The sequence below is a fragment of the Myiozetetes cayanensis genome, unplaced genomic scaffold, assembly GCF_022539395.1.
Source record: "Myiozetetes cayanensis isolate MyiCay16 unplaced genomic scaffold, myiCay2020 scf1, whole genome shotgun sequence".
NCBI lineage: Eukaryota > Metazoa > Chordata > Aves > Passeriformes > Tyrannidae > Myiozetetes > Myiozetetes cayanensis.
The window spans coordinates 6,323,497-6,467,675 of record NW_026086604.1 but is presented as its reverse complement, the minus strand read 5'-3'; the positions used below and the strand labels follow the sequence as shown (position 1 = coordinate 6,467,675).

General features: G+C 42.8%; 1 protein-coding gene across 2 annotated transcripts; it reads right to left on the bottom strand.

The window, feature by feature from the left end:
* Positions 1-55,081: 55,081 nt before the first annotated feature.
* Positions 55,082-133,646, bottom strand: ST3GAL1 (ST3 beta-galactoside alpha-2,3-sialyltransferase 1). Of its 2 annotated transcripts, XM_050317108.1 has the most exons (7): positions 133,633-133,646; positions 79,903-80,740; positions 69,927-70,123; positions 66,616-66,795; positions 62,088-62,133; positions 59,743-59,862; positions 55,082-58,236 (listed from the first exon to the last, which is right to left on the bottom strand). In XM_050317108.1, the coding sequence occupies exons 2-7, from the start codon at positions 80,212-80,214 to the stop codon at positions 58,063-58,065; spliced, it is 1,029 nt and encodes a 342-aa protein (XP_050173065.1). In that variant the 5' UTR covers positions 80,215-80,740; positions 133,633-133,646; the 3' UTR covers positions 55,082-58,062. The 2 variants fall into 2 exon arrangements, with proteins under 2 accessions (XP_050173065.1, XP_050173056.1); XM_050317099.1 differs by lacking the exon at positions 133,633-133,646 and having other exon boundaries at positions 79,903-80,930.
* Between the last annotated feature and the right edge of the window lie 10,533 nt (positions 133,647-144,179).

Genomic DNA, 144,179 nt, shown 5'->3' with positions numbered 1-144,179 from the left:
CTTTCCTTCTCTGTGTTTCTGTGGTGTTTCTATTGGTTTTCCCCTTTTAGTACTGAAAAACACAACAAACTTTATTTTTAAAACATTTCCTCAGAACTCTTGTTGCCTAAAGGGCTTGCCAGGATCATAGTTTTTCACTCAACTGTCTCCGTTTTTCTTACATCTTTTCTAATGTGCACTATTCAAAGCTGGCACTGAAATCTGGAAGTCAGAGGTGCTGAAGGGTCCTCTATGGATTTGTTACTCAAAGGGGGATGAAGGAAAGTTAAAGTTTACCTCCTATCTTTGACTCACAGTAGTCCTGCTAATATGTCCCAGGGTGACATTTGCTTGGTTTCCCATGTATCATACTTCTTCATGTTCAGTTCACAACCTATTCTGTGCTATTGTTGCCTTGAGAGCTTCTCTTCTTTTTCTAGTTGGTCTGTGATTTCTCATTTCTATGTTTTTAATAAATTGATTAATTTAGGCCATTTCCTCTTCTTAATGAGATCAATTTGAGTGTTGAACCTACCTGCACACATTGGTGCCAATTGCTTGTATAAAGTCGATTTCCATTTTTCAGTGATATCCCAAATCACAGACTCAGAGGGGCTATTTGATGTGCCATCTCTGTTGGGTAGAAATTGTTACACCCTGCTCTGAGTCATACCACTGAATTTTGTGGTTACTTTACAGTATTGTGGTGTAGACCATATATTCCAAGATTTTATTACAAATGCAGTTAATTATGTCAGATGCTTCCCTGTCATCAGCTGGATGAGTGTAGTGGACTGACCTTGGCTGGTCACCAAGTGTCCATCAAGCTGCTCTTTCAATCCTCCTTCTTACCAGGACAGGGGAGAAAATGAGATGAAAAGCTTGTGGGCTGGGAGAAGAACAGGGAGACCACACACCAATTACCGCCATGGGTAAAACAGACCTGACTTGGGGAAGATTAATTTAATTTATTGCCAATTAATAACAGTGAGATATAAAAGAAAACCCAAAACCACTTTCCCTCTGTCCTCCTTTCTTCCCGTGCTCAGCTTCACTGCTGACACATCCCCCTCCAGAAGCTAAAGGGAGTGGGAAATGGAAGTTTTGGTCAGTTCATCACACATTCCTCCTCACGCTCTTCCCCAGTTCCAGCGTGGAGTCCCAGTCACAGGACACAATCCTTTGGGAACTATTCCAGCATGTTTCCTTTCCACAGCCTGCAGTCCTTCAGGATCAGACTGCTCCAGTGTGGAGTCCTCCACAGGCTGCAGATGGATCTCTGCTCCCTCATGGATTTCCATGGCCTGCAGGGGCACAGCTGCCTCGCCGTGATCTGCAAGACCAGGCTATTGGAGAATCTCTGCTCCGGCACCTGGAGCACCTCCTGTCCCTCTTTTTTCAGCACCCTGGTTTTCTGCAGGACTGTTTCTCTCACGTATTCTCTCTCCTCTGGGTTATGTTGCACAGAAGTTTTTTTCCCTCTTCTTAAATGCATTATCCCAGAGGTGCTACCATAGTTGCTGATGAGCTCAGCCTTGGCTGGTGTTGGGTCCATCCTGGAGATGGCTGGCATCGGGTCTGTTGGACATGGGGGAAGATTCTGGCACCTTCTCACACAAACCACCCCTGTAGCCCCCCTGCTACCAAGACCTGACCGTGTGAACCCTGCACAGTGACTTACCACGTCAGAGAAGAAACTAAATTCCATTTACATGCTTTACTCTTGACAAAACCGTGCTGGCTGTTTCTTAGCACCATATTAGCTTCCAAGTGCTCACAGGCCATTTCATAATTTGTTCCAATAGCTTTCCACAAGCTGAAATTCCTTGGATTGATTCCTCTTCTTCCACCTCCTTAAATGCAGATAGGACACTCACCCCCACTAGTCTTCAGGGCTCACCTCACTCCAGTCAGCTTTTAAATGTTACCTCTTTTAAGGATTTTTCTAGCAAAAGCAAGTAAAAAATAACAGCTGGTGACACACTTGCTGGTTTCAGTTGCACACCTCTCGTTCTCTCTATGGTTTTTATTTGGCTGGTGTTTATGAGTTGTCCCTTTCTCTACACCTATTCCTATACCTTTCTCAATGCCTATTCCATGTTGGAATTCTGCAAAAGGGGCCAGAGTTTTTGGCACAGTCTTGATTGACTTTTGATAACACAGCTCCTACTGTAACAATCTGCCATTTGTCATAACCATGCAGTGAGCAACAAAAGGTCTCTGTTAAATATTTAATGCCACTCACGGTCCCAGCAATCAGGGCTGGTAGACTGAGGAGTCTATGCAGTACAGGAGGTAGGAAGAAGCCAGAGGAAAAAAAACTCAGGAGGCAAAGTGTGGAGTTTGTTGTCTGGGTTCTGCACAAATATAGCTGGATGTTTTATTATCTTTAAAAGTGGAGGATTTTCCTTTAATAATAGAATTTAGAAATCTAATGAGCGTGAATATTCCACTTAGTAAAATAAAAATTGCAAAATCACAAATATCTTTCTTGTTACTCTTCATAAATATGCTTGATTCAAAAAATTCATCCATACCCTGGAATTGCTCCATGTAAAAAGAATCAATTATAACAAACATATTTATTAAAATAACTTTTGTTAATTGGCAGCAATATTGATAACAATAGTGACATTTTTTCCTACAGCACTACTGCTTTGCAGAGCAAAATAAAATTAAAATAAATTTCAGAGTCATCTGAAATCTTTATCATGTGTGTTGGCCTTAGAAAAGTTTCATAAAGACCATATAATGGAACTCCATTTATAGACACGGTTTTGATTGGTTGTGATACTTACTTGGAAGGGGTGGGGGCATTTTGAACATATTGCTGTCTCAGTCTGAAAAATCACCATCATAGACTCTCCAAAGATATCATAAAAATGTGGCAAAGTGTTCAGAGTGTTTTGAGTTGATCTGAAGAAACCCTTTAAGGCTGCAGCAGGCCTAATAAATGTGGTACGGGTAACTTGCAAGTAACGGAAAATAAAATCCTCCAATCAAAGCTAATGTGAAGACAAATGTCTTCACATTTAAATTTTTAAAACCAGATTACCAGTGAAGTGTGGAAGCCCCTGGCATAAAATTTTATTTCAGGGGAATTAACAGTGTAAACAGTGCCCAATATATAACAGCAGTTTGTGTTTGTATCACTAAATTGTGCAACCAAGGAAAGATTCAGCAGCTGATGGCAACCTATACTGTCCAAGAGAAAGCAAAATTCCCTTTAGGATGGTATTATTCCTCAAACAGTCTTATTTAAATTAATTATCTCCCCAAAGGAATAAGATTTAGGTGACCTTTTTGGGACATCACAATAAAGTGTGCTTTGTTTATTGAGTGCTTTTGAAACAGCTTGGACCAAAATGCAGTTTTGCAGTTTTGCTCTAATAAAATGTATCTGGACCAGTTCCATTCCCCTCCCACTCACTGAAGCCCACAGGACTAAATGGGTGTAACAAAAAGAAGAATTTGGCCATTGACCTGCAACTCCAGTGACTCATACTGGATCACATAAATCTGTCTCCCAGTTAGAGGCTGTAACAGAGGGCTGCTGCTAATGCTGAGCTTCCCTGCTACCACATAGCATTTGGGAGGCTTCAGGGGAAGGGACCTTTCCCGTCAATTCCCAGAATCACAAATAATGGTGGAGGCTGGAAGGGATTTCTGGAGGTCATCTGGTCCAATCCCCCTGCTCAGGTAGGACCACCTAGAGCTGGTTGCCCAGGACCATGTCCAGATGGCTTTTTGTTATCTCTAAGGGGAGAGACTCCACCATCTCCCAGGGCAACCTGTGCCAGTGTTCAGTCACCCTCACAGTAAGAAAGTGTTTCCTCATGTTCACTTGAATTTTCCTGTCTTTTCCTTTTAGTTCCTCTCATGTGGGCTCATCATAGTCCTCCATTCACAGGAGCAGAGAATACTGTATGGCCCCATGCATTTTATTTTAGGCTATGAGGGTTGCATTACAGATGAGGATTGCCTAATCCGACACATCAGCCAGCCAAATTGGCCAAGCATGTTACTGAGGGATTTTCTTATTTTGCTCAACCAAGGAGCTAAATGCTTTCTCTGCCTGGAAAAATTATCAAGAAATATTGTTTCAGAGAAAATTTTTTGGAAGCATCATCCCAAGTGGGGATTAGACTTGTTTTAACCGGGGTAATCTGGAATTGGAAAGCTGCACAGACATCCCAGAGAGCCTGGTGACATGGGGAAGCCTAAAGGTGAGAATGACTCATAAAAGTGCACTCGGGGCTGTTTTACAACAGCAATTCACAGCATATGTGATCCAAAACAAAGCAGGGTTTGCTTGCCCGCAGAGATCGCCGTGTACATACAGAGGAAACAAAGGGCTTACATCTTTCAACGCAAAATATTTCAGTATAAATAGCTCACAGGAACACAGCTAATCTCTAAGGCCTTCTGTCAACCAGCTGCAGAAGAGGGAGGAAAGGAAAAGCTTTTAGTGAAGGGCATCTTACCCATGCAGGGTGGGCTTTTTTGTAGCCTAAAAGCCCGATTGGTTTTTGCTTGATGGTTGTTTTTTGAATCTAAAAAACATGAGGAGAGCCTTTTCAAAAACCAAAGATTGTGTCTTCTCTGTCCCTGAGAGAGAGGACTGTACAATGGGCTCTGAACAGTTGGATCTCCCACCTGTGCTCCAGTATTATGTTTGCCTTACCAAATAAAAATCATCCAGGGAAGAAACTGAGGCAACTCAAACTTGGACCGTCACACTTCAAAACCATTTATTTTCTCCCAGAATCTGTTAAAGACCAACCCAACCAGCTCTGCCCAAGACCAAAGCCTGGCATTGTGTGGGTGAAACCTTAGAAACCTAAGAAACCTTAGGCAGTGAGGGTGATACCCAACCAGATGCCTTATGTTGCCTTTATCATCACTCCTGTTCTGAACCCCCAGGCTCTTGTGCTTTCCTGTAGGAATGAGCCCTCAGGTTTGTATTACAAAATCACCACCTTGGTCTACCTTGTGATAGGAACCTGGAATAGATTCCTAGAGGGGATAAGGTCTAGTGCCCCATAGGGCAACAAGGCTGGTTACCTGATGGCTGGTCTACTTTTCAATGAAACTGTAGCATTTTAGGGGCAGAAAGACAAATTCTATTGGCCAGCTTGCCCACCTGCACTCAGCCACAGAAGGTAGTCCAAGAGCGATGCCAGAAAGAAGATTGTCTAAAAGTCAAGCAAGGGCAGGCAGGTAGAGCGGGCTTTGTGTGTACACACCTTTGACGTGCACAGCCTTGTAAGAACAGACTAAAATTTCCATTCAAACATAAATTCAGAGTTCTGGAAAGCATCTAAGCACAAATTTGGGAGTTAACCTCAAAAAGGTCTTGCTTATGTGCTAGGTTAACAAGGTCTACAGATCTGGTGTTAGCTCCTGAGGTTACTCAAACCAGGTGCCTGCAAAACCTCAGAGGAATGGACTGCCTACCTGATGGGAACATGAACTTCATGGGTTTACTGCACTGCTGTCCTCCTCTGGATTTATATACCTGAAGTGGAAGAGAAATGGAGTTATCACTGTCTGCTGGGGATGAAGCCCCTTCTCCTGAGAGCAGATGACTGCTGTGTAGGGACTGTCCTCCTGGATCCAGGCACCTTCTGCTCTTGGCTATCCCATGACCTATACTCCAGAGGAATACTGGAGAAATGTCCCATTCAGAATTGTCCCTCACTTATTTAGAATACTTTATAGGCAGGTAGAGGATGTGCTATACAAAAGGTGTTCCTGTATAGAAGATGCTTGTCATTACTCATGATATAGCAGTGCTGCTGGGGTGAGCAAGAATTGTGCAGAAGAGCCCTGAAATTGTTGAAGAGAGATTCCGCCTGCATATCCCATCTTTCTTTCCACTGTGGCCCAAACTGAAGCTGGAGTGTCCTTCTACCTACCTCATCTCTAGATTGCAGGAATCAGTCTCCCCTTGCCGTGGCAATTATCAAAGCTCATAATTCACAGCTTGGTGCACTAGACTAGGGAGCTACTGTGGTTGAGTGGAGTGAGGGAATAAAAGGTTCCTAGGCTTCAGCTGGTGGTTTTATAACTTTTTGAGATCTTATTGCTGTATTCTGTTGTCCCTACTGTCCTTACCCTGCTATCCTGGCTGTCACTGACTGCCAATCACCCTATAGGCAGAGCAATGTATAGCAGTACTCTTCAGTCAGCTGCTGATGGAGATCAGCTCAGACCAACAAGCTGAACAATGGAAGTAATTCAGCTGATTTTCCCTGAGGAAAAAAAAACAACAGTCCCACAGGTGGCTCATCCAGTAGATTGGCAGTGACAAACATTTAGAAGGGATAACTACTGATACAAGTGCACTCCAGAAGCATGTCTGGGATGGACATTTCTACTTGGACAACCTGTCCTCTGCCTAACAGGGAGAGTTCCCAGGAGAAGCAAAACCTAGTAAAGATCCTTTCCTGCCTACGCACTCATTACTCAAACACACTTCAGAAAGAGATCTATTTCAGTTGAGATCCATTCTACAAATTATATGTCCAGGGCAAGACTCTCTTTCAGAGGGCTTTGCTCTGCATATTGGTTTGAATTATCTCCAAACTGCTCTCATACCATTGAGTTCACTTAGGAAACTGATCCCTAAACATTCCGGCTCCTGGTCAGTTGACAGAGCATTTCTTTCAGTTCCCATTTAAACACGCACATATGTTCTTCTCCTTGGAGTCTGCACAAAGCCCTGCATTGTGGGCTGTACAGGGCACTAAAGCTAGCACAGTTGGCTTAAACTTGCCTTTTTCAGAGATTTGCCCTGACTCTCTAGAGCAAAACAAAGTCTTTTGTATTCTTGTGGCCAAAATGATTCAAGGGGAACCACAAGGATAAAGAGCACTCAGCTTCTCTCCCATTGCAATTTGGAGTCCGTTTCCCAGGCCAGTGTGAATACAAGGGACAATCACATGGAACTGTCCTGTGTAATTTGTTTTTAGAACATTCCAGAAGGGAATATCTGAGAGCAGAGGTGAATGTTCATAACGCTTCTTCAGCCAGTCTCCAGAGCTGGAAGCAGTGTGGGTTTCCTCCCCCTTCCTATGATAAAGGATTCCTGTAACATCAACATTGTGTGTTGGTTTACCCTCTGAACCTCCAGCATCTTCATGATTTTCATAATGACTTTTGGCAATGACCAAGGTTACCATTCCATAATTAGAAAAATATGTTTTGAAATCAAGATGTGATTGATTGCATTTCTCTGGAAGTGAAACAACAGAGGTTTGGTAGGGAGAGGGCAGGACAGGGGGAGAAAAAATTCATTTAAAATAAGGCATAGGGAAGAGAAGATCAGAGAGGTGGAGTTGACTTAAGACTGTGCCAAACACAGACACAAACAAATGCCTGCAGTTGCAATGTTTTGCTTCCTGAATAAGCCTGACCACAGAACTAGTTCAGTGACCGATCCTTGTGAAAGAGCAAGCGATTGCAGAGGCTCTGAAGAACCAGTCCCCTATGCTGATAGGGGTGTACTATGTTGATACTACAGTGGTATCAACAGCAACACTCACCCTGTGCTAGGGAAATCCAAGAGCAGCAGTGACAGCCTGTGAAGGTCGAACATGAACATGCAAGGAAAGCTCTTATCACAATATTGGGTAAGAAAGCACGTGAAGTTTCAGCTGTGCCTGTTTGGTTACCTGGCACCTTGTGCTGAATCCAGTCCTTCCAACGTGCCCTGGATCCCAACAAAAACGAAAGGTTTTGGAAAGTCCCCCCTTTGCACTGGGGACTTTCAGTATAGAAAACCTCTAGCAAAGAGACTCCTGCTCCTCTGTGGCATGGGAGGATGTGCTCCACTCGTCATGGTGGTCCATACAGGAGGTACATGAAAGACAACAGCACAGTCACTGGGTGAAAGTAAAGATTCAGTATGTGACACAAAAACTTGCCAAGGGATGAGTTGCCTTTATTTGTGCCCTGGAAAGTTGTCAATTTACAAAATGTCAAGTAAATTCTGTCCCTATTCACTGTGTGTATAGGCATGTAACTGTGGTGTTGCATGCTGAAGTGTGGAGGGGACTAACCCATCCCTTCCCTAAGGGCATGTTATATGGAGGTTAGAGTAAGGCAGAGCCTAAGAATTTAATTTTTGCTAGACATATGAAGTTGGGTTCTGTGCCAGTTCATCTAACTAAAAAAAGTAAAATCATGATGACTTTGCTGCAGAAGGGCAGCAGCAAGTGCCTCAGACATGGATGAGGGGCAGCAGCAGGACCTTCTTGGCACTGGCTCACTGCTCACTGCTTTGCAGAGCTGCCTCACTGCTGCTGTTGTTACAGCTGCTCAAGGCTCCCCTGACTGGGCAGCTTTGGCAGGGCACAGCCCCTCTCTCATGGAGCTGGGGTGTGCTGGGAGGCAGCACCAGGCATCTGGGAGAAGGATAGCAATCCAGAGCAGACCCTGCAGGAAGCCAATCTGCAGTGATGGTCTGAGCTAAAGCTTTCCACTTCACAGGGGCAGCAGCCAGCTTTTGTGCTGAGCTCCTGGAAGTGTCCTGGAGGCAAGATTTCTCCAGCCATCAATGACTGTTGATGAATAGCTGATGGACAAGTTACCTTTGTCTGAAGAAGGTGGCATTAGATGGTCCAGGTCGTTAATGAGGCTGGAAAATGCATAGTTTACTGACAAATCTGAATCACTAATTGTCTTCATTGCAAAGTCTTGTGCCAGATCATATAGCTGAATACAAATTATAGTTGTTTGCTTGATTGTTTTTTAATCCATTCTATATCTGGCCTATAAACAGATATATTGTAATTGAAAGCCTAATCTGCCCCATTTATCTATTAAAGTCATATTCCATAACTTGAAATAAAAAACCTCATTGTGATGCAATGACTAAATTACTCCTTTAAAAACACTATACCATGCCTGAACATTTCTCAGTTGGTAAAATATATTATTCACCCATTGTACAGCTAGATAACTTTGGGCACAGGACTGTAAAGGAACTAGTCCATTCTGAACAAGTACGTATCGTAACTGGAAACACTCCAACCTTATAAATAGACTCATGAAACTATAGACTTATAGTTTACCTAATTAGCCAGTGACAGACCTTCTGACCCTTTGGTTAGATTACCTTTTGTTTCTAAGCTTTCATTTGTTTCGTGCTGGGTGCAGTGTAGACATTCATTTTCAGTGAATCAGTGACAGAACCATAAGTCATCCAGGATGGCTGACTCACAGTCCCATGATTTTTAACAACACACATAGTGGATGGTTTTAAATACGTAGCAGTACTATTTCACTGACATCAACATTTTGGAAAAAAAGGCAGATCAGTTCCTCAGAGATAATCCCACATTAATTAGTGCAACATAGAGTCAAGTCTCATTCAACAGACAGTAACACCACCTAATTATCCGAATTGCTTTGACTGGCGGATCAGCTTTATAAAAATCCTTGACTCAAATTAAATAATTTCTCTCTAGGTTCTTTCCTTCAAATAGCTTTAAAACACAAGGTACAATTCCTCCTAGACAATCCTGGGAGAAAGTAAACATGCTGTAAATTATTAGCTAACTTGACCTCCGCTTTCGGTGGAACAATGTCTTTTATATGGAAAGTTGGAAAACACCAATGAAAACTGATGTGTGACTGCAATTAACGTTGCTGATTACTGTCGCTGCTTTGCCACCCACATTCTTTAAGAGTCCACTAGAAAAATGATCTCTTTTCAAAGCTCATTTAGCAATGCTATCACATGAGGTGCACAGGTCATGATTTTCACAGTGGCACAGCACACTGATCTTCCATGCTCTGCAGTATTTTGTGCACAGGCCTGTTTTTTTCCACTTGAACAACAACACACCAGATTTAGGTACTTGATTTAGTCCAGTGAGAGGACATTCACCCCCTTTGCCACTGCTGTTGTTCACAGCATGTTCACAGCATGAAATACTGTCTGCAGTTGCCAAGGATGAAACCTAGGTGAAGGAGTTCAGCTAGGCAAAGAAGCCTCAGTAATGAAGGAAGGCAGGTTTGGTGGCAACTTGCAAACAATGCTAGCATGGCAGGGTACTGGTGTCCTACAAGAAGGAGTTTCCCAGAAGGGCTCTAGAGCAATGGCTTGTATCAGCAATAGTGTGGCCAGCAGGAGCAGGGCAGTGATTGCCCCCCTGTACTTGGCACCAGTGAGGCCACACCTCAACTCCTGTGTTCAGTTTTGGGCCCCTCACTACAAGAAAGACACTGAGGCTCTGGAGCATGTCCAAGGAAAGGCAACAGAGCTAGGGAAGGGTCTGGAGAATAAATCCTATGAGGAGCTGCTGAGAGGTTGGGCATGTTAAGTCTGAAGAAGAGAAGGCTCAGGTGGACCTTCTCCCTCTCTACAACTCTGTGGAAGGAGGTTGTGCTGAGGCGGGGGTTGGTCTCTTCTCCCAAGAAGCAAGTGATAGGCAAAGAGGAAGTGGCCTTAAGTTGCACCAGAGGATGTTTAGATAGAATATTGGGAAAAATTTCTTCATGGAAGGGCTTGTCGAAGCCTGGAACAGGCTACACACAGAAGGGATTGACTCACCATCCCCAGAGGTATTTAAAAGACATGTAGATGTGGCTCTTGGAGTCACGGTTTAATGGCGAACACAGCGATGCTGGGTTAGTGGTTGGACTTCATGATCTTGCAGGTCTTTTCCAACCTTAATGATTCTGTGATTCAATGATTGTGTGACTCAGGTGTTAGGAGGGAAAGGGTGGGACAGGGAGAAAAAGAAGACAAGCATGAGCTAAGCAAGAGTGGAAATAGGGGAAAGACTTTGGCAATGTTAGTGAACTTAACTGGAGAAGAGCTTGGAGCACATGGATGGGAGGATGGTGAAAAAGAAGGAAATCTTTGGACTTTGTCCATTGACATTATATAAGAATGTGTATTGTTTCTCTCTGTACTCGGGAGTTCACCCTGGAGATATTTTACCTGGTTAAGAATTTTGCCAGCTGACAGGGTGGGCAACTCAGGGACATGTTTTCTGTTCTGGCAGAGAGGGGGTTGATGTTTGGACTTTGAAAGAGCTGAGAGAAGGTGGGTTGATATTTGGACTTTGGAAGGGCTGACAGAAGGTGGACTCATGGACAGTGATTTCAGTATGGGAGTAGATGTGGTACACAAATAATACTTAAACCAAATAAATGCTCAAAATATTTACACAGCAATGACACTGCTATATCAACAGAGACAAAATAATATGATCTGGTGGGCACATGGAGTTTGTTTAGTGTTTGAGGGCAGGACAGACACAAAAAAATTAGACATGAAATGAGGACTTTGTAAGATATAGAGTATTTGCCTTAATTTGCACCCTTAAAGAGCTACTTCAGGGTGGTTGTGGACACAAAGAACCTCAATCCACATGGAGGCCTCACAAGAACTTGTCCATCACACTGTCCATAGGACTGTCAGCAGAGCCTGTGCCTCAGCAAAGTTAACAGCACTGAGGCTCCCTGAAGCCATGTTAAGCCTTCTAAAATGATAGAATAGCTTAGGTTGGAAAAGACCAGCAAGATCATCAAGTTCAACCATTAATCCAGCATCACCATGTTCACAACCAAATCATGTCCCCAAGTACCACAACTACATGTCTTTTAAATCCCCCCATGGATGGTGACTCCACCACTCCCCTGGGCAGCCTGTTCCAATGCTTGACAGGTGCTTTGGTGAACAAATTTTTCTCAATATCTAATCTAAACTTTCCTTGGCACAACTTGAGACCACTTCTGGTTGTCCTATTGTTTTTTACCTGGGAGAAAAGACTGACCTGCAGCTGGCTACAACCTCCCTTCAGGTAGTTGTAGAAAGGAAATGCTTAATGACACAGTCCAGCTGTTGGTTTTTTTTAGAGATGTGAAGATGTCTACAGATCAAAAACAAATCAAAGACTTTTTTTTCTCCCTTTGTTTCTTATGAATGAAAGGAGAGTTTGAAACTCTTCCCTGTGAAAGATAAGGTTGAAAAGAAACGATGGTTTAGCACAGTGGAGCTAAGACAAAAGAGAGGCCCTCCAAGAGATAAATTTGTGTATAAAAATATTTATTATAAACACTACATTTACTCAGAGAAAAACAACTAGGCAATTCACATCTTGTATGTTTGCCAACAAGATCCATAGCAAAAGTAGTAAATCAATTGTTCACCTTTGGTCACTCATGAAGACCAGGAACAGCTGCTCTTTGCCATATACAGTCTTTCTCAATGCTAATATGAAGGAATATTAAATCACATCTTTCATGGCCAAAAGGATACAATACATCTTTTATTGTAATGTGCTTGTTGCTCAGATGTTTCCAAACACTTGACAATGAATTATTAATTAAAGGGAGGTACTGTTGCTTGGTAGAGCTGATATTTGGAGACAACAGATCCAAAATCTTTATCCAGACCTACCATTGCCTTTTTCTGTCTTTACTTGGCAAGCAATTCAGTTTTTATGAGTTTCAGTTTGCCTATCTGTAAATAGAGATAACATCTGCACTATAAGATATTAAATAAATTTAACTTTTCCTTCCATTCACAAGCTGTCCATGAGCACTCTGGTTCTGTATGTGAGTCATATCTGGTCAATAAATTTCTTTGCCTTTGCTGGTTACAAGCACAGTGTTTCTTCTCTAAAACTGAAACACTGACAACTACAACTGTTTTGGCTCACTAGTTCCATTTTTTTCTGTAGTTAAAGAATATAATACTAATCTCTCTTGGGCACACTGGGGGTGGGGCAGGGAGTGTGGGTGGAAGAGGCATTTATAATTTAAAGGGAGGATGTGCTTAACATGGAGTAAACCAAATCCTTTCACTGACATGTTATTTAAAAATGTGCCACTGGCATGTTTGCAAGAGATTAGCATTGCTGAATGAGAAACAAGTTAGTTTCTGACTCCAGGGCTCCAAGTAGAGGTGTTCACCACTACCTTGCTCCATTCACAGTTCAGTCCTAGTGTCATTTAACATGTGACAGGCAGAGAGAAAATCATAAATGCCTGTACTAATTTTAAAGAGTAATGATTAAAATCCCAACAGAGAGACAAATCCCACCTTCTTCTGTACAGCAGTGGAGGAATGAATAGGGGCAAATAGATGCCATTTTTTCCTCCACACAAGCTGGAGACTTTCCAAATCTGGTGCTTAACAGAGTGGTAAGCAGAACATCATTTAATAGGACATGGGCACAGTTTGTACACTGTGACCCAGGGAGGTCAAGCTCTCAGCCCTAAGCTGAATGTGAATTGCTGTGGTGCATCTTACAGGCAGTTTCCCATTGCCTCCTCACTAAGCCAAAAAAAAAAAGGGAAGCTCTGCCTGTATTTTTCTAACTACTTCTGTATTTTCATTTTGTAGCACTAGTCAAATGTAAGGGCAATTCCTCCTGTGGCTTTGAGAGTTGTGGGAGCTGTAAGTAGTCAACAACAGAATTTGTGTTTATTTTTCTGTCTGGGTTAATAAAACCAAATCAACTGTATTCCTTCTGTAGAGAGGGGAAATTTTCATCATGGCTTATTGCACTCTTCCACATTGTCACATATTTGATCTTTAATAAAGATGTATTTTAAGAAACTTTAAAGAAACTGAGACCAGAATTTTAGCAATCTCAATACTGTACCTGTTCTGTTTTACTGCACTTCCTATAAAATCCTTCAGCAGACCCCTACAGATGCTGCTCAGAGTGTAGGGTTTTGATCAGAAGTGTCTTTTAGTAAACCACCAAAATAACCAGGGTTCTGCTTTTTTTATCACAAACATGTAGAAAATTAATTTTACCTCATTTGAAGCTCTCTTAAACATATGCATCATCAAAATAAATTTGTGAGGCCAGAAAATATTGTAATCTCCATTATATTCTTAAAGAAGCCGAGGAAGGAACAGTCAATCAGTAATATTCCAAAATAGTACTTAGCTCCCAAAAAGAGAACTTAGACAGAAATTGTGTGTTAAACCCAATGAGATATCCACAAAACAGCCACTAGATAACTTTGGAGCCCAGAATTTCTATGAAATCACCTTCAAACATGTGGACTGTGGCTCTGAGGGTGACTGCAGCAGGCAGTAGGGATTGAAGTTGTCACAGCTCACTGCTCCCATACCAACACTGCTGAGCCCCTGCTGTGAGAGCCACGAGCCCTCAGCATCAAGCTGAACATGTACAAGTTTTTCCCAATATCCCAGTCTCAGAGTGTATGCAGAAGGATCAATGAACATTTCTGCTCCTCTAGCCCAGAGGACTCTGCTGTCCTCAGCAGGGAGGGCATGCTCACAGGAGGAGGCATTAAAGCAGGGACCAAGGGAAAAAGAATGGGAGTAAAACAGTCTCTGCCCTCCCCTTGAAGATGCACTGCCTAAAATTAGAGATTCAGGGAGAAACAGAGTGTGTTAAAGAGAGCAAGATGCTCAAGCCAGCAAGGAAATCCCCTATCGCTGAGCAGGCAAACTGGTTTTCCATTTGCTTCTTGGATTGTTTCTGCATTTTTCTTAAAAAAAAATCATTGGGAAAAAAAAAATGATAGCATGCACACAGGAATCATAAAGACTGATTTCCAGGGAAAACCTCATGTTAAATTGGAGTAATAGCCCCAGGAGGATGGGAGGGAAAAGAGGAACCTTGGTAGAATTTTGTAATTACAAGCACCAAACCACCCAGTATATGTTCAACCACAAAACGTATTGTGGCAAGAAGGTTGTGTTCCAGGGACAGTCATGCCTCTGAAGGCCTTTTGTACACCCACAGTAGGACTTTACCCCACACCAAGTAGGAAGGCTTCAAGCTTTCCTTAGGTGGCTGGTGGCAGTGCCCCAAGTTAACTGAAGGCCTTCAAGTTCCAAACAAAATAGAACAATCCCTTCCTGGGGAGTTTCTTCCCATCAAGCATTTTTGTGAGGAATCCAACCTCTCCTGAGAGATCTGGCAGTCAAAACCCAGAGACAAATATTTAAGTGCTTCCTTTGCCCTTCTCAAGCTCCTTGGCTGCTCTGGTGAGGATGCTGCTTTTAGTGTGTCCAGGGTGACTTATTCTGGAGAACAACAAATCTCCTGGCCATCAAACTGTAATTCCCAGGCCTATTTGGGCTGGCAAAAGGAAGCTTTGATATATTTTGAGGCTGTCAAATGAGGCCAGGGCTTTCTCTGACCATGGGTGGCCAGCCTGGGACTGATTCCTCTTCGATTTCTTGCTTGTCACCTGCTGCTGAGCCCCTCATCTTACAGAGCAGGTTTGCAGAGCCATATGCACCTTGAAGGGTTTGCACACAATGCCTCACCACCTTAAAGCATCCTCTTAGGGAGGGAACTGCAATGAAGCACAGAGTAGAGGTTCAGTTATGGCATCTCAACAGCCTCGCTGATTCAGGGAATGGAAGTTGGCCAACATCTCTAGAAGATGGCTTGGCCATGCACATAGGGAGGGAAGGTTTCTCTTCTCTTTCAAGCAGGAAGACTGACCTCACTTTCTACATTCCCTAAAGTCAATTTGTTTCCCAGGACACTGAAGGGGAAGGAAACCAGCTCTGTCAAGAGCACCCAACCTACCCCAACACTAGCTCAGGAGTAGGGAAAGAGTGGGGCTGGTTCTTGCTTTGGTGCTTCTGTCCACCTGGGAGAAAACCTCCATGCTGACCAAGGGGAAACCTTGAAGCTCTGAAACTTCTGGAGTCAACACAAAAGTGAAATACCCAGTAGTTCTGAAATTGCTGAACGTCACAAACACAGCCTTCTTCTACGACTGCTTTCTGTGATTTCTGTTACTTCAAATTTTTTACTCTGTTTTGACTGCTTTAACCACTTCCTGCCTATGATGACAGCAACAGGCACGAGTGAAATCCCAGCTCCCTCTGATCCTAGAAGAAAAGTATCCCTCAAGTAACTTGTAGATCTTAGAGGATCTCACAAGGATTTTAAGAATGTTTGTCCCTTATACCTGTGTAGCATCAATCCAAACACTCCACAGATATGCAAAAAGCTGAGAGACCTGTATGACAGACTCCTGTTTACCTGCCAGCCTCCCTGCTTCTGCTGGGAGCATTGGGCTTTCACAACTTATCTGCCATCCCAGTGGCTTCCAGTATTTTGGAATTCCTGTTACCCTTTTACCAACATTGTCCCTTAACAGCTTGTATGAAGCACGCAACAAAAATCATCTGGTTTAACTCACTGGTCTGACTGCTTACAAAGTCCAAAATGTGTGAAAATGATTTACATTGAAATTATGGTTAACAGAAATTGAAAACTCACAAAGATGATGAAGATATTATTTTTCAAAGTATACATATTTTATCCTTACAGTTGTAAGTACATACATATGTCTGTTCTATGTGTGCATGTGTGTATATTATATATGCATATAATTTCATATACATAAATATATTCATGTGGGATTTGCACTGTGTAGTGGGCAACAACAAAATCAGTTTCTTGAACGTGAAGCATTGTTGTCATTCTGTACTGGCAGAATCTGAATTGGACCCTGTCATTTCACTGAACTTTAGGTGGACATAATTTATGCCATTACAGGGTCTTTGAGTAGCTGAAACTGAAGCAAAGTCTCCACTTGCACATTTTAGTTTCATGGTCCATTATCCAAGTGTCTGCAGTGTCCCATTTAGATCTTAACATCAGATTTTATGTACACACTTCTACATCTACAGACATTTTGCAATCAAGTCTATGTACCAAAAGACATACAGAGCTGAAGCTCTTACAAAAACAGTGGACCTTAGCCAAACCACAGGCTTGTTTACAGTGAAATATCTGATCTATTTGCCATGCTCTGAATATTGGTATTAGACAATCATCTCCCTATCATGATTAGAACATGGAAGAAAAAGGGAGCTATGGAGAAACTTTCAAGTTGTTTGCAGAAAAGTACTCTGGATTGCCTCGTAGATTTTTGTTTGGCTCACAGATATATGTTGTTTATTTAAAAGTTCTGTTCTTTCTGCCACAGAGATGTTTATTTGACATGGTTAGTGCTTTCTTTTTTTCTGACATCATAATTATATTAGCATTGCAGATTGAAGATTTAATCTAAACCACTTTTTTTTTTTTTATTCGGGCAGTGCTATATCCAAAGATTATTCATTGGCTTTAGATATAACTCTCTTTAATCTATGGGTCAGATTTTCAACAGCTATTTTATACTGATTTACACCTGCTGAATTGCAGGGTCATTGCATCTAACAAGCTAAGGCCTAAACTGATTGTCAGTGTCTCATTAGGCAACTTCACAGACAATCCAGTCCTGCCTGGTGGATTTACGTGTTTGCACAGGTATTGAAAGCAAGGGCAGGGAAAATAATGTTGTGATTCTTCACAATAAAATTAATACTGTGATTCCTTGCAGTTATTATATACTGATGCAGATGCTACATTTTTTTTCTCTTGTTACTAATAGCTGGTTTCAGTGACACAACATAATTACCAAAACCTTGCTTGTTAGGCATGAGAGAGCGACCAGCCCTGCCCATGACACAGACAGTCCCTGCCCAAAATGCTTATGATCTCACAAGACAGTCACAGAGCAGACAGGGAAAAACATGACGAAGGAGCTGGTTTAAGGGACAAATAGCCATAAATTATTATAATCACCATTATAATAATTTGATCTAATTACACAAGAGACCGTTACCTGTTTGACGATACAGCAAGCATTGGTTTGTTCTCTGGCCAAGAATAAGTTAGTGACAAGAGTATCCTAGCTGTCTTTCCTGACTTGTAATGCCAACAGTTTCTATTCAGAAGCTGACTCTAATAAAATCATCTGGCTTTTTTGAAAAAGCTGGAAGGGAAGGCAGCAGCTTGGTGGGTGACCTCAATTCGCTGAGCTGCAAGGCCAGTTTTTTGGACTCCCCTTTTATAAATGCTGCAATTATCTTCTGTACATAATTCCAGTTACAATTCTGATTGGAAAATGGAGCTGCTTAGGGGAGCTTACAAGACAACATCTGTTCAACAACAGACATCTGTGCCAGAACAGCAAACCAGGGCTGCCCGAGTTGGGGTGCTCGAGTAAGACACATGCACAGCCCCACATCTGTATGTGCTGACATGGGCCAAAATTGGTTCTTCTTCCATCAACATCTGTTTGTAACCCAGACCAAGTTCTCTTTCACTGTCTGTATTCCCACTTCAGTCATGAAGGAATGCTTAAAAAAAATCTTATTAAAGAAGCCTCCCTGGCTGATATGTCCAGCAATTCTTTAAATAAAATTACTTCCACAGATAGCCATCCCCTACCCATCACAGAGAACCAAAAACAGACTAGTAAAACTGGTTTTCAAGTATATATTTTGCTGAATGTTTGGACTTGTTTCATCTCCTTTTGCTAGAGGATTACTAGTGAATTAGTTGATTTCTCGACTAGCCCAGTGCCAGCCTACACTGTCAGCCTGCATCTGCAGTATCCCTGCCTGGCTACCAACAGCAAGCCCACTAATAACACAAGGGTCTATTTGTCTGCATTTAAGAGAAAAAGTTGGAGCAAATAACCCTTCCAACCTGCTGTTGCTCCAGCCCCAGCCCTTGTGTTGTGTGTTGGACTACTTGGTGAGTTGTAGACAGCTCTCACTGAGTTTTATCATACTTTTGTTTGCCCTTGGGCTTATCCCATGGGACTTTCCAATTCTTGTATCTTTGTGCCTCTACCAGGGTAAAGCACCAGTTAACAGCTGTGGATGGAGTCTGCCCTGACTCCTAAGATTCATATATTCCAGCAAACTGGCCAGTTCTGCCTGTAAACAGGTATTGCAAACTGTTGTAGTATGTGGATCAAGTAAAATGAAAAAATATTCTCTCAATATTTCCTCCTCCATCCCCTCACTACTGACAGAGCCAAATTATGGTCTGACTATTTCTTCTCATTCAGACAAAAGTCATAAGGTCTGTTTCTAAGCAAGCAAGAATTTTTTAATGAGGAAACCAAGCAAATACATAAACAAGCCAAAAACCAAAGAGAAAAACTTTTAATACTAAGCCATGTTTGAATAAATATGACCAAAATTGTTATTTATGTGACATTACTCTAAGAACTCACATTGATAAGTTTCCTTTTCAAGGCTAGTTGAGAAGTGCAGTCTAGAGTGCACAATACTGTGCAAAAGAGTAATACTTGACATAGTGAATTATATGAAGAAGATTTATCATGTGCACTGTAAAAAATTGCTGAATTGTCTGATGAGTCTGTCCTGCCTCACACCATCTCCTTAGAAACACTCAGTGATGGGTGGGTCTAAAAGTCAGAAATTATTTGACACCCTGTCATACCTGACCCACCCCCTTTCTTCAGGTGTACTGCTGGAAATGTGAAAGTGCATCACTGGTCCCACCCCTGCATTATCTTCTCAGATAAGCTCTTTCTGAAGCCAGAGTGCCAATTTTAGACAAAGGTCTGCCTATGCCTTCTGCTGGACCTGAAACCTTCTGAAACCAGGAAATGGAGAGTGAGGAAGGAAGGAAGGAGAGGAAGGGAGGAAGGAAGGAAGGAAGGGAAGGAAGGAAGGAAGGAGGGAAGGAAGGAAGGAAGGAAGAAGGAAGGAAGGAAGGAAGGAAAGAAGGAAGGAAGGAAGGGAGGAAGGAAGGAAAGAAAGAAAGAAGGAAGGAAAGAAGGAAGGAAGGAAGGGTTCTCTTTCATGTAATTTAATTTTAGTTCTCTCCACTGTCTGTTTGGTGATCTTCCAGCTGGATAAAGATAGGGCTGTGGAACCAGTCTTTGTCTCAGTGTCCATGTTGTCTACATGCTGCTGTTTCACTTTAGCAGCTCTCTTGTAAGGTCTGTTTGTTGTAATTTTCCTATGCTATTTTACCATGTGCATTACAACTGGACTTAATGGGGACCAGATCCTATTATACTAGACTCTGTGCAAACATCTACAAAGAGCATTTCAGGACTGGAAGAATTTCAAATATCTACCAACTTGAATGTAAATCTCTCCTATTGCCAGCAAATTGTGAATTTCAAATGATGGGCGTTTGGTGTGCAAATACAAACCCTCTATCTCCAAAAGTGGGTGAATTCCCTTTCCTACCACCTAACCAACACTAATAGCACTTATCTCTCCAAATTTTTGGGGCATGATCCCCTGCAAAGCCAAGTGCAGGAAAGCCCAAGAACATCAGGTCTTTCTGAATCTTACCTCTTACCTCTGCCCAGAGACTGTAGAAGAGTGTTTGTGGACCTGAACTTCAGATGAGTTAGATGTCAGCCAGCAGATTCACTGAACCTTTTTGCCTGGACCACTGCCCAGTTGTCTGCAAGAAGCTGGTTATTATATTGTCCCTAGCTCAGCCTCAAGAGTCTGGAGTGGAAGTGATTAGACGTGTGAGCTGTGGTTTGGGAGACATACTTGCTGTGTGCCAAGGGACGTGCAGACAATCACGTAAAGCAGAAATGCACACACTCACGCAGTGCTGCTCGTGCTGGTGAGATGAACCTCCTATTGCAGCAGCTGTGACTCAGAGCAGCGTTTGCATATCCTTGATCAAGAAAAAAAAAAAAAATGAAAAAAAGGACCAGGAGCTGAGGAAGGGTGGGATGATTAGGGAACAGCCAAGATGAAAAGCATGTTCAGAAGTGGGTGAGGCTTTCCTCACCTGGGACGTGCTGCTTTGCACCTACAAATGTCTGCGTGGGCACAGCCCCACTCTCCTACCCAAGTGCAATATTCCCATGCAGGCTGATACAAGCAATAAGGGGTAGTAGAATCTGGCTTAACTTTGTCTGGGCAAGGTGAACCTTTTGGGATCTGTATTTCAGCAGGAGGGAATTATGCATATAATGGCAGTTATCTACACGCATATTTTTACACCATTAAACTCAAAGATGGATGTTTAATTTCCCCTTACTCTGGTTCCCAGGAGTCAGGCATTATGAGGCTGTTGACTTTTGAGATTTTCTGTTAAAGGCATAATTGCTGAAACCCCATGAGGTTTGAAATAAGATACTGCATTATTTTCACACACCCACATACACACAAAGTAATTTTACTAACTGAAATTAAGACTATTTCCCTTAATTAACAAAGCCTGTAAAAAGAATGTTGCTACTTCAAGTGTAAACTGATATGGGGGTAAAACAACCTCTTTTGGAGGCACAAATAAATGTTGCAGTACTTTTAAAGGCAGCTCATTTGTTTAACAATGAGATCAGGATAAAAGGGAGCACCACACTCTGACTTTGGTGAAAATTCTTCTCTCCCTTACCGTGGTCACAGACACATATGTCCAGCTACAGAAACATGTAACTGAAGATGCTTATGATGGAAGAATTCACGAGGTGCAATGAAGTGTGTTTCATTTCTGTTCCTAAACAAAAGGACCAAATCCCACTTTCAGCTGGAAATCTCATCACCAGCCTTTCGAAGGAAGGGTTGGGCCCTGCTCTGATGGGGGTGGGAAGGGATAGGCATCCATCCCAGAGAAGCTTTAACTGAAGCAGGTTTTTGAGGAAGGAGAGGCAAAACCCTGTGCAGACGGCATCTGAAAGGTTCCTTTGGACCACGGGTGTCTTAACACCATGTCTGGATGCAGGCATCTGCCTTGAGGTGTCCGTGCATATAACCCAGCAATGCCCCAAGGTGGAGGATCTTGCATGTCCCAACACGAAGCATCTGCAGCCTGGCTAAGCTAGAGTGGTGTCCAGAGGGAACAGGATTTGCTGGGCAGATGGAAAGGCTAAAGGAGATTGTAGAAGACCCAAGCAGGCCCATTTGTCTCTGTGTGTACTTCTGGCTTGGGTAGAAATGCTGCTTGATAGAGCTCCTCATAACCAGGGAAAAGGGGGCTGGTGAAGTGCCTCAAGCCCGTGGCCACTGTCAGAAGCCACGTAGGTCCAGCAAAAGGGGCTCCAGTGTTGTTCCAAACCTCTGTGCTGCAGCAGGTTTCACTCCTGCATAATAAGCAGTTTGCACGTGCTGGCAAGGTTTTCTGGGTCTGGGCTGGGTGATCTGCAATAAAGGTACCCTGTGAGAGTTTCAGTGAGTCCACCTCAGCTTTTTAGATCTCCAGAGATACCAGAACAACACAACCCTTACAAAAGCAATTCTCTGATAGAAATCAGCATCATACAGCTGCTCTGGCGCGAGGGCTGTAGGGTGAAGCAGCATTCAAAACACCCTTGGCAAAAAAATTGTATAGAGCAAATGTGATAAAATTTGTGTTTAAGCTATCCTAGCAGCTATACAGCCTTGCAGCCCTCCTGTGTGATACTGAAATTTTTTTTGGTTATGGGGTTTTTTTCTTTTGTAGATGGTTTTCTCAAGATCATCTTACATATTCATGCTAGAGCAGACAACAAAGGTTTTATTATTCCCGTGTTCCCTTTTTCTTTGTAGGCCCTGGACACACGTTCTTTTGCCTCCCAATTTAAGTGGGTTAGTTAACTTTATTTCCTAACATTAATGCAATCTTTGCTTAAGGGAATGTTGCAACTGGATATTGATTTTTTAAAAAAGAAATAGGAAAGGTCATTTCAATTCTTCATGGACTTGATCTTCTCTGTTGCTCTGGCAGAGCTTGAGGATTTAGAACCATCCCTTGCTCTGTCTCACTGCACTCCATGTTTTTTCTCAGCGTCTTCTTGCATCAAGTCCTTCTCCCCACTGTAGTCAGCTTTCTTGGGTTTGTTTTTTTTGATGGTCTCTTCCCTTTCTGTGGGTGGCAGGCCTATCCTTCCCTGTTCTATTTCTGTTCCTTTCCTTCCTTCCCTTTTTTAGATCTTTGTGTATAATTTTGACCAAATGCTTCTACAAGAAACTCAAAGCAAACCTAAAACCACAAGAAAAGCAAGCAAACAAAATGTCTTAAGACTCAAACCTTGAGGTTCATAATCATTTAAGACATGGAAACAACATGGAAAACTGCAGCCCAATGCCATGAAATTTAGCAGTGTTCCCAGTAATTGATAAGAAGGTTTTGAGACTGTCAGGTCAGTGTGAAAAACTAGAAGTGGTCCCAGCTCCACCCATCTCTGTTTCCCATGCAGTTTGATGGAAATGCCTAGTCTTTTGGGTCTGATCACCCACCACATGAGCTGCCCAGTTTTACTTGGGACATTGAAGCAGAAAGTGTGACAATTATTTTTGGCACCTTATTGTTTTCATCCCTTACTAAACCATAGCTTCGATTTTTTCTCAAATATAACAGTCCTTTCCATTGGACTTTGATGTTTGCCATGCAGGTACTTATTAACCAGTCAAAGCTAACCATTTGGACATCACTGGCTTTGTTTCTTATCTTGAACATATAATGTGATCGCATTTCATATGCATATATAAGTGCATGTGCACAGTAGAAAAGCAGATCCTGCTAAGTCTGGAAAATGCTTCCATTTACAGGGAACATGCCTGCAGGCCTCCCTACTAATGCATATTTTCACCACAATTTCTTCACAAGAGGAGAAATTGCTTCATTTTTAAATGCACAGATCCTACCATGGACTCCTCAAGAGCCACAGATCGGTAACTGTCAATCCAAAAGGCATCTGTGTTTTGCAAAATACACATTGTAAAAATAGGACTATGCACATGGAGTTTTTTTTCAGCTGATGCTCTGTGGCATAAATGCAATTGTGTGTTTCCAGTCCTTGTGTCTTTCCTGTCCTCTATCAAAATGATCAAATCTCACATCCTGGGCCCAGATTATGGGCTTCTCCCTTGCAGTGCCCCATACTCCAACATAAAATCATAGAGTGGTTTGGGTTGGAAGTTACTTCAAAGATCATCTGGTGCCAAATTCCCTGCCATGGGCAGGAATATCTTTCATTAAACCAGATTCCTCAAACTCCCAGACAACCTGACCTTCAACACTTCCAGGGATGGGGCATCTACAGCTTCTCTGGGCAATCTGCTCTAGTGCCTCACTACTCCCACAGTGAAGAATTTCTTCTGAATATCTAATCTAAATCCTTTGGTTTGAAGCCATTGGCAGGGAGGTCTGGTTGTGCTCCTGCTCTCTTATTCCATTCTGCCCTCAGAGGTAGTTCCTGAAAAGGGATCACATGTGTGTTCAGTTATTATTATTAGTAAAGCTAACTGCATTTTTTCCAGTGAGAAGGTTCCATAAAACCTTCCTTTTTTTTCCCCTCCGCCTTCACATGTCTTTGATTAAAAATCTTCAGTGGTTTTGTCTTCTTATATAGCAAAATGCTTCATTTCCAATTCCAGAATTCCAGAGAGAAATTTTCAGGACATTATTAAACCAAATATAATAGAAAATGCAGATAAGCTTGGGAGCCAGATCTGCTTGTCAGGATTATGTTGTATCTGTCCTAAAACAGCTCATTTATGATCAGCCCGGGGATATCTGAAGATTGGACCTGGCGGTCCACTTAAGCTCTTTCACAGATGATTACGCCAGTGCTGCTGAGAGCAGGAGAGCAAGGTCTGAGCTAACAAAACTCATTTGAGAGAAAAAATGCGTGAAGAGCAACGTGACACAGAGACTGCTGTTTATTACCAGTGCTGTTCAGGCTAGTCAAGCTACACAACACATACTTACATGATGGATGCAACGGAGATGGTGGAACCCATCAATCTCTAAATCACAGCCAAGTGTACAGGGCTGGCTGCTGCTGGTAGGTTGAATCTGTACAGTTCTTGGACAATTACCCACCTTCCCACAACCTTCAGAGCTTAAAGGGAGCACAAATGAGTACAAAATAGATTGCCTATGAGGAACCAATAATAATACAAAGAATACAGATGTTGACCTCAGGTTTCAGGCACCATGGGAAAAAGTGCAAGTGTCAATGGGAGTGCAGTGTCTGATGGATATCATTTCAATCACCAAACCAGGGGAGTACAATAATAATATCTGCTTACAACACATTTAGTCAGACATGAAATAATAGCCATTTGCAGCCTAAAAAGCCATATTATCTGTGGCAATGAAGATGTACAGCTGCAACTTTAAGGCTCATGCTTTTGAGATACTTGGTAATTCCAAGGGAAAGGCAGGAGGACTAGGCAACTCACATAGGCTTGGTTCATTTAGCCAGTAATGACAGAGCTCATGTTGACAGAAGCATTTGATCAAATTTCCCCCAGACTACATCAGCTGTAAATATACATATAAATAGGCTCCCTTTGCATGTATATCTTGCTTCTCTGTGGAGAGTTTTGCATGTGATATTACTACTTCAGCTCACATTACTATTCTTTCCCACTGCTGATCAATGCAGCGATGCCACTAAATCTTTATATTTTAGATCTGCTCTAACCTGGAAGTTTGGGGGAGCATCATGAAGCTTCCTGATGTGCTTGGGTGCAAGTCTTGACTGGTCTGGTCCCAGCTCAGATGTCTGATCCCTCACTTCAATCCTTCACCTACCAAAAGTCAGGGTTTTGAGACTGGGACAGTAGGTATGTAGCTCTCAGCTAACACATTGAGCTGTCATGTAAATTGATGTTGGAAGTTTCTGATGGCATTTACTGTGGGGTATGGACCCAGAATGCTGCTGGCTGAGGAGATACTCAGCATGTCTCAGATGTGGAATTCCTCTTGCAAAGAGGCTGCTGGGTGAGGGGATCCCTCAGCAAGTGATTGGACTGTTACTTGCTGTTGTTTGCAGGATCAGATATTTGTGACTCCATTAAAATAAACAGGAACAGCCCCAAGAAGGAGCCGACTCCAGGCAATTTGTCTCCATTCCACAAGCAGAAATTGCAAACCTCAAGCAGACGCTAAATGATGTATCAACAGGACATGAAACATAATTTATCTGCTTTTATGGGTTTTTTTTAGAGATCTAAATGTTTGAACTTAGCCCAGTTATTAGGACATAGCTGGGAGAAGGACTGCAGCAGCCCAGACAGTGTTCAGCACTGGCCAGAATATCAAATTTTGTACAGCAAAAATGGCTTGAAACTGCTTATTCAAATTTATTTGTTACATGAAGCATCAGTGTGTAAATCTATTTCTTTTGGATTTTGCTCCTCATACTGTTCACAATGAAGATTAAGGATAGAATATTGTTTTAGCCAGGCCACAAGGAATCTGAGATGCTTATTTTTGTCTTAGTCCTCCCTTCAGGTTTGCAATTATTTTTGCTGGCAAAAAAATTATTTAATTTTTCAATTTAATGAAAGAAGAAAAAGCTCTATTGCATATGATATTTTCTTTGGGAAGTGTCAAAAGCCCATTGTTTTGTTCTACCTTCCTGCTACATGCTGAGTGTTCATGGTGAAGAAGAGCTTTATCATATCAGATTTCAGGAAGAAAGTGAACTTTGTGGACTCTGGAAACTTTTTCCACTTTCAAACTACAAAATTGCCCACTGATACATCATTTCTCAAAACAGGGTAATAAAGAATTTTGGACATGCTATTGAAAAACTTCAGCTTTTGCATCATGAGTTTCCATGCACTGATTAATTTGTTGATGGAAAGAAAGAAAGGAAAGAAAGGAAAGAAAGGAAAGAAAGGAAAGGAAGGAAGGGAGGAAGGAAGGAAGGAAGGAAGGAAGAAAGAAAGAAAGAAAGAAAGAAGGAAAGAAGGAAAGAAGGAAAGAAAGAAAGAGAAAGAAAGAAAGAAAGAAAGAAAGAAAGAAAGAAAGAAAGAAAGAAAGAAAGAAGGAAAGAAAGAAAGAGAAAGAAAGAAAGAAAGAAAGAAAGAGAAAGAAAGAAAGAAAGAAAGAAAGAAGGAAAGACGGAAAGAAAGAAAGAAAGAAAGAAAGAGAAAGAAAGAAAGAAGGAAAGAAGGAAAGAAAGAAAGAAAGAAAGAAAGAAAGAAAGAAAGAAAGAAAGAAAGAAAGAAAGAAAGAAAGAAACTGGATATTAAACTGAATATTGGTAACACTGGAACAGAACTGGAGAGTCCTGACACACTGAATCAGATTCCCAAAAGGATTTCCTCCATAGGCTATGGAAGATAAAGCAGCTGAATAGTGGATCAAAGACTATCAAACCAGTGAATCACAATGTCAAGCTCTCTGTGGTTTAATGTTAATTAATTTTTGTATGTACACTGTTAGTGATTAAATATAATTGGAGAAGTTGTACAAGGGAATATCCTGTAGACTACTAATGAAAATACTCTCTGGACAGGGGTAAAGTCTTCTGAAGAAAACAGGGAAAAAGACTAGATCATACTAATCACTTGGCTTCTGATTAAAGAGCGAAGGCAGCTTGGAAATGATTAATTTTAACAGTGTTTGACCAGCTTTTTAGGCTGGCATCAAGTCAAAGCAAGCCAAAGGAGAGAGAAACTTCACGGTGATGATTCACGGTGCTTTTTTTTTTTTTTTTTTTTTTTAAAGGAAAGCAAACAGAACAAAGAAATGAGGTGTCAGGAAGAGCAAAACAGTAGAGCGAGGAGTGGAACAAACATCAGAAAAAGTTCAGGGCCAAACTGTAAGAAGCTGCAATGTTCAAAAGATGTCACAGGTTGCAAAGTGAGAGGATGAGCCACTGACACGGGGCAGGCAAGTCTCAATGCAACTGATGTCTGGTTGTCTGGTGTACAGCCAAATTCCACCACTGAAAACAGCAAGGAGCTGCCCGCGGTGTGGGGCTAGATAGGGTTTGTATCTGAAATGACACTGAGCTGCTTCTGAGCAGAAGTTTAAATGGGACAGCAGATATAACATGGAAAGCGTGAAGTGCCAGAAGTTCTAGGTCTCTTCAGATGCAACAAAATGATTTTGAAGTTTCTCCTTGCTCTTGGACTGTTTTCTTCTTCAGTGTTTATAACCAATAAATTGAAAGGACCTTTGACCTTTAAAAAATTACAGTAGCCACCCTAAATTGTAGCTGCACCATCCTGAAGGCAGGCTATTACTGTAGATTACTATAAAGCCTCCCTTTAAAACAGTATCAAGAGTAAACTGATGTTGCAGTCTTTGGGCCAGGTGAATCTATTTAATACATAACAGCTATAAATAGACACAGCAAAATTTCATGTAAAGGCTTAGCCCTTCTCAGGGCAGAGATAAGGAGGGAGTTATAATGTTGACAACTGACACAGTGTCAGATATTTTACCACTTACTGTTGAGACAGCTCAGTTTCGGTGCAGAGCTGGGAGAAGCCAGAGTAGCTAGGCCTTGTTTGTTTGTTGTGGGGGTTTTTTTAGCATAGTGTATGTAATTTAAATGTGGAATTATTATCTGCTAAAAGGCACATCAGTCATTTCCAGGCAATGCAGAAACATCTATGCAAGATTATCCATCCCATCCCCAAAGGAGTGTCTAAGAGGAGTTGGATTGTCTTCCCATGTGTTTATTTTCTCCACTAATTACAGAGGGAGAGTACAAGATCAGTTTGCATTAGATATCAAACATTTGGGTGGGCAAAATTAGATAATCTCATCCTTGAAAATCCTTCTATGAACAGCAGGGAGAGATAACCTGAACTCCTTTTATGACAGCAGGTATCACAGTGAGACCTCACACGTAGCTTACCAGAGGTTTGTGGAAAGCCTTTGCCTGCTCTGGCTTAAAAGGTCCAAACATCTCACATGGTGAGAGCAGAGTGAAGCCCACCAGGTCCTGCTCTGCCTGTCCACAGGGAAGAACCACACTGTGCCAGCCAAAGGGTGCTGTCCTCCAGCATTTCTGTCACAGCTGGGAAACCACAGGCTGTGGCTGAGACTGCTAGGCATGACCTCAGAACAAATTAAAAGTCGGGATTCAATTAGCTGTAGGTTCCAAGTATCTCGTAAAGCAATGAAGCATTACTTTAATAAAATATGAAAAATAAAGGAAACCCCCTGGTATTAAACTGATATTTGTTTGTGCCTGTGTTGCTACTGCCAAGGAAAGAGAGAATCTGACTGAATGAGGCTGCCAGAAGTTGGGCTGCTTTGTCTTTGTGCATCGGAAAAGTGTATGGATTTTTTTGTGTCCTTCATAAAGCTTTACTTCACTCTCAAAAAAAAATCCCAAACCTGTTTCAGTTGCTCCTGTAAGTGCAGTACTGCCCACCACTCAGGAAAAGGTAGGTAAGTTCTGTGTATTGACCATAAAAAGATATAAGTAAAGAGAAAAAAATAATAAATTTTTACTTGGACAAAATCAGACTAAGACATTCCTGTATCTTATCTGAAGTTGTAAAGAAGAACTTTCTTAACTCTTCAAACAAGACGAACAAATTTGAACAAGAAAGAATGGTAGTTTGGTAATTTGTGATGCACAATTTGTGATGTGTAATGTTTTAGGAAGAGTCTACAAACAATTTTTATTTTAAAAAAATGACAATACAATTAGTCTCAAGTACAATTTGTTTTAATATCTGTTTCATTTACAGTATGTTAAACACTGAATTCTTTAATCCACTGTCAAAAAAAAAAAAAAAAAGTCACAAAAAACCCTCAGTAAAATTCAAGTATGGTAAAAATCCAAAGGGCCATATTAAAATTAAAGGTGGCCATGAACTGAAATCTTGGATCTATATGTAGTGAACTATAAATATTTTTACTATTTCCATAGAGAAATATCAGAGAAAATATTCTAAAATTTGAATTCCTTGATCTAAATATGTTGGAAAAACTCTTATATCTCAGGTGCTTAGACTAAAGAAAATTTGTGTTTATGATCATAAAATGATCATTTAGGTAGGAAAAGACCTCTAAGATCATTCAGTCCAACTATTAACCCAGCACTGCCAGATCCACCACTAAACCATGTCCCCACACACAGTATCTACATATTCTTTAGGCCTCTCCACCACTTTTCTGGGCAGCCTGTTCCAATGCTTGATTGTTGAAGACATTCTTAATGTCCAGTCTAAACCTCCCCTGGCAAAACTTCAGACCATTTCCTCTCCTACTGTCATTAGTGACCTGGGAGAAGAAATAGACCCCCATCTCACTACAATCTCCTTTCAGAGAGTTATAGAGAGTGACAAGGTGACTTTTTAAAAGGAGTGGCCATACTTTGATTTTGAGAGGGGCCTGATCTTTCCAGGATGATGGTCTTGCTGGCAGAGAAAATGAAACAGGACCCTCAGAGGACAGAGGCAGTGCCCAGCATGGTTTCAAAACTGAGTGAACATGGGGAATAGGTGGCTGATTGCTTGGACAGGGCAGCTGAGTGCATGTGCAGAAGCTGATCAGTAGTCTGATTAACTGGGTGATGACTGAGGATTATTGAACATCCACAGTTGCCAAAGTCTTGTTGTACACGTCATCTTTTTTTGCCAAAGAGTCATGCAAAAAATTTAGGTGGAGTGTTTTGAATGTAACCTTGAAGCAATCCAAGCCTAAAAGGAGAGTATGACTGAGATTAAGGCTACAACTGACTGACCAGAGCATGTAAAAACATTTCATTTCAGTGTCTGAGAGCTACACAAAAACACAGGGAATAAACAATTTTCACTGAAGTATTAAGATGACCCTAGGCTCCAATAAATGCCTGACAAGATTAAATTTGATTTTTCTTTCCTGAATTCAAGCTGTTCTTTGTTCCAGTAAATTTATTTAACCATATTCACCTCCTCAGAGATATATTTTATGTACACTCTCCATGCATTGCAGCTAAAGCCCAAGTCATCCTTTAATATTGTATCATGAATGGACAACTCCTTGTTTGACCAGTGAATGACCTCTCACTCCACCCCAAAAAAGTATGAAGTATTCTTCTCTGAGGCAAGAGCATTTACTATTATTAGTGTCTCAGAAATATTGCTTTAGTTGTATATTTATGGATGGTGCAGGCAGAAGGGTGTAGCAGGTACGTGTGCATACTCATGTGTGTGCATGCAAGAGAACTCTTAAAATTAATTGCCTTGGCTCACAAAACCTTCTGGATCTGTTTACATTCCTGAGGCAAATTCCTTAATATATCTGTAGTTAAAGTGTTCCACAGCCTCTAAATGCATGGCTTTGGTATGCTACCCACCTTCCCTATGCAGGGAATCACTGGGAACATTTAGTTCCTACTGAGAATAAATGTGCCCCTGATATAAGCACAGCAGCAATGTGTTAATATGCTCTGCTGATGCTACTTGATCCTGAGGATAATGTATTGGATTTTCTGCATATTAGCTTAATATAGCATGAAAGGGGATATTGTTTAGTTTGGAGTGTGGAGCAGTGGGCAGCAGGAGGAGAAAAGGGAGTGGAAAGTGTTTAAATAGCTTCAGTAATGACCTCTGTGCTGATGGGGGACTCCCAGTCACATCAGGATTTATACTCAGTGTTTGAATTGAGGAAGATTTGCTCAATAATGTCAGGTAATTTGTAGTGTTATGGGCTGGGCAATGCTCATTCAAGATAGCGATAAGAAGTGATTGCACTCCTACAGGAGAGAGGGAGGGGGGTTTCTCCCCCAGCCCTCAAGGCCATATCAGTGCCATTCCCAGTGACCTTTCAAGGCCAAGAGTATTAGCTCAAAGATAAAGGTTTGGAAACCAGCCTTATTCATGCAGCCGTGATTTTCTCCCAGCAACCTGAGAGCCGACCCTCTTCCACATGGGTTTGTGATTCTGGACAGGGCAGTCCCATGAGTGCCATGCTGTTCTGTGGCCTTAGATGACTGAAATGGGAACCACCTGCATAGGTTGTAAGTGTGCAGCACTTGAGAAAGGTGCTTGTGTGTTCTCCTGGCTCTGCTGTACGAGAAAAAAAAAAAAAAAAAAAAAGAAAGAGCTGGACAAGATGCAGATCTACAGCTCCAAACACAGTGGCTCAAAGAAATGCAGGAGATAGATGCTTTTGGGCAGAGTGCTGGGCTGGAAAGGCAAACATGGATCTGCACCCCTTCTTTTCTGACTCCTCTTAACTTTGGTCTGCAGGATGATCTCTGAGGAATATCTTGTTCCACCACCACTTTGGTAGAGCACATCCTCCATTTGGCCAAGCTTCTCCAGTAAAGCCAGTAGCAGCATATTACAACTTCTCAACAGAATATATGTATGCATCGTGTTTTGTTTTCCAGAGTAAAGATCCCATCAAAAGAGTCAGTTGTGCAAGAGATGTTTCAAATGGCGTAGCACGGTGCTGCTATAAATTAACTTATTCAGCTTACCAGGCCTCCTGGTGTTGGATGCTAGTATTTGGGAATGTAATGTTCACCAAGATGGTGAGTCACTGGAGTTTATGCAACAAGTGCTTTATATAATACCTTGCCTGCTATTTTTAGTGCAAGGTAAAGAAATCAAGAAATCACTTTAGCATGATGGAAGTATATATTTGTTTTGGGGAGAAAAGGTCACCTCTGAAGTTCCTTTTATTTTGAGGTTTTGTAAGACTAACACTTTTTTTATTTGGTGTCAATTATTTTTATACTGGCAAAGCTCAGAAACTCCCACGCTGCTGAGGGCTGCAGGGTGGGAGGGCTGCAGGGTGGAAACTGCAGGGAGGGCTCTATAACATCTCTCCAACTCCTTTCTGGTTGTCCCACTCACCATGGCAAAACCACAGTTCCTTCTTCACAAGCAGTAACAGGTTCTGAGGCTTCTGCTTATGGTTACAGCTCCAAGCTACTTCCAACAGTTCCCTGTGCCTCCTTGACTCCAGCCTGCTGCTCTTCCCCCTGTATTGTGATGGAAACGGAGACAGATTGAATGTTGCCTGTTTACAGTGATCACAGTTTGGAACAACACCATGGGAAGAGTGATGGGTCAGAGAAAAAATACCACACAAGGAAAACAAGCAACCAAGCCTTCATCTATTAAGGAAATCAACAGCTCTGATGGACTCTAAATGTACCCTATGCATACCTAAGGGAGGAAACCTTCTCTTTCATAAGATATGTGTTTGTAGCCACAACTCAAAGTGCCAAAGGAATAGGAGTTGACTGAGGTCATTGCTGGACCTTTGAGGGATACGATGCTAAACTACAGACCTGAGCCTTCCTCCTTTTGGGATTGATGTCTGTTGATTTCAGCTTGCATACCTCCAAAATTAGAACTACCATGTTGATACCAACCAGGAGGTAAACTACTGCTCCTGCTGCTGTTCTGGAGACACTATTTATTAGCACACTCGGACTCACTCCCTTGCATGTGTTTATTCAGAGCAGTCATGTGGTTGAGCAAAGATCAGTGGTGATTTGTGATGTCTGCTGAAAATCCCCTGAAAATCAGTTATTGATTAAATTCTCATTGTCATTTGTAATATATTTCTGTGCTAAGAGAACTCTCAGCACACTCAATAGGATTTGCCAGGGGGATATGGCAAAGCTTGGTCAACACCATCCTGAAATTAAGTACTGCTTTACTGTACTTTGCTTTCTGCTCAGCAGGCATTTATGAGAGTTCAAAATGTAAACATGAAGTTTTGACTTCAGATAAGAATATTTGTCTAGAAATACGTGTTAATTACTCAGCTGTTTGCGTTCATCTGCCTTTCTGTTCCTTTGTTGCTTTGAAACATGTCTTTCGTCTTTCTCTCTCCTTTATGTTTTAATAGTGGCCATAATAGTAACCACCCAGCTTACTACAGGGAGCGCATCGTTCAGGGGTGTGTAACTGCAACACTGAGAGAGATGAACAAGAGAGGAGAAAAATAAGTCTCACTTGATTAAACTGCCACAACTCAGCTGTTGGTGCAGCAACTTGGGCCTGTCATCCCAGGACCTGAGCTGGGAAGGGATGAGGGAGGAAACAAGGTCAATTGGACTGCAATCTGAGCAGAAGCCAGGTTCACGTTGGTCAGTGTCCCTGCTCCATGCAAACAAGTATCAGCCTAGTTGAAAGCCTGCACCACTTACCCAAACAAACTGCTCAGCTGCACCAGAAACTGGAGTAGTGCTGCCTCCAAGGGCCACACCATCCTGTCCAAACTGTCAGGGTCTGACCAAAGATAACCTTTCTGAAGGACACCAGTATTTTGAAACCTCAGACATCTACTCAGTCTGTCCACTGACCTTTACTGAGAGGCCGGTTGGGAGCAGATACACATTTGTGGAGACCTTGCACTGCATTTCTCAGAAGCTGAAATACCCTGTAACATGATTCCCCATTCTTTAAAATGCTGCCTCAGGGCTGCCTCAGTTAAGGGGAAGTATTATTTCCCCCACATAACTTGCAATCAAAACAATGAACATTATTATACTGTGTGAATGTGAGTGGGAGAAAGCGAGTCACAAGTTTTACTTACTAGACGAATTGTTCGATTGCCTCTTAAAAACATCCCTAAATCTAGGACAGCAAAGCTGCAGCCACAGCTAGCTTTCAGGTTTTACATTCCTCCAGAAAAGGATTTGTCACTTGAACTGGTGGCAGATGGATGTCTCGTCACTGAGTCACAGAGAATTACTCCTTTTACCTTGTTTCCCACAAATGTGCAGGATGCTTTGTATTTTCAAGTGTGTCTCTGCCATTTGATTTTTCAGGTGTATTTTAGTGCTTAAAAATAAATAAATTAAAACAGAATGTGGGAAGCAAACAAACCAGCTGAAGACTTCACATGCTGGAGCTCTCACCACTAGGTAGGGGAAATGTTCTTAGGATTTTCTGTCAGAGTCAGAGCGTCATTTCAGATGTGATGTGACATCTGTGCAAATCTCTAAATGTGACTGAGATAAAGGCTGTTTGAAGAGGCTATATTTCTACCTACTGCAGTTGGGTAAACCACACCAACTTGGAGAAAGGTTTGTAGTCCAGAAGCACCTTCTGCCTTTTCCAGCTGTGTCAACTAAACCGATGAAGGCCATCTCCCCTTACACTTCTTGTCTCATGGTCTAGTTTTGCTGTTCCAGCATCCTTTAACACAGCTGCAAGGCTGATCTTTGTTTACTGATTTACTTTCCCACCATCCCTCACCCCATCTCATGCTCCTGCCCAGAGATGTCCTGATCCACAGGGTGGGGAGAGCTGCAACAGGACATCACCATGGAACCACTGGCACCCCTGTCTCTGTTCCTCCTCCAGCTCCTCACTGATTGCCTGTTCACTCTTGCTAGTTTTGTGCTCACAGGCTGCAAAAAGCTCCTCTTCCTCTCCCATCTGACACAAGTTTCTACCCAGAGGTCCCCCAGGCTGGAAAGTCTCTGCTAAACTCTCAGTGCTGAGACGCTGGCCAAAATTCAGCAGGGATAAAGGTCCCTGGATCTCCTGAGACCCGAGGCTCTTGATCTTTGAGGGCTCCTGCCTGCCCAGGTGTTGCACAAAGTAACCCCAGCTCTGCCAAGCAACTCTGAATTATGAAAGAAAAGGCCATTTGTAAGTTGAAGTCCTGATTTTCTGCATTGGAAAAGAGAACAGAACTTTCCACTTGAGGTGATGATGAAGTTTGTTTTTTTCTTGGCACTTCTGTCTGAAATGACAAATTCTTTAATCATCCTTTCCTAGGATACATTTTGAATTTATTTGCATCTGCGTTTCCCCATGAAAGATGAAGATTTCTCAGAAGATTACCAGCAGAGTGTAAACACAACCCCACATTACCTGAGGTCTGCTGCAGGTGCAGAGTATATGTAGAATTCCCACAACATGCACATACATACACACTCCTCCCTCCCCCTCCAGCCCCCAAAAAGGTTATTTCTTCTATATACTACAGATAAATAATTACTATTAATATATCATTCATTATCAATAATTAATATTTAATTAATATTTAATGTAATGTCTTTGTGAGGATGGGACTACACTTAAAAAACCCCTGGTCAGACTGTTTCTGGCAGGCTGGATTAGAAGTCTGTGGAAGTGGACACATCCCACTGAAATGGGACTCATGGGGAGAACTCACTGGAGAGAGGCATTACTGTAGGTAATATGGCACCACCAACACCTTCCTGTCTGTGTTCAAAGAGTAGGAAACCCCAGATAAGGCAAGAGAGGAAAGCACAGGGCAGTACCCTACAGATAATACACCAGATAACACTGGAATCCTTTACATATTCAAACAGGATAGACCCCAGGATAAGTTTGATCCACCCAACAACTATTTCAGGAATGCACTTGGGATCCTTCAGGGAATGGCCCAGCCCTCAGCAAATGAGGCCCAACCTACTTTTAATGGGAAAAAAGCCTGAGACAGTTCCCTGGGTGTGAGGCCAAGGCACTGGATCCTAGAGGAAATATTATACTGAATTGCAAAGACTTGCTCTTTGCAAATAAATCCTGTAAGGTCTGATAGAAGATTATACACCTGAAAGGAAGATTTGAAATGTCTTCTAGGAATTTACCCTTTTGCTATACATTTTACAAAAATCTAGGTAAGGTACTGCATTCTTGCCTCACTGCAGAGAGCTAAATGCCCTCGAAGTCTTTTTGAGTTTTGACAGGGAAGGACAAAACCCCAGGATTTTGTATCACAGTATAATTTCTAGGGCACTACATGGTGTCCACAGAAGTGGACTGCTCTGTCACAGCTGTTCTCAGCTGGGCATGGTAGAATGCTCCATGCCAGAAAGAGTGGTAGGACCTGCCTGCCGTTGCGAAGCAGAACGGAGGTGTGGGGAACTTCCAAGCCTGGATGGAAGGCAAACCCATAGAGGAGGATGGGGAAAGAAGGTTTCTGCTTCACCTGACACAATTTTTCAGTTTCTTGAGGTGGAACTCTCAGGAGGGATGAAAATAGCATAAGTACCAGAAAACTTGTGAGAAAGCCTGTTGTAGGCTAGATTTATTTACTGGATAACATCTAGTGCAGGTAACTTGCAGCCTGCCTTAGAGAGAAAGTTAAACATTTCTCTGTCACTGAAATCCAATTTACAGGTATGCTAATTATCCTGTCTGGGACTCTCAGCGAGACTTGGGGTCATATTTTATGCCTTTTTACCTCCTAGACAGTCTTTACATTGCAGGAAGATCAGGCTTCTAACAACAACCACTGGGGAAACTTTGCATTTCTGAAGCATTTGAATAGTGCTATTCTAGCCCATTTGCTGCAGGTTTTGTTTTCACAAAAATGACATAATCATCATAAATAGCACTTTTTGTATTACATTGTGCACACCATAAATTCATATGGTAATTCCCTGAAGCATCTGTTCTTCCATATTCAAAGGATCCCGGTCTACTATAGATCTTTGCATCTTAATATTTCCTGAATTCTACCATAGATTAAGAGCATATTTCTCATATGCATTCCAGTGAAATAGGGAATATATTAAAGACACCTCAGATAGATGCCCTCTGAAAGATCTTCCTAACTCTGTCCTCTTGAAATGACTTTTTGGAGGACAGGGCAGAAGGAGTGTCTAAAGCACTTTGTGAGGAGGTAGGTGGTATTGCATCTATAGCTGTCTTGGAAAAATCTGGCATCAAGAAGCAGTGTTGGCAATGCTGACACAGATTGATGCTCTCCAGAACCTGGTTAAGTGTTTTCTTCTACAGAAAACCTTTTTCAGGCATAATTTACACTGGAACTCCTTTCATATTTCAAAGAAATTATGCTGCTGTGTAACAGTGACCTTGCTGATACCAGTTTCCAATGTCACTGCTGGTTTACAGCCTCTGGCAGGTTTTGTCTGGTCAGGGAGTTGGTCTGAGCTGGGCTCTGCAGTGCTTTAGTGAAGAAACAAAAGGAAAGAGAACACTTAACAACTGATAAGCTACTCAGAAATAAACTGTTAAAACCCAGAAGTTTTATGCCAATATCTGAATTAATATGCTTCATCATCCTGGGCTTTACTGAGTTTATCTCTTCTTTGATGGAGTTGGTGCTATTGTTATATGTATATATATTGGGCACTTGCACAGTAAAGGGAAAACTTGGGCTTCAGCCTGAACTCCACTGACTGCTATTCAGTTTTATATTTTGCCATTTCTGAATTGCAGGAACATCCAGTCACTCAACCAGTCTGGTCCCATCCCAACTCATACAGGATCTCTACTTTTCAGTAAGAAAGATGCTTACTTCAGGACAGTAGGACAAGTGGTAAGAACATGAATTTCACCTGGAGAACATCTGTTTTCCTTTCAGCATACAAAGACAGAGCTGGGCATGTGAGAAAAGACACATCCTCATGGTCCGTGTCTGGAGCATCAATAATTTTGTTGTGCTCTGTTTGGGGATGGAGTGTATTCAAGACTTGAAGAAGCTAATAAGGTATTTTCTTTGTACAGGATATTAAAGCTGATCCATCCTGAACTCAGAGAGCCCCAGTTTAAAATGCTAAAATCAAATCTACGGCATGCTAATAATTCCTCAGACTCTTCATAAATTCCTTACTCCTCTGCCATATTCAGTCTCCCCACTACTAACACAAGACCCTCCTCTTAGTGATGACTCATCAGGATGCACTGTCTGCAAGGGGGGTTCATGCCACCATTATCTCCTTTTTACTTTCTGTGAAGATGGTGCCAAACAGAACATTTAACTTATTCTATGTTGCTTTACTGTTTTTCTTCCAAGTGAACAACTTCAATCCTTTGTTGTGAACCCACAGCAGGGATTTCCCATTCAAATCTTTGGCAGGTCCAAGCTTAGTTCCTATTAGCAGGAGTGTTCAGATCATTAAATATAAGACTTTGTTCAGTTTTTTGATACTATAAATAGCAGCAAAATTGAGATGGTACTGCTACATCTGTGTGTGAAGGGTGATACTGTTGGCACCCGTACAATCCCTATGTGACTAAGAGAGACCTATATCCTGGTCTACACTCATTTGCCTCGAGGTCATCACCTCTGTTCCCCTTTGTCATATGCTTAGGCTGATTTTTTCTTTTTTTGACCCTGGGCCTGCTGACTTCATGGGAAGGATTTTGCAAAGTGACGTTAAAGAGTTGAATAGCCCTGGCTCTCTTAATCTCTTAGCTCTGAATTGAGGCATGCTGTGCTGTTTGAATATCAGCACATGTGCACCACACAGATTACAGGCATGATTCTGGTATGAGGAAGCTGATGTGCAAATCAAGATTTTTTCTTTGTAGCCACCCTTGATGACAAAAGAGTGTCTCACCTTGTGTAGAGGAGCAAGGTGAGTCATCAAATCTGATGACTTCATCCTACCCAGACACGAGGTAGGGTGAAGTTCATCTCTTTTCCTTTCTTTATGTGCTGGAAGGCATTTTGGAGGGTGAAATATCTCTCACACAAGCTCAGGGTAATACAGGGTGTTTTAAAACAGAAGAGAGGTGGAACTTGCCCAAGATTCATAGAAGCCACTTAGCAGGAGGGGGAAGAGATGGACATTGTTTTATCAAGACAAAGATCTAATATCAAAGAAAGGCACCTGAGAATTCAGAGAACTGTCACAGAAAACATGACCAGAAGCCCCTAATTTTTTATTTTCTTTGAGTCTTAGTTTGTGGGTTTTATTATATTGATACATGAAGAAAAATTATGAATTCAGAGACCTAATGTGAAACTCCTGTGTGTTGATGTCTGTGCATGTTTGTGTGTTGCATACTGCCCTTGTGCACCTCCCAGAATGGCAATGGTGCTAAAAGCTACATGGATGTACAGGGAAATCTGAGAGCTGCTCACCAGGCAGAGGAGGGGGTGTATGTACAAATGCTAAGATTACGTTAGGCCTTTCCAGGTTGCCTGGAGTCCAAGGCAGGACTAATTTTGAATTTTGTCTGAGAATCCACATTGGCTTAAATGAAACTGAGGTTTGGGGATGCCTTCGATCTTGTGAGTGTCTGCTCTGGGGAGGAGGATGAAAATTGGTCCTAGAAATGCCTTCCAGGTAGTTATCAGGAGCAGTCATCTCCAGCCTCCTGCTCCTGGGCTCCTAGTCCTTGTACATGTAAACACACAGTTAGGAAGTTCTGTGTCTGGCATTGGCAGGAACTGGAATATTATTGCTTGATTGGTCACTTTTCCCTGCGTCTGGTTTCAACTTTCCAGAAATAAAGCAATGATTAGTTGCGGAGGAGAGAAGTGGAGGCGAAGTTGAAGGTTAGCAGATTATAAATCTTGCTAGGTTTCGTGAGTTCCAGGCTTAGCTGTGTAGTGTTAGGAAAGAAAAGTAAAATTTTAACTCAGACAAAAATCCCAGTGGTGAATCAGCAAATGATTCTCTAAAATGATGTCCCTGCAAGCACGTCCATAATGTCTCAAAGGGGTGGATGATACCTTTTCCTGGTATAACAGAAACGTCACCTTCCATGTGATGTTTCTGAGTTTAGTGGTGAGTTTAGAACAATGCTGCCTGGCATGTTTTGACCTGTGTGAGCCCTGAGCACGTCATTGCCTCCAATGAACCATTCTCTTTCATCCTCCCTCTTCCCTTCTTAATTGTTTTTGAGAATTAAGATCCATGGTCATAAAAAGTGCTTCTTCTCTTATCTGTTGACTACAGGTCTGGTGTGATTTGTTTCCATCTGAATATATTGACATGTTTCTGAAAGATAATGCCTTACCTCACAATGCAGATAAAAGAGTATCTGTCTTCAGGCAAGGCAAATGGTGAAGAAAAGCTTTCCAAGCACAGAAAATTAGCTTTCCTGATTTGCAGGTCCTATGTGCCTGTAACACCCAGCTCAGCCATGAGCACTGTTTATCAGAAGATTTCAGAAGAGATTACAATGTAAGGGCATCTACTTGGGAAAACATAAATGGGAAATAAGTGGGAAACTCAGTGTCTTGCCCCTTGTCTGTTGCAGCCATCCAGCCGTCTCCTACCTCCACTGGCGCCCTGCAGCTGTATGTGCTTCTCTCACCTGCAACCACTTGACTGAAGGCACCCACCAGAAATGATGACTTATCAGTGACTGAGCAGAAAAGATAAATTGGTTGCACAAGCAGTAGCTGAATGTAGACAGAAAGGTACAGTTTTGTTACTGACTTGTTAGCAATCACTGAATAGGGCAACATGGTGGTGGTTTGGTCACAGGTTTTCTTGGCATGTTCTGTGGAGGGTGATTTCTGCTCATGCTGCAGAGCATGGACCTCTACTTGTTCTTTATTGTTCTGTTTTCTGAGACCAAACTACTGCTCTACCTCCAGCAAATGGCAAATGGAAAATTACTGACCCCCTTTTTTGTGAGATCTCTCACTCCTTTGCTATTCCTTTCTTTTGCCTCTTTCACCTCACTGCATATAACTGACAGAGTTGATAAAAAAATTAATAATACAAAAATATTGTTCCCTCTTATCTCACTAGGGAGCTGGGGCTTTTCAGGCAGCTTAATAAATAGTACTGTGAACCTAAGGCTGTTTTTGCAATAGGTGGCTTTATTCAGTGTTCAATTTAGACTGGAAAGAGAGAAGGGAACTTCAGAATCAGTGCTAGGAAGATGGTAGCATCATTGGCAGGTCAAGAGAGTTTCTTCTCTCAAAAGCAACCATGAAATTTGCCCTGCGCAGTTCTAGATTTGTTGTTTCTGGCTGTCTGTGGTTAGACTTTGCCAGCTTACAGGAAGCATATGCCCATCAGTCCATCCCTGCTTTCCGAGTACAACTCCTTTAAACTCAGCCTGGGCTGCTGGCATCCAGCTGTGCGCTTTCAGGCTCGGCCAGCATCACCAGGAGTACGTACTGCAGAAGCATTGCTGCCTTCATTTGCATATACGCTTTTATTTTGAGTGAGCTCAGGCCCATATTCAGAGCCTGATTGTCTGCTGGATGTCATGTGACTGAGCAGAGGCTCTGGGGCAGACAGCCCCACCAGGAAAGTGGAATTAAGTTAAAGAGAGAGCTGTAGCACTTCTGCTGAGCAGAGAGGAGTTAAACCCGGATTATTGCATGTTGTTATCAGTAGTGAGAAAAGTGGATTATGAATATACACAAAGCTTTGACACTGTGAACTTTTAAACAGTTGCTTTAAAATCTGTATTTTGAAGAAAGAAAGAGAGAGAAAAGCAGCCAAGCACAGTGAGGACTTGGGGAGAAATGAAACACAAGAAGGAATCAGAGTGATAGAGTGGGAAGAGGCATGGAGAGATCAGCCCATTCTTCAGGAAGAATTGCATAAGAAATGCATAATATTGCTTAGTGTAATATTATGCCTTAAAACACTTTTATAGATGTTAAAAACCTTCATGCTCAGCTGATTTACCATCGCAGTGCTCCCGGACCACATTGCTTCAGGTTACATATGAGCAGGAAGAGTTCTTGATTTACACCCTTCACACCTTTTTGTAGTAGCAAAACTGGCAACAACAGGTCCTCCTCTATGGAAAGCACCAAATTCACTCTACAACAAAATTTTTCACCTCCTTGCTCCTGTCCCAGTAAATGGAAGCACTGACAAAGAGCAGAGGGAAGATAATGAGCCACAAAACCTCTGGATATCTCTCTGCTCCATAAGTTTCTGTGGTTCTGTGTGACCAGATGGAAAGGAAAGGACAACAGGAGATGTTGGGAGGACATATAAGGGGCAAAGTCATACTGGAGTGTGCATGGAGATGGATGCCTGCAAACCAGCACTGAACTGGGAACGTGCCAGACTAGACAGTGGAACAGACTGGTCTGTACTGAAGGGACTCAACTCTTTTTTCTCTAGGAACACTTGAATTTTCCTTTCTATGTGTTAATAAATTTGGGATACAGCTGCTTACGTGGCCACCACCAAAAGTCCCAATATGTTAAGAGAACAGGTGTATTTAATCCCCTTCCCAGGAGTTACTCATTAAATGAAGGCAGAATAACCCCAACCAGCAGGTATTGCAACGGAGGAAAAAAAATAGTTAAACATGCAATTGATAAACATCTGAGTTACCGATTAACTCCTGACTTTTGTAACCCCAGCAGTTCTTCGGTTGGTTTACTAGGAGACCAAAACACAGAACTGTGCCACTTTAATAACTCATAGTGCACTTTATCTCTCCTTGGCACAGGTGTCCCTGGGATGTGACAGTGAGAACAGCACTGCCCTCTCTTGATAGAAAAAGTTCAGGCCTTTTCAGTGCCTGCAGAGCTTTACAATGTGAGTCAAAACAGCAAGAGAAATCCATGAAGGACAGAACGGATTGAGGTGTAACCCCTTCTTTAGTGTGTCAACTGCCAGAAGCTGAGAGAGAATAGAAGGAATAATTTACTTGCTGTTTTTCCACATTCTCAGGCATTTGCTCCAGGATGTCCACTGCAGATGTGATGCTGGGGCAGCTGAGCCTTTGGTCTGTCCCTCTATGGCCAAGCTTATGCTCTGAGGGAAAAATCTGGGGGGGGAAGGGAATGTGGAGACTTAAGACATTTCAGGAGCAATCAGAGTAAAAGCAATGCAACATGCTTGGCAGGATGGAAAACGGGCTGATGCTCACTGTGAGGAAGAAAAGGGTGATTTCAAATGTCTTCTTCCACCTGCAGTGTCTTGTTTGCCCTCCTGCTTCCAACCAACTCCATTCAGTCTGGAGTGTCGCCTCAAGCAATATCTCTCCCTCACTGTCACTCCTGATGTATTCACTTGTTATTGCAGCCTGTCACTCGGTTTAACTGAGCACATGCTGTTTGCCATCTGGAGGAAAGTCTGAGAAGTGAGGTGGCAATACTCACTGTCATCAGGGGTTCAGCTGAGTCTCCTCAGAAGTTGGCTTTTCCGTATCCTGACTGACTGGAGCATCCTGAGCCCTTACAGGGTGTGAGGAAACTCCTGAAGATGTGTGACACTGAGATGGGACAGCCTTGCTCTGTGGTGCAGAGGAAGTTCTTCCAGAGTTTAATAACTGTGTTTTTAACTAACACAACTTCTGCTTAAGCAAAGTTGCACTGTAAGGGAACTGATCCTGCAACACCACAATTTCTGTTTCACTCAGAGGAGGTAAATTTGAAGAAAGAAGCAGAAGAACTGAGCACCCTCAGCACAGATGGACACAGGATTGCTGGATGAACAGGATGTCTAGCAGTGGTGGAAGTCAGGGGCCTGACAGGCTGGGAGTGGATGCTAGACCGTGGTGAGCTCAGCCAAGGAGGGCCTAGCTATGTCCTTGGGGATAAAGGCTGCCCTGTGAAATGAGCCTGAAAAGATGCAAGCCTGGTTTGTGTTCTGTCTTACTTCTGCTCAGTCTCTTATAAAACCACTCATCGCTAAGCCAAAAATAACAATAGCCATTAAAAAATCCAAATTCTTGTTTGTCATCAGCAGCTGTCACTGAAGGCAAAAATGGCCATTTGCTGGACCAGCTCATTCTGCTGCTTGACCTGCCTTTGCAATGCTAGGCTTTAATCATTTTCACTTAAAATTTCACAGTAAGGCTCTATTTTCCAGGTCCCAAACAAACAGCAGGGTGCACGCTGAACAATAGCAAAGGGTTTGGCAGAGTGCGGGTTCCTCATCTGTGCCAGAAAAGCTTCTCCGATAGCTCTGAGTTCCTCTTTACCCCCCTCTACCAGGGGCTGACATCAGGGAAAGAGAAAATACAATTGAATACCATCAAGAGTAATGTCCTGTTTATTTTCCTGCTAACAGAATTATTTTCAGGACATCTCAGAAATCAGAAATGGGAGCAAGGAGAGGGGTGAGAAAATCAGAACAAGCCCACACTGGGATTTCATTAGCTGTTACCAGAGAAGAGACTAGAATTAGGACCAAAATGCAGGTCAGGGAGAGAATAAATTAAGCTGTATATATGTCAAATGTCCTTGCCTACTCTTCTGTTGAGAAGGCCACAAAGAACTGGAGAGGTTTCTCTGCCAGAAGCAGGTCAGTCTAATCTGTTAATTATGTTTGTTGGTTATTGCTGGTTCCTATAGCTGTGTGGGACAGCCAATCCAGAGCAGCTCTGGCACAAGTATGGATTTACCAGGGAAAAAAAGCCAAAACAGATGGGGTCTTCAAAAACGGTAGTTGCTGCTATTTGCTCTTGTGTCCAGTGATGTGGTTATGCAGCTGCACAGACTCTTCCTTGCAACACAAAATGGGAGAACCAGTCTGGCATCTCTTGGCCGTTGCAACAGACAGATCTCACTCTCTCTTTTCACATCCCCTCCTTCCCTGCCCACAGTTACGTTACACTCCCGCTGTCTTGCACAAGCTCTGGTTCTAATTAGGTGGGAAGGGTTAAAAACTAAGCATCAGTTGCTTGGAGCTCTACCAGCTTCTGTAAAACATTTTTTTTCTTTTTTTTCAGTAAGACTGCTGTGTGAAAACCTGGTTTTTTTAGCTTTAACCATAGAGATCTTCAGAAAAACTGTTCTGACTTAAAGCCTGCATATTTATCCCTTAAAATAGAGGATCTTAGAATTCTGAGCTTTCTTATCCAGCACGAAGCAGAAGGACACATAGACTACCTAGATCACCTCAGGGTTAGTGGAATGTGCTGCTTGTGGATGTCTTCTTGCACGAGCAGGATCTTCTTGTCCAAAAGATATGTGGCTCTCAGAGATGCTCAGTTCTGCCTTCCAGGCTTTTGAACAATCCTTAGGAGTTCAAGCGATGTTTCTCTTCAGGTCAGGAGAAATGGGGTGGGACACATATGCAATGAGGTGTGGGTTGAGGAAAATGGGGTGGCCTCTGTCCAGGCATGGTTTGAAAAGTGGAAATCAGAGAACAATTATACTACTCTTGACCACACAGTCTCTAGACCACCTCTGCCCACTCCTTCATGTGAGATGTGCCTCTTCTGGAAACTACCACAGGTTACGCTGTTCCCACTGCTCTAAATTGTGATTTCCATCTCTGCAATTACAACTGCTGTGATGTGGATCAATAACAAACTGATGAGCCAGAGCCTTTCCTGAGGCTATTGCATGGAGCAGGGGATGAGGAATGGAATAGGAGGCTTTCCAGCTTTTCAGTTCACTCCCTCCTGTCTCACCAAGGTCAGTAACAACCCTAAATCAGGTGGAGTGAAGGGCTGACTCAGCACGACCTGTCGATGGCTGCTCCCCTCTGAGCTGACCACACTGGAGATGAAGGGGAGGGGATGTTGGACCTGTCACCTCCTGATGGCAGGCTGGTCTCAGCCATGGACTTAACTGGGAATGGGATCATGTGTAGAATAGGGGCACCTGATGTCTCTCTCCTTCTCCATTCCCTAGGCCTGTTCAGGGATGTCCTTCCACAACTAAATGTGCAATGAAATGAACAGACAGTTTTCCAAAAGAAGTAGTTCTTTCCACAGGAAAGAGTGAATGAAGCCATGAAATGACATTTCTGTCCTTTATATATCATTGAGACCCACACCTCAATTAACCTTTCAACCTAGACAATCTTTGCTAATCTGTGTACTGTGAACTCCCTTCCTTTACCCATTCCCGTTTTGGTAGAGACTGCATTCATGGCATCTTTTTCTTTCTACAACTGTTTTTCAGCATAAATCTCTTTCCACTGTTCCAGCCCAACCACCTAGTGGAAAAGAAAACATGTATGGGCTTTGATTTTCATCTGTCTTGCTAGTAAAGGAGAAATGCCAAATCTGGTCTCTGAGTGGATCTAGCAGGGGACGGGCAACACCTGTTCAGCAGTAAGGAGGAATGGTGATGGTGATGGCAAAGAACATGGGGGTGGCTCTACCTGCCCCTGGCAGAGTGGCATTTCCCACAGCTCAGTAGTGCATTGGTGGGACTTGGGTTTGAGCTCAGATTGGGCCCATAGTGATAAATAAAAGAAAATATAGACTGAAACCCTGCCCACAGTTGTCCCTGATATTTGGTTGCTTGCACACTTTCTGTCCTGGTTTTTAGGGCCATTCCCACGAGGCAACACCTGGTATGTGGATCTAAACACAGCCAGCTGGGTGGATGTGAGCTGTGCTGTTTCGTGGATGCAACAGCAGGGAAAGTTCTGTGGGTTATGACGTGGACATCACCTGCAGTCCTCATTCAAACGTGTCACGTCCTAGACTGAATTCAGGCCAACATGGGATCAGACCAACCTCACATAAGCAGCTTTAGGCTGATGTCAGCAGAGCGGTTGGTATGAACTGCCTGCAGCAGCAGGGTCAGTGCTGTGGGGTGAGGGCTTCCTGAGAGCTGGGACGGACGCCGGGAGTCTGATCCATGAATTTACAACCGTGAGCATGACACAGTCCAGTCAGGGTGCGTTTTAGAAGGGTGGCCTGGATAAGGGTTAATGACTGTGCTCTACAGAATAAATTATTGCAGGTGAAATGCGTTAACCCCATGCTTAAAGCAGCCTCATTGTGCCCTCCTTCCACAGATGAGGGTTCTTTCAAAAGGGAATGGGACTTCACAAATGATTATTTTTTCCCAGGGAAAATTTTCACTTTGCTTAGGTGCTTTTTGCTATGTTGTGAAAACTGGTGATTTTTACTCTTTTATCTGACCTTCTGAATTATTCCAGAACTCCTAAAAATTTGGGACGGGGAGAAAAAAGATTGGGACAACATGTTAAAAAAGTCAAAGGATAGGTGGACTTTTGTTGTGTAAATACATGTGTATTTCTATGCATCTCACTCTCTGTATACAAATAAGATGAAGTTTAAGATAATTTTTAAAACTATCTAGTCATTAATTCCATTTCTTGATTATTCATGGTAGCACAGTAGATGTATTATATACTTACCTAGCCTGTGTATCTTGAGGATAAGAATATTTCTTTGTTCTGAGTTTGTACATTTGGTACTGGGGACAGACACTACATTACTCAAGATGCTGAACACTTGTGTCACAGCAAGAAGGACTCATCATGTCACTATCATTTCAGTGACAACCTGTGATGCTGCTGCATGCCGTTTAAGTGATAGGAGTTTTAGGAACCTGCTGAGGTGCAGCATAACGTTGGACTGGCAGACAGGTTTTGCTGGGCATTTTTTTTCACGGCTACTGAGCAGATCAAAACTGTCTGGTCAAGGCCCAGATCCTGTGTTAAGCACTATATGATATGATAAAAGACAAGCTCAAACAGATGGATGGAAAGGAAGACAGGGTATGGCTTATGGTATTTTCATAAATCCATATCCAGAAAGTTAAATTCAGAAAGAGAGTTCAGGTGATGACAAAAATGGATTTTTTTTTAATTGGAAAAAAGTGGAAAATGGAAAATCCTACTGACTGGTGTAAATTGATGTAGCTTTGACCTCTGGGAAGAGCTAGTCTACATCCATGAGAACATGGCCAAGTAATACTGTGCTGTATGACTGCACAGGAGAGGAGGGTCTGAAGGGCACTGTTATCAAAGGAAGTGAATACCTGAAACACAAAGAGCTAAAGTGTTTCTGTACCAGCCATGAGGCCAATCTTTGTTCCTGTAAGCACAGTAATCTTTCTTTCCTTCCTGCAAAACACAGCCTCTTCCAAAAACCCTGGATCACAGAGACTCTTCACTGATGGGTTTAAAGAAATCTTTGTTTTGTTCACCACCCTGCAATGTCAGCTGGTTCAACAGAGTCGTTCCCCAACCAGAGAAGCCTGCTGCCATAATCCCACAGCCCCAGCCCTGCAAATCAACAGAAAAATTCTGTTCACTAGAGATTCCTAAAAACTTCAGCTGAAACGACTCTCTGAAGGTGTCTAACCCAAGCAGGAATCCACAGTGCTGTATCAGACCAGACCTGGCTTTTTCTAGCTATGTCCTCCGTCCTACAATGACAGAGGTATTATTTCTTCTCTTGGCCGACCTGCTATCTTCTCACCCTCCTACTGAGAAAGGCATTTTTCCTGATTCTAGCCTGAACTTCCCAAGCTGCAATGCATGGTCATTGTTACTTCTACTGCCATTTGATACTATAAAAATGAACTTGTCTCAGCCATCTCCTTAACAGAAGGACAAGGACATCAAAGCCAGACAGTACTTTTTGACCCTGTATTCATTGCTTGCTCATATTGTACAAAAGAAGGCACAGGGTACACATGCAGGCTGGGACTAACTAGGACCTGAGATCACCCATGTTAGGATGATAGTCCATAGTCTGTTTACTGGCACTATTTTAGCTCATGGATTCTCATCCTCTCAGAGAGTATGCCCAGGCTTAGCTGGGACACAGCATGAGCCAAGGGCTGTTCCCAAAAGACAGTATGTTTACAACACTGAGGTTTAGCTGTACAGTCATACTCCATGCTACATCTGTGCCCTTGGCCACAAGAATGCAACCTGACCTATCTTATTATATCCTATTTTTATATTTATATATCCATATATATAAAAATCTCCCAGAATAGGCCTCCTCAAGTGCCAGTTGCCAGCTCACCCTTTGCACTCTGCAGTATTCCCTTCATGCCACCTCTGGGGACACAATATAAACATTCAGCTTTGTGTCATAGGAATCCCACTCTGATGGTGCTGCTGCAGTGCTCTTACGTTATTTCAGATACTTTTATTGAAAACATATATAAGTTTCAGTAAGAACTTTGTTTAGGTCACAGGGACAGTGCTTGAGGACTACAAGAGATGCAGGATCAGGTGCTCAGAAAAGCAGATATGGTCAGTCAAATGGAGAGAAATAGTTGTTAGCAGTGTGGGTGAGACCAAGTCCAGAAGATGATATGTGAGCAGTGGTGATGTAGCCACAGGAATGAACTGCTGGTTCTTCCTGGAAGGATATCTAGGACTGGGAGATGAGCCACACCGTGCTTTCCATTATTATGAAGAAAGCACTGGGAAAACTTACCCTTATGAATGCAGGTCAGCATAGTAACCACAACACATCACAGCTCTCCTGAAACGCAGGTGACCCAGGGCAGGATTATTCTCAATAAGTGTACACTCAAGAAGGAAAAGTCACACTACAAACCTCAGCGCATCCTTTCCCTGCCTGCTCTGGGATTTTGCTACTCAGAGGCCAAGAGTAAGAATGAACTGCCATGTCATTGAAAACAGCAAATGTCACTGGAAGCAAAGGAACAACAGCTGCAGAATCTGCAAGCCAGGCTGGTGAATTTTGCCCCAGACTTTAATTCTGCATCACCCGCAGTCAGTCATGAGGATTTGGCCATTGAGACAGGAGTTGTCAGGCTTGGTGAAGGACCTTACACTCATCTCTGAGGTGGGCAAAGAACAAGAATAATAAATAAAAACTCTTCAGCTTAAAATGAGTGAACTGTGGGAATATTCATCACAAGAGCTAAAGTGAAATAATTATTCACTGAGCTAATATCACAATATTGAATACCCGGGAGCCTGATGAAGCATTTGGATAGGAAATTTAAAACTGAAGGTAGCAGCTGTTCAAATAACACAGTTTTAAACAGGGGGACTTACTTCCCCAGGCCAGGGTGAGGGTCTGGCATTGCTATGGGAAGTGCAACTTTCCCATATGGGCTGAGTGTGCTGCACTGGGTCCCTTTTGTTGGACTCTCAGCTTGTCAAAAGCCTGGCATGAGCCCATGGGATGGGTGGGAGGAAGCTCTGCAACCATGTGGGGGTTGATGGGTGATCCCACTGTGCCCCAGAGTGCTGGGGATGGGGGCACCTTCCCCCATGGTGGGCAGGCAATGAGATTTGGTGTGATCACCCAGCAGATCTGCCAAGAGAGGAGCCTGGATCCCTGCCATTCACCATGGCATGCTCCCCATGCGATGCTCCCTTCTGCCTCAACTCTGGGGCATGAACATATGTGCTGCTGGCAGTCAGCAGCCAGATAGAGCCTCTGCTTTCATTGAACCCTGCTAATTAATTTGCAGCATTGATTGTTTTTTACAATATATCTGTCCCTCATTTAACATTTGGGTACTACAGCTGAAAACAAATAAATCCAAAATTGTACAAGCTGCTGATATTGGTGGCATAACATGAAAGTCCTGTTAGAAACAACTGAGTTGCCTTTATGGTCCACAAAGGACATTTTGATCCGCTATAACTAAAGCCTTTTACATCCCAGACCATAAAGATTTGAGCATTGCAACAGAGCCAGGAACCCCAGATATTTGTCCCTTGTCAGGAAATTAGGTTTCAAGGGAAGAGTTTTCTTTCTTTCTTTCTTTCTTTTTTTTTTTTTTAAATTGTGAACATTTCTAAAGGGTCAGTAAACAGCCCTCTCCCCCCTCCCTCCCCCATAGCTGGGAGTGCTGTCCCCTTTCAAACTAGAAAGGGAAACTGCAGAGATAACAGCAATGATGTGAATTCTCAGGATATGAAGCCTTGAAGGACTTCTCTCATCTAGTTCCTCCTCGTCCCTTTCATGGCCTGTAGGCTCCTGAGTTTAGTTCTTACCCAGAGGCCAAAATGGATAGATTTAGCAAATAAATCCCAAGCCTTACAGCTGTGAAGATAGTAGTGCCAGGAGGGAACAAGCTCTGAGCCCGTGATGTGGCACACACTGCTGTGAGAAAGCTGAGTGCATCAGGAGTCACCGGATAACTCATGGGAACAGGAAAATAGCACGCTCTAGTGGGGAAATTATTAAAGTCTATTAGAAAAATCTACTAGGAAACAAATCACTGCACTCCGTGTGAAAGCAGCCGTTACTTCCTATCTCTATCCAGTGTTTCTTCTCCTTTCACTGTGCATCTCACATCACTTGTTGACCCTGATACCCACTAGCCCAGGCAGGAGGGCAGTCCTCCCAAGGCTCTCCCACCTACTGTCACGGAGCTTGGGCTGATTTCTTTTCAGGCACTAGAATTGTGTCCACTCCCTCTGGCTTACTGAGTGCACTTGGCACAGGGCACGTTTTCCCGTGCCAGTGTGGCAGGGCCAATTCCCAGGGTGTGCGAGGGCAGTTGGGTCAGTGACAGGTGATGGCGAGATGCCCCATTATCACGGTAATTAGCGGGCTCCTTCCCTCTCCCTTTCACTGTCACCCAGTGGAAAACTCCGTCTCCATTAAGAAGGAGAACTCATTACTGGCAAAACAGACACTAATCAGGTATTAGTTGTAACCATTAATGAAAAAGCTAATGAGGTGCTGAGATCCCCAGCGCTGACTGAAATGAGTTAATCACATCTCACTGCTCAAAGGCCCATTAGCCTGCCTGCATGCTGATGTTTCCCATTCCATTGCTTATTATAGGAAATAAAAACTTTGCTACGGCTTCATTTACTTGCATCTGCTAGATCTCTCTGCTAAACTGTAAAGTCGTGTACTGTGGGCCGAACTTCCAACTTTTGCTGCCAAGCAGCAAAGTTCCCTTGGCCCCCACGAAGCCACCCCAGAGAGGGCTATCACTGGTGGAATGGCACCCACCGTCAGGGTGGGTCAGCCTTATGCTGACCTGGAGAGGGAAACAAACACCATCCCCACAGCCACATAAAATTGATTTCTCATTCCCCCCCAGGTGTTGGTTTAAAATGTTATTCCAGCTCCCACAGTAATAAGAACTGAAATGCCACCAGTGTCCCAGCTGCACTCCTGAAGCAGCTCCTGTTTTTGTTCAGTTGATATCCTGTCATTCCTGCTAGTGGTGAGTAGTAATCTCACCAGAACCCAGTGCTATCTGGGATGAATGAGTAATTGGAAGCAACTAGCAGCTGAGGGAGTTTTTTAAAATTTGACGTAAAGGTTCATCTCAGGTGTTGTTGGTAATACCGGCTCTCAGACTTAGGAAAGGTCTTAGCACCCTTTGAATTCACAGGCGTTTTTAAGTATCGGGTTTATTTTAATCTGGCTGGAATGAAGTTAAGTTTCTTCCTAGCAGCCCATATAGTACGGAGCCTGGGATTGGTGGTAGGGGGATGTGAGGGGGCTGTGTGGGTGCTTGGCTGCTGGCTGGGGTCAAATCACAATGTGTGCTCAAAAGCATCACCAGCCTAATTCTCTCCTGGCCCACCTACTTTGATGGACCAAACAAAGGGGTAAAACCCTACTTTTTTTCAAAAGGTTTTCTAGGAGATCAATTGGCTTTATTTTAATGTATCCTGTCTTCACCTTAATGTCTGTTGATTTCTATTTCCTTACCTACCTATTCAAATCAAGCCCTTAAAGGACAGAGCCTGTCACCTTTCAGAATTTATCCCTGCAGCCAACTCTTTGATGACTCCAGTGATGAACCATCAGTCATCAGTCTCTCCCATGACTTTGACTGTGATTCCACCACTGCTGGCAGAAGCTTATCTGCATCTTGGGGAACTTGCTCACACATACCCACCTGATATCTGATTATACAAAATCCTTCAGTGCTTAAAGGAGAGTGGAAATAGTGATAGGAGAAGAGGGAACTGTTTTAAATTAAAAGACCAGAGATTTATATTAGATGGTTCGAAGAAATTATTTACTGTGAGGATGATGGTGAGGTTATGAAACTGGTTACCCACAGAAGTTGTGGATGCCCCACCATGGAAGTGTTCAAGGCCAGAGTGGATGTGACTTTGAGCCACCTGGTCTAGTGGAAGGAGTCCCTGCCCATGGCAGCAGGATTGGAATGACATGATCTTGAAGATCCCTTCCAACTAAGCCATTCTATGATTCTGTGATTGATTCTATGAAATCACTCTTTCCACTTTTTTCTACCATATGAAACCCCTTCAGGTATTTGCATGGGCTGAACACAGGATGTGGCTGCAAACTGGACATGCTTCAAAGCACAACCCAAGCGTGGGCAGTGCACTCAAACAGCCAGCAGGCTGGGTCTGGGGAGCAATGTGCAGCTCCCCTGGGTGGTGGCAGCTTTTTGGGGCCAGACCCAGGAGAGCAAGGAGGGTAACACAACAATCCACATGGGGAGAAACTGCCTTAAGGAGCTCCTTGATAGAACACTTGATTCGGAGGCTTGGTTGGGGCATCTTTGGAGGAATACCATGGTGCTGCAGGATGCAACATCAGTGGCACAGGTTAGGATGCTTTTCTTACTGACCTGGTGTCTGGGTGGATAGGGAAGCACCTGTAGTTGCTGTGTAGCTCTGGAGTCTCTGATTATATGGAAAAAATAACTATTGTGGGAAATGTCCTGTCGTAATAGGAGAACATTTAACTGAAAACACAGAGATTTACCTCTGCATACAAGTACCTAAGAAATTTTCATTGTGAACCATATTTTATTTCATATTGCCCCATGACAACAAAATGTAGTGACATCTGCTCCCTGAAATTCTGCAGGAAAGACAGGCAAAAACAGATTTTTAAGGATGGCAAGGGACTCCCTTGCCTTTTCATTTGTTGGGTTTAATTGCTATTCTGACTGTGAGCCATCAGAGGAACCCACGCCATGAACTGAAGCCATATATTTCCCCTGTGGGTACTTTCTTTCTTGATTTGATGGTGTAAGCAAAGTCCTTTGTCCAAGTCCTGTGGTCAGTCCATCTGCCTGCATATTGCTCTTACTGCTGCTGCATGTGTTACTGGTCTCAGGCGTTTTTTCAGATTGTAATTTTATGCAAATTACTTTCCTGACAAAATCATTTCAGACCTGGAAGCTGCATTTCTTGTGAGTGGTTATGAAGCAAAATGAAAAATTATTTTCAAGAGACAGCTGTTCCCTGGTGTTATTTTTGTTTGCTGAGGATGACAGAGGAACAAATGCTTCACATCTCCTCTGCACCTGAAGTGACTGGGACAGCTCCTCAGGCTTCTGTGCCTCTGCTTCCCATTCATTTTCAACAAGTGTGATTCTGTCTGGGTTGTATCTGTTAATGGTGGTTAATATCTCACTGATGTAGCATGTCTAGAGCCTGGGTTAAAAAGCAAAATATGAAGCAGCTTCTGAGAACCTGATCCTCTGAAGGTCACACTGCACAGCAGCTCTTACTGTGACCATATCTGAACTTGAGCTTCTGGAGCTGCCCTCTGATGACTTCTTGAGTTTCTTACCACTAAGCAACCAGGATGGTTGCATTTCAATAGGCAACTTGTATCACTGCTAGACCATCTACCCTAATCACTCCCTTAAACAATGAAAGGCAATGGCACACAGGGAAAGTGAACCATTGATGGGGTTCATAAGAAATAGCTCTGGTGGAGTCTCCACATGTACAGCCGTGGTCATGCAGATGCAGTGGTGTGGCCTGCTGAAGTGATGCCTGATCAAAGAGATCATCTCCTACATGGGCATTCTAATGGACATTTGGGCCACCCATAACTGAAGGGCTTGTGTGATCACAGCAGATGAATTAGGCCCTTAAAGCAGGGACCTGGGGTGGATCCTCAGCATCTCAGCTGGCTCTGTGGGTCACAGAGAAGACAGACAAGTTGAATCTCTTCTCTAGTCACTAATTTCTGAGCTTGCCTTAATTTCTCTTGCATGTTACCTAAATAGAGCCCATATCCTTCAGGAGACCAATTTTTTTCTCCAGAGAGGCCTAGAGCTGCCAGAAGGTGAGCAGTGTGATGCCCAAGACCACATGGTCAGCAGCCTGAAACATGGCAAGGTCACCCTTGGGATAATAGAATCATAAAAGTTGGAAAAGATCTCCAAGATCATTGAGTCCAACTGGATGGGCGGGAGGGAAGTCAAATAGGGCTTCATTACACTGTTATGTGACAGAGGACATTCTAGGAGCTAATGAAAATACTGTGGAAAGAAGTATGTACAGAGAGAAACACCCTTGATTTGATTATAATAAAAAATTTATTTTGATTCATATCATACTGAAAAATTAAATAAATAAAATGACAAAGAATGATTGATACTGTCCACCATCAGAGAAAAAAAAATCATAATGGATTGTGTATTCAGACAAAAATAGGATGAGAATCTGGTCATGGGAGGAAAAAAGTGCTCAAGAGATTTGGCTTTGGTAAAAAACATAACACATGCTCAAGGAGTGCTTCAGAGAGTTTGCAGTGGCGGCAAATACAGTCCAAGAGTTTGAAGCCTTGACATGTTGCTGAATTTTTCCCTTGGTTGTTCTTTTAAACAAAATAAACCCAGAAAGTTTCTAGCAGGAACACAGTCTTCAACAATGGCAGTGGAAATTAATTCTTCCCTCAGCATCACCTGTTGGTGTCTCAAAGGCATTTGAAAGAGCAGCAAAATTGTAGAGAAACTGAGACAAAGATCTAGCACCACAGTCAGCTACCTAAAGAACTCCAGAAGAAGTTCCTCTGGAATAGAAATTTGATGGCACAGACTATTCCTCATCCTACACCTGGAGACATCCACTCTCAGCTCTCCTCACACTCTGAAAAATGGACATCAGTGGTACCCAGTTACTGCTTGCTGTTGGCAAGAAAATTAAATGGGAATTGCAGCTTATTCCATGATAAAGACACTGAATTATCTGCAATAGTATGAACCATAAGGTTTTATATGTGTTGTTAGAGGCAGAATATTCAGGGGAAAATGGGAAATTTAATTAGAACAGGAAAAGAAAACTTCCAAAACAACACAGACTAGAATATACCTTGGCTTCTTTTACCACTTTCTTTGATTGTATTAAAAAATATATCAATGGGATATGGGTACTGAACTACCACGAGTTTTCTTCCAAATCTTTCTAAAAATGACTGAAAGAGCATTGAATGTTTCTGAATTCCTGACATATTTCCATGAGGAAAAAAAAAGAAAAAGTATTTTGAAGATCCAAAATCCAGCCACAGTGTGAAGATAACACTGGGGTCTTCTATGTATTCTTTTTCCTCTTAAAGTTGTTTTGCTTGTATTAGCACACCATCTCACCAGAATCAAGAGTGCGCTCATACTCGCGTGGGTAAAGCAGTTTATGTTGGTGAGTGGTGCTGTGACCCAAAATTCCAGCTGACCATGCCACTGTGCCATGTATTGCTGCCTTGGAGAGCACCTCACTCATACCAACTGCCACAGAAAGACAAGGGGATAAATCTTGGATGAAGCACATCACTGATTCAAGGGCTTTCACTGAGCTCAAAAGACTCATTTGCTTGGGCATCCTGCCACAATTGGTAAATGGAAGAGGAGACATTTAGATGATGATTTCTTTTGCCATAAACCCCAACCAATGTGATAGATTAATAATTAAATATGCAATTTTTAACAATGCTGATTGGAAGTCCCTTGAAGTCTGTGGCAGACTTCACCGGAGCTGAAACTGGGTCAATTATCCATGAGTCCTGTTTTCATGAAGTCAGGAAGAAAACACCACTGTTTTCCATTCTTCACTGCCTGAACTTGGATTCATACTTTATCTGTCCTTGAGGCTTAAATGCATTGATTCCAGGAAAAACTTGTGGATATAAAACCTCTGCTGTAACCTCCCTTCTTCCACTGCCTAGAGGTACTGACATTAATATGCTCATTCCTCCAGAGATGCACATAATTTTGAAGTCTACCTTATGCTGTAAGATCAGCTTCCATAGACTGTGTCTTTGTAGGTGCTGCTACAGAGCAAACGATTCTTATTGTATTACTAGTTGGTATCCCAACTTGTGATATTTTTCTGTTTCAAATAGAGACCTTGTAAAGAGATAACACTTTTTAAAATTTGTAAAAAAATAAGAAGAAAAGTTTCCTTGGGACTTCTGAATATTTTCCCATAAAAAAGGGTAAAAGCTACCTTTAAAAATTAGTCTGGTTTTTGTTTGCTCAAATGCAATATAGGAGTTGTTATTATTGGTTTTGATTACAAAAGTGTACCAGACAGAAGATAAACTTTGGTTGATTTCCCCCCCCTTTTATAAAAAAGTTTAATTTAGGGTTTGTCATCTTAAAAAAAAAAATCACATTTGTTGCACAATTATGAAAGGCACATATAAACGACTTAAAGAAGAAAGTCCACTTTCCAATCTTAAACTGATTAAATAAAAAAAGCATTACAGAGTATTTTCCACACACAAAAAAAAAAGAAAAAAAAAAGAAAAAAAGAACAAAAATTACATATAACCAAACAAGACAAATAAGTGGCTAAAAAGGCCTTTTTTTTTTTTCCTGGAGTTTTCAGTATTGTTTTCTCCATCATTATGGCTGCATAGGAAGCAATATTAAATACTACAAGATAAGATACATTTTGATTCATATTTTCTAGACACTATCAATGCAGAATGAGGCAATGGTTCAAATATTTACTATTCCAGGCAACTTCATCATGTTTTTTCTTAATACAGCATGGAAACAGAAGTAATAGAGAAAACAGAAGAAACAGTTCAAAAAGAAGATCAACAGCAGAAGTGAATTCTTTTCTTTGAGGTAATCCTTACTATGATGTTCACAGCTGCCTTAGTGGGTCTCAGGTCCCAAAAGTCGTTTTCACTCTTCTTCAGGGATCTCCTGCCTTGCTCAAAGGAAAGAACGGACACACAGACAGCAGTTCCTGTGCCCAGGTTTCCTCTAATTGCAACAGGCAGATCTTTCATCAGGAATTCAAGAATCAAGCCGTAGAGCCTAAGCAGAGACTAATTTATTCCCACAGCTGATTGATGGCTCCCGGCTGTTCGTGGATAGGAAATCTTGTGCAGTGTTGAGGCCGGTCCTTGGCCCAGTTCCCTGCAGTGTGAGATGCTCTGATTCCACTGCAGGTCCACGCCTTCAAACCTGGCTGGTGCCCAGATCATCTTCACTGAGCTTTGTTCCGCTGCATGCTGGAAATTGCAGCCCCCACTCCTCCCTGTGGCCAGGGTCATCTGCCCTTGAAAAATTTAATTTTTTCAATGGAGGCAAGAGTCAAAGTTATATTGAACTCGAAATCCCCGTCGTGGACTCCTGTCTTCCGGAAAGCCCCACCTGAAGTGTTGTTTTCCCAGTAGTGATGCCAGTGTCCTTTGCTGTCTGCTCCAAAGCCATACACACTCACCTAGGATGTAAGAGAGAACTAGTGTTACAGACCAGAAAGCAGTTGGTCTTCATCTGAAACGCTGAAGAAACTCTCTTAACTCTCAGTGTACTCATAGGCAGCAGCACCTGAGGACATCAGTGATGTGCCAAGCTCTTCTACTGCACGACACGATGCAACCAGAGTAATGGCCCAAGGCCTCATCAAGGGCGTTACATCTTAAGCTATGCTGAGACACCACCGTACCTGGGCTCAAAGAGAAAAGGAAATTTCTATCCATTAATTCTTGTTTAGCAACATGAAAACCACATTCCTACCCCTTAAGCGTGATGTTTGAGAGATCAGTGGCTTGGGATGGGAATGTCTTTTTTAGCTGATTAAGGCCACAGAGGTTGAAAAAATTTTGGTTTGGTCTTAGTCTTCCAAGTAATTACCCATGTTGGCCCCACTTACATACTTAATTACATGATACTTGCAGTTACTTCAGAGAGAGATGGACAGTATGTTCCTTGTTTGTATACCCCTACAACCTTTCCTCTCACAAAGGCTTGTTTATCAATGGCTATGCCTGCTGTCTCCTCTAGTGGTAAAAGTCTAAACATCACAGTTGTTTTATTTAAACTCAGAGTGATGACATGGCTGGACTTGAATGGGTCATAACCACAACACAAATTCCCTAAACACCCACACATGGGCCTACCCAAATATGAGTTGGTTTTAAGTCATTTTTGCTAACATCAGAGCCTTGTTCAGTGCCTGCTCACTAGAAAACTGGCTCCACCCAAGCACCCATCCTTTCTGCTGGGACAACGGTACAGTTTCTTCCAGTATTTTTAGGAGTATTTCCACCACTTTTCTAAGGTGCAAGACAAGACAGTCCTGGGTGACCAAAACTCTTTCATCAGCAGATCTGTGTCCAGGACAGAGATTTTGCCAGTACAGTGATTTTTATCCCCCATACTGACAAACCCATTCTTGCAGGATTTTGTAGAGCTGACCTGGCCTTACTCTAACTAGCTGAGTCTCCAGTGACCTAGGAGCACTTTACACCAGTCAAACAAGGGAATTTCCTCAAGGAACTGCTGAAGCAGAGACATTTTCTATAACCTACTGTATAAACCCATGAGCTCAAATTTAATAATAGACCAGAGCAACAACAATGTCTCTTAGTCCTTTAAGAGCTGGACAAAATATAATTGAGACTTTCACTAGCAAGATGGGCACAGACACCCTCCATGTTTAGATGTCTTCTGATACCAAGTGGAATCTCTGTTAATGTTTAATTATATTATCCTGAAATGCATCTTAAATGCATCTTTACCACTTGTTGACATTAAAAAATCCATCAGTCAGCTGAGTGTGTCTGCATGTTACTGAGGAGCTTGCATTTGTTTGAAGAAGTAAATGGCAGAGAAGGTAGAGAGGGGGAAACAAAGGCTGAGTGAGTGCCCAGGGGTTGTTCCTGGCTCTTCCACTTGAAATGTCCTGATTTTCTATCCACAGATCCAAAACACAGTCAGACTTTACCTCATCGCATACATGGAGAGCAAATATCAAAGAGAGGAGGCCTGTGGAGGGATATCTCCCATGATGCTCGAGCCAGTTTTCATAGATGTATTTCATGAAAGCTGGATTGTAAACCAGGATCTAGGCAAAATTGGAGTGAAAGACTCATTAGTAAAATACCCTGGGGAAAAAGCAATGGTTGCACATTATTCCTTATGGACGCTGGGATAGGGGAGTGAGTAAGAAAGCAATAATAGTTATTCCTTGAGGGCAGGTGAAAAGGAAAAATTAGGTTCCATATAAAGTGCATTCAGGAACATTTCTCATGTGCAATTACATATGAATAACCCTTCCTTGGTCTTGATATTCCACCTGCTTACACTGATGTAAATCCTGGTGATTCCTACTGAAAGCAACAGGTATGAAATGGCACAAGGGAGATGAAAATTAAACATTAGGCATTCAACTCTCCCTGGGCTCTGAGAGGCTGGAGTTCTGAGCAAGGCAAGCATGAGATGCTGTGACACATTTCATAGAACCACAGATAAATTTAGGTTGGAAAAGACTCTGAAGATCACCAAGCTCAACCACAATTTGATTGGGAACATAGGAGCAACTGCGTCTTCTGCACAATATGCCAACCATGTCTTGGTATCTCTACAGGTACAGATCTAAGGAAAACAAGGATCAGGTGTAAACTGTAAGGAAGCCTATCAGGCAGTGCCAGCTGCTTTTCCCCTGTTTCCAAAACCATGCTATTTTTCTGTGCTCTATGCTTTTTCTTATGAGACATAAAATGCACTTGATTATCTCCTGGGAAATTATGAGGTTATCTCACAGAGACGGAGCACTTAAGATCAGACATGAGCATACAGTAAATCCAAGGAATGGTGGTATCCCTTGGGTTCAACTTCCTCCCCTGAATGAGGCAAATAGAGGCTTATCCCTCCATGCTGCGTTTTTAATTAGAGTGACAGCATTTCAGTGCTATCTATTTAGCTGCAGGGCTTTTCCTTTTACAAAGTCAGAAGTTAATTGCTGATATTGCATCCGTGTGTAATCGCCTCTCACAGGGTGTTTTGCACTGCACGGTGTGGGAGGAGATACAAGCTTCTCCTCTCCCCATTTGGGAAGCTTCTGTGCATCACCAGCTGCACCCTGGGCTGCTGCTACTCAACAACACACCCTAGTGCATCTCACAGGGGTTTTGCAGAGGTTATCATGTTCCTCACAACTGTTGGGATGAGCTAGGGGATTATTTAATGCGATCTAGAAGTCCATGGTTTGAAGCACAAGGATATAAACTGATACTAGTTAAAGGTCTCAGCTGAAGCCTTTGGCAAAACCTGGTTTCTCGAATGAAGGGTGTGTGCTTTAATCTGTAATTTTAATGCTCTGGAGCTAATGTCATATTTTACAAGCCCTTGAGACATTAGATGCCTGTACTCCTTTCGAAAATCAGCCTCTCCTAAGGGTAGGAGGGTGAGATTTTTATTTTGCTGGAAGCTCTATGGAAGATGTTTTTCCTCTCCCTACACAGCCTGCCTTGGTTATGTCCTCAAACCACGCAGCTACAACAACAGAAGTCTTTGCAGGGTGGCTTAGGGTCCAACATGGGAATTAGCATCCTGCCTCATGGGAAATCCTTCCTTCAGCCTGTCACTGTACAAAGCAGGGAACACTCCCTGGTCTGTGCTATCCTCCAAAACGTGCTTGAACATTGCCTGTGAGACCAGTAATACATCTGGAACCAAACCTGCATGGACATGGCCTGAGCCCAGTCTCCAAACTTGTTTAATTGGGTACAGGTAATTACTACAGCTTAGCTGTGGGCTAAGAGCCTACAATCAGGAATTTTCCATTAGCTTACAAACTCATAGTTTTATTTGTTCAGAGTTCACTTAGCTCCTTATTACAAGGAGCAGACCTGGGAATGAGAAACATCCCTGGTGTTCAAATAGTAACATGATTATAAAAAAACCCTCCAAAATCTCTCCACAGTGTCATTACATCCAAACAACTGCAATGGGTGGCAACAGAGTTACTGCTGTGGAGGACAACAATGCACTTTTAATGTCCCTGAGCAGCACCAGAGGAAGTGGTGCAACCTTCAGAGCAGTGTTCATACTATGGTATAATCACAAGAGCAATTTCTTTCCAACCTCAGTTATTTAGTGGTTGTTCTATAGCCTAAATGGCACACTGGAGCTAAATCTTTAGCTTAGCTGAGCCTTGTAAAGTGTCTGTATTTTGGCTGCAATTTTTATGAATGTCAAGGGCTTGCTTAGATTCTTGCAGTCTCCTAAAGAGGTAAATGACCTACAAGTGAATTAGCAGAACCTAATGTCCAAACCAGCATCTCTCACCTTGTCTTTTTTGACTTTGATTTTCCGTGGAACTGGAACATATGTGCTGTTAAAAGAAAAACAAAACCAGAAGTAAGATAAATAAAAGCCCAACTTATTAATATTTTCAAGTAATTCCAAATAAAAGATATTCTTCATGTACAATAATAAATTCGAATTATTTGAAAGTAGTAAACTCAAGAAGTTGCTGTAAAATGAGTCTGCAGTTAAGTAACACAGCATGAAAAGAACTGAGCTGTCACTGAAGCAAATTTATAGGAAACCATTAGGTTATTAAATTTCCAAACTAATTATTGACAGTAGGACACCAAAGACTTAGTTGAGAATATACTGCAGAGTCAATACCACGTGGAGCTTGAGACTCCTAATTCTTGAATTGTGACTGTTGCAGTCTTTGCACTTTGAGGATGGGAAGGACTTTCCATTTAATTTCATGGCGGAAAATGCTTTTCCCACCAGGGGGAGACCTTTCCCCTCCTAATATTTGGAGGTACCTCACAGTTCTCAGAGTCGGTGGCAGCAGAGTTCATCACTTCTGTAGTTCTGTGCAACTCGGCATTCCCAGTACACAGCCCCTCACCAGCAAGCTACTCCCTTCCTCCCCAGGGTGATGCTGAAGGCTTCCTGCAGTTGCCAGCATAAAAATTCCAAGTCATACCTTATGACTGGATTGAAATCACGAGTCATGACTTGAAAACAAAAAAAACTTTTATTCCCCGTATCTCAAGCACAGTGTGTGCTGGCATTGCACAGTTCATCATGAGTTATGTAAAAAAAACCATCTCCCTGAGTTTGTTTCAAGTGAAAAAATTCTGGTGAACTGGCCTGATAATTAAAGTATATCCCAAAATGTACTCTGAATACTTTTTGGATGGATTGTGGTAAATCACCAAAGCCATTAGTTTAATGTAAACATTTTCACTTGGTTTTTGGTAACTTTAAGGCTTCTGTCATTAGTGTTTTATTTTCTTTGGACCATGGAACATAAACACGTTGAAACCTCAGTCTAAATCTTCCCAAACCAGTGGTGACCTGGCAATGTTCTCGTCTCCTTAGGTACTTCTGGGCATCCCTGACCTGCAATCCCTGCTCTAGGCTGGATACACTGAGAAAGATGATGGGTGGTTCCAGCCCTCCTGAGAGGTGGGACAAGATGCTAATGGGGAAAGGGACACTGATGCAGACTTCTTGATCTGCTCTCAGCAAATATGCCCTTGTAACTGCTTTCCATGCCTGACTTTGGTTAGCAAATCAGTAGACATAGTCTTGGTGATTCCATGTCCTTTTTGTGGTTATGAAGACAAAAAGGGGTCCTTCCAGAAAAAATACCCAAGGCCTACTGTCACTTGGCTGCAGAATTTCATAAAAATGCACAGAAAGTATTGGCACAGTGACAAAGGCCCAGGACATCCAGGGAGTGAGTGACCCAGTAAGTACCACACAGGAGTGAGACAGAGTGTCCTGTGATGAAGGTGGAAGGAATACAAAAACAGTCTTTGCCAAACCAACTGGAGCCTTTTTTTCACTATGCAGAGTCCCAGAAGGCAAGTTAAGGCAACTAGGCTAAATATATTATTGATGAAGGCCTGAAGGTTTCCTATCCCTAAAAGGGCTTTTCTTAGTCTTTTCTGGGATAATGCTCAGTCTTAGAGAGACACTTTAAGATGGGACATATATAAGTCAAACGATATATGACTCAGAAAAATCATTCAGCTATCAATTCAAAATAATATTAAGACAATCTGCAATTTAGATTTTGGGTTGAAATGTAAAAATTCTTAGTATACCACTGGGAGGAGAATATGTTTAATTCACAGGTTTTGAGTTTTAAGAAATTATTCTTTCATTTGAACGGGATACAGAAAATTAAACCCTGTGTAAAAGTCTAACCAATACAGGATGTTTATCTTTTTGATAAAAAAGATTTTTAGATTCTTATTAGCCTAAACTCAGTTGACACTGTGTAGCCTGTGCACAAGGCATGATGACCAAGCAGGTCAGGGAAGGGAGATAAGTACTTTTTTTCTTCTAAAATACCAATTTTCAGATGTGTTTTATTTTTATTTCATGCTTCTCACCTTTAAAAACATACACTGAACAGTTTCCTTATACACAGTATCTGATATTATGTGTTTAATGCATGCTCATAGGTTACTTCTCCTAGCCTAAAATTATGTTACATATATTGCTATGATTTGTGTGCTTATGATTCCTTGCTTTTATTATTCTAGAATTATACCAGCTTATTAATTATGCAATTTCCCTGCTCTGAGTATGGAAAAAATAATAAAATACTGGTATTTCTTCCATGTGGTTAAATACTCACACACTAATTTATACCAGGTGCTTAATAAGCCCATGTATACAATCTACTTATAAATATATAATATATCCTGTAATTTATTAAGGAAAAATGTTTTCCCTTTCATGTGCTGTGACTGCATTGTAGTCAACCAGTTATATCTTCCTAATAGGCTAAGGGCTTACTAGACTTGCAGTGCAAACCTCAGAGTTCAGAAAGTGCCTAGAGCTTTCTCCTGGGGCAGGGACAGGCAGTAGAGAGGCAAAACATGTGCCCATGTGAATTATAGAACCATAGAATCATAGAATCATTTAGGTTGGAAAAACCTCTAAGATCATTGAGTCAGAAGTTGAACCAGCACTGCCAAGTCATCACTAAACCATGTCCCCAAGTGCCACACCTACATGTCTTTTAAATCCCTCCAGGGATGGTGACTCCACCACTCCTTGGACATCCTGTTCCAATGCTTGACAGACCTGTTGGTGAAGAAATTGTTCCTAATGTCCAGTCAAAAACTCCTCTGGTGCAGCTTGAGGCCATGTCCTCCATTGCTTGCTTCTTGGGAGAAGAGACTGACCCCCACCTCACCACAAACCTCCTTTCAGGTACTTTCAGAGAGCAATAAGGTCTCCCCTGCTTACCCTCTCTTACCCCTCTCTTACCCCAGACTAAACAACCCCTGCTCTCACAGTTGCTCCTCATCACGCTTGTGCTCCAAACCCTTCCCCAGATCCACTGCCCTTCTCTGGACATGTTCCAGCACCTCAATGTCTTTCTTGTAGTGAGTGGTCCAGTCTCCTAAGTGGGCTGATTTTTCCAAGTTATAAGGGTATCCTGAGGATGGATTTTTTCCCAAGACAACTTATGACTATATAGATTAAATGCTGGTAGTGAAAAAGGTAAAAAGAAAACTAACCCAGACTTGGTACAAGTTAAGAGAATTTTAATAAGAAGTGAAAATAATCTAAAATGCAAATGCAAAAAGAGAAAAGAGGGAAAAAAAATAAAAAAGAAGAAATAAAACTTCATTTTTTGTTCCATCAAAAAGTTTTCCTTAAAATTGCAGAGTTGGTTTTATGCCCAGTCAACATGCCCAGGACATACTTTTCCAAGCTGTAAGTGTTCTGAGACTTTGAAATTAGGAAAAAAGTTGCAACGTCTTGAAATACTTCTCTCTGGAATCAAGTAATCTGATCCACTCTTTTTGTCTGTGTGTAGCAGGGTGCCACCAAGTAATCCCACAAGGCTGTGGTTTTACATCCAGCAGATAGCCTCACACACAGTACAAATGTCACATACTTCATTCTCTGGATTAGGAAAAGCCAGCTTATGGGAAGGGAGAGAATCTGGCAGTAGGCGTCCAGCAGAAACATGCATTTTGATTGCATTTCTAATTCTGGTGCTGCCATATTAAGCAGGACAACCTTTTCTTCTGACAGCACTCATAAAGAAGTACCGGAGAATAAATTCCAGTGTGGCACATTATTGACAAGTAGAACACTTGAATTTAAGGCTGAGACATGCAGGCGACACACAGAACATTGTCTCCTCTGCACAGTTCTCAGTCACATTCTACCAGGAAAGATGGACCAAACTCCTGGCCAGCCTGTCCAGGGAAGAATGCTGTGGATGGGGCACAAAGTGCTGCGGTCTGGGTTTGCTCTCACTGCCTCAGGTGAGCAACCTGCATACACCTCTCCCTCCTTGGCCTCTTCTGCAAGTGGAATATTATATGTTGGAGGACCACTTGGCCACTCAAGTGTCTTGGGTGGGATAATCCAGGTGTCTAGGACCACCCCTAAATGAATAACCCACTAAAAACTCGATTCTGCAGATGGCTTTCTGATGGGTACATGCTGGCTGCACTCACTGTACTCCCAAGGGACCAGAGACAAGGAAGGATGAGCAGAAACTCAAAATGAGGCACTGAACACCAAAGCTCAGGAAGCTTCTGCTCAAACTGGCTGCAAAAACTCCCCTTTTCATATCTCTGAGAATACTGCGTGGGGTTGTGAAGAAATGGGTCTTGATCTTTGCCTCAATGACTGCACCATAACATAAAGCTTTTCCTAGAAAGCAAGAGTTCAGGGCTGAACTCTGATTTAAGAGGGTCTGAAAAGAACCCCTAGGCCTTATCAGAAGCAGGGATTTGTCCCATGTAAGCTATGATCTCCTACAGCAACATGAAGTATGGAGCTCCCACCCCTTGTGCCTGCCCTTACTCACAAGTTGATGGTGCCTGTGGTGAGAGCGGTGACAACCCAGCGCAGGTCCAGAGTTTTGAAGGGGATCAGGATCATGCTCACATTTGCTGCCAGCTCTTTGTAGCTCTCAGGATAAACAAAGTGGTGAGTGGTCTTGCTCCCAACATCTGATTCGTAGCCAGCAGTGGGGGCACGGTTCATTCTGCAGCCAAAAAGTAAAAAGTGAGAAAGTGAAGAAGCAGAAGAGGAATTAGGTAGGTACAAACACATGTGAATCTCCACAAAGTCATTTGCTTGAGGGGAAGGAATATACTCTCATGGCTAATGGGAGTGCTGTATACAGGCTCTTCATACACCCTTGACAGGGTGTCGGGGTCCTCAAGCAAGCTGGAAAAATCATCACCCATGTGGATAAACAGTAAATGAAAGCTCAGCTTTGGTGTGGAATTCCTTGATTGAACAGGAGTGTCTACCAAGCAGGTATATCTCTGAGCATATTCCTGATTACCCTTTACAGTCAGCAGAGAAATGACTAAAAGGGTGGTGAGTCCAGGAGGACATATTTCATCCTAAAGCTGCATCCTCCAGTTGGTGAGAAAATCATTTCCCTGAAGTACATCAGTTTGACTTCTTGCAGTTTCTTTCGCCCCATCTCTACAGGTGTATTTGAATGTCTAGGATCAAGGTAATAAACTATGTAATATGTGATGAGGAGCAGCCAATATTCCTTATGGTTGTCCCATGAAAAGGCATCAAAGCCACAGTGACAAATACAGGACCTGCTGCTGACCCTTCATGTACTCAAACTTTACTTTCTAGTGTTTCATGCATCTACTCAGGGTGACTGTGCACACATGGGAGGTGCTTCAGGCAACCCTGGGGTAAGTACAAGGAGATCTGCCCAGGGCCACCAGGGCTCAGTCAAGACATGTTGGCCAAATAGGGCTACCCCACCTTATGTCACGTGTGTGAGGAAACAGAGAGGGGCTTTTTGAGCTCAGGGGGTTTAGGAACTGCAAAAATGCTTTTATGCTTGTGTTCACTTCTGAAAGCAAATCTGGGAAAACATCAGCACTTCTTTCCCCTGATGCTTTAGCTCCTTAGTGGTAGAGATTTGCATATTTCCGTGGTGCAGCAAAGTGCAGATCAAAGATCCCCAAAGCAACTTGCACAAATCCATGGTGCTGTGAAACACCAGGAGAAATCCTTCATCTGTCTCTGGGCACAATGGGGTTTTTCTGCAGTGACATTAGCTCAGCTCCTGGCAGAAGCACAGGGAGGACAAGGAAGGATGTAGCTGATGAGGTGATGAGGAGCATTGTACATTGCCAGATAATATGCTGCCCTGGCTGCTGATAGCAGTGTAGGCAAAATCTGTTCATCAAGTCTATGCCAGGCTGTGTTACTGCAGTGCTCCCCCAGGTGAATTACTTAAGTTTCTTCTAACTCCCTATAAGGGAGTTATTAGCGTAGGCAGAATAGCCTGCCAGCCTACGTGGATTTCTTATTGAGTTCCCTGTTATTGGCTTCCCTGCCAGAGACCCTTATCAGTGTAGAAATACCAGTAAAGCTTGAGACTTTCTATGTTTTATCTTGAGATTAGTCAGTGGAAGGTATAAAACATGGGCGTTTCTTTCCATCAAGAACGAAGACAATGGTGACATCTTAGTTATCTTGCAACCTTGCAACCTGCCCTCAGGTCTGTGTACCTTTCCTACCACCCGTGGTGGGGCTGCCTGTGCTACAGGGCAGAAAGCAGCATTCCCACCCAGTGTCAGCAAGAAGGACTGAGCAGGAATTTCCTTTCTGCCATGAAATTAGATAGTTATGCAAATAAAAGTGGGCTGGAACACACTGTAAGGAAAGGTGTCCCCCTCAGACTGTCTGTCTCTTCCTTACACTTGGCTGTATTGCCAGAGCACGTGGAAGAGAGTATCAGGTCGCCAGGGATTTTGTGCTTGACGCACAGAGGGGTCACCTTCTCTGCACAAACTCCCACGGTGAATCCTAAAACCTTGCGCAATCCTTTCAGATCTGGCTTAAGTTTGCTGAAATATAAATCCAAGACTGGAAGGTTCAGTTTCAAGTCACAGAGAGTTCCACCCTTGCCAGGGATGCATGACTGTAGGAAGGACAAGGCCTCAGAGCAGAAACATGCACCTGAGTGTGTTACTCTTTAGTTATTACTTTAAGTCAAGCAAAGCCTTTTCTGCATCAGTCTGGAAACATAGGCCAGGCAATATAAGAAAGTCCACATAGGAATGAGACAGTCTCCATAGGGATGGACACAGAGTTTGGCATAAATGCACCACAGCTTCCCACATTTGCAGCTGCCCCACATTTGCAACCTGTAGGACTAAAGTTGAGGGCTCTCCCTTTCCCTTCGTGGATCTCAAGACCAGGCTGGCTGCCTCTGCCTTCGGGGAGGTACTTTTGGCAGCGAGCAAGACATGCAACTGAAAGAAACAACTCCTGAAGTGACTTGCTGTGAACATTTAGATGTCATCTGAAGACTCTACGGCATGTCTGAGTCACATTGGAAGCCAAGGTGGCTTAACAGTTCAAATAGTGCTTATCCTTTGTTGATTTACTCTTGGTTTCAGTGCACAGCTTCCTACTAAGGGTTTTGTTGTTTCTGAGAGTGTAATCCCACTTGTGGTATTTTCAATCCCTCCCTTTCTGCCCTTTATTGCTCCCCAAATTGTTCTGTACTGACAGCTGTGGTGTGAAAGGTGGACAACACTTGGAGATTAACTTAGTCAGTCCAGGAATCTTGGTTGCCCTCTGGATGATTAGCTCTGCTTACCTAGTTTCTGCTTGCATCTCAGTGGGACAAAGTAGCCAACCTTCATTGCCTCAAAAGGGAAAGGCAGTGTGATCCTTTAAAAAGTACCTGCAGCCAAACAGTTGACTCCTGTCCACTGAAAAGTGACTTTGGCTTCCCCACCCCACCATTGCTTAATAATGAACCAGTGCCAGAAAGACAAATCTGATACAGTCAGTTAAATGTCTAAAAGATCATTTGTGAGTAATAGCTGAATTTTTAATTCAAAACTGACAATTTCTTTTTCATCTCTGTTTTTTTAAATGCAGATGAGTATGGATGATGCAGAACAAGCTACAGTATCAATACCTATTAACACTTTTTTTTCTAGGCTAAAACATGGAGACATATCTCCAACACACATAGTTTATATTCCTGGAACTTAGACTTGACTTAAGCACCAGATTTCACTAGATAGCCCTTGAAATCTTGTTTGCTCACTTGTCCCCCAAAATACCAGTGAATTTTAGACAACAAAGGTATCTGGAGCTGAGGTGGTTTTTACTCACCTGAGCACAAAGTCATGGGAATCAATATCTTGGCCATACTGCGACTGCCGGAGGTTCCCAGAGTTGCCCACGACAGCGCATCGTCTGCACGTGTAAGTACCTCTCTCCTGCAGGGGATCCCCATCCCCGGGAATGACCCCAAACAGTTCTGTGAGAGTAGTGTTCAAATTCCTCGGAGCTTTCTCTGCTTGCAATTTCTGTTAGGGAGAAAAATCACTCCAGGTTATCAATGCAGGCAGCTTTTCTGAGAGCTAGACGTAGCTTCAAATGTCTCCTCAAAGATCATTCTTGCACCCACCTGCAGACACTGCTTTCTGCAGTGGGTTGGGAGTCAAAGTGAGAAAAAAATAAAGTAAAAACCACTTCCCATTAACTTTTTTAACTTGACTTCCCTTTTCTCCTCCATCTCCTCAGATTTCCTCACCTCCTCAGACTCTGCCTAGCCACAAAGGAACAGATCATGCATTCTCTCCGAGGCTGGCCTTAGCAGAATAAATGTTCCTCTAGTATCTGTAAGCCTACTCACCCTGGGCCAGGTATATTCTGGTAGGATGTGTATAATGTCTTTTAGCTTTCCTAAAAAGGACAGAAGAGTCTCAGGGAACCTGACGGAACACAGAAATGGCTTATATCCCTTCCACATATTTTGGCATATGCCAGAAGTGGGAGAGGGAGATGGGAAGTCAAGTGTGAAGGAAGCAGCTACTTGTGCAACAGAAAACTACAGAGTTACAGAAAACTAACAGAGTTAGCCCTGAGGGCTGGAGATGTAAAATCATTTAAAAAAAAATCTCCAGGATGAGGAAAACCACACGGATCTTGGTCATTGTGTCTGTTGCCATGGAGGGAAACTGTTTTGTAGCAGCTCTGTGGTGCATGGTGGAAACAATGGCTGGACAGGGAAGGTACAGGCAAGGTGCAGGGTGGGTGATGGTCAGACACTCTTTTTCTGGGGCTCAGCTCTCTGAGGTCTACTAAAAAGTTTGGAAGCACTGGCGGGCTCACAGACACCATTGCCCACCCTACTGGCGTTATTTCCTTGCAAGCTTACAAAGAGAGAATGGCTCCAGCACTAAATGGGCCAAAAAGGCTCTGTCTTGCTCTGCCAGCCCAGGGTAGGGAGAGACAGGGAGGGAGAGAAGAGAAACACCTTTTCCCACGACTCCCAGGAATGGCCTGGAGGAATTTGGCTTTAGTTTCCAATGTGTTTCCCTTGGCTGCACCAGGAACTGTTCATTTGTCCTCGTATCTCCCTCTCTCACACAAACAGATGTAGCACTGTAATTTTTGTTTAAATTCCCTGCTGTCTTCTTGCAGAACGTTATTTGCACTGAAATGAAAAACAAGTCTGTGGAGCTGAGAGCTACAAGATGACATTAAGGCCAAGAACTTGAAACAAAGAAGACAAAGACATTTTGCATCCATAGACTTAATCTTCTTTCTAATCCTTCTTAGTCTATATACTTGTATATGGACTGCAGAAGGAGATTAGGATGCAAGGTAATTAGGATGTCCAAACAAGTACTGTATTAATGACCACATATGTCACTGTTCAATTATTTAAGTTAAAAAGGTTATCTTCCAAATTCCTGTCTGATGCTACAAACACATGGCCACATGTTTGTATACTTGTACATTCTTTGTGAATCCAATCTTACCTGATATTACTCTGAATCTGTGAAAAACAGTGTTAGAAAGCCTGTAGCCTTCAAAATAATTGGAGATTTCATAGATATCATAGAGTGTAGTAGCAGGTGTATAATGTAGTAAAATCTGATCTTTCTTGAAAAAGGAACTTATTTTGAGTTATTTGAATACATATTTGCATACACCCATGTATACTCTCTCTTTGTAATGGTGAGCTGATTTTTAACTGTATTTAAGAATGAAAGGCAAAACCACTAAAATCTTATTCGTGAACTGATTTTGCCTGAGAAAATTCAGATGTGGGAGGTAATTTTCAGAAAATTCTAAAATTCTACCTGGGCTCTCTTTTAGGTTAAATTGCCTTTTCATCCAGAATGATAAAATCAGAAAAGGAAAGGACCTGGAGTATTGGTGCATTTTTTATTCATTAAAATGGTGAGAAACATCCTGGATAGGCACCTGCATTTGCACAGCGTCTGTTTCTCTGCACTGCTGTCAGTGTAGAGTAAGTACTGCAGCCAAGTTGAAACATGGGCACCACCATCAGCCTGAAAGCAGAACACCATCATCCTACAATTCCTCAGCAGTGCACAACTCCAACAGGAAAGACTATTACTAATGTTAGAAATTCTCTCAGTGAGCTCAAATAGGATGATGACCTTATTGCACTCTGTGCTGGACATTCATACAATGAGACATCTGTCCTCAACTCATTTCAAGTCCTCTACTTAAATTTGCTCAATGGTTATCTGATTGAACTTTACTTTTCAGGCCTAATCTTCAACTAACACTAGTCAGTCTTTGATTTTTCAACAAAACAGAGAAGTTTAGGAAACACAGCTGGTTAACTTCAAAGCATATCCGACTTCTAAAAGTTCAGATCTAATGCACAGCCAATTCCTTATTGCACAATGTTTGCTTGGCTTATGGAAAAAGACCATTTTAATAGCATTACAATTACAAGCTTTTTTTTAAATAGCATTACAATTACAAGTTCACTTTCCCACACCAAATTTGTAATTATTTATTTTTTTTTAACAAAGTCTGGCCTTTCCCATAAATCAACAGAAGCACTGGGTGAAAGTCTGTCCACCCTGGGTGAGGCAGAGCCATAGCAGTGCCATGTGGCATTGCTGGGACAGCATCCTCCCTCCAAGAGCTGTAGGTGTGTGACAGGGATATGTGTAGAGATATAGCTGCTATAAGTGGCCTTATATACACTGAAATACCTGACCCCTGTGTCCTGAGTGAAGTGGCTGCTTTTCTCAGAAGTCTGTGCAAGCAATATCTCTGTCTAAAGAAGCAGTTTAACCTCTTGCCTAAGACCACCAACGATCTTAACCCACCTTGCGTCCATATATAAAATATCAATGGATCACTTAACTCTCCAGCTTCCCTGCTTAAAATATTTGTCTGGCACTTGAGAATTAACTCTTCACCTTGGGTTGTTAAAAACTGTAACTGGGAGTTCAGATTGAGAAGTTTCCTAATCATCTTCAAAGGGAAGATGTTATTTAAGCTGTTATCCAGCCTTAGAAACTCCCCATTTCATATGCAGAAATTTACTAACTGGATTTGCATCTTCTTATTTTAAAAAAAATCAAGCAAGGAAAAAAATAAAAAAAAAAAAGGCAAGAAAAAGAACCCTCAAAGTTTATGAACTTCTTTTCTTTAGTCATAAATGGCTTTCCAAGGAAGAGCTTGCTCCTTCTCTCATCACTGTGCACACACCTTCATTAAGGATGGCAAGGGATTTGCTGCTTTTATAAACTGCTTAGAGGGCTTTACTGAGCTCTCTGGTACCATCACATTGACAGTTATTGCAAGAAGTGATACCCAAAAACTTGGCTAAGGGATTGCAAGAGGAGAGTGTAAATTCAGCCAAGGCTGCTCAGAGCTAATAGCTTGGAGTGGTGATGATACAGCTGCAGTCATAGAATTATGGAATAATAGAATGGTTTGGGTTGGAAGGGACCTTAAAGATTATCTGGTTCCAACCCCCCTGCCATGGGCAGAGATAGGTCCCACTAGATCAGGTTCCTTCAAGCCCCATCCAGCCTGGCCTTGAACACTACCAGGGATACCACTTCTCTGGGTAACCAGGGCCAGTGCCTCACCACCCCCAAAGGAAAGCATTTCTTCCTGAAAACTAATATTAAACCTACCCTCTTCCAGGTCAAAGCCATTACCCCTTGTCCTATCACTTGTGTCCCATACCCTTGTGAAAAGTCCCTTTCCAGATCTCTTTTAATCCCCTTTGGGTACTGAAAGCCTGTAATAACATCTCTCTGGAGCCTTTTCTTTTCCAGGTTTGACAAACCAAACTCTCTCAATTTGTCTTTACAAGAAGGGTGTTCCAGTCTCTGAGTATCTTCCTGGCCTCCTCTGGACTAGCTCCAAGAGATCCACATCCTTCTTATGCTGGGGCCTCAAAAGAGTCAGGAGAACCTCAAAGGAAAGCTCTCCTGGTGCCTCTGCACCCTGCAACAGTCAAGTTTGGCAGTATATTAAATGCAACATCAAAATCCTAATTTATTAGCAGGTAGAATAGATTAACCTGTAATTATTGGTGTGATGTTGATGCAGGTAAAACATGGATCAAGGCAGACAGGTATAGGTGTGGGTCTGGCAACAACCAGAACTGGTGAGGCATCACTGCCAGCACACAGCCAGGCAGCTGGAGGAAGTTGGTGTAGCAGTACCAGGGTTTGTGGCTTTTCTAATTTTTTTAAACTGTTTTTAAGAGTTTAAGAGGGAATAAAGCCCCATGAGAACCTCTTTTGCACAGCTACTAATTGCCTTGCTGCAGCAGTTTGGAGGCATTAACACTCATGCAACACTATAAGACATTATACATTATACGAAGATTAATCCTGGCAACTCTGGTGGGGTAAACCCAGGTAATCTCCATTTTGCAGGCTGAAGGAGATGTTAAAAGGAAACCATCAATTTTTAAAATTCTCCCTTGGTTTGGAAAATATGGCATTACTATTGTTGTATTTAATGTCCTGTAATTCCTATGCATCAAAGACTTGGAAGGGGAAGAATATAGATTCTTTCAAGAGCCTGGTCTTTGTTTAACGACTTGTGTCATCAAAAAATTTACACTCTCAAATATGAATGTATATGTGCATATATTATGTAAATAGCACACAATAATATGCATATGCCAAATTGTGCGATTTCCGACTCCCATGGCTGATATGAGTCACCTCTACACTACTCTACAGTGTCAGACCATGCCTGTGCAAGCTCTGTGTGCCCTTGTTTCTGGCTTCAGGATGTTTGCAGCTCACGAGAGTGCATCACAGTGCTCAGAGAGACCTGTGAGCTTGGACCACCTTCACATCCATCTGTCCTCACCATAGAGGAGCAGCTCCAGCCCAGCTGGACTTGTGAGGGGGCTGCCAACGGGGGTAAGAGGTAGCCTAAGGTCAGGTTCTTCCAGTATGACCATATCTGGTCTAAATGTCATGCTTCCAACCAAGCAGTGCAATAGCAGGTGGGACTGGCACGTGGCAGGTACTGGGAGCAGAGCCTGGGACCTGGCCTGGATTCGGTACCACCTTCTGCAGAGATCTGGTAGCTACACACTTCCTTCAGTGCGCTGAGCCTTCTGTGTTGCCTTCAAAGTATCACCTACAGTGTCCCAGTTTTAAAGAAAACTTCTGGTGATCAAAGTACTTGCGTATATTTTCTACAAAGAGCATTCAAAATGCATGACTGAGGTGACAAGTAGCTCTGCTACTGTCTTAAAAATAAGTGCAGCTTCCACAACTTCCCCAGGGCACGTGTTGGGTATGCCCTTTTGTTCACCAGCTGGTTAGCAAATTTTAAAGGCATTTATTACATTTTTTCCTACAAACATAATGATTTAAAACTAATATTTTCTTTTAGATACACCAGTAACATGGCCCCAAGAGCTGAACTATCTTCCAAAAAAAAGAAGGCAAAACTCTCAAATATCATAAGACTCAAGATAAAAATTGCTATAACATGATAGTTTATGAACAATGTGCTACAGATAAGATTGCTAGGAAACTCTGAGCCTGAATTTACTTATCACACCTTTAATCCATCAACCTCAACACGTTTATTTTGAATTTAGAACAGCATGTTCTGATCTCATATTTTTAATACTTTATGGCCACTAAGAACAATACATCCAACCCTGAGAACAAAACAAGAAAACTATAAATAAGTCCTGTCCTGTGCTACAGCATGTAATTCTTGGTATGTTTCCTTATATATGGGTTACTAAATTTAGTGAGAACATCCACAGCCTTTGTGTCATAGTAAAACAATTGAAAACTTGCAGGTGAACCAACTCAGGGAGGTGGGAAAGAAAACATAAACAGAAAGGAATGTATCAAGTAACACCAGGTGCCACCTTCCAAAACACTGAGACTCTCACAGTCCCTGAGAATAAGATGAAGGTAGAGAAGACAGAGAGAGGAGTTGAGAGACAGGAAGGGAGGGAAGGAGAGAAGGAAGGAAGGAAGGCAGAAAGGCAGGAAGAAGGAAGTTCTAACAAAATGATTACAGCCTGGAGTGTTATTAAGGCCTAGATCATCCCGCAGAAGCAGAGGACTTGAATTCAGCTTCAAGTCAGAGAGAGCACAGAGAATCTGCAGTGGTGTACCCAGGAGGAGAATTTGGGCCATTATTTGCTACCAGACAAAAGCAATGAAGGCAGAGTTTATCAGCTGTGTAGATTTAAGGAAATGAAAAGCAATGAGCATTCCTGACAACATCCCCCTTGTTTCCGTGAGCACAGAAACAGTCAGGTACACTTCCAGGTGCTTCTCCACAGCAGCCCTGCCCCGTGCAGCAGGATGAGCTGCTGCAGGGATGGTGGCACTGACCTTCTCTTCCCTGCTCCTTCCCACCTTTACAGGTGGTAGTACTAAATCCAGTATGGATCAACAACTTTATTCAGAGTAGGCAGGCATATTTCCTTCCAAAAGGCCATGTTCTACCAAGATGAAAGAGTTTAAGCCATATATTCTCCAAATAAACTATGAAGCAGCCTGGCAGCCATGTGAAGAGCTGTAAGCAAGTGAAACAACCCCATTCTTTGGCCCCAAATGCCACTTTGTCTCCAATACTGATCAATAGTCTCTGAAATCAGTCCTCACTGTCCTAGCAGTGGAGGGATACTAATGCTGCAGGACCATTTAGATGAATAACATTCACATGTTCAGCGACACAGCTGAAGAAAGAGGGAGGGTAGACCAAGCTTGGTAGACGGGCAGTTCTCCAGCAAGGGCTCTGCCTGCATTTAGTCCAAACACATCCCATGACAGGAAAGTCACAGCCATGTAATTAATAACTCCAGTGCAGTCACCATCACCTCAGAGTCTCAGTTACAGCATAAGGAAACCACCACACTGTCTGAGGGCAGTTCCTGAGAGCGAACACAGTCATTTCTCCCCTCAATAGAAGTTTGAACAATCTCAGTCCTCCTCATACCTCATCTTTATGTACAAATATAGTAAAAAGTGACAAATTACTGCATTGGCAAAGCCCACAAGAGTAAAGCGTGGCCTTGAGCAATGTTTTCTTAAAGACTGGCTGAAATCTCAGAATCACTTTGAAGACGAACCTAAAAATGAACAGTGAAAAGGGAGTGCCGTCAGGATGCACCTGGGAGTTATTTACTGCAGAAATGACACTGACTGTCTTGAGAAAGCTTAACCAAAGCAACATGCACATTAGAAATCAGCAGCAATGAGGAGGTGAGGCTACATCATGCCTGGGTTTACCCAAGACCATCTTTCAGAGGAGTCAGGGCACTTTTGCCATATAACATAGATTAGGGCAAAGATTTCCAGTAAGCTACTGACTTCCAATACACAATGCAGTTTTGGGGGACACCAAAAAATTTCACACATCATGGCTGAAGATAGAAAATGTCTAAAAATATTAACAGATTTATTTTTACCATCTGAAAAAAAAAGAATGCTTTGATTTTGTATTCTGAAGAGGTACATTCCCTTTGAACTTGAGCTGAATTAGAAAAAAAAAAGAATGAAAACACTAAAATAGGGTTAGACAGCTCTGAAAATTAGTGAAAAGCTTTTATTTGGGGCAGAGGAGGGGAGACTTGTGACTGCTCTGAAAGTCACTGTTTTGTTCATTTTGCTGAAAGAGAAACAGACCTCCTCCAAAAGAATCCGTTTCAGGTTGAGCTGAATTTTTAATGCACTGGTGAGGCCACACCTTGACTCCTGTGTCCAGTTCTGGGCCTCTCACTTCAAGAAGGACACTGAGGTCCCGGAGTGAGTCCAAAGAAGGGCAATGAAGCTGGTGAAGAGCCTGGAGTGCAAGTCCTTTGAGGAGTGACTGAGAGAACTGGGGTTGTTTAGCCTGAAGAAGAAGATGTTCAGGGGTGACCTTATCATTCTCCACAACTGCCTGAAAGGAGGTTGTAGCCAGGTGGGCTACAACCCAGGTCTCTTCTCCCAGGCAATTAGGGTCGGGATAAGAGGACATAGTCTAAAACTGCACTGGGGAGGCTTAGGTTCAACATGAGGAGGATTTTCTTCACAGAAAGGGTGATTAGATATTGAAAAGGGCTGCCCAGGGACGTGGTGGAGTCACTGTCCTTGGAGATGTTTAAGGAAAGCCTGGACACAGCATCAGTGCCATGGTCTAGTTGACAAGGTGGTCTTCAGTCGTAGGTTGGACGTATCTGGAAGGTCTTTTCCAACCTAATTCATTCTGTGACTCTTTTCACAGTTTCACTACAATAAGTAGAATCAGAAATTTAGACTTCTGTACTGAGTGTCCCAAGCTCTTTCTCTTTTTTCTTTTTTTTTTTTTTTTAAGAGAGAATGCATTTAAACCTCTTGTTTAAATCAGTGAGTTCTGAATGCAGAATGCAGCATGGCTTTACTTAGGGTGCTGTGTAAGCAATCTACTAAGCTCAATTTGGGGTATGCCCCTCCTCCGAAAACTTCCAGTTGTTAGATCAGCTCAGGTCCCTGGTGAAATCTCGAGCCAGGGTAAGGGGAACTAGGACCTGAGCTTGCCATCCTCCCTTCTCACAACTTCAGCAGAGCCCAGCTAGGAAACATGGGGATCACATGGAAAAGTGTCTAGAGGCCTCAAGAAAAAATGCAAGCATTGAGAAAATCAGTCATGACCAAGGAGCAGATAAAAGGATACATCTTCTGGAGTACATAAGACACATAGCAAAAACAACAGTTTCATCATAAAATGATCACATCATTTATACAACAATTAAGACTGTCAGAGTTCAATGGCATTTCTTTTTCACCGGTAAATGCAACAGCCAGAGAAGTGAGAAGTGATAAATCCAATACAGCCTCATTCCCACAGCACTCGATATTCCCTCCAAAACCCAAACCTCCCCACTGCAACAGTGGGTGCCTGTTGGAAAGGCCCCCTCAGGATGCCATGGAAGGGTTGAAAGCCCTGGATTAAATAACAAGGGTTGTGATCTCCACAAGACACCAAGCTGGAGGCTGTTGTGTGTTCAAAGAAAGGCACAGGGGACTGTTTTTCCCAAAGAGGGGGAAAACAAGCGCAATACAACTGTGATTTCACAGAACTTGTGCTTTAGTTGCTTGGCAGTGCAGGCCACGAGTAGATTATTCAACTGAGGTCTTGTTTCAAGAGAATATAAAAGGGGCTTTTATTGGGTAAAACATCAGGACAGACCTTTTTCCCTTCTGTGCTTTTTGAACAAGGTATCCACTAGCTTTCATGGTACTTGGATCAGGCTCCAAGGGTGGTTGGACCACCCTTCTCAAGGATATACTGGGGCTGCTCCTTCCCAGCAACCCATAACCACCCATGTGTTTTCCAGGCCTGTTTTACATCATCAGCCATAATGGAGAATGTTTTCATACACATGGAATTAATCATTTTGCATTTAATCCTGCTAATTATTTACACATCTTATGGTAGGGACAGCCCCAGGAGAATTACACACTTCACAACGAGTTTGCTTTGCTACCTCGACCGATGGCAAAAAGCCCATCTGACACAAAACCAGCCGGCTTATGAAGTCTGGTCTTTCAAAGAGAAGGAAGAAAACGGCAATATTGACATTTGCAAATTATGGATTTACCACCTGACTCTGTTAGGGACTTTTCTAGCTTGGAGAATACAAATGGGAACTCCGAGCCCCTCTGAACTAAACAGCAGCACAAACACCCAATTTCTCCTGCCTTCCTTGTCAGCTGAGACAGCAAGTGCTTCTGGCAGAAACCGTCTCTTACTATCTGCTCAGCATCACTGGAAGCCTGAAAAACTGTGACTGTCACCCAAACTCTGGGCTGTATCCACGCCTCCCACTTACCAGCCACCACCTGTAGCTGTCTTCTGGGATCAAGGCATTTTGTGAGGTCAAGAAGGGTTGCATAGTAGAATTAAATCTCTGATCGAACCAGAGGGAATGTCCCATCTCCGAAATGCACGTGTGACAGCTGCAAGGTCTCGTGGGGTACTTGAAGAATTTTTGCACTTGCTCTGAAAACTGCACGACGAGGTGTCTGGGATCCCAGGTAGTCGTGGTCACCTGGTGTGTGTAGTTGAGCAGAAACGACGTTACCGTGATGAGCAAAAAGGCGAATGTAAACATTTTCACATTTCTCCTCCTTACGCCAACCATCTTTCCCACGCGGGTTCTGCCACCAACGCTGACCAAGTACAATGTAGGGTCCAGTGTAAGGCAAAAAGGAAAGGGTGCAGCAGGCACTGGTCAGTTACCACCCCGGGCTTAGGCTGAACAGGCTGACTCCAATACCTTCATCCATAAGGGAAGAAGCTTCATCTTTCCCAAATGGGCTTAAAAAAGGCAAAGCTGAGTATTTCCTTTCACCTTCTCAGAGTGCTTCCAAGTTCCTTCCACCTCTCTGTGTCCTGCTGCTAGCCTCTCCTGATGAGAGTTTAATGGAGACAGACCCTTGTCTTTCCGTGTACCAGAATTTTTAAAGGGAAGCAATATCAGCATTAAAATTCAGGTTTTGAGCGTGAGGGTAACCCACACATTAAAACAGGTAAATTGTAGAAAGAAGAGGGTGGTTATTCTTTTTCTTGGAAATTAGTTCTTGAGGGATTGGATCATCTGGGGATGTACATCCCATCAGAGAGACATGCTTTGATGTCCATTTAAGCCACGGAGAGCAGTTTGCAACCTAGAGACACACAAACAGAAAAAAAAAAAAAGAAAAATAATTTTCAGGTTGTTTTTTTCGCATTCCTCCCAACCCATTTTCTCTGCTTTTCTCTGTCCATCCTGAAACTTCTGATAAGCTCAGAGACCTGAACACAGCAGCAGTAGCTTCCAGCTCTGCTGCAGTATTTGCATACTGAGAAGTTTCAGGGTGAAATTTCGGAAAGGGCAGAGCATCGACCTGTGGACATTGAGTCTCTTTGTATTGAATCAGCCTCCTTGCTCTGCTCTGGCCTTATTTGAATTACAGTTTGTAGCTATTTGAATGGCAATGACTCACCACCTTCCTTCAGGATGACCTTGATAGCCACAAGATATGCAGCAAAGTATTCATAACTGAGAGCAGCTGAAGAAAAAGCACCCAGCAAAGGAGGGAGGAGCAGGATAGGGAGAAAGATGAATTACTTCCTTTCTCTTGCTCCCCCCACCCAGCTTAATTTCTTAAGGATAGGAACTGGACTTGTGATTCAGAGAAAGCCAAGCAAGAACAGCCATCATGTCCTGGGACAGAGAGGGGAAATCTAAGTATAAAATAGCCTTTGTTTCACATGGGTTATTGCTGTTTTTCCTGCCAAGGAAGGGTAGGTGAGGGCAGCCTGTGGTCTCAGAGAGTTCCTATGAGACCCCAGGAGAGAGGTAGAGAGGCATGAAACTGCTTTGGGGATAGAGAGGAACCCTGAGCTGCTCTCCCTTCCCCTCTTGGTGGCCTGGGCCTGGCAGCAGTGATTTAAACAAGATTTTAAAAGTCAAAAAATTATCCCTTCTTCCCACATTGCCGTTGTTTTATGGAAAGAAAAACATGTTACTTTTAAAACTCTGGAAATTTCTTCATGATGTCCCAAAAGTGCCATTGTTTAAATAACACTCTGTTGTTGTTTTTGTTGTTTTGTTGTTTGGGGTGTTTTTTTTTTAAGTTAGGAAAAAAAAAAAAAACACAGAGAAGCAATTGTGTCAGGATATGTCCAATTTATGAATAAGCAAAAGTCCAGTGAGAGAAGTCTCATTCACTGCTAAGCTGCAGGCTTCCAGCCAACAAACAAAGAGCAAAACTGCAACTTTTACCATTAAACCCCAGTATTTTAACCCATTCTGTGTGCCACATTGATGCAGGATCCCCCTCATTGCATCACTCAAATGTGATGCTTATCCAGACATGGGGCAAGAGCAGCTGGTAGCCACAGCATCCCCAGCTTTGCTGCTGGCTCCTCTCCTGGGGATCTGAGAGGAGCTGCCCCAGGCCAAACTGCTTTTCCAAAGAGTTTGACAGGGCATCTTAGAAACAGCATAGACTTGGATTTTAGAGGTAGTATATAAATATTTACCAAGTCCCAGATCCGAAGACAGGAGCCTCAGACCGTGATCTTGAGCCTTTGCTCCCGGTTTCTCCCTGCACGTGATGGGCAGCAGGTGCCCTTCAATTAGTTGCTGTTTGCCAAATGCCTCAAGATTAAGTCTGGCCCCTCCAACTGCATTTATAGGAGCTCAAGGGCTGACAAGTGGGTCAGGCTGGATAACAAAAGGCTTTATTAACCCTGTCTGCTCATGCTCCTTCCATGGTAAATCACACAGCACCAGAAAACCATCAGGCGCTTGTTTTAGTGTTTTAGAGGGAAGTATTTGGACTAACCAGGAGTTTTCTGAACTATTCCCAGGTAAAATTCAGGAATTGCATCCTGAGAGGTGATGGGGATGCTGTCACTGTGACTTGGAGATTTAGAAAGGGAGCTTGGGAGAACAGCCCCCATGCACAGCCCCATCCACGCCAGCTGGTCTCTGTGCCACAGAGTAGCCCCAAACACATTTGCTTTACTAGCCTGGATATAGTTGTTAGTCTAAACAATAACACAACCTCTAACACCTCCCAAAACATGCCGAATCCCAGAAGTAAATTATTTCTCCATTTATGGAGTGGATAATTCAAGAGCTGTGATGCTGGGGAGTCGAACCCCCACTGCTGTCCACGCTAGGCAAAGTCAGTATTTGTAAACACAACTCCTGCTCTTCTGTTATATTTTTAAGAGGAGTAGGGAGGGGGGTTATCCAGCCTTTCTTGGAAAAGCCTGTGGAATGGAGTATTGTTCATAAAACAGTTCTGGCCTCCAAAACAAGCTCTTATTTCACCAGAATAATTTATTTAATTTTTGTAACTCAGCGAAGGTTAAAGTTATATTTACAATTTGGGAAAGAAAAAGAAAAAAAGAACCAAACCAGTGTTTACACAGTGGACTGCTATGTCTTCAAACTCTTAATCATCCTGTCTTTTATAACATGTGATGGGAATGTGAGAAACCAGAACTCTGAAGGCCTTTTTCTCATGTGGATATAAACACCCCATGCTCTATTTTAATTCTTGTTACTTAGTTTCCTATGAATGTTCACATTTCCTATGGATACTCGTGATAGAAAATATAACCCCACAGAAAGGCTCAGGGGACTGCATATGTGATTTAGGGCCTGAGGAAAAGGAAGACTGAAATGAAGGGAACCAGCCGTAGGACAAGAGGGCATGATCTTGAGCTCTGCCAGGGAAGGTTTAGGTTGGATATTAGGAAGAAGTTCTTTACGGAGAGAGTGATCAGGCATTGGAATGGGCTGCCCAGGGAGGTGGTGGATTCACCATCCCTGGAGGTTTTTAAGATGAGACTGGATGTGTCCTTAGTGCCATGGTCTGGTAAGCACAGTGGTGTTGGATCAAGGGTTAGACTTGATGATCTCTGAGGTATTTTCCACCCTGGTTGATTCTATGACTCTGTGAATGGAAAATGCTTCCTTTTTCAAGTTCACTGTGACTTGAACCAGGACTTTTTTCCTTTCTTACAACACACATAAGATCCAACCCAGACATCACTACTTGTACTCTTCACAGTATCTTGCTCCATATCTCTGACTGTCCCTGAATCTCCCTCTGCTCACAATCGACTCATAAATCTTTGCAAAGGGTTTCCAAAGGATTCACTAAGGTGTTGGGACATGAGAAGGGTGGGGACTAGTCTGCGAAACCATTCAGGGCTGCCAACTCCAGCTGTTCTGGGGGATGTTCTACCTCTGGATACTACAGGTGGTAGTTACATTAAGCCGTTAGCATGATACCAAACAAGGCCCTTATCAACACACCTTGGCATGACCTTGGCATTAGCACACCTGTGCACAAGTTATTTTGGCCTCAGAGACCCAGAAAAAAATCCTAGAGACTTCAGGCACAGAGATTTATGCCCAGCCCTCTCCCAGCTACAGTCCCTTGAGAGATAAATAGAGCTTAATACTGCATGCCTGTGGCTGTGCCTGTGGGCAGAGATCCCAGCTTAGCTCATGCAAGCAGCAGGTTAAGCTACCTTAAGTGATTGGGTGCTTAAGGTCTTATTTCTGGTCTGGATTTTGCCTGCTACCTTCCCCCTCCTCCCCCTTCCGAGGTATCCTGTTGTCCCCACGTAAGACACCTTTGTACACCCTGGGATAACTTATTTATGCTGGTAACATGCAGTGATGGGCAATGAAGGCAAAATGTGAAAGGTTACATTCCAGGAAGAGCAGAGGGAGGCAGGTTCAGAAGAGGGGGCAGGCTCCTCCAAGCTCTGTCACAAGCGTAGAAGTGGGTCCATTGTGATTAAATGGTCACAAATGAGTGCAGAGCTTAATCTTTTGTCTACATTTTATGTTGTAAAATATACCAGGGTCAATCCATTGCTATTGTTTGCCTTCACTCTCTTCTCATGTTTTAGAGAGAAGGAACAGAAAGAACTTTTTTTCCCCTCTGTCAATTTTTTTTTCCCTCCAAGGTAGATTTTATTTGCATTGTAAACTTACAGTCTGAAGAATGTCCCTGGTCCCTTGCCAATCTGGCAATTAACAGACAAAGATAAAAACACATCGGTTCAATGGACTAATATAAAGCAATTCTTAACACCTTCAGGAAATATTTTTTTACAAATCCACCTACAAATAAGATGTATTCCCACTGCACTTGTCAGGTTCTGTGACAAAAGCTCATCTGCACACCCACAGAGGAGCACAAAAAGAAAACAGCAGTATGGGGAGCCTAAATAAAACCCTGCTCCAGCTTTTACCAGGTCCATGCCAGGGGCCATCAACAAATAAAAGTGCACCAGTCCAAAGGAGCCCAGGGGCAAAGGCAGGTGGGAACCTGAAATAAGGACTCAGAAGAAAGGACACCCTGCCTGGGTGTCTCCCAGGGCTGGCCCTGCACAGCCTCAGCCTCAGGTGTGAAACTCACCCAGGTGAGTCAGTGCTGCCTTTGGGATTGAGATGTGTTGTTGCCTCGGGGCATGGAACACCTTACAGGGTGCAGGGGAAGGGCATTTGGGGATTATGTAAGATCTGCGTGGTCAGCCACAAAGTATTAGCACAATGGTTACTTTTTTTGCTTTCTTTGAAAAGGTGGACCTTAAACAGAAAGAATGTAGAAATTAATAATGAAAAAAACACTGAGAAAAAAATCACCATGCTGCTACTCATCCCCCCACATTGTAAATGTCCTAGTACACTGGTGTTTGACTACTTTTGATGCCCATTTTCCTAGAAAAAAAGTGCTCTGTACCAGCACCATGTTGAGGAGATCTTTGTTAACTTGTGTTACATGCTGATGGTTCAGGATCCAGCTTTTCTGGTCTGTGACTCACATTAAGACATTGGTGTGAAACGCACTCTCTACTTTGAGGTTGCCAGCATTTTCCAGACACAGCTTGTGAGGCAGAACAGCACAAAGGTAATAGAGAGCAGCATCCCTGTACAGAGATACTGCCAGCGTTCCATTCACAGCTTGAATTGTTCAAAGGTGCCAGTGCTTTAGACCCAAAACTCCCATACCCACCTGCTCTGCTGGAATCTGGGATAGGGCAGCGTGACCTCCTGCAGCAATCTCATGATTGATGGTGGTCATCACAGAACCCTTCTACATCCCACAGTATTTTACAGCTGGAAACTCTATACTTCAAGGATCAAGTTCAAGGTTTGCTGCAGTTTGACTTCTAGAAACTGTGCTGAGCTAGAAAGGTCTCGGTGGCAGAACTGCAAGTGCCCATTTTCAGAAGCACAGCTCAGGTTCCTGCCCTGTAAATCCTTCAGAGATGAATTAGCTTCTCAGCTGAGCCACTGACAGCTATATTGTTATAAACCCTTTTGGCAACACCAACAGTGTGTCTCCAAGCATCCTTTCTGCCGTTTTGGGACTTTCTTCCTGTCCACATTCCTTGTGAGTAACTACTTGAGCAACTCCTGGTCTCAAAGCCCTGGCCTGGGAAAAGATGGAAGGTTAAATCTTTCCTGACTATGCCCACAGAGGCCCAGAACAGTCTTGGAAGACATCATTCTAGGGCAACAAAAACATATCCCTGGAAAAATACACATAAATTTCCACCCCAGGTCTGGGCTTAGGCCTGGAGAGAAACAATGGAGGGGACTGTTTCACTCTAAACCACAAAGCTTCTCTGCCCTACCCTGGCTCATCACTGGCTGCCTCCCACTGACTGGAGTTGGCTGACATTTAGAAAGAAACACTTCATTGGTCTGACACCTCACCAGAGACTTCTGAGCAAGAAGCTTTTGCTGTGTTAGACAGAGCGTGAATTACAAGACAGCCTGGCAGCCACTCAGAGTTAAACACAGGACAGAAGCATGGATGATACTGAGACACCCTGTGAGACCTCTGATCCATCTCCTTCAGCTCCAGCAGATCAGTCTCACCAGGCATCAAAGGCCACATGTGAGCTGCAGACGTGAGTGGGTGCTGCCTGTGCCCCAGCACATCCCCTGCCACTTCAGCATTTCCGTGGTGTGATTCCACAGCTCTGTCAGGCAAAGGGAGCCCTGTCCTTCTCAGACACCAAAAGCCACCACAGGATACAATTCTGGAAAAGCACAAGCTGCCACATCCCTTTGCCCTTTTCCATCCATCCATAACTTGGATTCCATATAATTCCTGATCCCTGGAAATGTTCAAGGCTTGTTTAACTGGAGTTTAACTGAGCAGCCTGGTCTCGTGGAAGGTGTCCCTGCCCATGGCAGAGGGGCATTGGAACTAGATGATCTTTAAGGTCCCTTCTAACCCAAACCATTCTATGATTCTATGACTTTAATTTAAATCACATTGTGCTTTGTTTCTCAGAGCTAACTGGCTCCTACCTCCTGTCCCTTGTTACATCCTCACATGCATGACATAGGTGCTGCCATCCTGTGTGTCCAAAGCCACAGAAAGTCTCACCTGCCATGTAATCAGGGAAAAAATGGTCTATAACTCCTCTGGCCCATTCCTGATCATGCTGAGAGGTATAAATCTGTTGACAGGGTCAAAACTGTCAAACGGGGTCTCAGCATCAAAGTGGGGCAAGACATTTGGTGTATCACTCTCAATTTATTAAAATATTCACCCCAAGCAAATCAAACTAATCATATCAGCAGAAGCATTCAGGAATCTTTAAGCCACAAGAAAAGGTAGCTTCAGACAAATTTGAAGGCAGGAGCTCTACTGTGCTTCTTGAATTCGAAGCCAGCTATTGGCCAGTGTTTCATCCATCACAGTGAATAGAAGAAAAAAATGGAGGGGGTTTATGAAGTGTAACTGCATGGCATTTTAGGTGCCAGCCATCTGAAAAAAAATCATTACCTACTTGTGTCTTATCTGTGAGCAATATTTTCCGGTAGGCTCAGACTGGCCAGGTCGATAGGGAATTTCCCTGGTACTCTAACACAGCCTGCCCTGCATAACAGGTCTGCATGGTCAGGGCAAGCTTTTTGTGCAAGATGTGTACGAGTTTAACAAAAACTTGGGTGGAGAATTTGCATTCCGATGCCTCAAAATAAATATTTGTCTTGGAAGACTTTATCAGGCTTGTTTCTGAGTGGTCTGGAAATGACAACTACCTCGGAGTGTTTGAAGAAAGAGCTGGAGGATCTGGTTCAGAAAAGGTCATGAGTCTTCCTGTACCCTTGGATGCTGAGAGCTGCCGTCCCTGCCAGCTCTCACCATGGTGAAGACATTTTTTCCTCCACCACCTCCTCCTCCCTCACATACCAAGAGTTGACTCCTGCAAATCCTGGAGAAATTGTAGTGTTAATATCCAGGATTAATTGTGCTGTCCTCCATGGGCTACAGTGTCCTCCAGTTCCTACTCATGTGCTCAGGCAAAATGGGAAATTTTTCTTTGAATGTGACTGGAAGTGCCCTGAAAGGTTGTCTGGCTCTAAAATCTCCTTCATGAGGTTCAACCAGAATAAGTACAGGGTCCTGCACCTGCACCAGGGGAACACCCTGTATCAGTACAGACAAGGGGATGAAGGGATTGAGAACAGCCTTGAGGAGAATACTTAGGGTACTGGAGGAGCAATAGATGCTCACAGACCAGAAAGTCAGCTGTGTCCTGGCCTGCATCAAAAGGTGATTCACCCCTTCTACTCTGCTCTGGTGAGACCCCACCTGCAGTGCTGCATCCAGCTGTAGGGTCCCCAGCACAGGAAAGACATGGACTTGTTATAGTGAGTTGAGAGGAGTGCCACAAAAACGATTGGAGGGCTGGAACACCTCGCCTCTGAAGACAGGCTGAGACAGTTGGATTTGTTCAGCCTGGAGAAGAGAAGGCTCTGGGGAGACCTCAGAGCAGTCTCCCAGTGCCTAAAGGGCGGTTTTAAGAAAGAGGGGGAGGGACTTTTTAGTAGAGCCTATAGTGATAGGACAAGGAGAAATGGTTTTGGGCTGGGGGGAGCTCATCTGGGGGAGCCTGGCTCCCTCCCCTGGTGTCACCAGCTAGGCAAGGATGACATTCACCTGGGTATCACTTATCACTCGGAAACACATGGATGACTGAGACTGTGGAGATAAACTCATGATCAATTTATTGCCAGTGGGAACTACAATGTGAATAAGTCACTATTTATATAGTGGCCCTTTGTTACTGCATTCAGGCTTGGTATCATGCCAGCTCAAGATAAAAAAGCACTGATAAGGTACCACAGCTTTCCAGGGTAAGCCTAGTGTTAAGTTTTCCAGGTCATTACAGTGCCAAGAGAGAACTCAGCCACATCATACCATGAAACAACCGTGAGATAAACTGGGAGAGGCCAGTGAAAAGGGAGATTAATTCAAAGTTAACGGGCAGCTCCACTGCTGACCTGTTTATGGTCTATTCCTTTGGACCCACCCTCAGTTCAAATACTTTCAGGACAAACTAGGAACACTGGAATGACAGCACTGTCCAGCCAAGCAGTGAAGAGTAGCACTTACAGCCAAGAGGCTGGAGTCTGCCAGGTCACACCAGGGATGTGTTGAAAAACAACACTGGAAAAGTAAGCTGCCGGTAGGAATTTGTTCCACAACCCCTGTCTTGCTAGAAAGAGATTTCAGAGGAGTCCTGCCTCCTTGCACACACTCTATTTATGAAAAAATGGCACTTCTGCTTAACTGGTGGCACTTTATTTTCTTTTATCCCCTTCCCTAGAGACACAGTGATGTTTTAAAAAGCAAATATATTGCTACAAGCTCCTAAAAAATACTCTTTTCCTTTCTTATCCAGTAGTTTGCAGTGCTGGACATACTGCTGCATGAGGGCTTTTCTGTGGTGGACCAATATCCACCAGTGGGTTGTGATGGGATTCTTTTGGCCAGCAGGCTGAGAGTCCAAAGCTGTGGCAGTGAACACAATTAACTTCATGATGAAAATCCTAAAATAAAATTCACTCCCTCACTAAAATTCATTCACTCTATTTCTGTGAATTACTCTACTTCAAAGAGTTCTTTGAAAACATCAAAGCAGACAACTGGACACATAAAAATTGCCGTTGATTCTTGTTGACAAACTTTGGTGCCCGAGTCCATGGTGGAAAGAGTGCCCCTGTATTTTCACATCCTTCCCATGCCTTTAGGTGATTTGTAGGTTGGGATCAAAGCTCAACTACTCTTTGCTTGGGAAAAAAAGAATTATCAAAGGGATTTCCAGGACACCTATACGTGATTGCAACTAGAGGAATTTTCAAGTGGTTCATGACAGTACAAGTCTAGAATTGGAGCTGGTAAGGAGTTTTTTAAGCACAATTTATTTATATTTCTATTTTCTTTCAAATCAGTTTGTCAAAATTGAATCTATTTTCCATCTTGATTTTCTGTTTTAAGAAACCTTCAAAAAAAAAGGATCTTTGACATTTTAAATGAAAAAAATCTAGTTTTCATTTCACAAAAAAAACTTCTTGTAGAAAATGTGTAATTAATGGTAAAGCAAAACATTTAAAAATTCGAAACAAAAAATCCAAGCAACAACAAGAAAAAAAACCCAAACAACAAAAAAAGTTCTATTTTCACTCCTGGTAAGAGAAAGATGAAAAAAATTCTCACTTATTCTTTTTGGTTTTACCTTCATATTGGGATGACTATGGATTGTTTTTTAAAGTCTTGCTAGTCTCTTCCCAACAGACAGTAAAAATGCTACTTTCAGGTAATTCAAATACACAGAGACAAATTAACAATGGCAGCAGCAGTAGAAATAGAGGCAAGTTAAAAATATTGCAGAAGCGAATTCCTGTACACACATTTGTTTTAATTTCCTAGGGTTACAGGTGAGGATATAGGATTATTTAAGATAGCAGAACACTCTGAACTAAAGCTGTGTAGTGGGTTGGCCCTGACTGGGTGCCAGGTACCTGTGTTGGACATGAGGGGCAGCTTCTGGCAGCTTCTCACAGGAGCCAGCCCCGTAAGCCCCACCCCGCCTCCACCACCAAAAACTGGCCATGAAAACCCTGTAACACCGTAGGTGGTTTGCTACACTGTAAATATCCAGCTCAAAAATGTTCACCGATCTAATTCTTAGTTAAAACTGTAGGGAAATGTATGTGGTTATAAATACGGTTGCTCAGGACTTCAAAGAATGTGTCGCAAGGAACTTTAATTTCTGATATTAAGAGGGTGATTAACACAATGCAGGAACCCTCAAGGCATTTACAATTCTAAACGCAGAGAAAGATTAGATGGCAATCATGATAATAACTGATGGCATTGTCAATAATCCCTAAAACCTAGGAAACGTTTCCGTGTGAGCATCTCTGACTCTCTTCACTGGGATTCCTGCCCTGAAGCAACACCAAGCAGTTGTTGGCACTGAGAGGCTGTTAACTCGAGCTCACGCTGATGGGATCCTCGTTAAACCAACCGCGTTTCTCTTACAATCGATGGCACCATCTGACACGGCTCTGCATTAAACATTTATTCATCGGGCAGACTGAATTCACTCTGGAGAAGATTTAATGACACCACGGGGATTTTCTCATTCATTAACCTGGGATTTACATTTAGCCTTTATGGTGCTACAAAGGTGTCAAACTACCCGCAATTAAATTCAGAGGTGTTTTAGCATCTATGCATAGTCTGGACCTGGCAGCCACTACAAACTATGGCAAGTACAAAATAATACTCCCCAAGTTTTCTATCTACTGTGCACACTACTTCAAGCTTGGCAGCCATAGAAAGTTTATAAGAAGTCTATAAATAATACAATAAAATATATCACAGATAAAAGTAACACATTTGATAATTAATATACTGTGTTACAAGCCAGAATTACAAAGTCATTAGGCAACCATTTTAATTGATGGATCATTTATGTGCCTACTAGGTGTACTTGACCTGTTTGGATCCAACTGTACTGTGTGTACCAGTCTGGGTCTTATCCAGCCTCTGGGCATATGGTGACATTCCCATTCCAGCTTTTGCCCTACATCTACAATGGAGCTGACAGTCAAGAAAGAAACTGATGATTCAGGCTGCCTTTTATCCAGAGGACTGCTGGATCTCAGCTTGTCTCTAGTACCTGATGGTATACAAGTAGCTGCCCAGTTGCCATATTCATATGGCCCTTTGGTGCTCCGTGGGTAGAAGTTTTGCTTTGGACTGTGTGGGAGCCTGGGCACAGAAAAACCACAGGGTTTCAGTGAAGAAGAAATTTTGGTCTACTTGTCTGGAACTTTTAAAGTGTTTTTAGAGAAACAAAGATTAGCATACATCAAAGTCGCACAGAAAAGGCTTCCCATAATCCTGAATATGAAGATATGTCAAGAGCTGCATGCAAAATGGATTTGCATACATCAGAGCTGCACATACAGCCACTCAGCTGGGCATCCCAAAGTGCATTAAAAATGGTAATACTGAGTTTTGTGGGTGCTGATAATTGAATGCTGGAGAAACACACAGAGACGTGCGCAAAACTGTGCCATCTTTTTCCACTTGTCTTACTTAGATGTCTCACACATAAACAGGGAAGCTGCTAAGGTAGCCAGCAATCCTTGAATATTTAAGGGCTTTCTGGTTCAAAGAGAAATTCAAAGTGTCATTTAGCCATATAGAAATAATTAGCAGAGGAAGATTTAATTTATTTAGCATTTAAATTTTCAGTTCTAAAATGGCATCATACTATCACCCATCGATTTTGTAAAAGCATTTGCCCAGTTGGTGGTGTATTAGAAAACCAAGAACTTTTTCTTCTGCTTCAAGAAAAGATAAACACCAGTCCTACATGGGCTGGTTTGGTGCTGGCCAGAAGCCCCAGCTTCAGCCTTCGTGTCACTATTATTAAGTGACCATAAGTGGATCAGCGCTATGTCAGCACAAACCCCACAACAGGGTAACATCTAAAGCTAAAGTCCATCTTTGGGTTCAAGATCACATCTCCCATTCAAACACTGAGAACTGGATTGCACACTCATTGCAACATCCTTTCCTCATCTAAAACATCCTTCCATTTTCAGTGGGACAGGGAAGCTTTCTCTTGGTATTGCAAGGTTTTGTGCTTATGACTATTGCAATGAATGTGATCGTGTTCTCACTCACACCGATGGAAAATTTCATGGAAACCTTTAAAATGGAGCTTGCAAAAATGTCACTGCTTGCTCTAGCAATGAAGCTCCTGGTAAGTTTTAATGGGCACAGTGCTAAAAACTAACAGTCCCCAATGACTGCAGGCAGCAGGGACCTGGGGCTTTGGGTTTTCTCTTAAATGAGCCATCCTTTTGTGTCAAAAAGTCTGCTTTGAAATTGGAAGCTACAATATTTTTATTTGTGCTTTGCCTTTATTAAGCAAAGGAAAAAAAAAAGCCGTATTAGCTTTAATTAAAATCTCTCAAGCATTTGCAGGGAACTGTATAACAAGAAACTCTGGAAAATACGCTGTTCTGCTTGGCTTGGTTTTAAACAGAGTAAGACGAGTTTTTAATCTTTTTTTACTATGCCTCTCTTGCTCAAAAATAAAAAGTGAATGCTGAAAAATAATGACTGCATCCAAAGGGAAGTCATTACAAATACAAATACAACTTAGACATTCCCAGAGGAGAACTGACCTATGACTTCTTATGGAGGCGATGCAGCGTCCCTTGGAGGGTATCATTGCTTTTTAAGCTACTCTAAAAGGAGATGAGAGTCCCCAGCCCCAGAAGTGTTGTCACACTCAGCAGCAAGGGATTGATCCAGTGTGTGGTAGTTGTTGCCAGGGAGTTCCCTTCCTTAGGAAAAGAAAGTGGATACCAGGGGCACCTGTGCTTCAGTAGATTGCTGGATCTTCATTTTTTTAAAAGATGAAGTTTCCAAGTTTCCAGGCACCAGCATTACTGCTGCTGAGCTGTTTCCAAACTTGCAGCTGATGGAAATTGTTCTCATTTTCCTGCCTCCTGTATTTCTTGCTTCTGAATCTCATTGACCTGCTCTGGTTTAAATGCACAGCAGATTTGGTGCATCTCTGATTTGTATGAGAATCAGTGAGGAAAGTGAGACAGACAGCAGTGGGGCTCACAGTGACAGCACATGGCATATGGAGGCAAAATGATCTTCCCTGAGTTTTACAAATATCTGCAGTAATTTCTGTTCACGTAGCTATCAGCGAGAAAGGCAGCTGAGGAGAGGACTGCTTACCTCTCACAACCACTCAGAGAGGTGCAGTTCCTGGCTGACACCCGAAACTGAGACTGTTTGGCTTTAATTCTGGACATTTGTTCATAGACTCGTGGGAGGCTTAGCTGGGTGAGGTGCTGAGAGGTTTCCTCCCATGCAAAAACAGCACCAAGCAGTTACACATAGCTAATAGAAAATTTTTTAACTCCTTCTTTGCAAACAACCAGTAGAGGAAATTCTCCTGCCTCACTGAGCAATTTATTACCATTACAAGCTCATAAGATAACAGCAAAAAACGTGCTTCCCCAGAGTCCTATTTGATTAACAATCTTAAAAGAAGAAATTGAAACAAGCCCAGCCTTCAGATGAAACACTCTGCTGAGATTCTTTCAGTCCTGAATCAAAATGAAACTCCTGGGAATCACCTCAGAGCGTTCCCCTGCTAAGTTTGCAAGCATCTCCCTGCTGCTGAAGCTGCACCCTGGCTTGCACAGCAGTGCAGGGGGCAATAATCATAGAATCATTTAGGTTGGAAAAGACCTCTGAGGTCATCAAGTCCAACTGTTAGCCCAGCACTGCCATATCCCTAAATGCCACATCCACATGTTGTTTGAACACTTCCAGGGATGGTGGTTCCACCACTTCCCTGAGCAGCCTGTTCCAGTGACTGACAGCCTTTTTGATGAAGTTTTTCTAAATATCCAATCTAAACATCCCCTGGCACAACTTGAGGCTGTTTCTCCTCATTCCATCTCTTGCTACTTGGAAGAAGAGACTTACCCCCACCTTACCTCAAGTTGGCCAGACATTTTTAAATGAGTACAGAAATACCAAGCTAACTAAGAAGTGAAGATAGAGCTGTCTTCCTGATGAGCAAATAAAGAAAGAAAAACCCTAATAGTCCTAGACAAAAACAAAATGAAACAAAACAAACCAAACAAACAAACAAACAAAAAACACAACAAAAAAGCCCCACCAGATTTGAAGTGACAAAATCAAGGTGGCATTTGTGGTTAGCTCCTCCTCCTTTCAGGTAGTTGTAGAGAATGAGAAAGTCTCCCCTCAACCTCCTTTTCTCCAGACAAAATGAACCTGTGAAGAACGTCCCATGGTTCCAGATATAGGCAAATAGGGAAATAGGCTCAGCCTGTGATCCCATCCTTTATTTGCAGGACGTGACTCTATGGTGGGAAGGATAGGAAAACTCCTAGGATGCCACTGTCTAGATGGTTTAGTGAGGAGGAGTGTGGAGGCTGAGCAGACTGCACACAGACATATGTACAAAGTCCACAGGGACAGCAGGGGCCACGCTGTACTTTGGGGAGGCTGAGTTTGCTCTCATGCACATACCAGAATTATTAAAATGTGTTTCCATAGTTTTCCTTCCTTTCCTTCATCCTCATCTTTTTACTCCAAGGTAATGGAAGAAAGAGAAGGTACAAGGAAAGAGGATTTGCCTGGATTAGCTAGGAGCAGGAAGGGGCTGGGAGCAGGTTTACTGACCTGCTGACAGGGCTTACCATTGGAATTAACCCTTATATGGGTCATGCTGCTGCCTGCAAGGAGGGTGAGAGGAACACAGGGGTGTCCAAACTTCCGCTGTTCTGAACCAAACCAACCTCCCACTGTGACAAAACCCTTCTTATACAGCAAGGTATGAAAAAAAGGAGAGACACTGCTCTTTGTCCTCCCCATAGAATTTTATTAGAAACAGGGAATTGTTTTGGTTTAAAAGGACCTTTAAAGGCTGTCTAGTCCAACCCCTCTGCAGTGAGCAGGAACATCTTCAACTAGATCAGGTTACTTAGAGCCCCATCCAACCTGACCTTGAATGTTTCCAGGGATTGGGCATCTACCACCTCTCTGTGTCATTGTTTCACCACTCTCATCCTAAAAATTTCTTTCTTATATCTAGCCTGAATCTACCCTCTTTTAGTTTAAAACTACTACCCCTTGCCCCAGTGCTACAGGCCCTAGGGTGTTTTTGGTGTCCTTTAACTCATCAAAGTAGGATTGTGTCTGCAGTACCACCCATGGGATGAAACACAATTTACAGTTCAACTTGTTCAGCACAGGCAGGATAAAAATGGAATTTGCTTTCAGAAACAGCTTTACAAAACCCATGGAAGTGAGCTACATGTTTGGTGGTGAGGCTACCCAGCGTCCTCACCGCAGACAGAGGGAATTAAGAAGTTTTGCAGCCCTGCCAGTGCTACTGGGGAGGAATAAAGCTCCTTTGCTGCCCAGATGCCTGTCAGTAACGTCCCCCTCACCATGCAGGTGAGGTTCCCGTGGGTGATACCCCCAAGCCCAAACAATATGGCTCTTTAAGAGCACACATGGTGTCTATATGTTCTCCTGCCTCCAGGATATTTAGTCCTGGTGTGTAAAGCCTTTGGCTTGGCAGCTGTTGCACATTACTTCAAGTTGGTCAGACATCTTTAAATGAGTGCAGAAATACTGAGCTAATTAAGAAATGAAGATAGAGCTGTCTTCCTGATGAGCAAATAAAGAAAGAAAAACCCTAATAGTCCTGGACAGAAAAAAAAAAAAGCCAGACTTGAAGTGACAAAATCCAGGTGGCATTTGCGGCTGTGCAATCACAAACAAGAAACAGCCACAACACTTGCTGCTTCCATTTGGGATACTCCCCATGAGACTTTTCGGGTATGCTAAACATCCACCCCTCACCGTTTTCCACAATTTTTGTCACTCAGTGCCCACAAGTAGCCAGAGTAGAATCCTTCAGGATTGGTTTGCTTTTCCTCAAACTGAGAACCACACGATTTACCCCATGTTTCCAGCAACATTCAGTTTTGGTCTGACGGCATCTCTTGCCACACTCATGCACGGACATCACACATCCTGCAGCTGAGACAGGGCCTCACTACTGCTTTTGAAGCACATTGAGAAGGTGTCACAGAAATGGACTGATCAGCTCTGTTTTCATTTCCTGACCCACTGAGGCTCTCCTTTGATGTGGGAGGAGTAACCCCTCGGAGGGGAAGGTAGCACAAAGCAAACGGGTTATTCAACTCCCATGACAACTGTTCACAACAAGCCTTTTTTCCAGTAATCCTTCCAAAGACTACAGTGCATAAGATGTGCTGTTGCCAGCTCTGCTTTACAGATTGAGAAGGGTCAGTAAGCCTGTGGGCACTCATTTTATTCTTACCCTTACAGAGCTTGAGGCAGAAATGTAACATCCATCCCTGGCTCCCAACTCTGCTACCGAGTCTGCTCCTCTTGCCCACCGCTGCTCAGCATTTTGAAGGCTAATCAGTAGGAATGGGAAGCTGCTGCAGTAGCAGAAATGTTACTTTGCCCTCTGCAGCCCCTTCACACCTCCAACCTGCAGCTTTTTCAGGGTTGTGTTTCAGCCTGGGCCCTCCAAGCACTTGTTAGGCAGCCGTCCCTGGTAGGAGTAAAAATTAGTTTAAGATGCAGTTGGCTGCTGTTTCCATCACTCTTTGCCAGCTCCCTCAGCAGATTTCCTGGCATAGTGAGCCACAGTTGGACCGAAGGAGAAGCACAAGCCACAAGGGCTACTGGTAAGGGCCATTTAGTTTGCAAATGCATGGGTAGCTATCTTAGCACTAAGCAGGTAATAGGAGAGTCAAAATATAAAAATGCATTTTAAGGCTTCTTTCATCCAATTCACATCCTTGTGCATGTGTTTGTGGTGAGTCGAGCTGAGTTTCGTTTACAATCACCAGATGGGAAGTGCTGCACCCTATCGGCCCTGCCAGCAGTGCACAACCTGCAGGCACTGCAGTCACTCCTCCATCATCAGCAATGTGAGTCTGGGGTTCCACCTGAGACCTTGAGAGCCCCTATCCCCAGCTGCATTGGGACATTAAGCCCTCTTGCCACTTCCAAAGGCTCCCATTTTGCAGTGGCTTCAATGGCTCCTGCTGCAGATCTTTCCTGTTCCCACACTGACACCAGCAGAGCTGCTAATTTGAATTACTGTCCCCTGCCCCCCATACAATAATCTCCATCTATACAAACTCCAGGGTTAAGGGGTTGCATGCTGCTTTTTATAACTTTACCACCAACTCAGTTTTTAAGAGCCTTTTCTTCCACTATTGTGGACAAGATTAGCCTCTGCAACTTGATTGCACTGTAATACCGAAAAAGTAATTCCTTTTTCTTAAAAAAAAAATAAAAAATCAATAATTGGCATTGCTGTGTAAGGTCTCTGACATTAATTATAAATAAATGTTAGACCTACTAAAATAAGAAATCAAATTCTCAGCAGCAGGCTGCATGCTGCTGCTGAAGCTCGTGTGGCTGCCATGATACAGATACAAAATATAAAGTCTTGAGGACTGCAGTTTGCATTTTATTGCCAAGGAAAATGAATGTGTAAATAGCAATAAAATGCACAATTATTTAGCACAAAGCCAAGAGACTCCAGAGCATTTATAGGCTGATGGATAGCTTGCCTGCCTGCTTTAATTTTCCATAAAACAAGGAAGACAAGGACGGAGGAAAATAAACAATGGCTCCTGTCACTATGATTAGCTGCAAGCGCCAGGTGAGAGCAGCTGGTCTCTGAAGAGGGTAACACTGAGCTGCTTCAGCTGCTCTTTTCTTCAGGGATTGAGTCCGGATTGCAGTGCTGCTTGGCAAAGGCAGCTGAGTGGGAGCTGGGCAGAGAGGCAGGATCGCTGTTCCCAGAGTTCTGATGTGCCCCATCCCATCCCTGATGCCTTCAGTAGAAGGACAGAGCAGCCACTTGGGGTGGGGTAAGGGCTTCATGCCTGCAGTGGGAGGAGAGGGCTATTAGGCAGCCCTGTAACAGATTGCAAAAAAGGGCATTTGGACTTGATAATCTTAGAGGTCTTTTCCAAACTTAATGACTCTATGATTCTATGACAAGGTTGCTGGCACAGCAGTCGGCTGTCAGGGGCATCACCCACCACATGAGGAGAGGGTGGGACAAAAACTGGGGGGACAAATAGGTAAAAGTCCTTCAGTGACATCTGTTAAAAAGCAAGGGGGGGGGAGCATTTGAAACAGTTTGTGGGATAAAGTAAGCTGCAAACAGAGAGCGAGCTACCAGCTGGTTCCCTGGCTGTGATTCCATGACCTGTGGCGATGCCTGCAAAGGAGCCGTAGGGTTTCATGCTGGGTCCTGGCAGCAGGAGCTGGTTTGCCTGGCACCAGTCACCATAATCTGCTGCCTCCACCTGCATCTAGATGACACCATGCTATTGTCACCCACCCTATTCAAGAGCATTTTTGAGTGTGACACAGGTACACGTTATCAACTTGCGTTTTATTTGTTTGTTTGGTTTTTTTTTCTATCTATGAGTGTCCATGTAGGCATGCAAGCCCAAATTTCACATACTACCTTTCTCTGGGGCAGAGAAGCCATGTGCAGCTGCTCACATTTGCACAACCCCTTTTAGGTCACTGAGGTTGTAAAGACGTGTACCTGGTGCTTATTGTGATATTAAACACAGGTTCCTTATGCAGACAGTAATAATCCCACAGAGGGTAATAAAAGTAACCTGGTGATAAGGGAGCAGCTGAATGAACATGGATAAGCTCTTGGATCACTCCTCGCTAACAGCCAGGATAAGGGCAGGATGTGCAGCTCCAGTCTGTCACTGAGACACACGCCTCAATCTCATGCTTTCAACTCACACTTGTAATTTTGAAGTTAAATTCCTCCACTGAGTGACCATCGAGCAGGGACTCACTGACAGTGGGGACTTTTGCTGTGGTGGGTTGACCATGACTTTTGTCGCAAAGCCACTCTGCCACTGCCCTCCTCAGCTGGACAGGGGAGAAAAAATATAATAGAATGCTTGTGGGTTGAGATAAGGACGAGGAGAGATCACTCATCAGTTACTACCACAAGCGAAAGAGACTCAACTTGGGGATAAGAACAAGATGATGAGAAATAAAACCAAATCTTAAAACACCTTTTCCCCACCCCTCCATTCTTCCTGGGCTCAACTTTGCTCCTGATTTGTCTCCCTCCTCCCCACCAGCAGTGCAGGGAGTTAGGGAATGGAGTCTGAAGTCAGTTCATCACGTTGTCTCTGCCACTCCCTCCTCCTCAGGGAGCTACTCCTCCACAGTCTTTTCCAACACGAGTTCTTCCCATGCACCGCAGTTCTTCATGAACCGTCCCAGTGTGGGTCCCTTCCACAGGGTGCAGCCCTTCAGGAACAGACATCAGTGACCTTGGGGTCTGCAGAGCTACTGCTCTTACATATTCCCACTCCACTCTCCTCTGGCTGCTGCTGAGCAACTTTTTTCCCTTCTTAAATATGTTATTTCAGAGGCACTACCACCACTGCTGATGGGCTTGGCTTTGGTCGGTGGTGGGTCCATCTTGGAGCAGGCTTGGCATTGGCTCATGGGGGGAAGCTTCTGGCACCTTCTCACAGAAGCCACCCCTGTAATCCCCCTGCTGCCAAAACCTGGCCAAGGAAGCCCAAGAGATTTGCATTCTCATTTACTGGGCTCTTAATTTAGACACTGAATTTCAGTGCCTAAGGAGAGGCAGTGTGAATAACCCAGACTGCAGAGGAAGGAGATACATTAGCTGACAACAGACACAGAGAATTTTTTTCGCTGCTGGACTTCTCAGTGCATTTTGAGCCTGCTTCAAGTTCATGTAAAGCCAGCTGAGTCTTTCAAATTATTTGCACCAGCTGTTTTATCAAATACCATTTAAAAAATTAAGGATGAATTTTAGTATTGCTCCTGTTTATAACAGTGGAAATTAAGTGAAGGACAACTTCTATATTCAACAGAATCAGTATAAAAAAATCCAAAATAGCAGAATGGACACAAGTGCTTTCTATTCACATTTAATCCATTCACTTCAATGAGAACTCCAGAAGCAGGTCCTGCAAGAAAGAAATTATTTCTCTTGTTAGGGGAAATGCCCTGTGAAGGACTCTTTATGTGGCTTGTCAGATCTTGTTCAGAGCACAAAGCCAACAGAAAAGCTTCAAGTAACATGTGCAACAAACATCTTTCATCAATTACCAAGCTGCAATGTAGAATCAAAAGTAAAATGCTAAATACAAAGTTCTGCCCTTCCTCAAACATTTCCCTTCATAAGAGTAAAAAAATATATAAATCGAGTAATCATCAGTTGGACTGTCTACTTGGATTTGAAAGCAGATAATAAATAGTACATCCGTCTTTCACTTATTAACATAACTAAGCTCATTGCATAATATCTGCTTATTTTTGGAAAGCAGTCCTTTTTACCTGTCCCAAAAGTACATTAGTGAGTTGGCAAGAAGCATGAGCTTTTGAGTGAACAAGAGAATTTCTTCAGTTTGAAGTCACTTGCCAAAAATTTCATTTTAAAGTTTGGGTCTCCAATTATACAACTTTTTTTTTTTTTTAAGGAGAAAGTCCCCTTGACTCAAAAGTTCCCTTGTTATTGTCCCCTTGACCAGCTTTACCATCACTTCCATCTCATTTGGCTGTGTGTGATGCTGTCAGTTTATTTATCTCACAAATGATTACAAAGAACATTTTGGTAGAGAAGACTGTTCTGCCAGATCAAACACTCAGTGTTGAGAAGACACATCTCCTCCCACCTGTCTTTGCTCAGGACAAAACCTGTAGTCCCAAACCAGGGGTTAGACTGTCAGAAAGTGGCCCATGATTGTTATCATCCTGTGCCCTGTGCTGGTTCTGCTCTGTGAAGCTGAAGGCTTGATCCTGAACCATGCGGAGGATGAACCCCCCCAAACACCCTGATTGGCCTTGAGCCCTGAGACATCTATCTCATCCCTGCCCCACTGACAGACCTGCAACAGCTGAGGATTTCCTGTGAAGTTTTGGTGGCTTCTCTGCACTGTTCTGTGCTTGCTTTCAGTAACAGTCTTACTGTGGCTGTCGTCCAGTGTTTATGTTCCATATTCAAGTCTCATAAAAAGCCCAGTTGCTGGTCTTGGAATGATAAATCAGCATTTCAGAATTTACTCTTGCTTCCATGCAGTGCTATCAATCACATCCAATATATATTTTACAGTGCTTCTCTTTTCCTTAACCTCATCATTGTACAGAACATTGTTGGGGTAGAGAACACCGGCATGTATCTGAATAACAGCAATTACAAGATCTGAGACTTTAGGGTGCTGGATTAAATCTGTATCTCTGAGTAGGATTCTTAGGATTTTTGAAGACAACAAAGCCTTGGGATGCCTTAGCCCTCTTGTGCTCATAAAGTTGATATAAAGGAAAAGACCAAAAAGCTTTCTGACTGCTCAGCCTAATTTTGTACCAGCAAAGGAGAGTCAACCCTACCCAAACACATTAGCACAACAAATAAGGCACTAGTTGGCACTTTAAGTGGCTCTTAATGTCCCTCCACAACAGTGCAATGTGCTGTCATCATGACAAGCCAGGCACCAGATGCCTTTATTTTTAATTGTACTGATGAGATACTGGTCCCATCGAAGGCTCTGCCCAAAGGCAAGACTGATCACAGCTCCTCCCTAGGCAAGTGCTGCTCTGAGATGTCATTTTCCCTAGCACTGAAAAATGTTTCTAGTTCAAAAATTCATGGCATGGGTTCAAATGTCTCCCAGAAGCTCTTTCAACCACAGCCACAAATATGGTTTCACTCTTCAAATGCTGCATTGGCAGCAAAATCAAAGCACTGCTCGACTGTTCCAGTTTGGAAATAAATTTTTTAGCCAAGTTTTGTCCAGTCAACCTAATTCCCACTAGCCAAAAATCACAACAGTCTGCTCAGAGGAAGGCAATAGTCTGAATCTGTCCACAGCAAAGTAACCCCTTGATTTTGGTACTCTTGTGAGCTTTTCCCCAGAGGTACATTTCTCTATGTGAATCATTACATCTAACCCTTCAGTCTTCTGACTTACTATTGAACCACCCAGGAGACAGCATTTAAATGCAAGAAGGTAAAACAATAGTATTGACTGTCCTTTGTCTGGGTTTATTTAATTCTGTAAAGCAAACAGTTTGTGTGAATTGCATTCCTGGTAATAAAATCGTCTTGCACATTTGCTTATAGAGGGTCACCAGGGAGAGCAAATGCACCTGTACTCAGCAATAAATGTTTGATTCTGTGTTGCACAGCAATTATTCAAAAAGAGGGAGACTATTGGATCCAAGATTGCTGCCCTTTAGGACTAGCCTGTCAAGTTGCATAGCTCTGTACTTATCCAAGTGAATTTCAACTCCACAGCCTTATTACTGGGTGATATTCCAGTCTTTCAGTCCAAGTTGCACCTAGCCTGAAAAGAACATTTGACTACCAGACTGCCTTTTCTTTGTTATAAGGAGCATTGCTTTTTTATTATTATCATTTTTATAAATATGCCATAGCATATGAAAGGAGTAAAATTTAAAATGCATGGGTGGTTTATTCTGAGAGGACAGAGAAAGACAGAGATTTCAATTTAATCACCCTTAAAATTGCTTCTTCCCTAGCTTTAAAAATACTGTAGCTTTAGTCATCAAGGGGAAGCTATGATGCTGGCATATATTTATTTTCTTGGTTTTTTGGACTTACTTTGGAAATTTATCATGAATCTGGTATTTTTCTGTCTTCTTAAATTAAACAAGGAGTCATTAATATATTTTGTAAATGCATCCTTCTGTAGATACTTTCTTGACATTTATTACTTATCTAGCGTTGCACTCATATACTTTTATATATTCCTCAGCAAAGAGAAATATAACAAAGTTCCGCAGAGCTTAAGTGCACACAGAGCTGTGAGCCACTTCCCCTTAAAGTAAGATTTAATCAATGCAGTGCCACCTCAACCCTGACCAGATGATCAGTCACCATGGCTTTGAGTAATATCTTGGGAAGTCTGAGCTTACAGACAATTACAGACCACTTAATCACCAAATTTAATCAAGATAATAATTAGGCACTGCATCCTGTTTAATGCACAAGGATGTGAGCTTTCCAGCTCCCGCTGCCAGATCGGAACTGAGCACAGGAATGAGGTAAAGAAGTTGCAAAGTCGACAGACTATGTCTTTAATGATAGAAGAAAAACTAAACTCAGCTTGCCAAGTCCTTAAGAAATCCAGTTCTTTGTGCCAGTCGAAAACCCAAGCCTATGTGATTCTTTCAACAACCTATTTCTTCAGAAGACCAACTTATTATTTTGTATTTGACCAGGCTTGAGAGATAAAGCTCAGGGTCCTGGCCAGTAGGTGCTCTATTGGTGCTTAGCAAGCACTTTCTGCTCAGATAAAAACCTGCTCTGCCGAATGGATAAGGGGGAAAGGAAATGCTCAATTAGGTGACTTTTGAAGGTCAAAATGAAGAATATAATTCTGTCAGTCATCTCAGCCACTGTACTACACTGCCTCTGTTGCATCAGCACTGTAGGTCTAAGCAAAGAGGTACAAGACTCTGTAGTTAATAAATTTTTCGAAGCACCTCATATTTACTGTAAGCTAAGCAAAGTCAATATCTGGGGTAGATGCTATTAAGAAAATTTTTCCATATTTTCCTCTGACTTCAAAGTGCCACGTGAGTTTTCTTGTTAGAGCCTGCTGACATCCACATGTCACTGAACTAGAGGAACAGTGGCAGCAGCAATGCATCTGTAAATATTAAAAGCCCAGAAACATGAAGGCTTCAAAGAAATAATGGAGGAGTGTAAAAAATTGCCAGAAGACCCAGTAGACCACTCCTGTTCCTAAATTCTACAAACCCTCTGGGTTAAAAATAGCATGGAAAGTGTATAAGTGTATTTTTTTCCTTTAAACCACTGGGAATACTGGTTAATATTTTAAATTCAAAAAGTGGAAATCTTCTGATAGTGGCCAGCAGAAAACCAGCTCTACAGAGTTATGGGGAAGTAAAATCCTTTATTTGCATAGATGAGACAAAAAAAAAGAGAAGGTAGAGCTGAATGATGGTGACATTTCAATCTTCAGAGCTGCTGTTAGCTACAATATAATCCCTTTTGTAAATTTGGTGTCTTGAGCTGCCAATTCTTATCAAGAGTGTAACTATCAGCCACTGCAGGGCTGCAAACAAGAATTCTCACTGTATTTTAATGGCTGCTAGCCATATCCATCAAAAAGGGGACTCTAACAGACATACAGTTATCATTGTTCAAATTTTAATGAATATATGGCATTCCCATTCATTAAGCGACATTCAGATGCAGTTTCAGTCAAAGCCTTCTCTTCATAAATGTTATTAGCTACAAATGCATCTTTATTAAAATATTACATTGTGCAAAAATAAAGTGTCATACTGATAATCAAAGGAAAATGGATGGAACTAACTAAAATCCACAGCAATACAGTCTGAACTCCCTATTCAGTGAAAAACCTCTTTGATTTTAGTGGGCAGTTTCTCAAAGCCAGAACAAGAATGTAGGGTCAGGCCCACCGGGCATACACAAAGACACAAAAAACACCTTCTCCACACTCTTGTGGCTCCCATGCAGTCTGCTACCTGATTATTTGACTCAAAACAGGTCTATCTGTGGTCAGTCTGACCACAACTCAATAATACTGTCTGCAAATCCAATATACATGGTCCTCTGGGCAGCTTCACATTCATTATCCAACTGTTTGGACCGCACACCTTGGAAAACCCTCTGTAAATGAGTGTCGGGGCTGGTGTATATGGTTTAAGGGCATTAAGGCTCTGCTTTTCTCATGGATGCTTATATTTCTTTATAAACTTTTGTGTTGAGGTTTCTCAAGTTAGGCACTCAGAGCTGAAACATCCTAAATCTAATCAGGTTGCCCAGGCTGGCCCCAGACTGCTTCCTACCCAAGCCAGGAAGCAGCTATTTATTTTCTCTAAATTAATCCCAGCTCAGCAAGACACTTAAGCATACATCTAATTTTGTAACAATAGAGCGGGTTTCCCACTCACTTAAATAATGCAGATGCAAATGTTCTGCTGAATCAGGTTTATAAAAATCCAATAGCAATCAGTAATACTGTGACATAGAAGACCAGTCTCTGCTCTGCAGCCAGGAGGTTGGAGCGCACAGTGTCCTTGATAGTGCCACGGAAATGCCTCCACTTCCCTGCCTCCCACTCTGTAACCCAGGCACAGAGCCACACACACTCCTCCTCCTCCTCTCTCTGTCTCAGAATAAGATGTATTTCTATATAGAAGGTATCTATTATGCAAGATTTATCTTGGGTTTCCCTGCCCTGCTTTTCTAACTGTGCATTTGAGATGAAAATACTGTCAGAAACTAGGCTGGGTATCGGAAGCAGGAGGGACAGGAACAGAAGTGGTTTATTTGCCAGAGCAGAAGGCTTTTCTTCTGCAGCAACTTTGTATGAAATTATATTTATTACTACCAGGACGAATGCAACCGGACTTGTCTATCTCGCATTGGCCTTTTTAGCCATCAGCGCACTTGTAGCAAGCGTGGGTAGAGCCCTTTCAAATCTTCGTTCGCGAAGCCTAGCCATGATGATGATGACCAGGATGAAAGAACAAAACAACACTTCACTGGAGTTGGTAACCAGCCCCCACTAACTATATATGGAGCACACTGAAGATGAAGGCAAAACCAGTCCCTGCTAAACCTGGTCAGCTCTGATGGACTCTGGGAAAGGATCAGAGAGACAACAACAAGAGACTAACAAGGATGCCTGAGTGCAAACTTCTGCATCAAACCCCTTCTAGTCAGTAGCCCTCTTCCCACACTGGTATCTAAACTCTGCAGGGACTTTGTCTTAAAAGGAAGAAAAAAAGAAGTAGTAATAGCAGTAGTAGTATTAATGTTCCCAGAAGTACCTGAGTTGATGTCTCTGAACACTGCGTCTTGGTAGGGGTCAGTATTTGCCATATACCTCATGGCTGTGCAAAACAGGCACCCAAAAATCAGGCATTTCTCTGCCTGTGTCCTCACACTGGATGTGTTCTGGCCAATTTTGCAGAAATGTCAGCCACAACCATCAGTTCTGTTGAGAAGACAACAAAAAATGGCATCCTCTCTTCCCACCACTAAAGGTTCTGCTCAGGCTCTCACCTGCAGGATTAATAATCTGTGCCCTGAAAGAAGACAGCCAGCATGGCTTGCTATTTTCTGGGTGAGGAAGAAGAGCTTGAGAAGTAATTCTGGATGAAGGTTCAAGCTGAAAGGTCTGGAATACAAAAAATGCAGCCTCCTTGTAGCCTAAATAAGGCTTTCAAGGCCTTGACAAATACACAATATATAAATGCCACTTAATGGCTGAAGGAAAAAGACCAAAACAACCTCCTGACATTAGCCAATTCAATACCTTTAGGAGAAGGACCATCAGCATCAAGAAAGACATGGTCATGGAGAGATGCTCAAGGGTAGAGTGCAGCTTTGTAAGAATAAATCTGGATTAATTGAACCATCCATCCTAGAGAAACACACCAGGTATACACCTTTCAGGTATCCACCATTTGATCTTGAAAGTTCAACTTTGTAAAGAAGTTGCAGTGGGAGGTGGTTAACCTCTAGCCTGGGTGGAATCTGTCGCTGTTGCTGTGGACATCTGTCACTGTGCTACAATCACAGTCAGGTGATTGTAAGAAGACATCTCACCCAGGCTGCAAGAAACAACGTCTTAATCTTGAAACTCTTTCTGTCATTCAGGAACCAGAGGCAAGAAGCGCCCTCTCCACTGCTCCTCCTCAGATAAGAGTTAGAATGCTTTCCAAATTAAACATTTATAAGCAAGGTAATTTCTCAGTGCCTTTGCTAGATTTAAAAATGAAAATTAAAGCATTATTAGGGGGTAAGGGTCAGGCATATACCCAGCCAACTAGCTGGCAGTGACTCCACCTGGAACAAAGAGATTCCAAAATAAATTGTTTAATGAGAAGGATGGCAAAAAGCCAAACAGAAGTTACAGAAGACACCTCATTAAAGAAATTGATAAGCCTAAGTCAGGTCAATCTGTTTAAGTAACTCAATGGCTTCAGTCACATTGAAATAGATCTGTTTAATTTCACTTCAGAAAAGCAGCAGCACAGTGGGAGTGGAGGAGGAGACCTTGTAGGGTGCCATAAACGTTTCATAAAGGTTGGCAATCATGCAGGAAGTTGCATCTGTGTTTTACTCTCCTGGAAGAGAGACATCTCACACAAACTGAGATGAAGGAGTTGTAGGCAGCAAGAGCAGCCACACAGGAGGAGAGGATCTTCATTTTGCAGCATGTGCTGATACTGTGGGACCTCCCTTGCTCAGCCACAGCCCGTGTGGGGAACACAGCTCCCACCAAAAGAGCCAATCTGGTAAATACAAAACATTAAACTTAAAGCATGAGCCAGAACCTGACTTATTTTTACACCTTTGCAGCACTGAGAGAGCTTCAGCAGGAAAAAGGAGCTGATCTTCTGCTGGAACAAAGAGATTAAAATATGGTTCTCATTTTGAAAGTCAAGCTCGGGGGCCCTGAATGGGAAAATAAATTCTTGCAGTTCAGAAAAGACTGTGCTGTGAACCAAGAAGCACTGCCTGCTCTCTTGTCAGGATGTCTGCCCTGCTCCTGCCCACTGTGCTGACCTCAGGGTTATCACTTACCTCAGGAATTCCGTGACGCTGAGAGCAGCACGGCCACCACTGTGCTGTGCATCCCAGCTGGAAACTGCCAGAAGCCAAAAGGCATCATGCTAATGAGTGCTGCTTCCAGGGCACAGCATCAGCTGTAATTAGCAAACCACTGCTAAGTTCAGGGACCTCACTTGCAGGTATCCGAGTGACCTCACTGGTACAACTTCAGGGCTTAGTTCAACAGCGAGTAGGAAAATAATGTCTTTTAGTAATTGCATGGTTTGGTAATAGGCAAATAAGAACTTTGCTTCAAAAAAAAAATTAAAATAAACCCAGAACTGCTTTTATTGGGCAGATCTCAGCAGCAACACCATAGGAGGTTTTGTCATGCTTGGACTTAATCTACCTTTTTTAGAAATGATGTATAAGAAATTATCATAATGATTAAGAGGCAAACACAGCACAAATGGAGTCCCTATTGCCCAGACTGCAAGCAAACATTAAGCTTTATAATTTATGACTGTACACAGTAATGAATAAGTCCATTTCTCTGAGGCTTTTGTTTCTTGTAGCCATACTCTGAGGGTTTTGTGGATGTCAGCAGCCCCAACCATTAAATACCCTTCAGTCGAGCCTCAGAAACCATGAGGTTTTGAATTCTTTGAATAGGTCTATTGGTGTCAGCACTGGGAATCACACCTATCCTAATAGGAAAGTTAGAAAAAAACCCTTAAAATGTAAAGGGAGAGATTCCCACATTTCTACACAGCCTGCAAAGGAGGCATTTTGGTGAAACACCATTAGGATGATCATGACAATATAATTAATCTTATCAACATGGCGATAATGCACAAGACTAAAACCTGCCCTACTGATGCCAAACTCAAACACATTTGTCTGGAACTGAGTAATGATTTTTTACAGTGGAAATGGTACTACATCCCAATGGAAGGCTCTCCTGATTTTCCTAAAGGGGACATGTTAGGCACATACTTCACCAGGGATGTGGGGGTCCCAGGTGTCTCAGCCACTTCTTGCTGACCACAACATCACCTGCCCTTCTCGTGGCAGTGTCATGGAATGGTTTGGGTTAGAAGGAACCTTAAAGAATGCCTAGTTCTAACTCTCCTGCCATGATCAGGGACACCTTCTGCTAGACCAGCCTCATCCAACCTGGCCTTAAACACACAATGAGGCAGAACTAGGAACTCTCCTGTAGCCCACCACACACACAAATGGTTCCCCTTTGGGGGGAAAGGAGGCAAACGCAGGAGCTACACAGGTTGGAGAGTTGAGGATTTTAGCCAGGATTTTGGATAGATGATTACTACAGACCATTAAGCTGCTCTCCTCCTGGTTGGATTTATTGTTGACTCAACAAGGGAACACGCAGGGGGCTGGGTACCTTCCAGGGCTGTGCAGAGCAGTTGCGCCAATTTTTTTTTTTTAAAAAAGGAAAAGCCAACATAAAATCGGAAGGAAGCCATAGACACTTGTTTTCTCTTGCACCTGCAAAACCAAAGCTAACTTGTCTCAATGGAAAACCTGCTAATGCAGAAGCCAGAAGCTTAGGAGGAGAAATACACCCCACCTCTTACTTCCTTCCACAAATACTTCCAGTGGATGTTTAAAAATCTCCATCACACACTCCAGTTCCTGAAGTTGAGCACATTTTGATTCACCTTCTCCTAGCAACTTGCAGTTCCTTTTCTAAGGGATATGAATGATAAAGCAATGAGGAGGGGCAAAAGCAAACCTGACAAATGCCCACATCCCCAAGGCAGCCAGCTCTGAGCAGGGGGACACCTCAGGAATCACTTGTGTCTCAGGAGTGGCGAGAGACGGGTGATCTGGATCTGCAGAGAGCTTAGATGAGTCAAATGATTTTTTGCAGGGCTTTGTGCCAGAATGAAGCAGAATGAAACAGAGATAATCCCCTGAAAGATGCTCCATACAGCAGGGGAACAGCCAGATGCTTCCTGTGCGTGATATTTCAGGGTAGCACAAGATACGTATCAGGACAGAGGTTCAGCAAGGCCAGCAGCAGCAGGTCAGAGGGAGAAAAAAGGTTTAAAAAAGGTGGAATATAATACAGTGAGAGTAGAACTGCAGGGTAAATGCTTTGTGCTGAGAAGTTGTGCTGAGGTCTGGCCCTGAGAAACGGCAGTCAGGGCACTGCAGAGCCATCCCAGAGCAAAGCTGCATGAGGGCAGATGGTAATTTGGGGGGGGTGTGCGTAATTAAATATTCATAAATGGCTAAACATAAACCTTGGAAATAAGGAAAGCATCATTGTGAAGCAGACTGAGCATTCCCAGCAACCTGAAATGCAACTTTTGATTTAAAAGCTTCCAAAATTAAAAAAAAAAAAAGAATAAAATAATCAACTTGCTAAAATGTCATACAGTAGGGTTTCTTTGCTTGTTTGTTTTTCTGTAAGCATCTGAACTTTGAAAGTCTAAGGATCATCCATAACAGTTACATTAGACCTCTAAAGAACTGCCTGCAACTTAGTTTCATTTCTTTTCAACATAGTTCCCTAAGTGTCTAAAATTAGGTAATTTAGAAAATAGTAGCTCTAGCAGACATCTGGGCTTTCTGTGGTCAGACTTTCCAGTTATATCATGTGCTGTTTAGCAACATCTTTCCTTGTCTTCAAGTATTTCAGTGTCTCAGGGGATTGTAGATCACATCATATCTAAGGCTATACCTGCCCAGCAAGTCACAAATAATCAAAATATTATGAGCTGAACACACAGAGAGAGACAGAGAGCAGAGTGTTGAGAGCCAGAGGTGTGATGCAGAATTACAATCCAAAATCTTCTGAACAGGAATCATGTTTTCACATCCCACAGCTGCATTTGTAAGGCAGTGGTCCTTTAACTTCTCTGTGAATGAACCAATATTTTTACTTTATTCTTTTACCTATTTAGCTGTTAACAGAGAACAGAAATTATGTTTCTCTACTAAACAAATTTCACTTCTGCATAGCATCATCCCTTCCTGAGAAAAGTCAACAAAAGAACTTTTTTGCAATGACAGTGAACATGTGTAAGAGCAATGGGCTATCAAATTAAAGACAAATGTGTTATAATTTCAACACTGACTTGCATGCACAGCAGAGCTATCCTGATGAAAAAAGAACTAATGAAAGCCCTGTTACAAATCATCAGAACAATGTGAATAAAGGGAAATTGCCACAGAAATTACAACTGTTCAGATGGCTGTACAGGAGAAATTCCATCCCTGGGCTATCACCCGCAGCTGGTGCTTCAAAAGACCACCAGAAAGTTATAAAAGGCTCTTCAAGATAGAAAAAGCCACTTCCTCCTTAACCGTATGGAGGCAGTATTACAGCCCAAAGCACGAGACACAGTATCTGGTGATCGAAACCCTTCTCTTCTGGTTTGCACAAAACTACAGCACAGTGGCAAGTTTCAGGGTCAGCTAGACTTTGACAAAGCATCAACGCTTCACTGGAACTTGAATGTTGTTATTCTTTCATTTGAGAAAAAAAAAAAAACCAACATTTGCCCTGTGACAGAGGGCTCACAGCATCCCTTTAATCAAACAAGGCCACATATTAAATACTTGAGGAAGCTGTTTTCTCATGTGGAAAACAAACACTTTGCAAAAGGATTCACTCACTGCATGTGTGGGCACTTGGGATCTGGTCAGTCTGGACTTCTCATCCTTAAGAGTGTACATGGGGTGTACATAGCAGGAAGGCTTCAAATAGTTTTCAGCTAAGCCATGGATCTTAGCATGACTGATTATTTGGGTTTTGAGTCTGTTTTTATGTATTAAAGATTTTGAAAAGGAGTCTGGGTCCTGAGTTCTGCAGGACAGATCCGAGTCAATCAGGCCAGTAAGACTTTTATTTCCCTTCCTACGGAAAGAGGAGCAGATCTTGGTAATTTTGGATCATAAGGAAGCTTCTCCATCTCTTTCATATTCATCTAAAAGGGAAAAAACGTATGTGCTGGATATTTTTCAAAAGATTACAAATAGTTAGTTGGTTAGTTAGTTATTTTTAATGGCATAAAAGAAGTGGTCAGGCACAGCTCTCACTGACTTTCAGTAAGGTAAAAACAACTCAGTGCTCTTTGGGCTCTGAAAGTCTCCCATCAGCTTATCTGGTGGACACAGGTTTGGTGCTTCAATTCTCCACAGCAGAAGATCACCACAGAACCAGTATTATCTCCCTCAGTTGGACACCCCAGCCTCTGCCCTTTGGTCTTTGCATACTTAAGAGGTTAATAAGATCTCACTCCCTGCCCTGCTCAGGCAGGATGCATCTGATCTAAGGTCACACCCTCAATGACTGGGCAAGTCACCAAGGCTTCTTTAACTGTCAATAGGGAGGAAGTCCCACCTCCAAAACCTACTTTTTCAATGTTTCCTCTAAAATGAAACAAATCACATACTAAATTACCTATTTCTCTTTATGACCTAGAAAAAGAGGACAGATTACAGATCTGACAGCGGCACATGCATTGCAGATGCTTGCACTCTGTCAGATGCACCCCACACTGACATCCTGCACTGTAAGAAAGTTCTCAGGACAGGAGAACTCCCTCTTCCAGAAGGAACACGAAATTCTTCCACCTCACACCATGCCTGTCCTCCATGCACTCACTTCTTTTCATTTCCTAAGTTTCTCCCAATTAAAAGAAACTGGAGTATTCTTAACAGAAAATGAAGATCCAATTCCCTCAGCAACTTCCTTCTGCAAGGTTGTTTTTCAAATGATGGCACAGCAGTGTATTGTTCCCAATATCGATTCTGCCAATGGCTCTGCCAGCCAGCAGCATGGATAGGGGGCAGAGGGAGTAGGAGTCTTGTCCATGAGAGCCACACATGTATTAGCCCTAGAGCGAGTTGCAGAAACCAAGCCCTGCACTCAGAGCTGAAAGGAAGGTCTTGTTGCCAAACGTCAGCATGTTTTTCCTTCATATCTTAGTCATCCCACATGTTTTTGCTCTTCCCTGTTCTTCCTGAGGAAATGAGTCCCAGAAGCCAGGCCTTTTTCCTGGTTCCTTTTTTTTTTCTTGGCTTCTCTGAGTACTGGCTCCACTTAACAGCTTTTCCTTGCCCCTTTTTGTCCTCACAGCTGAACCAGGGCACCCAGGATGACAGTGCTTAGAGCCTTCTTGCCTGAAGAGCCACAGAAATTAAGAATAAATACATGTCTGGGGACAAAATGTACTGTAGCTGCGACAGTCAGGAAGCCCTGCAAACTTAAAACTACCTTCCCTGGCAGAGGTGCAATCACCACATTTCAACCCCCCTTCCCAGCACTGTGACCAAGAAGAGACAGAGATAACACTGTTACAGGCTTCATCCTACCAGAGAAGCAAAGATGAGTTCTGTGGTGGTGGATGTCAAGTGCAGTATGAGAATGACAGCTCTGAGCAGGCACCAGAGCAATTGCCACCCATACACCACCTCGGATCACGGAGCTGCCTGGGCAGCAGTAATCCCTCCTGCCACCAAGGTTTTCTGCTTAGAAGGCTGACACCTTTGCAGCTACTTTGGGCCTGGCACCTCTCCAAACTACAATCCCATGGGGCAGTACTGTGCACCTGGGCTAACTTATTCCTGCACCCATGAACCCTTATCTGCTCAAGGGTCATCCGATGGCTGGATTTCAACCCTGCTTTCAGGGCAGGCAGCCAGAAGCATCCCACTTTGATACCCCCTACAGCAATGTTCCAAATCCTTGACAAGCTGATGGCAAATCCTGCTGAGGGACACCTATACTGTCATTCGCAACCATGCTTACTACCTGTCAAGAGCTATTAGTCACAGAATAGCTTGGGGTGGAAGGGACCTTAGAGATCTTCTTGTTCCAAACCCCTGCTATAGGCAGGGCCACCTTCCACTGGACCAGGTTGCTCAGAGTCCCATCCAACCTGGCCTTGGACACTTCTGGGATAAAGTTAAATAAGGAAAAGAGTGAACTGCCATTTCTCCTTATCTCGTTCTTCTGAAAAGGAAAGAAAGTTGGACCATTTAATCTGCCTGCCCCATCTAACCTGACCTTGAACTCTTTTAGCCATGGGGCATCCACAGCTTCTCTGGGCAAGCTGTTTCAGTGCCTCACCACCCCCAACACTAAATGAGCCACATTAATTTTTCTCATCCAGTAAATTAAAGGCTACAGGGTTGTCACTTACAAAACAAAATTCAGGTAGTTAAGATTCTCAGATACTGGGAGCTCAGGTATCATAAACTACCTGCCCAGCAAAAGAAAGCATGTTTTATTTTATAAATAGGTATATTTAGGATCAAGTAAGCATTAAATTCTCCTTTCCCCATCCAAAACAGTGGAGTCTGTAGGAATATTACTCTGACATATTTTAATATCTCATCAGTCATGTTTGCACAACGTGGGATATGGAGAACCCATAAAGACAGAAAAATGGAGCCCATAGTAATATTTATCCTACCAGAATCTTCTTATACTGCAAATCCAAAGGTTCCCCATGCGTCTTCATTAGTTTAAATTTTTGGCATCTGTGACTTCTCCACAAAAATAAGATTTCTACCTTTCAGCTCTTCAAGGACAGATGCTTAAGGACTGTCAATACTCGGTATTGTATCTGTGTGGTACCTGTACAAACTCATCCCGCTGTTCCAAAAATTTTTAGTGTGATAGTACATTAAAAAAATTATAGAAAAGAAACATTAATTCAAACTAGAGAAGCTCTGAAAGAGGTGTAAATTAGCAGGTACAGACTACAGCTCGCAAAACCACACCAAAGTGGAGTTCACAGCTCTTCTATGGCAGAGATAGAAATGAAACCTCATCTTCAGTATAGTGTCCTAACCAAAGCCTATCCCCTTTTGCTTACTTTAAAAATAAGCAGTCTCTATTTACCTAATCTCTGTAAACAGGATCCCTTCAAAGGCTGGACTCAGACCTTTGTTAAGGCCTGTTAAAATATAAATATAAAGATAAAGATAAAATAAATGTTATCTTGTTTTCATAGAATCATAGAATTAACTGGGTTGGAAGAGACCTCCGAGATCAAGTCTAACCCTTGATCCAACCCCACTGTGATTACTAGATCATGGCACTCAGTGCCACATCCAGCCTCGTCTTAAAAACCTCCAGGGACGGTGAATCCACCACCTCTCTGGGCAGGCCATTCCAATGCCTGATCACTCTCTCCTTAAAGAACTTCCTTCTAATATCCAAACTAAACCTCCCCTGGCAGAGCTTAAGACTGTGCCTTCTTGTCCTATTGCTGATTGCCTGGGAGAAGAGACCGACCCCCACCTGGCTACAACCTCCTCTCAGGGAGTTGTAGAGAGTGATGAGGTCTCCTCTGAGCCTTCTCTTCTACAGGTTAAACAACCCCAGCTCCCTCAGCCTCTCCTCATAGGACTTGTGCTCAAGTCCCTTCTCCAGCCTCCTTGCTCTTCTCTGGACCTGCTCCAGCACCTCAATGTCTTTCCTGAACTGAGGGGCCCAGAACTGAACACAATACTCAAGGTGTGGCCTCACCAGCTGCTGAGTACAGGGGAAGGATCACTTCCCTGCTCCTGCTGGCCACACTGTTCTTGATGCAGGCCAGGATGCCATTGGCCTTCTTGGCCACCTGGGCACACTGCTGGCTCATGTTCAGCCTCCTGTCAATCCAAACTCCCAGGTCTCTTTCTGCCTGGCTGCTTTCCAGCCACTCTGTCCCCAGCCTGTAGCGCTGCAGGGGGTTGTTGTGGCCAAAGTGCAGGACCCGGCACTTGGCCTTGTTGAACCTCATCCCATTGGAATCAGCCCAACTCTCCAACCTATCCAGGTCCCTCTGCAGAGCCCTCCTGCCTTCCAGCAGGTCGACACTCCCTCCCAACTTGGTGTCATCAGCAAATTTGCTAATGATGGACTCAATCCCCTCATCTAGGTCATTGATAAAGATGTTAAACAGGACTGGGCCCAGCACTGATCCCTGGGGGACACCACTGGTGACCGGCCGCCAGCTGGAGGCAGCCCCGTTCACCAGCACTCTCTGGGCCTGGCCCTCAAGCCAGTTCTTAACCCAGCACAGAGTGCCCTGTCCAAGCCATGGGCTGCAGCTTTTCCAGGAGTGTGCTGTGGGAGATAGTAAACTGTAAGTCACCAGTTCTCAGCCTGCAACTACAGTAGTTAAGAATAAACTCAGATCAATACTGCCACTGATATCCAACCTTTCAAAGCACTGGCTGTAGCAGCGTTGCAGGTAGAGGGGCCAAGTGTCACCAGATATGGTTGGGAAGTGCAGTTGGGGGGTAGTGATTCAGGTTTCTGTCAGGAGGCTGTGTTACAGACATATTCCTGATATTTCATGAATAACAGACTTCAGTCAGCCAGAAGTGCTTTTCCTTGATTGAGGAGAAGTTGATAGATAGGTTGTATATATATATTTATATCTCATCATCTGCTCCAAGAGGTACATTGTATAGGGCTAAGCTTCTCCAAATGCTCAGTCTACACCTGCCTCTATTTTTCTTTCCTGTACATTAGAAGGCAAGAGAAGTGCTACCATTTTTCTTGTTGCAGTTTGGGAACTCACAGTGCAGACCATGCTAGTTTTTATTATTCCCACACGTAGCATAGCTGCCCTTCCCATTGTTATCCACTGACACACTGTCACTGCAGGGGTAAAAAGGAAGGAGAAGAAGGTAATGATGTGAAACACAAGGTTTTAACCTGAAGTTTATTCCGCTTTGGATGTCTGAGACTGCTTGAAGCATGAATCCAGTTCTGCTGTTTAAAACAGGAATTACCCAAGTGACTCACCTCTTTCTGAGAAAGAGACCACTGGCTTGTTTATCACGTGCCAGTGCTCAGAGCACAACACTTATCTCTGTTTACAGTAAGAAACTGATTCAAGCAATTTATTCTTAGGTCTGCTGTGGATTGCATGGTTTTGGGGAAATTGCAATAAAAACTGGAAAACTTGACAATTTTAAACTGATGCTTCCATTACCAACAGCCTCTTCCTGTACAGATTGGTTAGGCTCCAGTGCTGAAGCTGAGATTTCAAATTTGTGCTTGCTTTATAAATCTCATTCACATAGTCATTAGCAGCAATAAATTGGGGGAGAATCTGCTGTGAAATTTAGTCATCTGGTACCAAGTGCTGGCATGGTTGTTTGATGTTGTGAAAGAGGCTGATGCTCCAAACCAGGAGATACCAGAGCTTTTCAAGTTCTGCTTATTAGTTGTTTTGCAATGACAAAGGAAACAGTAAGGGCTTTAATCTGTAAATAATTTTTCATTCAGGGATTTGGGAACAATCTAGAGGACACAGAGTTTGTTTTGTTTTCTCCATGAAATCCTTCATTAAAGTACTGCTCATTTAATAGAAAATTTGGGAGAAAAAAAAAAAAGGAAGTCAGTGACGTGTTTTTATGCAGAACCAAGTTTGGTTCTACAAGCAAACCAGTTTGCTTTAGTTGCAGGAGATTTGGTTTTGCATAAGAATATTTCACTTTATAAGTATGGAAAAATAATTCTAAAACACAAGGGAAAAATTAAGAGGGAAAACACAAGATAAGGTGGTCAGATGAGCAGCTAAACACTCTGACACCTTGATCTCTGCACATCAAACAAAACGCATCTACTTACATGCAGACTGTGTCCTCCTCCAAAAAATACATTCCCCCCTTGGTGCACAGACACTCAACTTCAGATCAAAGCATTCTCAAGGTTGTTTGGTGTTTTTTTTATCAGCTGCTTCCAGTCACTTCCTCCAGTAACCCTCATTCCTTCAAAACACCCCTTGATACATCAGATACAGGGCAGCACTTCGGATTCGAGTTTCAGCGTTGTACATCACCATGACTGATTAGACTTCAGCAAAAACACTGTGTAATGATAATTTCAGGAAGAGGGAGGATTAATTTTGGTGTGATACTGCAAATCAATCTTCATTTTACAGTAATTAAGTGCAGCAGCTACAAGCCTGGCAACACAAATGTTACTGCTGCAGGTACCCAGTAGCCAGTATTGCCCAGGCAGCCTCCAGCAATGCAAGCTACGAGCTTTGTAATCAATACAGATTTGTGGTGTGACTCTTCTGCCCAGTAACCAGCACTGGTGAGACAGTATCACCACAAAAGGCTGCCCAGAACAGTGGTGGATGCTCTATGCTTGGAAACACTCAAGGTCAGGTTGGACAGGGCTCTGAACAAACTGGTCTAGTGGAAGGTGTCCCTGCACATTGCAGAGTGGTTGGAGTAGATGACTTTTAAAGGTTCTTTCCAACAGAAATCATTCTGTGGTTCTATGATCCTTCTTCCCTGACAGCCTGTCCCCAAGGTCAGAGCCAGAGTATGATGCTTGTATGTTAGAGGAGCAGTTAAATACTACACCTAAGGGAGTCACACTGCTCATCCAGGCAAAATGCAGTGAAATCCTGGCCACAGCAAATTGGGTAAAAGCTCCAGGCAGAGGAAAGAATTAAATAGTCTGATTTGTGGTGGTTGGTTATTTTAAGGATACTGGAAAATTCATTGATGAACCTAGTTTAATAATTAAGAGCATCAAACTAAAACTTCAGGCCAAATTATGTTCTCATTTTAGTTCATTTAGATCTGTGAAAATGAATTGAATTACTCAAGATCTTCATCGATGTAATAAAGCTGGTCATTTTGGCATTGCAGTCCATGGGTACTCATTACAGAAGCTAAACCACAGCCTCACTCCAGATGGCTTCTCTCTTCAACACAACACACATCCAAGGCACTTCAAAAACTAATCACCTACTGATCATATCCCTTCAATTAAAAATTACTCAATATTTCCATGTGCTGGCATCCATTTTAGAAATACCAGAAAATTACAAAGCGCTTGGCCAATAATATGCAGCTTTTCCCACACTGCAGAAATGTCAGCTAAACAACATTAGCCAGTTCAGCAAGGCAGTATAGTTTGTATCTGGTATGTGGTGTATTTGAAAGTTTCTCCACCTCTACATCTGCTGTGGCAACAGACTTAGTGGGACCAGATGAGAGCAAAGACAGATAGGGAAAAATGTCTCTTACCCTATAGTGGGGATATAGATGGAGAGAATTTTTAGATCAGTTTGATTTAATCAAATGGCAAAAGCTCCAAAGACATCTCCAGTATCATTCCTTTTTGATGAAGGGGACCCAGGCTGAAGCACATGTTGTCGTAGAGGAGAGGTCAAAGGAGGGGAGAGCTTTGCTGAGCAGTGTGGGTTTAACCAGGAGGTCTCATTGCCCCAGTAAATCACATATTTGCTTGTATGGCACTTACTCTGGTTTACATCAGCTGAACATAAAAAAGTAAAGAGGTGTGGACCTGAGATGATGAAGATGTTTATTTTGAGGAAAACAAAAATACAGAGAGCTCACTACACAGTTTTCTTCATTTCTTATACAAACTATAGACACAAAACCAACTGAGCTTTTTATTTTAATGCAAACTCCTCACAGCATCGCTCACCAGCTATTTCAGATTGAATTAATGAAGGCTCATCTCCAGGAACACAGTCATTATCTCCTCTGGTCTCTGCTGAAAGACAGGTTGGGCTTTCATTAGCCATGGCTAACAGCTTGGAGTAACTAGCAATAAAGCTAAATTACACCTTTGTTGAAATAAGACTTTCTCCCTCACTGTAAAGAAAATTAAGGGTATTTTCCAGATAAATGACTGTGCATGTCAAATTTGGTTCAATATATTTAATGCCATAACCACACTTCCAGCCAGAAAAAGGTGGCTCAGCTCTACAGCAGGAGCCAATGTTTGCATGGGAGAATTGAACCAGTTTGAGCACAATCTTCCTATCCTGTGCCTTCTTGACCAGTGTCTCAGAATTCAGGTTTTTTTCGTTATGCTGGGTGAATTATGGAATGTAGGTATCCTACGGACCATAAACACAGGGCCTTCCATGGTCATCTAACTACTGTAGTTTAAAGCTTGGAGCATCTCAAACTGACATGGCAAAGAGACGGTTATTGGGAAATCAAAGCCAATAGTAGAATTCAAGAATAAAATTTTAAAAGGGAATAGCTAAGACATTGCATGAGGCCACAGGTCTTGCCCCCACTATATGGCTGCATTTAGTTAGTGCAAATGTGCCACTCTACCAAAAATGTGCTTTGCAGCAATGACAAACGTGACTTGTTTATTTGCTAATATGCACAGGTATACAAAACCACACCAGTTTCCTCTAGAGCAGCCCTATGAAAAGGTGTTCTCAACTTTCCCTTTGTCACGAGTATAACATAAACACAGCTTTAAAAATGAGCATGTAGACAGTCAAAACAGGAACAAAAAGTATATCAGTTTGGGGTTGTAAAGGAGTTGCCATGAGGAGTTGCACAGGCTACCAGTGCTGTCCCACTTCGAAGCAGTACATTTGCTTTTGGTACACTAACTGAACTTCTGCTAATAAAAATCAATTTTCTTCTCAACAGCTGAGTATGCCATAGCCTTTATTCCAGAAACCCCAGTATTTTCATCTAGCAGTTTCACACTGTTCTATGTTGCAGACCTCTTCTTTCAGATGGCACTCATGACCAGAGACCCAATGTACTAACTTATTTTTGCTTCACTGCTAGCAACAAGAATCACTGTAGGTCATTAAAGAGCTTTTGTCTGGCTGAACAGCTTCCAGAGTTGCAATGAAGTAGTTATTTAATATCCTCAGATGAGAGGTCAAATAAACAGCGCTGTGTTGCACCAAAGAGGGTCCTCTGGATTACCATCTTCTATCAGTACAATAGAGGGAAATGGGTTCTAGCCTGAATTATTGCCATACAATTTCCTGAACAGGCTTTAGTTTGAAATAAACTCTGCTAAGCAAACTACTGTCAACTTTGCTTGATAATTTTTAACAATTAACCCATGGGAAGTCAGGTTTCCATTTCATATTTGCAGGTCAGCTGCCTTGAGACAATGTCTGAAGTACACAGAGGCTTTCAGGGCCAGATTCTGATTTCATTCAACATGGTGTAAATCAGGAATAATCCCTTTAGAGATTAGTGGGAGTGAGATCAGATTCAAGCACTTGGAATTAAGCACAAACCATGTGCTTGTAGGCTTATTCTAATTCTGCTAAGTACAAAGCAGTTCTCCTTCATGTCCCTCTCCCATTCTGTCTAAAGCACTCTGACCTGAGTAGCAAAGAATGTGTTGCTGTGAACACTCAAAAGAAGATGTTTGGCATTACAAAATACTCTTGCCTACAAAGTGATTAAATAAGCCTTGAAACTAAAAAAAACCAAACCAAACCAAACCAAAACCAAAACCAAACCAAACAAAAAACAAAGAACAAATAAACAAAAAACCAAAAAAACACAACCAACTAACCAAACAAAAATAACAAACATCTCCTTCTGAGAAAAAAAAAAAAATGACACCTTCAAATTACACAAGCAGAGCAAAGATGTGCTTAAAGATCCCTCCTGATCCCCTAATCATGAAATGAACTATAGTAACCAATTCTTACAAGAAACCAGCATATTTAATTACTCAAATTTACAGCATCTGTTTCTGGTTCTGTGCATATATCGAAGGAAAACATGAGCAGAGCTTTTGCCAGATGCCCGGAACATCCTTAGGAAACATTTCAATGGGAATTCCAGCATTGTTATGAATTAATGCAACATCAGCTGAAAGTTACTTGTGTACTTTCCCTGACATTGCCTCCTTTGATAGGTCAGGCAGCAAAAAGATAACCATGCCAGAGAGCACCTTGTTTATTTTTAATTAAGATCAAAAGCCAAAGAGCAAAAACGTTAATGAAACTGTGCATCTCTGTGCAACTAAACAAAAAGGATATAACTTCACAATGCCTGTGGTACATCCCTGCTTAATATACAGCTTTGAAAGTGCACCTCAAGAATCCTGGTGAAAGAGGCCAAGTTACAAATCTCCATCCTACTCAGATCAAGATACAAATCTCACAAGTGAGGGGGAACTATGAAGTTATCTCCTGAGAAGGATAGCATGAGCCTGCATAAATACTGTTTTCATTTGGTGTGGAGTGGTGTGCTGGCTTGGGCTAGTTTGGGCTCTCTCTTGGATTTGTGCTGAACACAGTGTTGATAATACACAGATGTTTCTGTTATTGCTGAGCAAGGCTCTCCAAGGCTTTTTCTGCTTTTCATACTGCCAGGATGGTGAGGAGACTGGGAATGCATGGGAGTTTGAGAGGAGATGCAGCCAGGAGAGTGACCCAAACCGAACAAAGGGTATTCCTGACCATATAATATCATGCTCAAGCATATGAAATGGAGGGAAGAAGGAGGAAGTGGGGAACGCTTGAAGTGATGATGTTTGTCTTCCCAAGTCCCTGTTACATGTGATGGGGTGTGCTCTCCTGGAGATGGCTAAATACCTGCTTGCTCGTGGGAAGCAGTGAATTAATTCCTTGTTTTGTTTTGCTTGCATGCACAATTTTTGCTTTCTCTTCCATGATGTCTTTGTCTCAACTCACGAGTTTTCCAGCTTTTACCCTTTTGGTTCTCTCCTCGATCCAGCCACTGGGGGAGTGAGTGAGTGGCTGCCTGGTACTTGGTTGCTGGCTGCGGTGAATCGACAAGTGTTTCAGTCTCTCTGCTATAATGTTTACATCACCTATGCCTCCTAAAATAGCCTACTGAGCAGGCTGAAGGACACCTTTAATGCAAGATGCCAATGCTGTGGGTTTGTTCTGCACCTTCTGGAAAAAAAAGAACTAAAACAATTTCAACTCTACCAAAACCCAAGACGCTCTTCTGGTGCCTGCTGTATGCCTTAAAGGTCACTCATCAGGTTTGAAATCTTTCACCGTGTACTGTTGACAAGGATCCTTTATCCCAGGGCCTTTGAGGAAGTAAAACAGTCTTGTTAACTATCTCACATCCAACAACTTTGGATAGGAAGTTGAAATTCTATAGGAGCTAAAAGTGGACTGGCAAGAGGTGACATATCTATGAAAGAATGTCCTTTGGGAAGGGCAGGGTAAGTTTATAAGAAAGAAGATTTTATCTTTATTCACACTGGACTCTTGGACAGCAATGACTGATGGCTCTAAGGAAAGGGTTCTGCTGTACAGATGGAAAAGTCCTGTTGGCTCCGTGTAAAGAAACCACAAGCCTGTTCATAGAAGTGCCATGTGTTTTACAGATTTTGAGAAGCCACAAGCTTTGTAAGTCTCAGTAAGCAGAGCTTCAGCAACTGATTCAAATACACGTGCTGAGCAACATCCCTGTGCTGACTCAGAGGGAATCATGCTGCCCACGCTGTCTCTGCGAGATATTTCGGTCTTGCCTTCAACAGTCTCCAGGTAATGAGCAGATCAAGCCCTAACGAGCTCACTAGATTTGACAAGTCTATACTCAAGGTTACTGCGCGTGACCCTATTCCCTCTTGGAGGAAGGTGGAACTGTCATGCAGCCTTTGTTTCTGATGGAAGAGAGTATCATAAACAAAACACAGGACTTGATCCAATATGCAGAAATACCTTAATTTCCTTGGAAGTCAATATTGTTGGTCCCAGGCAAAACAATGCTGCCACGTACCTGCCCAGGAGTAGCAATCAGCTCACAGGAGAGCATGGCAGCTGGAGGGGAAGATCTGAAAGATTGATTCTGACAGCTATAAAAGCAAGAGGTTTTTAATATTCAGAAAAGTGTCAGTGCCCTAATAACAGACTTTCTATCTCCAAGAGCTACACTTGAGAAATGTAACCCGATGAGATACAAAAGTAGCAAAGGCAAATTTAGATCTCTTCCCTGTGTAGAGATGAAGGACTGTGAGAGAGATGCTTTTCAAAACCAGCCAATCTCTCCCAGTTTTACCCTCAGCTTAACCCTTGGGCACTGATGGCTGTTTGCCACGTCTCGTTACTTAAGGGAGGAGGATGCCAGCAGCACTAAAGCAGGTGGCACCAGTTCCAATGGCACCAAGTTGCACCCTGTGGAAGAACTGCCTTGTAGAGCCAGCTGGTTTCTTCTGAGATTGGGAAGGGTTACATGCCACCCTGGTAATCCCACCCTCAGTGTGTGCACCTCTGCCAAGCAAGACTGAAATTCCCAAAGGAAGTGCATCAGGTTGCCCTGGGGTCTTGTCCCACCTCCAGTCTGTTCCATGAGAAGCTCTTCGCTGAAGATACACAACAGTATCTTCTGTGTATCAGAGCCAGTAAATTTCCAAACAAGATAGTAAAGGTGTAAAATTTGTACTGGCAGAAAACAACCAGACCCATAACATTATTTTCCAAATTCAGAGACATGCCAGAAGTGTGGTTAGTGGCTCTGAGGACAACCTCAGAGGACAGTTACACCTTAATGAAAAGACATTTTCCAAAACGAAGCTGTGTTTTTTCTTTTTTTTTTTTTTTTAATGAAATTCACAGAACCTCTAAGTCTATGTGCAGTAGGATAAATCAGGGAAAAGACATTTTGAGTGAGGCTTCTTTAAAAATTCACACACACAGGCAAAAGAGGAAAAGTTGGTGATGTGTGAGTCCCTGAGAGCTTGCCTGAGGAGGTACTAAGGATTGCTTTCTGCTGCACTTAGATATAGTATGGTCTTGCTCTGGCTCCTTCCCACAGGACAACTGTCCTTTTTCCAAAATAATAAATTGAAAATGGGGCAAACTTCTTATGTTTTTTTTCTCAGTTAGTGTGATGATAAGTCACCACAGAAAGGACTTGGGTATTTTAAGCCAAAGGGACAAAGTTCTACTGTCCCTGGAGTGGGGGAAGATTTTCTCCAAGAAACAGTAGAGACAGTGGCTGCACAAAGCACTTCTGCCTTAATCTAATAAAATTCAAGCTTTATAGAGCTGGTGAAGGGGCTGCAGTACAAGTCTTATGAGGAGCAGCTGAGGGAGCTGGGAGTGTTTATCCTGGAGAAAATGAGGCTGAAGGGAGACTGGATCTCTCTCTACAACTCCCTGAAAGGAGGTTGTAGTGCGGTGGGGGTTGGTCTCTTCTCCCAAGTAACATGTGACAGGATGAGAGGAAATGGCCTCAAGCTGCACCAGGGGAAGTTTAGATTGGATATTAGTACTTTTTTTTCATTAAATGGGTTGTAAACCATTGGAACAGGCTGCCCAGAGAAGTGGTGGAGTCACCATCCCTGGAAGTGTTCAAAATAAACATGCAGATATGGTAATTGACCACAAGGTTTAATGGTGAACATGGTGATGGTATTAGGCTGATGGTTGGACTTGGTGATCTTAGAAGTCTTTTCCAACCTCAATGGCTCTGTAATAGCATTCTTCATCCAGACCTTTTACAGGTAAAGTTAAAATGTATGTATGTCCTTCTTCTAAGATAGCAGAATCAAAACTCAGCCAACAAGCCCCTCTCCTCCTGCAGCAGAGGGTCAGATGACAGCAGAGGAAGAAATGAGCAGCCTCTTCTTCAGGTGCTCTATGAAAGAGAGACATCCCCTTACAAAGGAGCTGGTTTAGTAATTCTAACCCATTGATTCTTTTCCTTACAAACCTCCATTTTTCCTCTATTAAAAAAATTCCAAAGTGATTTGCAATTACATAGCAACATCTTCTGCCAATACTTAACTCATTATTGACAGGAGACTCTGGTATTGTAGGGAATCAGCTTATTCTGAACTCCTTTGTTTCATTGCTACTAGCAAATGTTTTAACCACTTCTGCAATTACTCTATCACCTTTTTCTATTTTTCAATAACCTTGTATTTTTCCAATAGCCAGCATCCATCTCTTGCCCCTTTGCGCTTTGATGCTCTGACCTCACAAGCAGTTATGTAGTTACTTGAGGTTATTTTTGTTTGAAGAACTGGCTGTTTTACAGAGCAGAGTTACAGTGTTTGTGGAGAAACACAGAACAGTGTCTTAACTGGGCATTTACACCCAGCTTGCTTTTGTTGGTGTCATTAACTGTCTGAATTCTGAACATTATGTCAAACTGCTCTCAACAAATCTGGTGGCCTTCTACAATGCACACAGTGTTAGTGGATGATAGAAGAGCAATTGACATCATCTACCTGGACTTGTGACCAGCAGGTCAAGAGAGGTGAACCTGTCCTAACAAGGTAATGAAGTGGCCATTTGAGATGACAGGACAGCTGTGCTCCAGCATCCCCATAGTTTTATCACAAAGTTGTGAATCTGTTGCTATTCACACATCCTGCTACCACCATGTAGGTTTTTCCTCTGTGACTCCTGGTCTGAAGCAGTTTTTAATTTTACATATCTATTTTTGCATACCTTTTAACAGAAAATCTGCTGTGACAGCCACAGCAAGTCAGTGACACTTTATGCTCTTCTGTGAGGTCTCAGGATCCAGGCAAGCAAAAGCAGTGCACAGTCGCATGGGAAAAGCACTAAATTGAGGTTATTACTATAGTGCTACAAGGATGGTGCATTATAGTAAAGAAACCAGAGTTATAGGTGACTTATGTAGCATCAGTCTGGTGACTGCATTACTCAATGGAGTGGTAGAAAGTAAATCACTAAAGCCAGTATTCCATCTCTAAAGCTCTTCTCTCCAAGCAAATGAAGATTTCCTTTCACTTTTCCAATTCAAAATCAAGCTGTTGGTCAAAAGGCAACATTTATATCTTTACTGGAGTCTCCATCCACTTTACAGGCTGAACTAAACCTCCAGGAAACTGAGACTCTGTCACTGATAGCTGCAAAAACTGGAGCAGAGAGCTGAGAAGGCAAACACTGATCTCTTCTCTGTGGTGACCAGCAACAGGACCCGAGGGAATGGCATGGAGCTGTGTCAGTGGAGGTTCAGGTTGGATATTAGAAAAAGATTCCTCACTGAGAAGGTGGTTGAGCACTGAAACAAGGTTCCCAGGGAAGTGGTCATGGCCCAAAGCCTGACAGAGTTCAAGAGGTGTTTGGAAAAAGCTCACAAGCACATGGTGTGATTACTGGGATTATCCTATGCAGGGCCAGCAGTTGGAGCCAACGAAACTGTGGGTCCCTTTCAACTCAGGATGTTCTGTGATAACTCGGATAATTTCATTGCAATGATTATTGCATTCTCAGCTGCTGAACTGTGCATGCCTCTGTGTCCTGCCTGCAAACTCAGTGTCTCTCTGCTTTGTGTTTCCACCACTGCTACTGCTTGATCACCCAGAGACATCAGGCAGCCCTCAGCATTTGTAGCTGAAATTTGAAGCCGAGCTTTTGTTAATGGGATGTAGGGCAAGCAAAAGTTCACTTTCCCCTCTCAGGCTGAATTTTTTTTGCTAGAATTAGGCCGAAGTTTGAGAAGAGCAGCAAGTCTATTTGTAAGATGCAGAGTGAACCCACAGGAGAACTGATCATATTTGCTTCTTGATAAAAGCAAATTGCAACCAAAGGGGAAAAGCAGACCATGTAGGAGGGGGAAAGAGAAGAGAGATCAAGAAGCAAGAGTTCTAATTCTTCTAATAAGCATTAGACCGAAGAGCAGGAAAGGTCCTTTCTTGAAATGTACAGAATTGCCCCTGAAAAGCAGGGTGAAGCTTCCTAAGAATAATAACTTTGATACAAAAATAGCATCAAAGAGATAAGAAATAAACCCCCAAATTCAGGTATAATATCAGTATTGCTATTGGCTGGCAAACTGTGTTGGTGCAGGTCACATCAAACTCAGAACAATCATTCTGACATGTCCGAAAACAAACTTTCTTGGTCCTTTTAAAATGGGTAATTCTGACTACCTAAGAATTTGAAATGGACCTGGAATTAAGATTAAGCAAACAAAAAAAGCGAGAATGCCTCACTTTATCAAAACCATAATTAACTTGACCTACCTTCATTTAACTAAAGATTGTTTCAACTCAATGTAAACCAGTATTTTTATCAGCATTGTCACACACACAAAAAAAATCTAAATCAGACCATCTGCACAAACTGATTTAAGTCAAACTCTAGTAAGAGAAAGAATTAGATGCATGAAGCAATAGTGTAGGCAGCTAAAGTCTCTCACTAATACAGCTGCGGCTTGTATGTCTGCCCAAGCAGGTCCTGCAAAAGGTATCACCATATCTCAACAGGCTAAAGGAATTTAGGATATAAGCATGGATGTCCTTATCAGACCCTGACAGCTTTGGAGGCACTCTAGGGTGTCATAAAAGAGACAAATGCTGTCAGTTCAGCTCTGATTCAAGTTGCAGGTAGCCCTATACCATGTTCTTTACATATGAGTTTGTAGAAGTCTCAGGGTGAAGTAACACAGGTCTCTGTTTGATGACTAATCCTGAAGGACCATCTGTAGGATTCAGACTGCTATGTTTTAACCCAAATATTCAGATGTCATCTTCCAATTTGGTCTGTGGTTTTGCATGCCAGGATGTAAGCAGGTACCTTAAAAAAAAAAATCCAAACCTGGCAACATGCAGTATGCTTTGAATTTGAGCTGAAGTGTGGGAATCTGATTCCTACCTAAAAAACCTGGAGGTGATTCCTTATGTTTCCCTGGTAGGGTCATATTAACTGAGCTGGCAGATTTGATAGAATTAGATTTCTTTTTCGAGCTGGTACAGCACTGTGATGTATCAGCACACACAGTATTTCAGGTAAGTAAGATTAAGTCATTGATTGAAGATCCAGCCTCCAGAAATAATGTAGTGTCCTTTAAAAGGAACAACCTTTGTTTTGTGTTGGTGTACCACAACTCTAAAAACAAAAGGAGAAAAATCTAAAAATCCACTGATCCTGGGAAAATGTCAGTAGCAATTATCTAGTCTAGAGACATTTTAAAATTGTATCAGATTTAATACCTCAGTGTCTCTCTGCCAATTTTTACTCTGCAGAACAACCCTCCAAAGGGATGGATAAGGAGTGATCCATTTCAGGAGAGTTTTGGGGATGGAAATCTACAGAGTACTGAGCAGGCATTGAAAACTACTGCTGGGAGAAAGGACTTCCAGAGATGGAAAAGCTACTAAAAAAAACCAAAACAAACCAAAACAAAGGCTTTATTGAGATGATGTCCTCAGAGCAGGAAAGCTACACTTCAAGTATTTGTAACTATTTACATTGTATCTCTGGCACTCTGCGATACCTTGAGATTGTCTGACAGAAACAGCTGTGGGATTGGCCAATGGAAACACCGTGGTTTGACGAGATTAACAGATTTCCTGAAATAATACAACTCCTCTCTGACCAAAGGTTTTGTCACCTCATACACAGGCCACAAGCCTTCTTCTCCCTGAGAAAGGATGTGCACGTCAGTCCAGATGAAGCAACTTAATCACGAGCACTTCAAAGCACAGTAAAGCCCGGAACGAATTGCTTTCCACCCTCCTTTCCCTCCAGAACTGCATTTTAACAATTACTACAGTCTTTACAATTCATGACATCCCTAATCTTTACCCATGCTTCAGAACATATTCTACTGACATTATCGGGAGTTTCCTTAAAAAAGAGTCTCCTGTCCCCCAAAGCCCTCCATTTTCCACAATCCATGACTGTTTCACAGCCCTGAGGTACAGGAGCTTTTCGAAATCTGTAGGACATTTTCCACAAATTGACTTGAGTTTGCTACTTACAAACTAGAGCGTGAGACACTTGGCATCAGTGGGAAATGGAGGATGGAGAGTGGGAAAGATGACCAAAAAGGTGACAGCAGTTCCTCTGTGGCTGCTGTTAATGAAGGCCAGGGTGGCACAGAGCCCTTGTCAGAATAAGAGGAGTCACATGAAGGGGCAACTTGAATAATTAAGCTACTTACACCCTAAATATATTGATAATGTTATCTGCTTCATAAATTAAATGTTAGCTCCCTCAGGGTCAATTCAGTTGCCAAACACATGTTAGGCACTGGAGATATCCCAGACATCAAATCCACCTTTCTGGAGTCTCAAGTACAACATGAGGAGTCAGAGACTCACATCCTTCTGTACTGGCTCCAGAAGACAAGGGTAGATAGTTCAGGGCAGTTCAAATGGCACTTTGTGGCTATGGTTAAGAAGCTAAGATCCCTGAAGCCTGGTAGGAGATTCCCAGCTCCCTGGAGCAGATACCTACTGGGCAATGAATAAATCCTCAAACACCAAGCTGGCCCAGAGAGGGATGAAGACCTGTTCTGGATGAGCTGCAAAGGCATTTGTTGATCCCAGCAGAGGGACCAGGTGTACCATGCCTGCCAGGGCTGGAGAGGCCGATGGGAGCTGTCTGCTGCCACAGGCACTGTAGCAATAAGAGCAATACAAATATTTACAGCAGCAATTTGTCTGCAAGTCTGCATCTCTTGCACTAGTCATAGTGCTCAGGAAATATCTGTGTGGGTCAAGGAGCTTTCTCAGTGTTGTAAGTAATTCCTCTAAGCTGTGAACTGATGGATTGCCCCAGAGTTTATTTTTCAGCTTGTGTATCTCTGACTTAGATTGCTGCTTATCAGTTATGAGACATACCATAAACACAACAGACAGACTCCGATGCAGTTAGACAAGATCACGCCAGAGAGAGGTAAAGGTATGTTTGGCACATTTCACCTTATTCACTAGAATTCACACCCATGTTTTAACAATCTATATGAGTCATTTCATATCAGTTGAAAATGCATCATCTTTCCTCTTCTTGCATGCTTGACTGTACAGAGGCAGTTTAGCAAATATTTTAGAGTAAATAAAAACATGTATAGTATTTTATAGTAATATTTATATTCAAATATAAAAATTACTAGTACGAAGCTACCTGGGCTTACACCGAAAGGCTTTATCACAGTATGTTGGAACAGAGGCTGATTATTAAAAATAATTCTTCTGCTTAAGAAGTAATCCTAGGTGAAAACTTTATCCCCCACTTCACCAGTTCACATATCTACTAAGGAGTGCTGCTTCAGATGAGACACCAATAGTCCTATGCTGCCTTCTGCAAAGTATAGAAGACACAGAAGATATTAAAAATTCTTTAAGATTGGTATGAGAAACAAATAAGTTAAAAAAATTCTACAAATGGCATGTGACAGTGTTGAAAAAAAGACAAAAAAATGCATCCTTATTCAGAGTTCCCTCAGCCAGAGCCATGAAAAGCTCCACCAGGTGGTGGGATTAACAGCACTTGAAATATGCTGTGGAGCTGAGTTTGCTCTTACTCCTTTGCTTTAAAAAGCACATTTCTGCTTCACCATGCTTTTGAAAGTACTCCTAAAAGATGGTCCTAATAAAAATGTATTTCTGCTATCATTTAACAGCAGGATTTGCAATGTACTTAACAGAAAAGATGCATTTATAACTTAGAAGACGGAACTGCCATCTGCATGACCCTAATTTCCCCTCAAGTTACTTCCAGTTTTACATAAACAAAAAAGCAAATTGATTAGCAGATACTAAACTATATTTAGTTTTAAAAGCGACCTTCTTCAGTTGAGATGCCATCACCATTATTAGTATTATCAAGTTTGAAAAAAAAAAAACCTGCAAAAAAAGGCTGAAAGCTCCTTTCTGGATGGGATGTGTGAAAGATTCATACAAACAGGGCAACTCAGTGCCTCCCCCACACAATTAGACTGTGCACCAAGTGAGCCAAAAGTATAAGAAATCGGATTTTTTCTTCTTTTGCTCTTTCAGACACTATGCTCTTACATGTTACTAGCAGAAAGGTAAAATAAATGTATATTAGCACAACTGTAATTAAATAACTTAGTGGTAGCCTTAAAGCTGGTTTGGCAGGACCATAGACTGGGACTTTGTTGAGGCACAGGATATCAACCTCCTGCCACTGAAATGTTGCCCTGCAGCAGCACCAAAATAGAGTAACTGAAGTGAGAAATTGGCAGAGGAACAAAGTGCCAAGTTCACCATAGATCTATGGTGGAGTTTTGATGTTTCCAGGATAATCAAGAAAACAAGTGTCTTTAACTTATGAACAAATTCACCCTTTCTATTCACACACACAGCTCGTCCCCCTCTCACCCCGACCTGAACATGTGTTCAAACAGATTAAAAACTGTCAGTTCCCAGATGAGCTCAGAAAGTACCTTAAGCAGAGCCGTGCCCCACAGGTAACCATCCTGCCGTTTCCAAAAGCAGGAAAGGGGACACAAGGCCAGACCCAGCTTCTTCTAACACAAGAGCAGCTCTGTCAAGGCATTGTGAACAGTGGGCAGAGCACTGCTGGTTTTGGATGGAGACGGAAAAAGTAAGCAGGGGTGAACATACTGGCTGCGGAAGGTGCTGGCTGGCATGGGTGGCACAGGATGCTATGGATGTAACAATCCAAGCCTTTCCAAGCAGATGCTTCACATAGAGACACCCCTCCAGCTAAAGCCGTGTAAATAATATACAGGAGGAGTGTGCTGCTAATTGAGTACCTTCCGAACCGCCAAGAGGCAGGAAGACTCCAGTTAAAGGAGACTCTTCATTTTAACTTGTGTCACTGAAGAGCACCAAAGTAAATGAACTCCTGAGGACAAGATCAAAGTAGAATAAGAGACTTTTCTTTTTATATCCTTGAATCTCCTGTCCCTTTTGCACACTGAAATTTAATTTCCTTTTCAAAGAGAGCTTTTGGAGCTTATGAAAATTGACCCAAAAGATTACAAGGGCTTTGTCACCCTTCCAATCTCCCTGAAAGATCCATAATTAGGGAGGCTTTTCCTTTAACATATGTGCCCAGCAGGCAAATATATAATTCAGACTTACAATTATATGGATGAGTTATTTCAATGTATTGGATACATACAAGCCCAACTGCTACAAACAGTTGAAAAATCCTGTGTGCCTCAAACGAGTAAATACGCATCGAGGCATTTTTTTAAGTAGTTTGTTTTCATTTATGCCAAGACTACATGCAACCACAGGAAGGACCTGAGATGTGTGTTTGTTGCAGAGGTAAATATATCAAATGCAATAAAAATAAACTGCTGACCCTGAAGATTAGTTATTTATACTCCACTGGAAATTAATTCTGAAAGGAGGGAGGTGAGAGTGGATACCTAAGACAGCTAGTCTGATTTTTGCTGTCTAAAGGGATAACACTGGCTTTCCTCGCTCGGCACACAGCCTATCCACAAAATGAAAGAAAATAGAAAAGAAATTAGGGTGCAGGACTCCGCCGGGATGGTCCCTCCCGCTGCTCCCACCCGGCGGCGGCGCGGGGCAGGACCGGTCCCCCGCAGGACAGCCTGGGGTGGGGGTGAGGGAGAGGGGGTATCCCCCGCCGCTGTTGCCTCCCGAGTATCTCCCGAAGGTGCCCCTTGCTCCGGAGCCCACACTGGCACCCGCCGCCTCCCCTCTGCCTCCCTCCAGCGGGGAAATCCCGGCTGGATGGGGTGAAGCCTCCCCGCTCCGGAGCGCCGGGGCACCCGCCGGACGATGCTGCGAGCTTCGCCAGCGACGGGGCCATCCTTGCTCCTAAATAATAGGCATAATTAAAAAACAAACAAACAAACAAAAAAACCACCACAATAACAGCCTAACGAGGAGCAGGGAGTCTGGGAGGCTCCCACCGCGCCTTTTGCAGCAGTGGGGAGCGGAGGGTTTGCAGGTAAGAGGGGAGGAAGGCGGGGGAGGAGGGCGGCGGGGAGGGAGGGAGGGAGGGGGTCCCGCGGTACTCACGGCGGGGCGCGGGGGCGGGCGGGCGGCCGAGCCCCATGGCCGGGGAGGGGACGGGCGGGCGGTCGCTGCTGCTGTCGCTGCTGTCGCTGCTGCTGCTGCCGCTGCCGCTGCCGCCGCCGCGCTGTCTTGTCTGTCTGCCGGCGGTGCTCGCCGAGCCGCTCCGGGAGCCCCGTCCCTCCCCTTCGCTTCCTGCCTGCTCATATAGCGCGCCCTCGGCCACGTGGACGGCGCGGGGCCCCGCCGGCTCCTCCTCGGGGCCGGGCGGAGAGGGGCGGACCCCCCGATCAACCTCTCCATCACCCCCCTCCATCACCCCCCTCCATCGTCCCCCTCCATCATCCACTTCCATCGTCCCCCCTCACCCCATCTCACCCCACTCACCACCACCCCCCATCTCATCCTCCCATTACCCCCTCCTCAGTTACCACCTCCCCAGCCCTGTCACCCACCCCCCCTCCAAGCCTCCGAGCGGAGCTTCGCGGCGGAGAGGTTCGATGCGAACCCGGACTCACCTCTGCGAGGCGCCGGGATGAAATCCTGCTCCCAGCGGGTCCTCCCTAGAGGATCACCATCCAGGAATGTCTGTGTTCCCCCCCATCACCCTCCCCCAGCCTTCCAAACCGCTATGTGTGAAATTGGGCTGCGTGGATCTCAAAGGTGATCGCAGCAGGGAAAGTGGAAAGAAATTCTGCACTTCTCGCAGGAGAAAATGAACATTATGCCATTAATAAAACACAGCATATAGTCCCGAATCATAAAAAGGTAAGGGTTGGAAGGGCTCTTACAGATCTTTAAGTTTCAAACCCACTGTCACGAGAAGGGATACTTTCCAATAGATCAGTTTATTCAGGGTCCATCCAAGCTGGACTTGAACACTTCCAGGAATGGGTCATCCACAACTTTTCTGGGCAACCTGTTACCTCATTACCCTCACAGGAAAGAATGTCTTCCGAATATCTAGGCTAAACCTACCCTATTTCAGTTTAAAGCCATTCCCCTTTGTCCTATCACTACATTTCCTTGGAAAAAAATCCCTCTCCAGCTCTCTTGTAGCCTCTTTAGGTGCTGGAAGGTGATATAAAGTCTCCCCAGAGGCTTCTCTTCTCCAGGCTGAGTAACTCCAGCTCTCTCAGCCTGTCTTCTCTGGAAAGGTGCCTCAACCCTCTTCTTTCAGTCCAGCACCACACATTTTTAAGGTGACTATAAAAAACTGTAGAATTAAAAAGAATACAGTATCATTAAAGAATCCCCCAGACAGACACATTCAAATGATAAAGTATCTGCTAAAACTATTTAACAACATAATGCTGGCTTTTTTAGTGGCAATGTGTAAAGACTGGAGCCAAGACCAGAAGCAGGGGGGTTATAGCACCTCCAAAGAAGCAAATGATCTCTGATCTTCTCTCCTCCACCCTTCTGTAGGCAGTGTTACATGCACTGTTACAGGGAACATACAGAGCACATGTCAGAGAGGACAATGCTGAGCTCTTAAAAACATGTTCCTTAATGCTGGACAGCCAGTGCATAACTCCCTTTGTGAAGCAGACGAGTTTCCAGGTTATTAATCTAGTTACCGAGACTGCCCACACTGTTGGCTTATTACATCCAGCACAACATACTTCCACTGGAAACTGTAATGTGCTATGTAGGAGCTGTAAGTCATCAATCATCACTGAGCTTGTTTCCATAGAGTTATATTAGTAAAAGCTGAAGTGTGAATTCAGACCGGTGTCACACCATGTACTGCGCTGTGCAGACATTTGCTTTTGGGTGAGAGTACCTGTGACAGCCTGAGCTTTCTGCTTAGGGAGCATAAGCCCATACAAACCCTTCAAGGGACTCACCCCATCACTAAATCTGGCCTTTGGCTACTGAAGAGCAGCATAATTTTATGTCCTTCATAAATAGGACTTGGAATGGATTTAATACAAGGTAATGAACATTGAAAGAAACCCCAAAACATTAGTCTTCTTTTGCAAGGAATGTATCAACACAAGGAATTACTGTGTGGTAGAAGCAGTGTATTAAATATCTCTTCAATGCTTCTTCCCAGGAGTTGCTTAACACTTTGCTGGAGGTGGGATGGGGCACTCGAGGAGCTCCAGTCTGATCATCTGCAACAGTGTCTGTTACCCTCTTGGCTTGATACTCTCATACCTTCAGGTAAATTAATTGAATTTGGTCCTTTGTTTCCTTAATAACAGTGGGTAAGTGGGTCTATTTTATGAAAAAAATCTCATGGGGACAGCTCACCAGTAATAGGGTTGTGCATCAGGTTTGGAGATTTCTCCCAAGCATTTTTGAGGGGATGGAGGAAGTGAAAGGTTGATGAGGGCTCCAAAGCATATCCTGTGAAAGCAACATTGCCCGGGGAAGGAAGAGTCTTAGCACTCTGCATTTCTCTGCCTGCTGTACCATACCTTGTCTGTCCATGAGTTTAACAGAGAAAAAGAATGAATGTAGTAAACAGGTCATTTATCACCATACAGCATACAAAGTTTTGCCAGGTTGTGGAAAGCTTAACCCTGCAGTCAAGAATGTCCTAATTAATGATAGTTAATCAAGATGACACTGGAACAGGTTACCCAGAGAAGGTGTGGATGCCCCATCTCTGTAAGTGTTCAAGGCCAGGCTGGATAGGGCCCTGAGTAGCCTGGTGAATCCTTATGGCCCCTTGCAGCCATTCTATGATTCCATGACTGAAGAAAAAGAGCAAGAGATAACACTTTTTTTTTTTCCCAGTCCTATCTCTGCACCATTTCTCTGGAGCACACAAGGGATAGGATATGGCACGTCCCTCCAGCCACACCAACCTTTGTTACAAGTGCAAGGAGGAGATACAGAAGCGAGCTCTGCAGTGGCTGGGTTTGGTCAGAGAGGCTCCCTTTTGTAGTGCAAGGCAGAAGAGGAGAGTGCTTCACCCAGAAATGCCTCAGGGAGGTGTGTCACAGTGATATGGGTGTAACATGGAGAAATGCAGAGTGTGGAGAAGTTCCTCAGGTCTCTGCTAGCACCTGGCTGAGCCAAGAGCAGAGAACAAGATTGAATCCTCCTGCAGCAGCAAGTGTGGAACCTATTTCTCTTTGTTGTATCAGGGTTACACTCAGTTAAGTCCTTCGGATGCTCTCAGCTTCCCTGCTGCACCCCAGTGAGCGTGCAGGTAACAAGTGCTCTCCGATAATGCCATCGTAATTACAGCAGGTCCAACCCAGTGTGTTGGATCCGCTCCCCCTTATGCTGCAGCATTTCCTTAGCAAGTGTCGTTTAGATGATTTTGGGAAGGAATCCAGGGTTTGTTTCACAGACAGTATTTCCTCAACGTCTCCGTGAATATGGAATAGTTTGAACTAACCATGCAAATCTCGCTTGTCTTATGGAGAGAAACTATATCTACTCTAAACTCTGGGCCAGGGCTTTCAACTGCTGATGGGAGATAGCTATGCAGACTTCAAAGGAGCTGTATCAGCTTTCACCAAGTGGGGATCCAGCCCTTTATTCATATTTTAAAATTCAGAAACTGTGCCTAGGTAAAGCGATTTTCTCTATATTTTTAAGTAGCCAGTTTTTTATTTTATAGCTGTTCTCTCAGTGGCAGGATTGTTTCTCAGTAGTCAGTCTTTAAAGGCCCTTCAAGGCCAAAGGAATTAAAAATGAATAATTTAAAGCTGGTCTATGATGCATAATTTTTAACATATGTTTTACAGGCCATGTGGAACAATTTTTTCTGACTTGTCAGTAGATATTTTACAAACATGCTGTGCTGGAACCAAAACCTTTTTTATTTAAGACTCAGATTTGAGCCTTCCTATGCATCGACACAGCAGTGTGCTGGAGCCTACAAGCCATAACAAGGAAATCATTATCACCAGCACTGATCAGAAAAGAGCAGAAATGTAGCAATTGCTTTCTACCTCTTACACACACTGTTAAACTGGATGGGGCCAGAACTACGTCTCTCCCATCTCAAGAAGCCTCATCCCAAGGTAGAGACAGAGGATATGTGATTTGTTTAACCTGAAGCTGCAAAAGGAATGGCTGGTGCTAGAGAAGGAGGCATGAGACATGTTGGCTTTTGATTATTTTTTGACAGTTGGCTGGAGTATTTTTATGCCAACTTCTGGTTAACTCCCTAAACAATGTGGTACTTGGAATGACATCTTAGTAATTCATGGCAGTTTTAATAGGCAAAGGTAATTACTGGTGAATAATGATGATTCACCTTTTATATGGATTTCATTTCTTACCTCTTCCTAACTCCTTGCAATAAGAAAGGGAGGAGGCATCTACTCTGCAGATGCTCAAAATCAGCCTGAGTTTCAGCCTTCTCAATTGGTTTCCACACTCTTCCTTGTTTTCCTGGATTGTCCAGCTTTTTATTTCTATTTTATACTTTCTTCATATTTGCAACTAAAAATAAATTGGTTTGGTTATTTCAAAAACTCTTTGGGCCCAAACCCAATTTCAAGTATTTCAGCAAGTTGTAAACTTAGGCACAGCAGATTCAGGCTTGTGTTTGCTCCTGCCTTCATTTGCTCTCCCTTCAGTTCATAATCTGTCATCTTTCAAACAAGCCAATTGCCATTGTGTCTAGAAGAAGTTAAAATAGAAAATCAGCATTTGGTGTGTATGCTGTTGCCAAGAAGCTATTTCTCCTTGCCTGTGTAAATAAATTGTCATTTAAAATGGTTGGCTTGCTCTAAAAGATGTTCTAAGTGTTACCACTGCACTGTCCTCCCACTGTGAGGAAAGAAGAGAGGATCCAGGAGTGTGGCCAATGAGTGCCCCATCCCCAGCTTCTCCCACTGGTTCTGTGGAACTGTGCTGTTTTTCACACGGGCCAAATTGGATAGTTGGATAGTTCCTGTCTCAAAGGACACAGCAGAGCCAGTCCCCAGGCCAGGACTGTTAAGTCTATATATTTTTATGTAGCTAATCACTCATGTTTATTATGTATTACACAGATATGCACCTATTGATTGGCAGGGCTAGATGTGAAAGCAATTAAATACTTCCAAATTTTATAAATATTAAACTAAGAATATTGACCACAGTTGAACTGAACGCAATTTATTTTTTCTGACTGGTAAAAGAGACAGATGGTATATGTATATCTGTATGTATGACAGATGACATATGTATATCTTACCTACATTGAAGATGTAAAAAATGTTCTGGATTCAAATGTGCAAGAGGCACTGCCCTTATCTTCCATAACCTGCTACAGCAGCACGCAGTGCTATCGAACTTTCTGACAGGTGTTGCAGAACTGTCTCGGTCTTCTCTGATCCAAAGTCTACTGCAAGCAACTGGTAAGAGTGCAGGTTTAAAACAGGGTTTTATATCACGTCCTCTTCACTTCACAGGGCCAGGCTCTGGAAATGAGGTGCATTAAGAGCAAAGAGGAAAGGAATAAAAAAGCACAAAACATCCTCTCCTGCTTGCTCTGGGAGTTCAAATGGTGAGGAGCTGCAAGAGCTGAGTGGTACTGGCACATGCTCAGTGCTCTCAGCATTTGTTTCACAGCACCTACGTGCAAGACCACATCTGAGACAGCTTTGACATCAGAGCAGGATTTCTTCTGAGACCAAACTGTTACACAGAGATGTGTTTTTACTTGCTAAGACTCATTAGTGTTGGTATATGGGAGCACTGGCCATGGGTGAAGGCTGTGATATTGTACAATCTGCTTTCAATAAGTGTCTGAGAAAGTCTGTGAAATCTCTCAGTATTGCAGCACATAAAAACACACAGCAGACACCACGAGCCTGATTTGCAGAAATATTTGGCAAATCTGGAGCTCACACAACTCACGTAAAAAGTAATCCGAGCTATGAAATGCTTCTTAGCTCTTGTACTCTTACATACATGCAAGTTTTGCTGCAAGGACAGTATAAAGCCTGAGAGGACTAATAAGCACTTAATAAGAATAAAACACCATGGGGATGTTCAAATACATAAAACCATAACAGAGGAAGTGGTGGGATCCCCATCCTTGGAAGTGTCCAAAAAATGAGTGGACATGACATGTTGCAATATGGTTTAGTGGGCATAATGGTATTTGATTGATGGTTGGATCTGATGGTCTTGGAGGTCTTTTCCAAGCTTAATGATTCTATGATTTTATCTCTGTCAGGATACAGGAAGATTAAATTGGTGTAAGAAACATTAATTGGCCGTAAATATTTTATTGCAGAAGAAATGAATGGCATGAGTACCTAAACTAAGGGTAAAGGTGAGTAGCTATGTGGCAAAGAGACAGCTATGGTGTACTTTCTGGGTGTTTCATAGACACGTAGCATGTTCAATCTCTCCAACATAAATGATCCTTCTTGGCAGTCCAGGCATCACCGATGGAACATCATAACAGTAAAATTAACCTGATTTACCATTGTGCATCTGGATCTCACAGCTCCTTGAGTGCCATCTATTCCAGAGCACAGACTTGAAACTATGTGCATTAAGTGATTGGGAAGTTATTAGCATCATTTAATTTTATTTAATTTCAGCTGTCCCTGAGGACAGTCAAGAATAAACCAGAAGGTGAAATTAGACTTAGACCCAGAAAAATAAATGTTCTTGATTAAGTTGAAATGTCTATTAGGCTTCTGTTTTAAGTTTCCAGCCCACAAGAAGAATGGTAAGCAGAGCCTGGTAAGGAAACATTTTGACAGGAGTGCATTTTTCCATGGTTCAAACAAAATAAATATAGTAACACAGAAGACCCTTTTCAAAGTCAGGCTTATGTGTTTGTATGATCAGCACCAGCAAACTGTTTCATCTCTCCTGAATGTCACAGAAGCACACAAGTTGTGCCACCATGCAGTTTTCGAGACAAATGTTTTCCCTCAAAGGACATCGCACACATACCAAGGGCTGTACATGCTGCATTGAGTTAAACACACTGACAAAACAAAATGCTAATTCCATGTGGAAGTCATCCTCTGGGAAAGCTGTGAATAAAGCAGTGGAGCACACCTGGCAGATGTTAGTCACATCATAGCTTCATTTAGTATGGAGGGGCATTTATGTTGAATGGTAGAAAAGCAACATAATAGGCTAGACAGGATAGAAAAGTTTATGTGTTTTTCCTTTCCTGCTATATATATATATAGGTTAAGGTGACTTTTAGCAGTCCCTTCCACCTACTGGGGTAGGCTGGGAAAGGATAAATGGCGCAGGCAGAATACCTCCAGGGAGGGACAGTGAGCACTTGTGCTGTGCTAGTGCTGAAGATCTGCTTTTAACCCACAGCTTGGAGCTTGGTGTAGGACAGAGCAGCTCAGATGCTATTAAAGAAAAAAAAAAAACAAAACCCAGGTCTAGGAACCAATTTCTCAAACCTTGACTAGAAAATACTTATGTCACATTACTTCTCTGTGCAGAAGCTAGCAGAATGCTTCATTAAAGCAGCACTAAGTCAGCTGTAATGCTGGTTTAGATCTGGTATTAACAAATCAGCATTTACAGAAGATCTTGTCATCAAAGGGGTCTTTGGAGTAGTGGGTCATGACATTTTTTCCACTTAAGCTGCATGGTAAAATAAAAAACAAAACTACAAATGTAGTTCCCTGATTGCAGAAGAGCGAAGTGGGTAAACTAAGGAATTGTGTTAATGATTAGAGATGAGAACTGGAGAAAAGGTTTCAAAGACTTGAAAATGGTCTTACTATAAACCAAACAGGTGCTGCATTCAGAGCACAACCTACATCTAGGAAATGAAAAAACAATGAAGTGATTTAGAAACCAGAGAACCATTATTCTAATCTTAATACAGTGTGATTTCTTAGAGTAAAGTTGGAAGAAAAAAACCTTTAAAATCTGGAAATAAATACAAAACTGGATAAAAGGTAAACGTGTTTAGCAGAAAGAGAGTTTATTTGAGACAAGAAGTGATTCTAAGTAAAAGATTAGTGTAGCATATTGTGTTTACCTGGGCTTTGATAAGCAAGGTAAAAGGTGCTACTCAGATAATATGCTGTTTTATTGGACGCCAAGGGAGGAACCAGACTCGTAGTGCAGAGTCCATGTGTGCTGAGCATGTGCTACCCTGCAGCTGAGTTGAGAGCAGCCCTGAGAAGGAGGACTTGGGGATTTTGGTGGATGAGAAGCTCAGTGTGTCCCAGCAATGTACTCTTAAAGCCCAGAAGGGCAACATTGTCCTGGGCTGCATCAAAAGCAGCGTGGGCAGCAGGTTGAGGGAGGTGATTCTGCCCCCCTACTCTTCTCTTATGAGGTCCCACCTGGAGTCCTGTATCCAGCTCTGGGGTCCCCAACATATTGGGGACCCCTTGAATTAGCCCAGAGGAGGCCATCAGTATGATCAGAGTTTGGAGCACCTCTCCTATGAAGATAGGCTGAGAGGGTTGAGGCTGTTTAACCCACAGAAGAAAAGTCACTGGGGATACCTTATAGCACCTTCTGGTACCTAAAAGGGCTACAAGAGAGTAGGAGTGGAACATTTTACAAGGACATGTAGTGATAGGACAAGGGGGAATGGCCTTGAAATGAAAGAGAGTAGATTTAGATTGTATATTAGAAATAAATTATTTCCTGTGAGGGTGGTGAGGCACTGGAGCAGGTTGCCCAGGGAAGCTGTGGATGACCCATCCCTGGAAGTGTTCAAGGCCAGGTTGGATGAGCAACCTGATCTTGTTGAAGGTATCCCTTCCCATGATGGGGGCATTGGAACGAGATGATCATTATGGTCCCTTCCAGCCCAAACTGTATCTATGAAGATACAGACAGAGAAAGTGGATTCAAAATAGCTTCCTAATAATAAAGGGGAACCTCTGAACATTTCCCAGTCTACTACGATGTCACTGTTTATTCCTGGTGCTGAGGTGCTCACCTTCACCACTGCAGCAGCCCAGCTGATCTGCAAGGCTCTGCCCATAGCCAAGATGCAGAAACAGATCTCTACCCCAGCCCTGGAGCAAGGTGCACGTCCACTGTAGTTTAAAACACTGCACAGCACATCTCCATGAGGCAGGGCGTCATGTCATCCGAGATAAAAGGTAAAAGATAAACCCACCACTTAGAAAGAGGAGGTATAAAGGATATAATAATGAAATCATTAAGATTGAAAAAGACCTCCAAGATACGTGTATGAAATGTTACCTGGGCTGGGAGGTTAACAGCTGGAAAGCAGTTAGTAAATTTAAGGGAGTTGTCAAGCAGTGCTTTATAGCAAGGCAAGTGGGGTGAACCTCACCCTTAGAAATTTATAAAACAATCTGCCCTGGGATAAGAGCTCTTTACATGCTTCCAATGTAGGAGGGGAAAGGTTGCGGTGTACAAGACGACTTTAAGCTGCTAGCAGGATGAAGTCATGAAATGAGCAAACAAGATTTGCTCAGCCTTGTAAAATGAATGAAAGCTGAGGGGGAATCCAACTGCTGTCAATTGATTGGGAAGTAATGTCAGGAAAGTGGGGAATGCATAGTAGCTAAAGAATTAATGAGTATCAGGTACAGGTCGATGTATTCAGGCTGTAAATTAAAATTATGTTAGTAACTATCATATCAAAAGTCAAAAAGATGCCGGAAGCCTCCAGGAAGAACAAGTTCACAGAAGTTTATGTATGGGTCTTGATGCACTCCTGGTAAAATGTATTATATGGTTTCCTGTATGGGAAAACAACCTACCATGGTACATTAGACCTACATCTCCTTACATAAGGAGACATAGCCTGATGTTCCCACAAAACTATTTCTTGCTTTACACCAAGGAAAATGTGCAAAGGAAGAAACAATATGTGTAAAGACACGAGGACAGAGCATTGTGCATGGATCATCCCCCAACTAATCCCATGATGCATTAACTCTGCTCCACAGAGGAGTCAGAGGAGCTGGCTGGTAGCAGTTCATGTCAGGCAGTAGAACATGTTCTACTGAATTCCCTAAGATCTAAATTGAGTCAGCAATGCAGAGCTCAGGGCAAATATTTCTCGTTATCTCAGAAACCAGGTGGTTATGGACACCAATACCACCTGAAAGGGGCTGAACAAACTCAATCCCTCTAACCTCCATTTGTCATTTGAAGTAAGTACAAGACCAAAGAACCATTGATTCCGGGGACAGCAGCTCAGATGATTTGTTCTGTTTTGCTTGCAAAATTGTTCCTGTCTATGCAGGTGAAATCTTTGTGCTCACTGACATTATTATATAAAATGCAGGTTTTTTCAAAAAAAGATTATCTCTTTTTTAGCAAACAAAAGAACCTGCTGTATTTCTATCTATTTATTTATTTATTTCCCCAGTAGAACAGAAGAGAACATAGACTTTTAAGCATAGAAAAGTATGTAGGTTTTAAAACAAATTTAAGACAGGGACAAGCAAGAAGTTCTGGATAAGAAATCTGGTCTGATTTATGGAGCAACACAGTTTCATTCAGCTTAATAGGTTTATGCATTTAAACCATATTAAGTGGAATTGGAGCACTGGTGTTTCAGAAAGACATTGGAGACTCCCATAAATCAAGAAGCCACCTCTTCTCTTCTTCAGCAGCATCTTGTCTTACTCATTGTACAAAACCTTTCACTTTGTATT

Excerpts from the sequence above, each read along its gene's own strand:
- ST3GAL1 (XM_050317108.1), bottom strand. The coding sequence starts at position 80,214 with ATGGTTGGCGTAAGGAGGAGAAATGTGAAAATGTTTACATTCGCCTTT. Across the intron at positions 70,124-79,902 it reads ACAGCTACAGGTGGTGGCTG|AAATTGCAAGCAGAGAAAGC; the intron begins GTAAGTGGGAGG and ends TCTCCCTAACAG. Across the intron at positions 66,796-69,926 it reads TCCCATGACTTTGTGCTCAG|AATGAACCGTGCCCCCACTG; the intron begins GTGAGTAAAAAC and ends TTTTGGCTGCAG.